The sequence below is a fragment of the Leucopleurus acutus genome, assembly GCF_964270905.1.
Source record: "Leucopleurus acutus genome assembly, chromosome: 15".
In the NCBI taxonomy this organism is placed as follows: Eukaryota; Metazoa; Chordata; class Mammalia; order Artiodactyla; family Delphinidae; genus Leucopleurus; species Leucopleurus acutus.
Genome location: NC_139157.1, coordinates 34,851,701 through 34,995,879, shown reverse-complemented (window position 1 = coordinate 34,995,879; position 144,179 = coordinate 34,851,701). Strand labels below are relative to the sequence as shown.

The following is a 144,179-nucleotide window of genomic DNA, read 5'->3' as shown; positions in this document are numbered from 1 at the left end:
TCTACCTGCTTCTTATTTTGAAGTGAAATATCAAAGGTTGTTACCCTGATTCCTATATTACCATAAAGTATTTTTAATAAAAGCCTAAAGGTTAAAGATCATCTTTATTAAACAACCTCGCAATCCTTTTCTGAATGACATAATCTTCTTAATAATCCAAATATTTTCTAGATAATTATTAATTTTAAATATTTAAAGTTTTCTCCTAATTTCTAGATATGTGAAAGTATGCTCTAAAGCATGATTTGCTTTAGCTGTCTTTTCCCATATACTCTATTTACTAAAACCTTACTGCCAAAATAGTTTTAAAGGCTTAAAGAAATTCCCTATGCATGACAGTGTAGTATTAGCATATCAAATAACTTCTGCTTTTATTGAAAAGAAAGCTAAGACATTGAAATACAAAGTAATATAAAACTGATCATATGCACAAAACTTCCACTAGAAAGGATATAAAACAAAATGTTAAATCTGTATGTATAATATGGTATGTTATGCTTCAGTTTCCATGGCAACTTTCTTGACAGATGTTAACAGGGATATTGCTGTGAAACATAAAATAGCATAAAACAAAGTTATGCACATTTGCAATCAGTGATTAACTTAATACACACAGAACAGCAGAAGCTAAACCACATGATATTACTGAACTAAATACAGAAAAGATTGTGACAAGTCTGAGACGTTTATAGTACAGCATTAACAAGTTGTATATTGGAGACAAATTTTTCAAATATCCAGTTGCATAGCTCTTAATAATGGCACTAGTAATCAGGCCAAGGAATTTTGATGAAAAAGCAATTCTTTCTGTGAGCAGAGTTTTGTCTATGTTGTAGACCTGTAAAGATGTTTTTCTATGAGCACAGCATCATTGTAACTGTAACGCTGGAAATCAGCTCAATGTCTTGCTTTTAAAATTAATCGAGCCACTTTTGCTATAGCAAGATAGAAACCCAATTCAAAATAGCTTCATTAAAAAGGAATCTTTTCTTAACCAGAAAATTCAGAGATGGGACTGTCTTCAAGTTTCTCTTTCAGTCTCTCTTGGATGTCCATTACTCTACATATATCACTCTATCAAGGTCACAGATGACCTTCACATTGCAAACCAATGACAAATTTTAGGCTTTATGTCACTTATCAGCACCATTTGTCACCATCATTCACTATAGCTTGAGTCCCTTTCTTTGCTTGTCTGCCTGGATACTGGTACAGAAAATTGTTTTTGGTCTTGTTTCTCAAAATATTCAGATTATTTAACACATTGGACCAAATACTCTAAATGTTTTCCATGTCACTCAGAATAAAATAATGAGCCCACAAGCCCTCCGTAGCCAACGCTCCCCTCTTTCCTACCCACCACTGCCTCCCCACACTCATTCAGCTTTAGCCATAAAGAACACCTTGCTCCTCCTCAGGACCTTTGAAGCTGCTGTTCCCTCTGCCAAGATTTCTTCCCTCAGATATCTAAATGACCTCCAGCCTCATTTCACTGAAACTTCTGCTCTAAGTTTTCCTTTGCAATATTGCTTTCCTTGATCATTCTTCCTTTTAAAAAAATCTGTTGTGTTCATTGTTGTAATCTTAGAACCCAGAACAGTGTCTAGAATAACATAGGTGCTCAATAAATAGTTTTTGTATGAATGAACAATTCAATCCAGGAGATTAGACAGTGTGGCCCTCTCCTTCTCTACCTCTCAGCAATTCTCATTTCTGCTTAGCCTCATTCTGTATTCATGCCTAATTTCTACACAGCCACACATATTATCTTTAAGATATTGGTATAAACTTACAGCATAAAATTATTGCCAAATAGGTTTAGACATATGTGTATCTCTGAATAGTACCATGCATCATGTTATGATGGCAACATTGAAGTTTCTATTAGAACAAGGCACTTATTGTGTCCTATAAATACTAATCCTAGAAAATTACTTTCACTAAAGAGATATTTGGGTGCTCATCTTTTTAAAAGAAAATTTAGTGAGCCAATAACAAGTCAAGACTAGAGAAGAAAACTTGCAGAGCTTTTAAGTTATATTTTTTAAAAATAACAGAATCATGGGAATTGAGCTTAAACAAAGATGGAAGAACATATCTTTATATCATGCTGAATACATTGATGTAGTGTACTAAGCGGAAACTCTGGAGCAAATTTGACACCTGGAGCCACTTGGATTCAGTTGACTGAAACATGGATTCTGTGATGGCTTGTGCAAAACAGGTGAGTTGATTAAAAGTCCTTAGCATAAAACAGGAGGTAATCCAAGGCCTTTGGAGGTAAGAATACCAGGATAGAACTATGAAGGAAACATATAGGAAGATCAGGAAAATAAATAGCCTACAAAGGAAACTAAGAAGAATGAAACTGAATGGGGCTGAAATCCATGACAGCATGGTATCAAGGAAAACAAACGGGGAGTTCTTTGAAAAGGAAGAAGTTTCAACAGTGTCAAGTGAGATCAGAAATCATGTAAAATAACTGAAAAATGATGCTGGATTTTCAAATTACTAGGTCATTATGACCTTGGCAGAAACAGTTTATATGTGGATGAAGGCAAAGCAAAGTCGGTTGAAAACTTGCTGGGGTGAAATGGAGTAAAATAGATAATGCTTTCAAACAGTTCTCATAAATACAAAAACAACTTAATTTAGGATTTTAAAAATATTTTATATAATGTTTTTATATACATCTAAGTTAATGTATAAACACAGCCTGAATAAGTACTTTACATTAAATTTAACATTTTCCTTAAATAGACAAAATTTTGTATAATACAAAGACATAAACTTTTTTTAAAAGCATTCAGGTATACAGAATTGTATTATGCATAATCCTTGGTTTATGACACACTCTTGCCACTGATCCATTCAGAATCTCTTTTCAGTCTGTTAGCTGGTTATTTTTAATAAGGTAATAAACATCTATAAAGCCACAACCCAGTACAAAAACTCAGATCTTGACAACTGACATCTAGTCATATGTACTCCGTCCATCCTCCTTTTCCCTCAGCTAGAAGTAACCATCATCCAAAATCTGGGTTCATTATTCCTTTGATTTGCATATACATGTGTATACGTGTATACAATTTATAGGGAATATATATACACATATATATTCCTTAAAACTATACATCTTTATATAACATATTTTTTAACTTTTTCACTTTGTAAATAGAACATTGTACCCTGTAATGTTCTAAACTTAATTACTTAAATATTTTATTTGATATTAATATTATTATTATTATTTGGACCACACGGCGCAGCATGCGGGATCTTAGTTCCCCAACCAGGGATTGAACCCATGCCCCCTGCAGTGGAAGTGTGGAGACTTAACCACTGGACTGCCAGGGAAGTCCCTATTTGATATTATTAAGCTATGGTTCATTCTTATTGTTGAGTGTAGCTTAATTCCTTAATTTTGCTGCTGTCTTAAAATATTTCATTGTCTGGCTATACCCCATCTTTTAATCCATTCTCCTGTTGATAAACATGTGAACTGTTTCCAAGTTTTTGCTATTGTGAATAGTGCCACTAAGACATGTGTCCAGTTGTGCACATGCAACAGTTTCTTTTTGGTGTAGACTTAGAAGTAGTATATACCTAGATCACAGTGTAAGTGAAAACATTTTCAGGATATAACAGCAAATAGTTTTCCAGAGTAGTCCAAACTATTCTCATTGGCACCAACAATGTGTAAGAGAGGCTGCGTTTTCTACATCCTCTTCAACGTTTGACATTCTGAGACTTCTAGATTTTTGCCAACTAAATGCATATAAATCATGCGGAGGTCTTGATTTTACTAATTGTTAATGATGTTGGACAACTCTTAGATTTATGGTCTCATGTGTTTCCACTCCTGAGAAATATTTCTCATACCTTTTACTTGTTTTTTCTTATTGGTTTGTAAGAGTTCTTTATATATTCTTGATACTAATCATTTCCCAATTATGTGTATTGCAACCTACAAATATGCCAGTTTGTACCTTGTATTCTCCCTTTTTAAGGTCTTTTTGATGAACAAAAGTTTTTAATTGTTTATATATAGTCAAAATTACCAATTTTAAAATACATTCAATACTTTTTATCTCTTATTTAAATATTTTTCTACCACCAATTTACAAGACATTCATCTGTATGTTTTGATATGAGGCTGACAGTTTTGTTTTTAACATGTATGTGATTAATTCATCTGGAGTTAATTTTTGTATATGATGTGTAATAGGGATCTAATTTTATTTTTTTCTTATTAATACCAATTTTTTCTGTCATAAGTTAATGAGCAATGTCTTTTGACTACTGATTTGTCATGCCACCTCTGTCTTTCAATTTATTTAGGCTTTCTTTGATTTCCTTCATTAGTATATTATTTTTAGCATACATATCCTATGCACGTTTAGATAAGTTTATACCTATGCATTTCATTTTCTTTGGAGCCATTGTAATGGTATTGTGTTGAATTTTTGTAACTACATTTCATTGTTAATATATAGAAATGAGCTTATTTTATCTGTGATTATTTTGTATCCTGCAATTTTGCTGCATACACATATTAGCTCTTCATGTTTTTTGTAGATTTCTGGGGATTCTTTTTGTACTTAAGCAACTATATCATCTGCAAATTTGCAAGAATAAATCTACAGAATGAAGTTCTAATTATTCTTTTTCTATCTGTGCTTTTTTTTTATTCTTTGTATTGCCTGTTCCACTGGATAGAACATCTACTACTATGTTGAATAAAAGTGGCTTAAACAGACATCCCTGTCTTGTTCTAGATCTTAAATGTTTGCTAGAATTCTCCAGTGGGACTGGCTTGACCTGGAAATTTCTTTTTTGGGAGCTGTAAATTATGACTTCAATATATTTAATGGTTACACGATTATTTACATACATTGTCTACTTTACCTTGGTTAGGTTTTGGTAGCTTATAGTTTTCAAGGAATCGGTCCTTTTCCTCTAAGTTCTTGAATTTATGAGTGTATTCCCTTACTATCACTTTAATGGCTGCAGGCTCTATAGTAAATAACTCCCATGTCATTCCTGATATTGTTTATTTCCATCTTCTCTCTTCCTATCTTTGTCAGTCTTCCTAGAGGTTTATCGATTATGTTGCTATTTTTCAGAGTGAGCTTTCTGTTTTATTGACTTTTTTGTTTTCCTATTTTCAATGTCAATGATTTCTGTTCTTTTCTTTATTATGTCCTTCCTTCTGCTTTCTTTGGTTTTGTTTGGCTCTTCTTCTTCTACTCTTTTTGGGTAAGAATTCAGATTATTGATGAGGACTTTCCTCTTTTCTAATGTAACTATTTAATGCTATAAATCTCCCTTTCTGTACAGCTTTAGCTCTATACTACATTTTTTATTATATTTCATTTTCATCCAGTTCTACATACATTTTAAAATCTCCTGTGAGACTTCCTCTTGACCCAGTAAGTATTTGGAAGCATTGCTTAATTTCCAACTCTTTAGATATTTACCTGTGGTCTTTTTGCTGTTGATGTCTGTTTTAATTTTATTGTGGTCAGAGAACATATCTGTACATTTTAAATTCTTACAATTTTTTGAGGCTTAAGTTGTCACAAATTGCAAGATCTTCTTAACAGCTAAATAATACTCATCATATATACCACGTTTTCTTTATCCATTCATCATTGATGGACACAGGTTGCTTCCATTAAGTGGTATGTTTGATTTCAATTTCTAATTGTTTATCACTAGTGTATAGAAATACAATCGATCTTGTATATTGATCGTATATCCCACAGCCTTGACATACTTACTAATTAGTTCTATGAGCATTTTTGTAGATGCTGTCAGATTTACTACATAGACAATTATATCAACTGAGAATAGTGACAAGTTTACTTTTTCCTTTCCAGTTTGAATTCCTTCTTTTTTTTTCTTGCCTGAATGCACTGGCTATAACCTCCAATACAGTGTTGAATAGAGCTAGTGAGAACAGACAACTGTTGCTTATTCTTATCTTTATCTTTGTCAGAAAGGATTCAGTATTTCACCATTAAGCATAATGTTAGCTGTAAGTTTTTCACAGATAATCTTTATCAAATTGAAGTTCTGTTCAATTCCAAATTTTTAAGTACATTATCAGGAATGGATGTTGAACTTTATCAAATACTTTTTCTGTACCCCTGACATGATAATATTTCTTTTCCTCTTTTGTTTGTTAATGTAGTGAATTACTTTAGCACAAACTAATCAAAACCTCAGGCCTGTCCTCAAACTAGAATATTCTTTTTAGAGTCTTCAAAACTAAGAGTGGTGTAAATTTAAATTAGGATCTCCTTTCCCTGTACCACTTCCTCAGAGAGTTCAGAGACATCCTTATAAGATTTTTTCTTTTTTTACTCCATTAAGCATTTCTAAGTGTTTGACACTGGCAAGGTGTTACTGGTAGGTAGGAAGGCTATGGACAGGACCAGTAAAGATAAAGAAGGATGGTTCTGTTTTGAGTGTCATCTTTCTTAAGCTTTAAAGCACTATTATTTAATAAGAGCAAAGGCAGTAATGATGAGATTCAAATTAAGTTTTTGAAATAGGTAAAATAACTGAAGCAGTATTACATATGATATGATTAATACCATCAATATGGTATAGAATCATGTGTGTTGAGATTGATTTCTCTGAAATGGGTAAATGTTTTTGATGCTGAGTATAAGAGTTTTTCAAAAGGAATGATCAGAGGGCATAATAAGCTGCTTCATGAGTAAATTAGTTTTTCAGATGTGGTCTTTAACAGTCAAATAATTATATATTGAAAATGTTAAACAAATTGTCTTTCAGCATGGAAAATCTCACACAGCAGTTGTCTTTAGTAGAGAAACAAATAAAAGATAAAATTAATTCAATGATATACTTTAATTCCACACACACACACACACACACCCATTCAAAACGTCAAATATAATCTGGTAAAAAACTGAAGTTGATATTGTGTAATTTAGGTAGTTTTTAATCTAGTAGCCTAATATGTAATCATTTTTTATTAATCTCTATGTCTAAGTCTACCTTGGAATATGTTTAAGTTTGCCTTTGTTGTTATATATTTGGGGGAGTTCCAATGAAGTCTTAGTAGAATACTGATACCTTATCTGTTCTCTTCAGTAGCAACAGACTGAGGTTTTTTTACACACAGATGCCAGTCTATTCTGTCTGGAATTGTTTCTCTTAGGTTATTATTGTTGCTCTCAGATTTTTTTCAATAAGTCCATATTACCTGCAGAATAAAGCCCAAAATGATGAATTGTACATCCAAGGTTCCTCAGAATTTGCTACTAAACTATATTTCCTATCTTACTTTCCCAGTTTTTTCAATTAATAGCTCATCGTTCTAGCCAAATTGGAAGACTTACTGCATCTTCTGAGAACTTTAAATTTTCACAACTTGGTGACTTTGATCCTGTGTTTTCTCTTCCTGGAAAGTATTTATTCTCATCATTTTATGCCAAAAATCTATCTATCTAGATTGCAGATAATAGCTCAAATGACACATCCTCCGAAAGCCTTCAAATTGTAGAATCAAATAAAATCTAATATTTAAAGAAATTCTGAGTAACTCTCAGAGTGACAGGTTAATTTTCATACTTAAGTAGGCACTTAATCATTCTATGTGGTTATGATTATCCTTTACAGTATAAATTGATGAAGCCCTGTTTTTGCTATAGCGTGCTTTCTAGTAAGAGACACACACTCAAGTTTTGTCAAGAAGATTACAGACACACACACACTGATAGAGGTAGAGTGAAAATTTAAATTTGCTTATTTTCAGTAGTAGTTTAAATTAATAATTAAGAATATTGCTATTTTCCATATTCTACATATTTTATGTGACATTAGATGGTCTACCTTACAAAATAGGTTTTAGTGTCATTCTTTTAGAGGGTCTAGCAAGAAGGCCTATGTCTTCATCTACAGTGTAAATACCTTTACTGCCATGTTCACAGCTGACTCTTCCAGATGTTACAGAAATCACAATTTAGGCATCCAAGCTTTAGAAAAGGTTAAGTTTTACCGTAACCACTCCCATGGGCCTGTGGCAGTTTGGCTAAACAGGCATGGGTTCATTCTGGTGATACGGAACCTACAGCTAGCTCAGACGCTTCTATTCTCTCACTTTGGCCAACATAGATGATAATATCAACCCTCGTGTTTTCTTGAGACACAAACGTGACATCAATATTAACACTAACTGGCATTCTAAGAACAAAAATTCTATCTGATCTCAGCTTCCCAAAGCACAGGCTTTCCGAAGCACAAAAATGACAGATGGGAAAATCAAGCTTATTCAAACTTGAAATTCTAAATTGTTTTCCATGTTGATGTCTTTGCTATATATCACAAAAAAACAATATTTCATATTCACATAATTTGCTGCATTCTGTTTATTATTAAATGGGTCTAATAATGCTGGTTATGTCATCTGACCAGAACTTCTAGAAGTTTGATGTCTTTAACTTATACAAAGTGAGGAACTACTCATTATTTAAATAAGGTTTGGTCGACAAGATCTTCAAACACATATAGTTCAATAGTCAGGGGATGATCAGATACAACTGATTAAAATTTGAGTCATTGTCATTCAAAATAAAGAAACTATAATTCATACTCTGATAATACGGGTATCTTCGATAGACCCCTAATCTGTTCTATAAATGCTACCGCATCCTTTGCCTAGTTATAGAACTACCGCATCCTTTGCCTAGTTGGCAAAGTCTTTACATCTTGGTATTTTCATACCTAAACTTTGTATAAACTTTCCTTGACTATGCACACACACACACACACACACACACACACACACACACACACACACACACAATGCACGTACTTCATTTTGGGATATTTTGCTTCAATTTCATATCTGGTATATAACTCTACCTAGCCAATCACTACACTGATACATAACCCTAATTAGGTGTTTACATCCCACATGCTACTTTATGCTGCTTATCTTTGTGTTCCCAGTGTCTTCTACCTCAGTGTCTGACACACAATAGATGGTAAATACTTAGAGAATGAGAGAATCTGTCCCTTTTACATTATTTTTTTTTAAATAATTGACCATCTCATCACTAGTAACTTACCACCTCAGTGCAAAATGAGTGCCTAATCTAACCACTGAAAACTGCAAATCTTTTGTCCTTTTTCACCCTATTCATATTAGCAAATACTCATTTTAAGTTGACAGCACTAACCACCACCTAGTGGCTAGGATGGGGAACTATATGATTTGATATATGTTACCTGGCACCTTTAAGGAATTTGGGAGGTCCAAATAGTTGGAAATAGAGGTTACCAATGACATCAGAAGCAGCAAGTAAACCCCAGCAGAATCCAATCAAGGCTCTGGATAGTCTTGCTCCTGGACTCCCCTGTCCTAGGTTTAGATCATTTAATCCTCTTTTAAGATGTCTGCATACAACAGTGAGGGACCCAATACCAGACTTCCCAGGTTCAAGTCTCATATCTCACATTTACCCTCTGAATGATCTTAGACAAGTTATTTAATCTCCTTATGTCATAGTTTTTTAATCTATAAAATTGGGATAATAATATTACTATATGGGCCTTCATGATGGTACTATCCACATTGAGGTTCTTGTGAGGAATAACTACAATAACTCATGTGAAGAAATTAACACAGTGCCGGGCACTTAATTAGAACTCAATAATTGGGTATGGTTTCTATATTGAGCTAGTTCATCTTCCTGGCTGGGTTTGAAACCACCCTTGATTATACTCATTATACTCAGGCAATCTTTCTCCAGTTCAGGTCCTGGTTTCTATTTTCTTCTTTGTCGGCACTGGTATCTGCTTCTGGCCTACCCTGGCCTTGTCCCTTTGTAAGTCCGATGCTTGACTCATCATCTCCTCCCCACAATCTACTTCTTTTCTGAGAAGATTTCTGCCTGCAGTGAAATTCCCATATTTTCATTTCTGTGGCAATAGACATAATTCCATCTTAGATAATTTTCCTCATTTATAAATATACCACTTTGACCACTTTACCCCTTCTTATATATCTCTCATTGCACTCTCTGTTTCTTCAGAAAAAAGAAATCATCTCTTTCTCCTACTCTTTTCTTCTGTTGTATTGTCATAACTAATAACACAGGTGTGGGTCTGTGGAATATTACAGGAACCAAGGAAAGAGGAAAGTTAAAATTTAAAAATAAAATTAGGCCTAAATTATATGAATGCTGTTAATCTTTAAATATCTTGAAAATGCCCATAAATCCACCTAAAAACCTGCGCAAACTTGTCATTTTCTAGCTTCTCATATGATTGAAATAACTTTTCTTCAAGCACCAATCTATGAAGAAATATTTTTAAACATTTCTTATATTTTATTGTGAAAAACTGAAAACATCTTCTGTAAATGTTTATACTTCAAGCATATGTTTTATTTTATCAAGTGGGCATTTGTACCAATCCTGGAAACCTAACCACCACCATAAATATTGTTATCATAGGATAATGTAGGCCAAATGAACTTATGGTACACAATTCATTTCTAAGTTAAGAACTGAATAGAAGAAGAATGAATATGATATCCAAGCTGAATTATTCTGCTTAGCATGTCCTCCTGTTATCTAAGTTATTGAGTAATTTGATACTAGTTGTTTTTTTTTCCTCTCCTTGGTGAAACAACTATGCTTTGAAATTTAGAATAATCAGAACAGCACAATCAGATACTTTTGACTCAGATTCCATCGAATATATCCTAAATATATTACTTAGTGATGACAGTCTTTTGTTTGGGCTGTTCACAGTATGTTGGGCACTGGAAACATCACTCGTGGTGATATTATATGTCTCAGTAACAGGTCAGAATCTGGGTATTTCCTGGTTTGTTACCCTCACTCAGGTAAGATAATTTGTTCTCAAACATTTGGATGAAGGGGCAATCTGTCTCTTTTGATAACTGCAGCTGGACAGGTATAAGGCCTTATTCAGTTGGTTCCATTCTCAAACTGAACATTCTCCTACAAATCAGGTAAAAAGGTGAGAGAATAGACGCCAGCCCCCCTTCCTTCTGATTTTGGTCTGTTGTGGTTTCCGCAGCTTCACTTGGTCCTCTCAGAATGCACTGGCAAGTGGTCCCAGAGTAGACACAGAGCAATCAGCCAGAGGTCTGCTCAGATCACAATAGGTAAAACATAGCTACCTACAGTGCAGTGTTCTTGGCTTGTGGCTCTTCCTTTGAATATAATATGGAGTTTGAAAATTTTTATTTTGTGATTTAGTCTTATTTATTCTGTGATCCTAGATAAATCATTAAAATCATGAAAGGAAAGAAATCCTCAATGCTGGAACTAGAATCCTTATGTTATACATCATGGCTATTAGAAATGAGTTTAGTCCCAAGGTTTCTCTGATGTTAGATAATTTTTAAGTGTCAGAATTTTGCACCCAAGGTCCCATACTGTAGAAATGAAAGAAGGAAACTGACACTTTAATAACACTTCTATTAATATCTAAAGCAAGGGGTCTCTTCTGAGGTGCTAGTACTAGGTTCTCCAGGTTTTACCAGGTCCTATTCATTTACTGCCTAGAATTTGAAGATTTTTAAAAAATTGTTCTTCTTTCCTAAAATTACAAAAGGAAATGAGTTCATTTACCTGGACACCTCTCATTACTCTTGGAAAAAAATTCCCACTAAATTTACACCTGCTTTAGAAATATTCAAATTCATGCACTCATGACACATATGCATTTATTTAAAGCACTTTTTTCTAAATGTCTGTCAAACTGTGCAAGTTTTAAAAGTAGGCTGTCTCACTCACAGGAAGGGAAATAATGCAAAAACATGTAATGTAACCAGACAATTATAAATCAACACAGATGTAAGAATAAGATAATATAAAGCAGTAATCTGAACACAGTATTCATTTTCAGAAAACAAACTATAGAAGGACAGTTAAGTGGTATCCAGGTCAACACTGGACCATGTGAGACTTTAAGGACTCTGGGAAAGGGAATCTAAGAAAAGGAGGTCATGAATTGTATGACAGTGCAACTAGGGAGTGAAATACAAAACCACCATGTTATATGCAAGACAAGGATGAAAGAGTAGTTAAGGTAAAATTCCATTAATTAATACGGAGTCCCTCAGAATCAAGTTCTTCAGGAAAATTATCACTGGTCTCAGAGTAACTAGAAATGTTTTCTTTATAACTCAAGAGGGAAAATATTTCATTACTTGGAATGGTAGGTTACTCTAAACAATAGAATGTAGAGAAGTTTTCATCTGTTGAATGTTCTGAAAGGTTTAGGTAGGGTTCTTCACTATGAGGGTTCTTTAATATGTTAAAATCTAATACTAAAAAAACTTAGACACAAATATTTAATCCTGGAGATTAAACATTAAGACATTAAGACTAAATGTGAGAGAAATATGTTAAGACATTGTGAAAGTTAAGGGAGAAAATGAGGCTTTTGGCCAATAAAGAGCAGTAATCAATCAAACAAACAGAACTCTACCAAGATGAAGCACACTGCCATCACTTTTGTGAGCGGGGTAATATTAATTGACTAACTTAACAATAAATTTCTTCTAAAGAGCTGATGGAAAAATTATTTGGGAATCAAAGAGTTTTCCAGAACAGAAGCTAGTAAAAACTCTGTTTCAATAGGAAGTGATATAAACATCCAGAGGAGACGTTCTCATTAGAGACAAGGGAAAGGCAACATGTCATAGGAAAGTTCCCTAATTCTGGCTTTGATCCATTTGATTTAAAGTGCCACTATTTAAAATCTTGATTTCTCAACAGAAGTTGTTATTCCCATCTTCCTTTTTTGTAGAAGGCTTCTTTGAGGACATTTGATCCCCATCACCCTCATCATTCGACATCTAAAAGAATAATTACTTCATCTTTGCTCCACCTTGAATCTATCTCTGTCATAACATTATTACCCATTATTACATATTAACAACCAACAAACAACACTTGTAACAGACGGGGAGCTCCTTGGGACCAATGTTCATTATATCACTATTGCCTCACACAGTGCCTGGCATCTACTAGGGATGTAAAAAACTGTTAATAAAGAAAAGTAGAAGTTAAAATTTTCCTTAAAACTAATATTAGCTGTTTGGATAGAGTTTATTATCTTCCTTTGTAGCATTTTGAACTTTTTCTTCTTATTCCTTAAAACATTTGCCATAAAATAATTACCAATGCAAACAATTTTTAATGACTGCCGTCCCCATATATTAAGATGCATGGGAGCAGCGATGTGATCTGTCACATCCATTGTTGTGAATCTCTAGTTTCTAGGACAACTTAATAGGAGCACAATAAATGTGGGAAATTATGAATAAAGGTATGAATGAAGAGATGAATTCATATAATTTTTTAAACTACCTGCTGGTTTCTCTTAATTAACTCTGATACATTTACATATACAAAAATTACATTATGTAGCCTGAGCCAATGACATAACTTGTAGGGCTCAGCACAAAATGTCAATGTGGAGTCCTTTGTTCATAAAGCAGGAAAAAAATTCCATAAAATTAGTCAAATATAAAACTTTTTCCTTTCTTTTGAAGTTTCTCTCTTAAATTGTCATGGCATTTTTATTTCCTATTTAATGCCATTCTAAGTAAAGAAAAATTTGAAATTAAATTATTATCATAAGTGTTACTGTTAATTTTATATTGTTCAATGCCAGTATTAAAGGCAAATATAAAAAATCTAACTCTTGCAGAATCATTGAAATTACACAATTCCTATTTTGTAGCTTGTACATGCATATGTATTTTGATATTGTTAGCACAAAAGATGCTCTGCACAAAACTAATTCAACTGTTTTATTTCACTTCTTATACATCCTCTACCCACACTATTTGTGGCTTACCCATGAGTAAGGGAGGACTGAAAGGAAAAGGAACTATGGGTTGCCCTACCTTTCCTTTTCCTTCTATAATACAAGAGCTTCCATAACATGCTTGTCTTGTATTTGCTTTGAATCTTTCTGAACTCCAACACATTGCGAATCCAGTGGAATTCTGCATGGATGGGGACATCACGAAGGCTATAGGCAAATGGGATGGGGAGGAATGTGGACATACATACTGCTCGTATCTTCTCTGCTCATGTGCATGTTTTATTTTCCCATCAAACTCCACTTACAAACACAAGTCCTAAGATAAAAGTAGTAAGAATTGAATGCACACAAGAAGGCATTAAACCAAACACAGGGCATTTCTGAGGGCAAAGCCTCGTGTGACCTGCACAGGTCATAAGCCCATGAGGCCAGCCCTATCTGGGGCCCTTCTTGCCCTTTAGACAACAACTCAACCATCAGAATTGGCCTATAAATGTCACTAGCATCAGAAGGCAAGTGACTGAAGTTTTGCTGTAAGTTGGAACTTGAAGATTTGGGTAGTTGATTAGTTTGCATCAAAAAATAATGTTATCTTTTAGACTGAGGAGAGGAGAACGAATAACGTGATTGCCAAAAATCTCATGAAATTTAAACTTATATAGATGTTATTTGTGGGAGTACAATCAGACAAAGGCTCTGTTACAGAGATGCTTCATATCTGAAGTAAAAAATGGGATAGCACTCCATCAGTGGATCTTAAGATCAAATTACTAGGTTATAACCACTATTTCTTAAAATAATGAAATAGACTAGACAGGAGTAGAAAAGAGTAGACGGCTGCACATATGGCAAATATATGTATAATTTTATGAAACTGTTTCATATATACATGTAAGTATAATACATATTATATATATATGAATGAAAGTATAGGTTGCAAAATAAGATTATTTCTTACTGTGGGTCATCATTAAAAAAGCCACTGTCCTAAAAATCTGTGTCCTCAAATGAAGTCTATGGTTTTTAAACTCGCAAACCATCTTTCTATATTATAATTAACTTAATATCAGAAAAGGAAGAGCAAGTTCATATAAGACAACCTGAAAATTACTTCCTACAAAATGTTGCCTTTCCAAGCTTAGATTTTTGTAGATGATTATGTTCTCGAAGATTCATAGACAATGTACCCAGCAATTCTAACATTTGCAGCATCCATCGAAGACTGGGCATTTGGAAGTAAAGAAAGAAAAAACACATTTATTCATTTTAATTATGTGATTTAATCGTCACAGTAATCTCTCAAGGGAATATTACGTCTCTCTTTTTTAAGTGGGGAAGGTGAAACTCTGAGCATTTAAGTAATTTTCCCAGTCACATACCTTATTAGTGGCAAAATGAGACTTGGGACTAGGCTGTCTGTGTCAAAGTCCAGCATTTAAGTCTCCTGAGGTGCTATAATCTTATAAAAATGCTGAAAAATTCAAATTAAAAAGGGAAATAATATAACTGATGCACAGTTATAACACAATCAAGGTTTGATTGTGTTACACAAATAATATAACTGATGCACAGTTATAACACAGTTATAATATAACTGATGCACAGTTATAACACAATCAAGGTTTGATTGTGTTACAGTCTAGTGAAATATAATTTAATTTTGGACTCCATTTTCCCACTGAACCATACCATAACTAATAGGTAATATTCTTTTGTGAATCAGAGCCTCAGCATTTGCGTTTTCTTGTGGTTACATTATAAGAAATAATGTGCAGTGTTTTGATTTCTTTGTACCCACAATCTAAGCCATTCAAAAACAACAAAATTCCGCAAAGGAGGAGGAAAAAATAAATCTTAGAGAATTTCAGAAAGAACAGTATCAACTTTTTATAGCAATCATAAGAAAATCATCTACATTCATATCAATATAAGGTTTCCAGCACAGGAAAAGAAAACTGCAGTACCTGCCATTTTAAATTACTCCCTGTCATGTTTTTATTCCTCCTCCTCCCCTGGGATGTTAACGTCTTGAAGAAGTATGTGTGCACTCTGAAAATATTTCCTGAAGTCAGTGGATTCCATATGTTCCTAGGGAAACAAATTATTCACTCCATGGGTCATTCCTGGTGACATTTAGATCATCTAATCAGTAGATTTAGGCCCTACGTACTTTGTATTTTCAGAGCTCTCTTATGTAGACCTACATAGAACTCAAGAAATATTCTTGAATCAAACCCTCACTTAACCTAAAAGAACACACATGAGCATATACACACGCTCTCTTTCATACATACTTACACATACAAGCCCATATACAAAGCTACACAAATATATATTCTTTATAGTGTAACTATATTGGATATTGGTTTTTGAAAATTAAAACAGCTATTGTGAACTAAGTAAATGATAGTCCCAAATGCAAAGAAAAAATTAGAAATGTACAAGAAAATATACTCAATACCTTTAGTTCATAAATAAAATTGATCATAGAGAAGAAGGCAAAAATAATAAATTATAAGAGACTACTTCTGTTTGATTTGTGGGTTTTTTCATTTTTTGTTTTGTTTTGTTTCTTTACAAAACAAAGAGCAAGAATTGGAGTGTGACTTTTGCTTTCCTTTGAACAGCAAAAACAAAAGGTGTTGTTCTTGAAATACATTCCACATTTGGTTTCAGGACCCTGCTCTCTTCCTGTTCTCGAAAATCTATAACGATTCTTCTCTTTTCTAACTCTGATGTTAGAGCTTCCCCAGATTATTTTATTGGTCCTCTTCTTTGCTGTCCTTAGCAATTTCAATATTATCTCAGGATTCAATTGTCATTAATATGCTCTAAACTCCCAAATATATATCTTATTCATTTATGGTACATATATTTGTTGATTGCTTATATATCCCAGAAAGTCGTGTTATTTAGTTGGGACAAAATAGTCATCACCATCTTGCAACTTAAAGTAAAGTACAGGAGCAATTTATTAAATATGTAAATAACCACCAAAATGTGATCAAATAACAATAATACCAGGAAGGAAGAAAACAGGACAAAAAGTAAGAGATTAAGGTAGGAGGAGGGAAAGTCATAAGGAAGTCACAATTAAGTTGAGATCTATAGAATAAGAATATCCAGTCTAGCAAAGATCAAGGAGGAAACTATTCCTGAGTTTCTGGCATGGAACCCCTCATATCCTGATTCTTTCTGAGCTCTGAACATGCTCCAAAAATTACCCAATAGACAAACATTGGAATATATAACTTCTTTGATTTTAAGATGTATGTAAATGAACTCTCTAATTTCCACATAAATCCAGTTGCTTCTCCTCCAGGCTGTTTCTGTCTTGGTTAATGGCACCTCCATTCACCCAAGCTAAATACTTCAGAAGAGACTTGCAAGAATCTTCCTTGTACCTCACTTTTTATATAATCACTCGTCAAATTCTATGAATTCCACTCCACATAGAAGGTGCTTAACAAATGTTTTTCGTAAATGAATGAATCAATAAACCAACGAGCGAAAATCTTTGGGCTTCTGCCTACTGATGAGAAGTTTTTAAGTGTTATCACTAAATCTGTCTTAATAACAAAGTACCTGATTCTTCTTCATTTAGAATGTATACTCTGCCTTTCAAAGGAACTTTGAAACTACTTTTTGTTGAACATATCACATTATTGCAAAACGGGGGAGAGAAATTAATTCTTATCTTGCCACTGATCTCACTCAGTCTAAAATCAGTTCTTGATAAAGCGGATTTGGTAGAGGCCACATCTTTATATTTGAAAGTATTGTTCTTGGGGAAGAGCATCAAAAAAGGGGAAAATAAGGCTCATCTTTCCTCGTCTTTTACTATTTATACAGACAGCTCACCGATTTGTATTTCTGCCCATGATTCTTCTCTGAATTACTCATCTATAGATTTATATATCCAACTGCCTACTTGGAATTTCCACTTAGATGTCCAATTAACTTCCTGAACATATATATCCAAAATGAACCCCTGATATTCTCCCTCAAACCCTGCTCCTCCAACAGTCTTCATTATCTGTGGTAATAACAACTCCATCCATCCAGTTGCTCAAGAGAAAATGTTCTTGACCCTCCATTCTTAACACTTCTCTTTTCTTATATCCCACATCCAATCTTTCAGAAAATCTTGTTGGCTCTGCCTTCTAAGTAGATCCAGAATCTGAAGAGTTATCACCACCCTTACCCCTATACCTTGTCCTAAATCAACACTGTCTTTCTTGGATTATTGTAAAATCTTCCCAAAGCGTTTCTGTTTTTACACTTGCTCCCCTACAGTCCTTTCTCAAAACAGCAATCAGAATAATACTTTTTGCTCAGCACTCTTCAATGGCACCATCTCACTTGGAATAAAATACCCTGATGAGCCCCATGTGACCTGCCCAGTTGCTGTTCACCTCTGATATCTACTCATCTCTGAGGACTGTCCCCGCACTCCCTCTCTTCTTACCACACCAACCTATATATCCTTTCTCCGTTGTGTGTTCTTGGCACGCTTGTCCAAGATTAGTTGACTGTGTATATGCGTGGATTTATTTCTGATTCTCTATTCTATTCTGTTGTGCCTATTGTTATGCCAGTACCATACTCATGGCTACTATAGCTTTGTAATATAGTTTGAAGTGAGGAACTGGTGCCTCTAGCTTTGTTGTTCTTTCTCAAGATGGTTGTGGATATTTGGAGTCTTTTGGGGTTCCATATGAATTTCAAATACTTTTTGTTTCTGTTTCTGTGAAAAATGCCATTAGAATTTTGATTGGAATTTCATTGAATCTGTAGGCTGATTAGGGTAGTATCAGACCTTTAATTTTCTCATACAGCACATTCTCATAATTCATAGTGTATTTGTAAATTTGCCTACTCACTAACATTTATTTGTAACCCCAAAATCAATATCTACATTGCTTTCCCTGTCATTCACATACATATACAGAACAGCGAAAAATTTGAGTCCCTGTCTGGCGTGTTTCCCAGCTACAGTGGAATAAGGAGATTCTCTGCCTTCTTGTTTCAGCTCTCAGAGTGTAAACAAGTGTCTTTTTCACAGTCTATTTGATACCAAATTTGTTGCATTTTTGTTTGGTTGGTGATTCTGCTATTGAAAAGGCCACCAAATATAGTGTTGACATGCTGTATAGTCTCCCTAAGTGCAAGAGACTGTGATGTGCATTATAAAGAAAATATGTGCACTGGATAGCCTCATCCCAGGCATGAGTTATCATAAGTTAGAGTGCTGTTGGGTGTGAATTCAATGTTATCCATCAATAATATATATTAAATAAGGTGCCTTTAAACAGAAACATGCATAAATCAAGATTACGTATCAATCAATTGTCAGAAATATTGTGACCAGAGGAACTTAACTAGTGTTAGGAGCAATATTTTTAGGAGCATTTCTTTTAGGAGCAATGTTCAGTATTCACTAAATCAGTGTTTGCAGTAACTTTCTAGAACATAACTACCACAAATAATAAGAATCAACTATGTATAGTCAAAGTGTGCAATACAAGCTTTGGAAGAGACTTTCGAATGTAAAGCTTACGCTATTCCACAGAGCTGACTTGCTAGATATAGTCGATCTAAAAGATCACATAAAATAGCTACATGTCTCCATGCTGCTAATCATTGATTCATTTTGGATATATATGTTCAGGAAGTTTCTAAGGAATCAAAGAGAACATGTATATAACTCCTCCTTTGCTTCTGGACACTCCCCTTTATTGGACAGTATGACAGAGGGGACCTTTCTAAGCAAAAGTTGGAGCCCATTTTCACCAAGAACTTTATTGAACAACGTATTCACCGTTTCGTTCCACTACCTTCTGCCATTTTTCAGGCAACTTCATAATTCCATCTTTCCAAAACTTCTTACTTTTTTGAGTAAAGAACTGTTCCAGGTGCCTTTTACAGTCTTGCAGGCAATTGAATTTTTCCATTAAGAGAATTTGGGGTTTTTTTGTTTTTTGTTTCTTTTCACACCTTTATTGGAGTATAAATGCTTTACAATGTTGTGTTAGTTTCTGCTGTACAACAAAGTGAATCAGCTATATGTATACATATATCCCCATATGCCCTCCCTCTTGAGTCTCCCTCCCACCCTCCCTGTCCCATCCCTCTAGGTCATCACAAAGTACCGAGCTGATCTCACTGTGCTATGCAGCAGCTTCCCACTAGCCATCCATTTTACCTTTGGTAGTATACATACATCAATGCTACTCTCTCACTTCATCCCAGCTTCCCCTTCCCCACTCCATGCCCTCAAGTCTGTTCTCTATGTCTGCATCTTTATTCCAGCCCTGCCACTAGGTTCATCAGTACCGCTTTTTAAAATTCTATATATATGCGTTAGCATATGGTATTTGTTTTTCTCTTTCTGACTTACTTCCTTCTGTATGACAGATTCTAGGTCCTCACTACAAATAACTCACTACAAATAACTCAATTTCGTTCCTTTTTATGGCTGAGTAATATTCCATTGTATACATGTGCCACAACTTCTTTATGCAGTCATCTGTTGATGGACATTTATGTTGCTTCCATGTCCTGGCTATTGTAAATGGTGCTGCAATGAATATTGTGGTACATATCTCTTTTTGAATTATGGTTTTCTCAGAATATATGCCCAGTAGTGGGATTGCTGCATCATATGGTAGTTCTATGTTTAGTTTTTAAAGGAACCTCCATAGTAGCTGTATCAATTTACATTCCCACCAACAGGACAGGAGGGTTACCTTTTCTCCACACCCTCTCCAGTGTTTATTGTTTGTAGATGTTTTGATGATGGCCATTCTGACTGGTGTGAGGCGATACCTCATTGTGGTTTTGATTGGCATTTCTCTAACGATTAGTGATGTTGAGCATATTTTCATGCATTTGTTGGCCATCTATATGTCTTCTTTGGAGAAATGTCTATTTAGGTCTTCTGCCCATTTTGGGACTGGGTTGTTTGTTTTTTGTTGTTTGTTTGTTTTTGTTTTCTGATTTAATTTCCACAGCTGCTTCTTTATTTTACTTTTTTAACATCTTTATTGGAGTATAATTGCTTTACAATTTTTTACAATGCTGTGTTAGTTTCTGGATTGTTTGTTTTTGTGATATTGAGCTGCATGAGCTGTTTGTATATTTTGGAGATTAATCCTTTGTCAGTTGCTTCGTTTGCAAATATTTTCTCCTATTCTGAGGGTTGTCTTTTCGTCTTGTTTATGGTTTCCTTTGCTGTGCAAAAGCTTTGAAGTTTCATTAGGCTCCATTTGTTTTTATTTCCCTTACTCTAGGACGTAGGTCAAAAAGGGTCTTGCTGTGATTTACGTCATAGAGTGTTCTGCCTATGTTTTCCTCTAAGAGTTTTATAGTGTCTGGCTTTACATTGAGGTCTTTAATCAATTTTGAGTTTATTTTTGTGTACGGTGTTGGGGTCTGTTCTAGTTTCATTCTTTTGCATGTAGCTGTCCATTTTTCCCAGCACCACTTATTGAAGAGGCTGTCTTTTCTCCATTGTATATTCTTGCCTCCTTTATCAAAGATAAGGTGACCATTATGTACGTGAGTTTACCTCTGGGCTTTCTGTCCTGTTCCATTGATCTACATTTCTGTTTTTGTGCCAGTACCATACTGTCTTGATTACTGTAGCTTTGTAGTATAGTCTGAAGTAAGGGAGTCTGATTTCTCCAGCTCTGTTTTTCTTTCTCAAATTGCTTTGGCTCTTTGGGGTCTTTTGTGTTTCCATACAAATTGTTAAATTTCTTGTTCTAGTTCTGTGAAAAATGCCACTGGTAGTTTGACAGGGATTGCATTGAATCTGTAGATTGCTTTGGGTAGTATAGTCATTTTCACAATATTGATTCTTCCAATCCAGGAGCATGGTATATCTCTCCATCTGTTTATGTTATCTTTGATGTCTTTCATCAGTGTTTTATAGTTTTCTGAGTACAGGTCTTTTGTCTCCTTAGGTAGGCTGATTCCCAGGTATTTTATTCTTTTTGTTGCAATGGCAAATGGGAGTGTTTCTTTAATTTCTCTTTCAGGTTTTTCATCATTAGTGTATAGGAATGCAAGAGATTTCTGTGCATCAATTTTGTATCTTGCAACCTTACCAAATTCACTGATTAGTCCTTGCAGTTTTCTGGCGGCGTCTTTAGGATTTTCTATATATATTACCATGTCATTGGCAAACAGTGACAGTTTTACTTCTTCTTTTCCAATTTGTATTCCTTTTATTTCTTTTTTTCTCTGATTGCTGTGGCTAAAACTTCCAATACTATGTTGAATAATAGTGGTGAGAGTGGACATTCTTGTCTTGTTCCTGATCTTAGAGGAAATGCTTTTAGTTTTTCACCATTGATAATGATGTTTGCTGTGGGTTTGTTGTATATGCCTTTTATTATGTTGAGGTAGGTTCCCTCTCTGCCCACTTTCTGGAGGGTTTTTTTCATAAATGGGTGTTGAATTTTGTCAAAAGCTTTTTCTGCATCTATTGAGATGATCATATGGTTTTTATTCTTCCATTTGTTAATATGGTATATCACATTGATTGTTTTGCATATATTGAAGAATCTTTGCATCCCTGGGAAAAATCCCACTTGATCATGGTGTATGATCCTTTTAATGTGTTGTTGGATTCTGTTTACTAGTATTTTGTTGAGGATTTTTGCGTCCATGTTCATCAGTGATAGTGGTATATTATTTTCTTTTTTTGTGATATCTTTGTCTGGTTTTGGTATCAGGGTGATGGTGGCCTCATAGAACGAGTTTGGGAGTGCTCCTCCCTCTGCAATTGTTTGGAAGAGTTTGAGAAGGATGGGTGTTAACTCTTCTCTAAATGTTTGATAGAATTCGCCTGTGAAGCCAATGTGGTCCTGGGCTTTTGTTTGTTGGAAGATTTTTAATTACAGTTTCAATTTCATTACCTGTGATTGATCTGTTTATATCTTCTAATTCTTCCTGGTTCAGTCTTGGAAGTTTGTACTTTTCCAAGAATTTGTCCATTTCTTCCAGGTTGTCCTTTTTATTGGCATATAGTTGCTTGTAGTAGTCTCTTATGATCTTTTGTATTTCTGCAGTGTCAGTTGTAATCTCTCCTTTTTCATTTCTAATTTTATGATTTGCGTCCTCTCCCTTTTTTTCTTGATAAGTCTGACTAAAGGTTTATCAATTTTATCTTCTCAAAGAACCAGCGTTTAGTTTTATTGATCTTTGCTGTTTTCTTTGTTTCTATTTCATTTATTTCTGCTCTGATCTTTATGATTTCTTTCCTTCTACTAATTTTGGGTTTACTTTGTTCTTCTTTTTCTAGTTGCTTTAGGTGTAAGGTTAGATTGTTTATTTGAGATTTTTCTTGTTTCTTGAGGTGAGTTTGAATTAAGAGAATTTGTAAAGAGAAAAATATATGGAAACCCGAAGGTGCAATGTCTGGTGAATCAGAACTTCCCAGCCAAGCTGTAACACTTTTTGCCTTGTCATCAAAGAAACATGCGGTCTTGTGTTATTCTGATGGAAGATCATGTTTTCTGTTGACTAATTCAGGATGCTTTTCATCTAGTGCTGTTTCAGTTGGTCTAATAGGGATCAGTACTTTTTGGAATTAATCGTTTGGTTTTCCAGAAGGAGATCACAATAGAGGACTCCTTTCCAGTCCCACCATATACACAACATCACCTTCTTTGGATGAAGACCAGCCTTTGGTGTGGTCAGTGGTGGTTCATTTCACTTGCCCCATGATCTCTTCCATTCCACATTATTGTACAGTATCCACTTTTCATCGCCCATCACAATTTGTTTTAAAACAGAACGTTTTTGTTACTTTTAAGTAGAGAATCACATGCAGAAGTACAGTCAAGAAAGTTTTTTTCACTTAACTTATGAGGAGCCCAAACATCAAAGCAATGAATATAACCAAGCTGGTGCAAATAATTTTCATTGCTTGATTTGGATATTTTGAGTATGTCACCTACCTTCCACGTGGTATAACATTGATTGTTCTCAATTAATGTCTCAATTTGATCACTATCAACTTCAGCTGGTCTACCTGACCTTGGAGCATCGGCCAGTGAGAAAGTTCCAGCATGAAACTTAACGAACCACTTTTGATACGTTTGATCAGTCACAGCACCTTCTCCATACACTGCACAAATCTTTTTTTGCATTTCAGTTGCATTTTTACTTTTCTTGAAGTAATAAAGTAATATAATATTACTTAAAATAATAAGTAAAATAAAAAGTATAATAAAAATGTTGCTTTTTTCTTGCATCTTCAATATTAAAATGGCTACACAAAAATTCACCAATTTTGATGTTTTTTTTTAAATGCGTGCTGATATGACAGCTGTCACAATACAATCTAACAAAATCGTTTCCAATGAAGTTAAAGACAACTAAGCATTACTAGAGCCATCTTATGGAAAAAACCCCGACTAAGTTTTTGGCCAACCCAATATTACATGGGATTCTGCAGGCATTAGATCTGCTAGTATAACTGAAATCTTGAAAGATTTTTCTTTATTTGTTTTTATTTTCAGGGATTTTGGAAAGGGAACAGGACTTGAATTCAGAAGACATGTTTGGAAGCCTTGCTCTACCACTTTCTAGCTGTAGTTATTCTATGAATCTGAGTTTCCTCATGCAAGATAGAGAAATATCTTCTTCACAAGCCTGTTATTAACATAAGAGGATATCATATAGAGAGCACTCTGCAGTCTGTAAGGGTTATACAATCCTGCTATATCTGATCTAATCTAGTCTAATGAAACACATCATAGTTAAATGGAAAGGTTTTTCCTTTGTCTTCATTATTCTTGATTTGGCTGAAACATTTTACTCTGTTGATCAACTTCTTCCTGAAACAACCTCCTGTGTTTTTTAAAAGAATGCATCATCTCATTTCTACTTCTTTCCTTCATCATGGTACTTTCTTGATCTCCTCTGAAAGGATCATGATTTGAAGGAGGAGAGAGGGGGAGAAGGGGAAGGAAGAGGGAAGAAAAAGTATCTGAATCAGAAAACCCACTTTCAAATAAGACTCCACTGCTTGGTACAAGGCCTTATACCAGTTATTACTTTGTTTTTAATTTTCTTCATCTGTATATTTATACTAAAAATATGTATCTGATAGAATTCTTGTGAGTGTTAAGTAGGTAATACAACTGATTATCTACATCCCCTATGACATGACTAGGTTGAACATCACCATGCCCTACATTCTGGTTTAACTCAATATCACCACTCCGTGTGCATCAACTAGACTTATCTCCCAATTTAGATCTTTATATCCTTTTGTCTAACTCAAGTTTCCACATCTTGTCAACATCTTGCACTGTGCCCCCTGGAACTCACGGTTTGTCATCATCAATAAACCCAATATTCTCAATCTCTTCTCCACCAGCTCTCTTCATCATCAGATTCACTGTACCTTGCATATCCCTCAGTTGATGGTTTTTTCTTCCACCCCCAGGGATGAGGTAGATATTCTCTCTGCCTTTTATTGCCACTTCCAAGTTCCAAAAAAAGTTCTGGTTACTTCCAAGTACATGCTATCAGACTCTGATATGTGATAACCCTTCCTTATTGCTGATGCCTATCATCATCCAGGTTGCTCCCTCTCCTTCACTGAATATTTTATCACATTTCTCTTTACCACCAGCTCTGTATTATGGGGATTTCAATATCTATCCAACAGCTGGTGACTTGGTTCATTGACCTCCCACTCATTCTATGCTGTTCTTATATCATAACCTTGAAACAAGCTAAACTATGTAATGTTTCCCAAATATACACTGTGTTTTCCAGCCTCAGAATATTTGCTTAAGCTCTTTTTTCTGTTATAGAGCACCATCCTTTTTCATTTCTACCTAACAAATTTCTACTCATCATTCATTGCCTACCCTTAATAACATTTTCTTCATGCAGCTTCTCTTGATCATTTAATTTGGCTCTGAATTCTCCTTTCTTAAAATCTTGTGTCACTTTTATTGAAGTTAGTTTTTAATTATACCCTTTTGCATTCTTGTCTTATCTGTCTAGTCTTACACAGGTGTTTATTTTATGGTAAGCCCTTAGATAGCAGGAACTACTTTTTACCAATGGCGGCATTACTTGATGGATCTAATACAGACATTTTCCTAAATATATACTAAAGAATCCTTGTTTAATTGGAGAATTATTGCTTCTTAATTATAGTTAATAATCAAAAAATTTTTTTCATCTCAATAGACTGCTGGTTCCCATAAAGAATATGGAGTCAGGCAAAGGGCTAAAGTAGCATCTTTTTCAGATTCTGATTGCCTAAAACAGTGCTTTTATATTCAAATAATTTTTGTTGAATGAATGAATTGTTCTGCTTTTTAGGTCAGGGTTTCCTATGCCCAATACATCTGAAGCAAGACAGACCCTTGCAAGAGGCAAACAACCTGCAAAAGTCTTGCAAGAAAAAAATAATCCTGAGTAAAAGTGGTGACAATTCTCTAAAACTGTGATTCAAAAACTTGACCAGTCATAAGAATCATCTGCAGAATATTATAAAAAATGTAAATGCCTAAGCCCCATCCCAGACATACTAATTAAAATCTCAGCAAGTGAAACCAACCATCCAAATAACTTAACGATCTGGGGATGAGACAATTTTGGAAACACCTCTTGTAGGAAACATGGCTGAGAGCTGGTTCCATTTCCTACCAGTAAATATAACTTCTGTACTCCATCCAAAGTAATTATATATAACATATTTTTTAAAATATGAGTGTTTGTAATCTGTGCATTGAATAGGCATTTAGGAAATATAATTGAGGCAGAATAATTGAATAAATCTGCAGGTCAGTGATAATTACAAGTAAATACTTTAAATGTGGAAAATTTAATGTGGCTCTACTTCATTTAAAATAGATTTATATAATATTTGTAACCCAATTTTGGCATATGAAAAAGGAATTTCCAATTTAGTGTTTTTCTGGAGATTTGCTGAATACAAAAAGACTAGGCAATGTTAGTATGTATTTGATATTGTCTGTTCTTGGCTTGTCATGTATAATTGTGTCATATGGACAGGTCCAAGCCAAGTAGACATAATTTAGCAATGTAACAGTAACATGACAGCTAGGAAAGATTATTTATGATTACGTAAGATAGCCAATTGTAATTTCTGTTTGTGATTCGTGGGGTTAATCACAGTGGGATAACACTAACTTTTACTTAGCTAATCAACATCTCCTCTATTTTCAGAGAAGACTGAGCACCACACCTTGTTCTCAGAAAAGATTTAATAACTGAGAACTGAAGTGAGATTGAAATGTCAAGTTGTATTTCTCATATTAAAATTAAAAGCATTAGACTAGGAGCAGAAACACTGGACGTTGTTGAGTCAACAAATCTAAGTTCTTCTGCTAATTCTATATACTGAATTGCTGTGGGGAAAAGGAGAGCTGTTTTAAATACTGAAACTATATTTTTATTTAAATAGCAATGAATAGGGACTTCCCTGGAGGTCCAATGGTTCAGAATCCGCCTTCCAATGCAGGGGACGTGGGTTCGATCCCTGGTCAGGGAACTAAGATCTCACATGCCGCGGGGCAACTAAGCCTGTGCACCACAACTACTGAGCCTGCACACTCTAGAGCCCATGCACCACAACTAGACAGCCTGCCTGCCACAACTACTGAGCCCGTGCGCCACAACTAGAGAAGAGCCCACGTGCTGCAATGAAGATCTCGTGTGCTGCAACTAAGACCCAATGCGGCCAAATAAATAGCAATTAATAATAATAATAAAGACAAGAGAAAAACCTTGCTTCATTTGTGCTAGACACAGGAAACTTTGACCTATAAAGATAGAAGTCATTCATTCAACAAAAATAATTTGAGCATCAAACGACTGTAGTAGACACTCAGAAGCCAAAAAAAAGAAAGAAAGAAAGAAAAAGCAGCCACTCCAGCCCTTTGGATTCATGGTCTAACAGAGAAGCCAAAAATATTAAGAGATAAACAATGAACATATTTATTAAGCATCGATTGCATAGTCATCTAATATGGGATGAGTTCTCCATGGGCTTTTCTAACCATAGGAAACTTTAAGGAAGAGAGAAAATTTACTTGGGCTTGAATAATAAATGAAAAGATAATCAGGCATCGGAAAGCATTATAAGCAGTGTTCTGAAGTAATAAACACCATATTTGCAATCACAAGACTTTGGTTCCATTGAGAGTCATGTAATTTTTGAAAGCCAGTTAACCTTTCCGAAACTCAGGTTTCTCACCTGAGAAATGGGGAAAATAATAATATCTACCTACCTCTTATCATATAGGAAGGATCAAATAAAATAGTACCTGCAGAAGTGCTTTGGAAGATGCAAAGAGCCATGAATACGCTTCGGATGCTTTGAGCTGGGGAAATGATGTGACTGGAAGATCCAGAGGCCCAGCGAGCCTGGTGTGTAGAAGAAGGAATGTCGACAGTAAGAAAGCCAACTTAGCTGAAGTGGAAGACTTACTGGGAGTAATGTAAAGTCAAGTTAAATAGACATAATTAGGGTCAAACGATTTTGTTTGCAATCTTGAGAAGCTGTTTGGAGTCATTTTACTAAGCAATATAAAAGCACTCCTTAGAGAGCTTGCAGTTGAGGGGAAAGAGGGCAAATCAAAGCTGACTTATTTTCTGCCAAAGCTATGCAGATGGCTCAAAAGAGGGAGAACATATCAAATAGTGAATAACTGTAGCATTTTAGAAATGACTTCCTAGCAATCTGTGCTAGAATATTGTCTGTGATAATGGAAAGGAAGGGCTGTGTAATGACAGAAACAACTTGTCAGAGTAGCTGACGTGTTGCTAATGTGAGATATTCCAAAAGGATACCCAAGATTTATATTGTTGTTGGGCCATGAATAGAAATGGAATACAGGAAAATAAAATCAGTTTAAATGTTTATGGGAGTAGAGAACCAGAGAGGCAGGGAACTGCCAAAATAACAAAGTTTGTTTTAATCACGTTGAGATACTTTGAAAAAAATGAATGGAAAATTTGGGTAAAATACTGAAGTCATGAGTATAGAGTTGACAATGGAAATGCTAAGAAATTTGATTTATATGTATAAGGGAGAGGGGTGTAGGATATGCCCATAAATAAGGGAGTTGGTAAAAATGAGAATGTTTAAGAATAAATAAAGGATGAGAAACAAGGGACAACAAGTAAAGATTACTACTCTTTTAGTTGTTTTAGCAATTAAAATTTTTTAATATTAAAATTATTAAAATATTAATAATTAATTAAAAAGAAGCCCTTGAGTGAATCTTTAAAGGTATTGGGACAACAAATTGTAACGGTGTTGGGTGTGTTTGTAGACAAAGGGAAAACAGGAAATTTAAGAAAGAAGTTCCCGAGGGACTGAAAGATGAGATCAATTTTTTTTTCATTTTGTTTATGATATAAATATTTCCTTTTCCTTTCTCTCTTTCTTACTAAGTAATGCTTATTTTTTCACAATGGCACCTCGAGCTACAGTGTGCTATTCGCATTCTTCGAATAGCCTCACAGGAGTTAATTTGCCAAAAGTCAAATATCTAGCAAGTAACAATCATAGTGATTTAAATGTAGATATGTCTGACTACAAAACTTGTGATCTTTCTTTATCCCACTCTTTCCTTATCTGTAAAATGAAATTATCAGACTAGATACTCTCTAATTCTTCCAATTCTAACATTCTCTGCATCTCCATGGTATAACAACTTCACTGGACAACTCACCTTATTCTTTCATTGCTGGCAAAGCAGGGTTTTAAAATGAGCCCTTGGACTGGTACTATGACTGCCTGATCTTCCCCAAGATGCATTTCTTTCATTTAAAAATGCATACTTAATTTAGTAAATATGTCATATTTAATTTTGAGAAAAAGAAAATCCCTGTCTGAATCTTTGCCTATTCTTTGAAAAGTACTAGTAGAAGTTAGACATTAAATGGGAAATGATCCAGATGGTAATGAATATATGTTCAGGTGATATTACTTCCTCTTTGATTTACTCCAGAGGTGTAGAATACTCCAAGTATGCTTTAAGAATTCTGTATTCTGCAGCCAAATTTTAAAAATATCTACAAAATGATGGAGTTTGAATAAAATTGATAAGACTCTACCCTAATCCTTTCACTTCGTAGATGAAATAACCCAGGCACAGAAACATGAAGGCAACAGAGTATTCAGTAAACACACGGGCTTTGGAATGAGACTGCCAAGACTAAATCTTGGCTCAAGAGCAATGGTTTCTAGGAATCATTCTTGGTCTGATTCTCAGATAATTATCTGTAAAATGAGGATAATTATAGTATCTACATGATAGAGTAGTTGAGATAATTAAATAATTTAATGTATATAAAGCATTTACCATAGTGCCTGACCCAGAATAACTGCTCAATAAAAAGTTATTGTTAAAAACATACTGTATAACTCATTTATTTTCATTCAAAAACAAGCAAAAATAACCCATGGTTATAGGTCAGGAAAGCTATTTCCTTTGGAGAGGAAAAAGTGAGTAGAGATTAAAAATGGGATGTGACGGAAAAAGGTAGAGATGGAGAGATACTGGAAACATTCTGGTTTTAGACTTGTGTGGTGATTACACGTGTATCACTCTGATAATTCATTCAGCTGTATACTTAAAGTTATGTAGTTTTCTGCATGTATATATATATATATTTTTTTTTGCAGTACACGGGCCTCTCACTGTTGTGGCCTCTCCCGTTGCAGAGCACAGGCTCTGGACGCGCAGGCCCAGCGGCCGTGGCTCACGGACCCAGCCGCTCCGCGGCATGTGGGATCTTCCCGGACCGGGGCACGAACCCGTGTCCCCCGCATCGGCAGGCGGACTCTCAGCCACTGCGCCACCAGGGAAGCCCTGCATGTATTATTTTGATTAAAATGTTTACAGTAAAAAACAGTTATTGTTATTACTACTATCATCTTCATCATCAACAGCATAGTCAATATCAGCAGCATCAGCCTTGTTATTCAGGATTAGTCAGAGGCAAAACTCGAACCCAGGTCTCATGAGTCCTACTCAGTATTCTTTCACTTTAGTTTCAAAGTTCTCCACAGAATTTTAAGTTAATAATACTGCACAAAATTCTTTAAAAAGTGCCTTCTTCTTGGGTACCTCTCTCAACACTGGTAACTCTGTTTCAGTAAACGTCACTATATATGTAGTTTCCACAACCCGACCCAGACCACAGTCAATTAGGATGAATGTCCCGATAAAAAGCAATACTAACTCTTCATCACAAGTGCAAATAGCAATATTACAGAGCGGAGATAATTCAATACACAATCATTTGAAGACAAATTGAACTTGACATTTTTCATCAGTCTGGCTGTTTGTGGCACAACTGTTCTCTAATCCTCCCACATTCTTCAGATGGTAGTAATGATAACTCCCATTTGCATAGAGCTATACAGTTTTCGGAAAAGTTTTCAACTCACATCTTCCTGTTTGATTCTCATTATCTCATTTTACAGGTGAGGACAGTGAAGCTAAGGAGTGACTTGCTTAAGGCGACCCAGTTGGCAAGCAGCTGAGTCTGCACTGAAACCCAGAAATTCTGTCCCCAAGTATAAATGTGCCCTCCCAGCTAGAAAGCACTCTCCCCTTAGCTTGACTTCTTACGTATACAGGCAATTATTTACAAGACTGTCAAAAGATTTTTGTTTCCAGACCAGGTTCAAGTACAAAAGAGATTTTTATTTCCAGACCAGGTTCAAGTACAAAAGAGTTGCCAAGTGAGTTCTTAGAGTAACTGCAAGGCACTAGCATCTTACAAAATAAGTTAGTCTTATTCAGACAGAAATATTAATCTGGTTTTCTGGAGCATTACTAGTTGTACTCCTGCCAGAGAGAATTAGATACCTGTGAAGATAAAACTCAGAATCTTTCTTTAAAGCCTGGAAACATACACAGTAAACTTTCCAGTGGAAAAAAGAAACCTAACAGAACAAGCAAGCAAGCAACGGTCATCTTTCTAAGTTGTTATCAAGACTTCTGTGCAACATTTGATTCTGTAATCTGTCATTGCCCAAAGCCAAGAAATAAAGAGACAGTGGGAGTCAAGTCCTTTGTAGAAAGCAGTGGAGCTGTTGGGGGCTTTGTTCCCTTCCTTCTGCCAAATGGGACGGGACTCTGGCAGCAAAATTTTGAATAAATCGTGAAAACAGTTTTAAGGGCCAAGAAATTACTTCATAAGGGAGAGGGAAGGAGATAGAGAAGGAGGTGCTGGATCCCTGGAGCAATCAATTTATGTGCTGTGATATGAGCACATAAATTATCTTTATCTTTATAAAGATATAAAATATCTTTATCTGATTTTTATAACTTCAAATGCTATTGGTCACCAAATACCTTGCATTTTTAAGATCTCTGACTCATTTTTTAACCTGGTGACCTGTCTCTACATACTGGTTATTAGTTCCATTTTTCCCAAGTAATTCAGTATGCATCTCCACATTCCCTGAGGGTATTATCTTGTCTTTTGTTAACTAGCATTGGTTTTCATTTTTCATTCTTCAATTCCAATTCATTTTTCAATATCAAGCTAAAATAATCACAGCAAGTTATAGTGAAAAAAATGTTGGATTTAATATAGGGAGACTTGAATTGAGGTCCTGGCTTCATCATTAATTGTATGACTGTATCAAGCTTAATTGTATCAAGCCATTTTTACTCCTGAGGAGCTCAGTTTTCTCCTTCATTCAGAAAAAGAAAATGTTTATTTCTAATTTCTAAGGCTTTAATATCTTCTATAGTTCTACAAATTTCTGACTTCCAAACAGTCCACAGGAATTCCTATGTTGCCAAACACTGAGGTAGTATTTCTAAGTAAAATACACTCTCCTCGCACTCTGGTAGGAGAGTAAAAGAATCTATAGGCTACAGCACATATAGCTAAGGTCACATTTTATTCCAAAGTATTTCTGTCCAGGTGAATTAAATGAGCAGATACAAAAGCAGTTAAGATGTTATGTATTTGTTCATATCTTGCTTTAATGTGCAATTTAAAAATATATAAAAAATAATATGGAAAAATTAATATATCAAAAATTAAAATAAGGAAATTGCAAGTCAAATAGAAGACCAAGACCATAAGGGTAGACAGAACAAAGACTTGTTTAGATTGACAAGGTCCTTTACTGTTATTAACGTTGATCTTCATGTCAGTCCTCACATTATGTTTTCCCCATGCTTAAAGATCACAAACTTTTGTATGGGGCAGTGAAGTTATGTTTATTATTTTCAAAGTCAAATATTTTTAAATATTTGTGGTCTTTTCTTACAAAATATCTACCTTATTCAGGAAAAGCCCTGTCTCACACCATATTTCCTAAGTCCCAGATCATATCTGAAGCACTCAGGATTGGGCAATTCTACATGTCTTATGAAAATAATGCATTCGCTATGCTTTTTAATGCATATATATCTGATCCATACTTAAACAGGTTTTAAATCCAAGGTCTGGATCTTTATTGAAATGGTTTTCAAGATATATCTCCCAGTTATATACTACGATTTGATTCTTTTGACCCCACTGTCAACCCAGAAAACACAAATCGAGTAAAAGCTTGATGGCCATCTTGTGGGGATCTTACAGAGGTTGTTCATGTTTTGGGCAGAGTCTGGCTTTTTTTTCATAAAAGCTGGTGAAAACTGGGTGTGGACTTCAACCCTATGGACCAGTTCTCAGGAATGAGACAGAATCCCAGAGGCCTGGTTAGATCAAATTTGTTTTGCAGAGCACTAGACAGCAGATATAAACCAAGGAGTAAGCACTAGTTTTATCACAGGGATTACCAGTCACTATCTGAAGAGTATTATTAAACAGAAGATCCAAGAGAAAAATGTAAAGACGTAGACAGGAAATAAGGCAAAAACTCAGGAGCTACAGAGATCATGAGCAGGTCAGAAATCAGTGTGGATGGTGGCATGTAGTGAAATGTTTATGATATTGCTATCTGGTCCATGAATGAGTGAGGCAACGCCGCCAGGACCTTTTTTTTCGGGGGTGGGGAGGGGATGTTGAATGGTACATAGATTAGTGAGCTTAAAGGAGCATTAGCTTGGATATATACCACCACAGCTATCCAGTAGAAAAGACAAAAGTGTCAAACCCTCTTTGGATGTTCTGTATCCTCTGAGGCCACCTTAGCCCCATTGCTTTGGCAAAGTAATCATAATAGGCCTCTCAGATCACTCAATAATTTAAGTGTAGAATATTGAGAGGAGAAGCATGTTTTTGTCAAATTTTGTTTTAGGAGACAATTCTCCATGAGCCTCTTCCATTTTTCCACATCTTATGAGCTGAGGCACTTTCTATTATTGGTCCAGACTGTCTTTTCAAGGATATTTGTAAAACAAAGAGGCTTTGGAAGATAAAGACAGGTTACACACCAGAGCAAAGGTCAGGTTTGCCTATTGTCTCCTGTAACAAAAATTGTGTCCATTTTCAGAGTAAAAGGCAGGAATGGTTACTGTCCATTATAAAAGATTCAGGTCTCCTCATTTCAGGACCTCTCTCCTTTAATACAACCCACTGAATGGACAGGTATTACCTAATATTTGCACTGTCTTATGAGAATGGGGTGTGGGGAACCACTGCAAGTAAATGCTCGATACTCTGGCTGTTGCTGTTACTGCCAATAAGGTCCTTTGTCTCTGAAGCAGGAGTCCTGTATCTTCTGCCAGCATCTATGAAACTGTGGCAGGTTAACTTAGCTTGCAAGGAGTATAAAATCTCAAACAGAATAAAGATTAATTTAAAATAACTTGCTTGTAAAAGAAGTATCTTAAGAGAGACTCATCTCTGTTAACTGCTTCCATGTGAAAAGTGATACTTTACCATAGGCTCTGAAGAATTTAAAAGCTTGAATTTCATGTGATGTTTATCTATTATCTTTTATACACCAAAAATATTGGCTTTATATAACCTTACTTCAGAAGCATAGGCATACCTACTGAAAAGAAACCCATTCATACCTATAGATACATTGAATACATTATCTCTACCCTAAATGAGATTTCCTCTTAACTGATAAAACTTGGATTCAGAAATCTCATAAACTTTCCCCTTTGACTTTGAGTTTCACCTCAGTTATCCTTGATCTCTACTCCAATTTGCAATGAATTTTTATTTATGTCCTTAAGATATTCAGTACATTTGCAAGTCTCAAATGGTAACCATTTATAATTGAAGCATCCCAACCTATTGTTTTTCAGTTATCACATCTACAGCATTTATTTGTCCGAGTCAGTACTGTAAGCCTTTCATTAAAAACTGGAGGAAACATGAGCCACATCTACATGGTACTCTTTACAGAGGTCCCTTGTAATTTGTTAAATTCATTTTTTTAATGTTATTGGCATTATAGCTGGATTGGGGATGTCATCCTGGAATACAGTTTGAGAAAGATGCAGAAGGGGAGGAAGAAGGATCATAAAATACAGACATGAAAGAAGAAACAAAATGTAGGGTCTTACATTTAATTTTAAGCAAAGAGGTCAGTAAATTCAAGAGGAGTCCATGATGGGAGGAATTAGAAGGAGCAGAGGTGACAGGGCAGGTGGTAGCCTGAGGCAGACATGCTAGTACACCCCAAACTTAGGTTATTCTATTTTATCATTTTACTGTCCCAAACAACTCCATCAATACAAATGCACTACCCTATTCACTTCAGCAAATCTTGCCAACACTCAGTAAGTTTTAGTTTAAACACATCACACAGATGTTTCCATTCAGCAGAGAAATTTGAGAATTTTCATCAGGATATACAAAAATTGAGTCTGGAAGTTTGTGGTCTAACAAGCCCTCCCACTCAAAAGCAAAGGCATTATTGCTGAAAAGGCTGTTGATGAGGGGACAGAAGGACTGAGAGGTTTCCTAGATGATGGGAAATATCACACCCACCCAACTAATCTGTGTTATGAATCAAGTCATCTTTCTGGCCACACCAAATTGTCCAAAACCAGATTTTTGTGCTTCCTCGACTTGGTGTCACAAAAAAGAGGAACTGTTTATTTCAATAACTGCACATTGGAATTCATGGTTTTGGTTTTTTCTAGGAATGCATGACAGGGCCCTGAGTAAGCAGGGCTCTTATTTCTATCAATGGAAGTTTTCCCCTAGAATATACATTTTAAACTATAATTTTTCTTTTAGTTTCTAATTTTTCACTTTCTGCTATTTATGCAATAAAAGTCATTGATCACCTACTATATTTAAAGCATTTTACACGGCACAGAGTACCAAATGATGAATAAAACAAAATCTTTGCCTTAAAGGAACTTAAAGGGGGCAGTTATCTTTGGAAACATACCATCATAGAAACAAACACATATTGCCACGCCAACAAAAATATTTAGGTTGTTAGTTGGTTTAACTTGCTGCATTTATTAAGTGATTTCACCTACCAGAATGAAAGACATTTTATAAATATTACATATATATACATATATAAAAAATTGTTACTATACTTTTGCAAAGTTGAAAGTGATATAGAATCACAAGTGGCTAGGTTCATTCTTGTCATTCATTTTTATTAAACTAGAAATATAAAGGTACTATAAATACAAAAACTAGCTTGGATTAAACAAATAATAACAATAATAGCTTGTGGTTTTTCTATAACCACAATAAACCCCATTCTCCAGTCATGCATCCAGCACTTGGTCACTCTTTTCTGCCTGTATAAAGGAGCAGCTAAGTCATTCTTATCTTATTGTGAATTTACTGCCATCATGAGGTTTGCATTTTTTAAAACGTGAATCCAAGGAAAGTAATCCAAGGAAGGTTTCAGACAGCTTGGCCAGGATAGAGATAATATAGGTGCTGAAGACCCATCCTACAGCCATCAAACAGCATTACACAGTCATCTGATAAATTTATTGTTGGGGTTTATCCTTTCAACAGCCACCCTCTCTTGTTGCCCACAGGATAATTATTACAGTGACATTGCAGGCTGTAGACAAACTGCAATTGAGAAATCTGTATCAGATCTGTTAGGAGACACGGACAAAAATTCAAAGATCATATGCTTGGATGTACCGCTATCCTATCGCCCTCTGCTTCAGACAGTAAAGCCACCTTACGTTCATTCATATATGGTCTGCACTTAATATCTGGAGCAGCCCTAGAGGAGAAGAGAATCAGTACATGAAATCTAAATACAAGCCTATAATTCTCACCAGTCATTGTGACTCTTACCTCCTCTACACTTATTTTACAAAAGCGAAGATACCTCATTTTCAACCGGTCTTCAACCGGTCTCATCTTCAAATCCGGTCTCTGTTCCCTTTACCCATCTTTTCTCTCCTAGAATATTAACTCCCTCTCCCTACCTCCAGCGTGTGCATTATTTCAGTTGCTTCTGAACACAGCCTATGCGTCCATGGCCTCACCCTTTTGTTTTCGCCCATTCATGGTCCCTAGTCCTCCTGTGGTTCCTAGCTGGAAAACCTCCAAACTTGTATCAAGGCAAAAAATCCCCCTTCTTATTTCTTGGCAACAAATCCACCTTCTTATTTCTTAACACCCAGGAAATAAGGAGAAAGTCACTTACTGTGGAAACTGCGGCCTCTACCTGTTTCTGGTTTCTGGCCTTATCTGGGCCTGCGATGTTTCACTTGACCCTGGCCTTTGCCTCTCCCTCCTGGTTGCTCGTGTTAGGCATCCTAATTTTCACATCTTTCCTTGCCTTTATGCTTCATCCCACTCGCCCCAGCCCCAGCCCATGGTTTCTTCCTAACTACCGCCCCACCTTATTCTTAACTGCACATTCACAGTGAGCTTCCTGAAATGTGATCTTTCCTTCCTTTTACTTTGTTGCTGTTCTGAAGAAATCAGTGATCATTTCTTTCCTGGACTAATGTAACTTTCTAACTGCTCTCCCTGTCCGCAGTCTTGCCTTTCCCTAGCATCTGCCCCCTTATATACAACATATTTTCACTCGAATCCTATTTCCATATGCTGGTAACTCCCAAACCCATATATCCTGTCCTGACTGATCTTCTAAACTGCAGGTCCATAGTTACAACTCCCTTCTGAATATCTCCAAGGGGACATTCAGCAGATTTCACATGCTTAACATGTCAAAAACAAACTTTTAAATTCCCACCCTGTAACCTACTCTCCCCTGCACTAAGGTATTGAATCACTAGTACAAGTTAGAATCTGTTACTCATTGTAGGCCCCTTCCTCTCATTTACTAGTCTCCCCCAGACATCACATAAAATCTACTGCTAAGCATTGTTACTAAACCTCTCAAATACTTTTTGAATCTATTCTCTTCTCTGTAATCCTCTTACTAATGTTCAAGTTTTGTCATTTTGGGTCAGAATCATGAAAGTATCCAACTAACGACTCTCGCTTCCTCAACCCCACTCCCCATCAATGCACCTGCCATGGTGATGCCAGAGCAATATTTCTAAAACATACATGGGTAATTCAGTGTGAAAAGGCTGGAAGTCTCGGACAAACTTCCCACCCTTCACCATCTAAAAGAAATGAAAAGATGACACACACTGGAACTTAAGACCAACAGTGAACTAACACCAGAATTTAGGAAGCATTTGAGAAGAATCCTCACTAAAAGGAAAGTCAGTGGCACTGCCCACCATAAGGAGGAGGAAAGACTACATTTGTTGAGTACCTACCATGTGTCCAGTCATCTAGTGGGGGCTTTAGACAGGAATCTAATTCATCGCAACTCACTGGATCCAATGTGTACTCTCCAGAGGGAACACCTATATATCCCTGCTGGTAGGTGCACGTTTTCGAAGCAGGCAGGGGACTTCTTTCCACTTCTACTGCCCAGTCAACCATTGGGACCTCCTTTTCTACATCTGGTCTAATCCTGAAAATCTAGGAAACTGGGTAGGAAATAGAGTGTGAGCACGGTGGTGACGGCACATTTATTTCTAGAATGGATACTTCTTACAAGTGAGTCATTATAGACATAGGTAGAGACAAGATTTGTGGAAGCAGAGTATATTGAAGATTGTAGTTTTTAATGTACTTATGTGCTCAAAATGACATATAGCAGACAGTGGAATGTAAAGGTAGATTAGATCTTAGATAACGACACTAGATAAACAGTTGCATAGTGAAAACTAGGCAAGAACTCTCTGTACCAACCAGACATTATGGCCAGAAGTCTAAGAAGTAGACTTAACCATCACTAAAGTAAACAGACTCTGAAGCCCAAGGGGAACGCACATACCCAGTGTGTTAGCAAACACCAAGAGTAAATAAACAGAAAACTAAAACAAAAATAAAGAAAGCTGGACTTCAGGAAAAAGCAATAACAAGTAATGGTAACCTGAGAGAAGTTACATCAAATTTAACGCCCAATGAAAGAAAGAGAACTTTGAAAGAATAAATTTAAAATGTGTATATTTGGTATTTTAAATTAAGATACAAGAAATTAGAACATTTATGAAATAGAGGAGAAAGCCATAAGGGTGAGATGAAAACCAGCAGAGTAAGAATCACAAAAACAAAGATATAGGTAAGATAAGAGAGGATTGCTTTCTTAAGCTAAAATGCAAAAACAGAATTAAAATTCACATTGGAAGACACAAATTATGATATTAACACTGTGAGAAATAAAACCAGTAATATAGTGGACATCCTTGAAGCAGTCTTCCAAAATACTATGAAAAAAGAAAAAACCTAAATGGTGGGTATGTAAGCAAGGTAACAAATATCTAAACCACCAACAAAAGTTAACACTTACAGAGCAGCTTCCAAAGCACTTTACATGCATTCCATCTGCTCAGTTCTCTCAACAATCCATCCCCATATTTACAGCTTTCGAAATTGAGAGGAAATGACTAGCCCATGGTCACAAAGCTAGTAAGGAGAGACTTACAACTAAGGACATTTGGCATCAAAGTCTGCTGTTTATTCATTGCTATGCTATAATATCCAGGGAAAAAAACAGTCACATAAAAAAGAGAATTTAACTGATAAGGGATTTAAAAAGTTACATTATGGATTTATTATCCATAAAGATAAACATAACCCAGACAAGAAATTTACGTGATGACTACAAAGAAAAAGAATAGCTGACATAGATCTTTTCTGTAATAATAACTGGCAAAAAGAGTTGAGGGAAAACTTTTTGTCCCAATAATTTAATATTCAGTCAAGTTAGTATTCATCTGTGAAGGTAACTGAAGATAGGCAAAGGTTCAGAAACATACCTTCCTTATAACACTTATTAAAAAAATATATAAAGATGCTTAAGAAATGTTTGCATCATACAGTTAAGTGAGAAAAGTAGATTATAAAACAACAGGTATCATGTGTCTTTTTTGAAAAAATGTATATCATTACAAACATATTCACGGAAAATATTTTAAAAGTTATATAGTGGGGCTTCCCTGGTGGCGCAGTGGTTGCGAGTCCGACTGCCGATGCAGGAGACACGGGTTCGTGCCCCGGTCCGGGAGGATCCCACATGCCGCGGAGCGGCTGGGCCCGTGAGCCATGGCCGCTGAGCCTGCGCGTCCGAAGCCTGTGCTCCGCAAGGGGGGAGGCCACAGCAGTGAGAGGCCTGCGTATCGCAAAAAAAAAAAAAAAAAAAAAAAAAAAAAAAAAAGTTATATAGCAAAATATAACATGTATGAAAGGGTTTTTTTATGTGAATTTCCTGTTTGTATTATGTAATTGCTTGTGTTATAAAAGAATAATAAAAGGTAAAATTAAAAAAGGTTTCTGGAAACCAAGAGCTGAATCAAAACTTCATAGGTAATCATATTATTTTTAAAAGATGGTTAAGTGCTAAATTCTATTAAGCATAGAATCAAATTGAAATACTCACTTGATAATAAAACATAATGAGAAACCACATGAAAAAATAATTATTCTCTAATAAAAATCTTATATAAAAGTCAATATTTTTTAAAACATCAGTACCTCAGTAGCAGGAAGAGTTAAAGAGTAAAATATTCCCATAGTTCATAACACATGCGGGTCCAAAAGCTATCATGAGGAAAGAATAAAAGCAAGCACTTTTAGAAGAAGAAATTTTAGTGGCTGGGAAACATGGAAAGCTAATTGTCTTCTTCAATTAAGGAAAAAAAAATTAAAACAGCAATGAAATTTTTTTTCACACATGGGCTTGGCATAAAATAAAGATTTATACTATCCAGTGCTGTTGAGCTTAAAATTGTTGAAACTGATCACAGTAAAAATGTGTGTAGAAGGGGCTTCCCTGGTGGCACAGTGGTTGAGAGTCTGCCTGCCAGTGCAGGGGACATGGGTTCGAGCCCTGGTCTGGGAGGATCCCACATGCCGCGGAGCAACTGGGCCTGTGAGCCACAACTGCTGAGCCTGCGCGTCTGGAGCTTGTGCTCTGCAACAAGAGAGCCCGCGACAGTGAGAGGCCCGCGCACCGCGATGAACAGTGGCCCCCGCTCGCTGCAACTGGAGAAAGTCCTCGCACAGAAACGAAGACCCAACATAACCATAAATAAATAAATTAATTAATTAATTAATTTTTTAAAAATGTGTGCGGATGATGGGAGATGTAGGATTTGGGAGTAACCAGTAAAATTTACAGTGTGCATAACATTCATCTCCAGCAATCTCACTCAGTACTTCTGTATTGCAGAGAAATATTTGAACATGAGCACATAGCACATAGAAGCACCTGCAAAATATTTATTGCAGCATTATTTGTAATAGCAAAAAATTGGAAGCATGTAAATGTAAGTTAAAAGGGAATGGGTTACAGCAATCCCACCCCTGGGCATATACCCATAATTCAAAAAGAGTCATGTACCACAGTGTTCATTGCAGCACTATTTACAATAGCCAGGACATGGAAGCAACCTAAGTGTCCATCGACAGATGAATGGATAAAGAAGATGTGGCACATATATACAATGGAATATTACTCAGCCATAAAAAGAAATGAAATTGAGTTATTTGTAGTGAGGTGGATGGACTTAGAGACTGTCATACAGAGTGAGGTAAGTCAGAAAGAGAAAATCAAATACCGTATGCTAACACATATATATGGAATCTTAAAAAAAAAATGGTTCTGAAGAACATAGGGGCAAGACGGGAATACAGACGCAGATGTAGAGAATGGACTTGAGGACACAGGGAGGGGGACGGGTAAGCTGGGACGAAGTGAGAGAGTGGCATGGACATATATACACTACCAAATGTAAAATAGATAGCTAGTGGGAAGCAGCCACATAGCACAGGGAGACCAGCTCAGTGCTTTGTGTCCACCTAGAGGGGTGGGATAGGGAGGGTGGGAGGGAGACACAAGAGGGAGGAGAAATGGGGATATATGTATATGTATAGCTGATTCACTTTGTTATAAAGCAGAAACTAACACACCATTGTAAAGCAATTATACTCCAATAAAAAATTTTTTTAGAAAAAGGGAATGGGTTAGATCTTTATGGTACATCCATACTCTGGAGTACTGTGTTTGAAAGAATGAGATAGAACACTGTACTGGCATACAACAATGTCCAAAAATCTTAGTTTATGAAGAGATCAAAACTCAGAAAAATGTTTACAAGCTTATTTCATTTATTACAAAACTCCACAGAGGAAAAAATGTGTGTGTGTATATATATATATATATATATATATATATGTTTATCTGTCCTAAATGTATGAAAATATCTATTAAAAATCTGGAAAAAGGAAAAAAAATGTGAATTTTTAAAAATTCCTACATTTTTATAGTTCTATATGGGATTTATTTTAAAATAAATAAATAAATATATATATATATGTCAAAACAAAGGTTTGCTATAAAACAGAGGCTATGTTAAAGATTAAATCTTTGGGACTTCCCTGGTGGCACAGTGGTTAAGAATCCGCCTGCCAATGCAGGGGACATCTCACACACAGCAGAGCAACTAAGCTGGTGTGCCACAACTACTGAAGCCTGCGCGCCTAGAGCCCATGCTCTGCAGCAGGGGAAGCCACCACAATGAGAAGTCCATGCACTGCAACAAAGAGTAGCCCCTGCTCACCACAACTAGAGAAAGCCCAGGCGCAGCAATGAAGACCCAATGCAGCCAAAAATAAAATTAATTAATTAATTAATAAAAAAATCTTAATGCTTCACTTGGGAAAGAGTGCAATCAACGACTGCAAGAGTGAATGAGAGAAACCAGAAAATGAAGCAAGGAAGCAGGGAAAGCAAAGACAACATGGGACCGTATGGAGCTGGCACAGTTTCACAGGAAAGGATAGCCAGGGACATGTCCTGGCAGGCCACATGGAACATCCATCCCACATCGGAACAGCTGGGGGTGGGACGAGGAATGAACTAGAGAATCAGCTCTCTCTCATCTCCTATTCCTCATTGGTCAACTTTTCCCTCACAAGTTAACTCTGTACTTCTGGGTTGTATTAGTCATGACATCTGATGAGTCTTTGGGAAAGGCAAATCTCATGCCCAATGCTCAGTGCTCAACTGAACGCAAAACCAGTGGGGGGGAAAAAAAAACCCGTGGGAAGAGATAAAATTGTCATGCATTTAGTTGAGTTGAGCCTGGTTTAGATGCTGCTGTAGTTCTGCCTTCATCAGGTGCAGTAAAGTCTGACATCTTGCCAGGGGAACCTGAGACAGTAAGGGATATTTGGGGATGAGGTAACTCCACAGTATAATGGCCAAAGATCTCCACTGAACAAGTAGTCAAGACCCCAGGAAGTACATGACATCAAGTGAATGTGGGAAGATGCAGGTATGTTTAATTCTACCACAGATATATTAAATTATGTAAGTATACTAATTACAGAAATAAAAATAAATAACTAAACAAACAAAAAAGTTACTAATACATTTTTACCTTCAATATAAGGGAAACTAAGAAACTAAAGCATATTTGAAAGTGTTTTAATTCTACTAGTTAACCAGGAGTAAAATTTAAAATGGGATGACTTTCCAAATTCATGGACAAGTAAAAACCAAAATATAGTTCATCACTAATAAAAGGAGACTCCCAGGAAGCACAAAAATCAGAAAATATAAAACGAAATACTAAAAAGGAAAAATCATACATTTAAATTATGCTAAATGGTCAACTTCCCTATTAGAAGACAAGGATACATAATATTAAAGCAAACGAACAACCAACCAATATCCAAATATTTATTGGAAAAACCTTCCTCATCAGTTCTGAGACCTCTCAGAGCACAAACTAAGATATTAACTTCATTTCATGCAAAACATCTCCAACTGTCAATAGGAGAAGAGCCCCCAAATGAGTAGATGAATATAGATGAATAGTCTTAGAGTCCGTGCATGAAATCTAATGGCCAGAACTGAGTAATTTGGAAGTTTGAATATAAAAGCTTCATTTAATTATTTTAATGGAATTTATCTTATCTATAGTTATAGAAATATGATTCTATTTCCTTGTTTTCTAGTATGAAAAAAATTATTTTATAAATCATGGAAACGACAGTGCATTGAGATTTTTTTGGTGGGGTGAGGAGAGAAAAAGTGAAGGAAGAGTGTGAATCCTTATGCTTATGGAGAAGATTCTTTGAGAGCTTTACTTCTCTATGTGTTTTGCATTTTTTAAAATCTTGGCACAAAATTGAACAGAAGTATAAAGGCAACAAGAGAAATCTACCAGTAATATTTCAGATAAGACTTTTGAGAGAGTTCATTATGATTAAGATAAGTTCCTTATTTCTGTGCCTCTGCCCCAACATAGCTTTTTTCCCTACAAACGTTTTATATATTTTTCTGCATTATTGTAAATAAAACTTAATCTTTTTTTTCCTCTCTAGTTCAAAGATCTTTAGTGGGTTTTCCAAAGCCATATCTAAATGTTTGAGATAATTATTGCACTACAGAAATTTACATATGCCATCAAAGTCTTTACATTTATCCTCAGGAAATACTACAGTTAAAAGAAAAGATATTTTTTTCTGTTCCATTATTTCTATCCTTGATATAAACTGCACCCCAAAACATACAAAATATGAAGAATTAAAACCATATATCCAGCATAAAGGCAACAGAGACTCATGACTATAAGTAGTGTATAGGTTACTATGAAGACTACTCTTCTGGCCCTAATTTTTTCCCAAGGAATGGTCTTGGCACTGGCTTTATAAGTCTTTATAGATAAACACATTCGCTATGATGTGTTCAGTTCTAGATTCTGAACATTTTTATGGTATTAGTGTCTTTATTCCAAGATATTCAAGCACTAGCTTTATCAGCCATTCATTTTAAGAGCTTCCAAAAAGATTTGAGTTCAGTGCACATAAACACATCCATTTGTCAGTTAATCCATACTTTTCAGACATTAAAAGAAAAAGAAATGAAGAAAGAAGAGAAGAAAGAAGGAAAGAAGATGATGACACAATCTAAAATCCTGAAATACTGAAAGTAGGTCAATTCTATGACAATATCATAAAATTTATGTTCACTTTATCAATATTGGCCATAAATATGTTATACGTTACCACCTATATTATTATCAATAGCATAAAGTGCAAGCCTGAAATCCAAGTCAGCTCTGAAGCCAAGAGAAAAGAATGACACCAACCACATCATGAGGGCAGAGAGCCAGCTGCTCCTTAGTAGAGTCACAATGGCTTTTTAATATTTAAACTATTCCTCTATCATTTAAAGGTACACCTCAAACTGTGAAAGGAATCATCAAAGAAGATACAGAAACTGAGACTCTAAAATCATAGATGATACTAATTATCTCTATTATGAAATTCTGTTCAGAGTTTTGAGGTAAGGGATAAAAATGTTTTTTTTTTTGTTTTCTACCATATCAATAGTTTGATTTCATAAATGAAAACATCTTCATTCTACAATGAAGACCTAGCAATCGCACAGGGAGATCAGCTCGGTGCTTAGAGGGCTGGGATAGGGAGGGTGGGAGCGAGATGCAAAGAAGGAGGAGATATGGAGATATATGTATACGTAGAGCAGATTCACTTTGTTATACAGCAGCAACTAACACAACATTGTAAAGCAACTATACTCCAGTAAAGATGTTAAAAAAAAAAAAGACTTAGAAATTAACCTGGAAGATAAGTTATCACAAAGCCTCTGCAGTCTACGTGAGACATTGCACACTCCACACTGCTCAGCCTTATAGAACTCCAAAAAAGAGCAGCTGAACAAAACATAAATCCAAAGGACAAAACCAAAATACAGAGTGCCATGAACTCCTACCAGAGCTCATCCTTGCAAATGGCATTTATCCCTCTTTAATACTGTGTTTCAATCTGGCCTTTAACATCAATCTTTTTGACACTACTGACTCTAGTCTACTATATTACCATTAATATAACAATTTTCAGATATATTTTTAAATGGAGATAAAGTTTTCTTACCCTAGTCATCACATCAGTCCAGAGGAGGCAAAAGGAATTGGGGGGGAGGGGGGAATGGAGGGATTGGAATTAAGCAACATGGATAAGAACTCTGCCTTCCGCCCTGAGCTGAGCTGAGAGGTGAGGAGGCCACCCCTACGTGAAAGAGATTCAATATCAGAGTAGAAGGAAGAACACTCTGCCCACGCCCATTGGTAAAGCCATATATGTTCATGGCATGATAATACGAAGGACATGATGATGCACAAGGCCCTCATGTCCAGAAATCTCAACCCCACCACTTAACATTTTATCATCAGGGATTTATGCCTTTGCAATTACCAAGGGAAGGGATCCCACAGCGTAAGCTGACACCCAAGAGGAAAGAAATGGCAGCCACTTGAAGAAAGAAATCCAGAAAAGCTAAAATACAGGATGAAAGGTTTGTGATGAAAAAGGCCACTGAGAGAGCAGGTAATTGTAAGTTACAAAAAAAAAAAAAAAAGACAAATTCCACATGTGTCACTCTTTTCCCTGGATAAAATTCCATTTCCTAGTAGAGGAGAAGGACCAGTAAGAATCAAAGCAAATAAAATACATATTGAACACCTAGCATATAAATGTCTTGTTGTAGCTGTGGGCTGTAAGGAAGAAACAACATGTAGGAATCAAAGTAGGAAGATAAGAAGGAGACATAATAATAGAAATCAAGGTTACAATAATTAAGAAACTGTGAAGCAAAATTCTAATACACATTTTGGACTAAATGTGAGAATTTCTAATTCCACGTTCAGCTCTATTTAGAGATGTGATCCTGTTGTGATATGGAAATAAATTGGTACCTGATGAGAAAAATGCTGGCAACTCTTCATCTCCAAGAGCTACATCTACAGGAAATTAACTATGTGGAAACGTTATGCAGATCTTAAAAAGCATTCACTCAAAATCTGCTTTGAGTAGATACCAATTTATAGTTGCCAGAGAATAAAATCAAAGCTGTGTGATTTCTTAGAAATAAATATGTAAAGGACAAAATAATTTTTCCTCCCTCAATCCCTAAAGAGAAAATTTCCTAAAACTATTTCCTCACAGATACAAGAGCCGTCTCATCATTCAAGCATGAAGCCTGAAGAATTTCAATTAGTGATACTAAAACATGTCTTCTTAAATAAATAAGTGATACTAAAACGTTTCTTCTTAAATAAGTTTTTTATTCAATAGCATTCTTTTTTTCATGTTTAAATAAATGTTTGTTGAGCATGTCCCATGAGCAAGCCATGTTGCTTAAAATGAAGAATATAACCAGATCACTTGATCCCTACACTTAGGGGGCTTTAATGTGTGTTGAGGTAAGACATGTCAAAAAAACAACTCTAAGGCAAGGTAGAAGATGATAATGCCAAAAGAAAAATGAAAGCAAAATGCCAGGAAAGTTCAGAGGAAGCAGAAATCATTCCCGTAATGTTGGAAGGTACAAGACGTTTTTCATGGAGCACACACCAGCTGAGTAGGACCTTGAAGAACATGTAGGATTTCTATAGTTGTAGAGAGCACTGGAGGAATTCCAAATGAACGAAATAGTGCAATAAAAGGAGCAAATGTGAAAAAACCAAGAAGTGTTTAAGGGAAGAACATGTAGTCCAGTTGTGTATGTTTAATGATGGTACAAGTATTGTAAGAACAAAACTCTAGACTTCACAATTCTTCTAGAAGTTCCTGCCTCATACTCAGATTTTCAAGGCATGCTTTTATACAAACAATAAACTATCTTCTATTGAAATAACATCATAAAATTTAGATCTGGGCCTTTCTAACTCAACCCTCTATTTTAGCAGAATTGAAAAACTGACTTTCAAAGAAGATAAGTGGCATTTCCAAGTTCATACAGCTAATTAATGGCAGCGCTGAGACTCATAGTGGAGCTTATATTCTGGTCTGGAAGGAAAGATTTTTCCTGGTCCATAAATACTCTCTCACTCCACACCTTCCCTCCCCATTCATGCCAAAATATGCACTGGTTCACAGGCTGACCCATGCAGTCTGTAAGGGAGGGACAGGGTATTTTCTCTGTAAGATGCTAATTGGTTCACACAAGGAGTCATTCCCTACCTTGGCCTCATTAGCTCCAGCTTCTCACCAACTCCTGGACGGGACCCTTATTAACAAAGAGGGTCAAACAACGATGTCAGCAAGAAAAGGAATTTCTAAAAAGAACCAATAGCAGTTGAAATGCATGAAATATAACTTTCTTAGATTTGACTCCCTCTAGAGTATGTTGGAGGGAAAGACTTGATCCAGGGAATTCTTTTTCAATACACATTTTAAAACATGGAAAGTTCTTGATACAATACTCCCCCTCCTCCACAAAATCTACAAGTTTTCTTTAAAAAGAAAAGCCAAAGCAATTCAGTCATTCTTAATGGAGAGAGCTAAAATGTTTCCGGCTGAGTAAACTCCTGATTTATATCTCTAACTCATCACCTGCTGATACCAAGACCAGAGACGTCTAAAGTCAAGTCATTAAATACTGGCTCTGTGATTTAAAGTATTAAAATTCCAAATTCACAGTAATAGCTTTAGTGTGAGGCAGCTAGTGGTTTTTTCTAATGGGCTAGCATTTAATAAATGCTATCAAGTAAACCTATCATGAAGCCTTTATTTCTACAACTTAAAGTTCACTAACCAAATTCAAATGATATTCAGCTTTTTCACATGTATAACGAACATACATTCATTTGTAAAATGTGTAAATGCTATGTGTTGTTTTATGGCAAGATATATATGTATGGTTTCCATACTGCAAAAAGGAAAATCCGGGACTTGCTTAATTCTCCTAAAATCATAACATCTGAATACATTTAAGAGATTCTTTCACCCGTTTTGCATTCTCAATCTCAGGTAGGCTTATTCAACATAGAAGTTTTCTCAAGGTCACTGAATCATTAAGTATCATACATCAATAACAATGGAGGTATTTATGAAATCCCTCAAGGGAATGATACTTATGCTAGGATAATCAAGTTACATCTAATCATTTTTGTTCTTTCTAGCAGGAAACCTACATAAAGTACATACATATATGTGTACATATATATGTATACAGATATCGATGTATTGTAGTTATGGATATAGATAGATATTTTAGTGACCTGTTTAATGAGCTTCTGCTATTCTAGGTTGGTAACCCTATTAAAGTGTTATTTTAGTATCTACCACCCCAAAATTTAAATAGCATATTTTTGGGAGAGGCATGCTATGCAGCTTGTGGGATCTTAGTTCCTGGACCAGGGATCGAACCTGGGCCCCAGCAGTGAAAGCGCCGAGTCCCAACCACTGGACTGCCAGGGAATTCCCTAAAAAGAGTATTTAAAGAAACTTGAAAATAACATGAGAGAAGAAACCATAAAATCTTAATTTAAAAATACCTTAACAGTCACCCGAATTTATGTAGGAATTCTACTCTGCAGGAAAACACATTCCACTTTAGGCAGCTCTCATGGTCCAAAACGGCCCTTATGTCCTTCTCTCTCAAAAATGCTCCTCTCAGTGAAGAAATTTCTCATTAGGCCTTGGGTCCCCAGCTATTAGCTGATTAGTAAAGTACTTTGGCTTGTCTACTAATATTAATAATTAACTTGATTGATTAATATACATTAAAGGTACAGAGGAAAGTCATGCTGGTGGGAACCTGCAACGAACTGCTTATTTATTTGGACACTCTGGTACATTGAGAGTTCATTTTGACTTCATTGAATACTGCAAAGCAGATAATTTCTCACTTTCTGCAGGAGTGAGAGAGAACTCCTTTTTTCACAAGTTGCAAAATGTAGTGACTAATCTTTATTATATTGTATTACACAGTTATGTGACGACTCCTGACGTCCACAGACCATTTTCCATTCCACAGACTGGACTCACTTGACTTTCTGTTTATTTAAGTGACACTTTTGTTTGAAATTCTGGGTGCTTCTTACCCCTTTGAGTCACACACTGTGTCTGGGAGCCTCTGCTCTGGCACTTTTAGCACCTCATTAATTACTAACTGTAGCAAAGTCCTGCTGTTTTGCAACTCCTCTGCCTTTCTTGGGAAAATCACAACCCTTTGTTAGAATGAGAAGGCAGGACAATAGTTATCTGCCAAATGTCCAGTTTGGAAGCATATTACAAGGGCTAATTATCTTAAGGTCTTGTAATTTCCCTAGATATTCAAACTTAGTAAGATAACTCATTGTGTCTCTGAAGTACGTTTAAGTTTAGCAACAGGGGAAATCCAGGGAGCTTTTGCATTCAGCTAACTAAGATTAAGAGAAGTTAAATGATTGTTAAAGCTATAAGTGAGAAAAAGTGATGAAATAGAATATAGTCTCCTCGTTCACATAGGCATCTTTTAGCAGGAGAGGCCCAGAGCTCAATACCCACAGGCATAATAGCACTCCCAACTTCTTTAGCACTTATTGTCTGAATCTCCAGTTTGGCTTTCAGTATGTGCTCTGCTTCAATGTTGTTTATTTTCTTATGCATACAAGTTCTGACCATCCACCCCACCTCCCTCAGAGGCAGGGGCTGTATCCTTTAATATTCTTTTTTTTTTAATCTGTAGAACATAGCAGAGCACTCCACACATTTCTCTATGTAGGTATTTAAAATACACGGTATTTTCCTACTACAAAACTATAACAAATAAAAATCTAATTATATAAATCAATGCAAGGTCTTAGAAAGAACAAGTTCTTAAATGACAGCTAACAATTTTATGAAGGATTAATGTGTCAGACCAATTTGGTGTTCTATGTTAAGAGGGCAGATATATTGAACAGATGCAATGAGCATACTCCACACCAGTATTAGAAATGTGTTGTTGCACTTTGCGTCACATATACCAATAAAAAGACTACATATTCTTGAAATCAGTATTCCTCAATTTGGGGGTTAAATAAAAGAAATCCAAAGGATAGCTTTCCACAGTACTGAAGAACATCTACTCATTCCCTTCACGTTGAACCCTAAGACTCTCAGTCATGTTAACCATTCTGATTTGCTCTCTGTCTTCCCCGAAATACTCTGGTTATCTTCTCTGAAATGTTCCCTTTCAGCACCACCCCTTTCCCAAACAAAGAGATTTAGAGTTGTTGAAAATTATTCACTGATCTAGGTGCAGCAGGGCCTCTTGATAAAGTTAAGGGGACACAGACTGATTTGAGCTCTACCCACCTCCACCTCTGCTTAGACCCTATCAGATATTTTGGAACATATATCTCATCCCACATTCTCTCCTTTCCATGTTTACCTCCCTGCTTTGTGGGTCTATTCCCTCTTGTCATCTGGTAAAAGGATATAGGGGCACTGACTAGAACCTCCTGGGAAATGTTGAAATCATACAGATGCCCAACAACCAGAGATTCTGCTTTAATTGTGTTGAAATAGAGCTCGTTCGTTCATCAGTACTTTGAAAAGCTCCCTCAAATGATTATATTGTGAAGCAGCTTCCAAACCTTAATGTACATGCAAATCACCCAGGAACATGGTTGAAATGATTCAGAAGATTGATTCAGCAGGTCTAGAGTGGGTCCTGAGATTCTGCATTTCTAGCAAGGTAATCTCTGGGGTGCTGCTCTGTGGACCACATGTGAGCAGCAAGGCTTATTAAACTGACATCTTTGGGAACGGAGCCAGAGCTAGAGCTAGCGCTTACTCACCCGCCTTCCCTTCCGCTCTCCTTCTCCCCCACATACATTACTTATATATTTTAGATTCCAGTGGTGAGTAAGACTAATAGCATGGAGGGGAAGATTGAGAATAACCTGGCAACCTGCCTCGTTGGAAAAACGATTAGGTGAACAAATGTGACAACACGCCATAGCGCCTTGTGTGGACACTGGAACGTGAGCTCTCAGGAATTGCTGCTGAAAGGGAATCTGAATGTTCTGAAGGGGCAGATGCACAGACTGGGTCATTCAATTGGTCTCAAAGGAGAGAGAGAAAAATTCAAGCGTAAGTCTTTCTTTTGAACAGGAAGAACTTCAACACCTGAACTACCCTTTCCCTATATCTTCATCAGATTTGCTTCAGAATCTGGCTTAACACCCAAGTCTTTAAAGACTGATACCTTGACTGCACTGACCTAGTTCTGCTCATTTCTCTGTAGTCTAAAGAGGAACCTTTGTAACCTTTTTATGTCCTCCTCATAACTAAATTATGAGCCCCTGGAGACCTGTGTCCATCATTTCTTTGGTATAATTTTCACAAAAGTTAATACATTTATGTTTATTGTCCACATAGCAGACATTCATCATTCTCACTAATCGTTAGTCTGGAAGCAGAATCCAAGTGATTTTCATACATTGAAGTAATTTGAAAATAAGTGACAATTTCAGCAGTACAAGTATAGCGTATTACATGGAATAAACACATTGCCTTATTTAATTGAGGAGGGTATAATTTTTTTTTCCTTAAGTACAACTGAAAAAAAAAAAACAGAACAGGGCCACTTGTATAGCAAATCCATATTGGAATTCTCTATTATAAAAAGAAATATGGGCTTCAGTTAGGAAAGTAAATACAAAAATATTAGATCTTCCTTCTATTATATTCAGAATTCATCTGACCCTAGACTTTGCAAATGCAAGTAAATGAAAGTCTATGAGGAATTATTAAAAGAACCAGAATTAAAATGTTTAACTCAAGGAAGTGGGTAAATTCATAATATTTTAAACTGTATTAAGAGTTCTTCCTTTGAAAATGGTAATGAGAAACAAAGGCAATGCCCACAGAAGGTAGTAAAGGAATGTTGAATAAATGTGAGTGAACAAAAGAATGAACTAGTGAATGAATGAGTTGTTCTCAGACTCCACTGATGTGAAACAAAAGGATACAGATTTCTAAAACAGCACAAGTGATGAAACACTGAATGCTAAATGAAACTGTGTTCAGAATCTTGGTGTGGTCAAAAATATCCTAGTAATGAGAGTGACTGGGCTTTAGTCTCAGCTTTACCAGTGTGACCTTGGACAGGTCATCTCATCTTTCAGGTCTCAGTTTCCTCATCTACAAAACAAAATAATATATATAGGGTTTCCCTGGTGGCGCAGTGGTTGGGAGTCTGCCTGCCGATACAGGGGACATGGGTTTGTGCCCCGGTCCGGGAGGATCCCACATGCCGTGGAGCGGCTAGGCCGTGAGCCATGGCCGCTGAGCCTGCGCGTCTGGAGCCTGTGCTCTGCAACAGGAGAGGCCACAACAGTGAGAGGCCCACGTACCACAAAAAAAAAAATATATATATATATATATACTAAGTGATCTCTAAGAGCCCTTCCAGTTCTAGAATTCCATGAATTTGGGGAGTCAAATTAAACTAAAACTTTCATTAAGAACCAGAAGTTTTACCGGTTTTTAAGCAAAGATTCTAGTTTGCTTTTGAAATTTCAATTCAGTACAGAAAACTTATGTTGGCATAACTGCATTAGAGTGAAATAAAATTTGTTCTGTATTTTTTAAAGCTTGCAAAGAAGATTGTAAATTCCTCCCCGCAAGGTCTTTAAAAACAATGCAGACTTTTGCATCTCAAGGATGCCTTTTGTGTTCTCCTGCCTCAAGTTCAAGTGTCAAACAGGTTCCCCTATTGTATTCCAGCTCCCATCTAATGGCGGTCACAGCAGAGAGCCCTGTATGTAAAGCAGCCTGAAGTCCCTTAGGACTTGGTGTTCCAGGGTGCCACAGTCACAGCAATAAGGTACACTTCAGTGGGAGGGAGTTGTAGCACCAGACTGAAATATTGGCCAAGTATGAAAAATTAGATTAACTACCAAACCCTTCAAGTTCTCTAAAACACATATATATTAATTCATCAATAGCAAATATATCTTACTCCAGGGGATTCAGCGGTGCCATCTTTCAGTCAATTTTGCCCATTATCAGTAAGAGCCTATTGAATCTTACCTTGTAAATTATCCATTATTTTTATTATGATGGAAATTGTCTATTTTAATTCTCTTATTTATTCTCCTTCTGCACACTTGTCTTGACTTACATATGCTAAGACCTATATTGACTGAAGGAATCAGAATTTGACTTAAGGGAAGTCTCAGTAGCCCAATAACTACAAAGCTGTATTTCTCACTCATGCTGTATGTCCAACATAGCCAACAGCGCGTAGAGAATGAGAGGGCTGTTCACCATAGTCCCCCAGGGACCTAGTCTGAAGAAGGCTTCATTTTGTCCTGTGCTTCCATGAACATCACAGCACTAGAAAGAAAATGTGGTAAACCTGACTGGTTCTTAAAGCTTTTATCTTGAAGTGACTTAGTGTCACTTCTACTCTCATTTCTTTCCACGTATACATTCTATGCCTAACTTTAAAGGGAGGGAGGGGGAGGGATATGAAATCTCTGTACATGTCTAGAAAGCATAGCGAACGGAGATAAGACGATTTGCTGAACATTCACGTGGCTACCACATGAAGCCATGCCAGGGCTGGCATTACAATTATTATAGGGAAACTCCTGTGCTCACTTTCAACCCACACTTGAGTGCTGTACAAGATGTCTCCGGCTCCCAAGAAGGTCTGTCCTTGAACTATTATGTTAGGTCCCACCAGCATAGGGAGGAATTTTAGTTCATCCTCTGATCTTTGATTATAAGTTCCTTATGGACTTTTTACACAAGGCCCTAGATATCCGTAACAATTGTATCCCTCCTATATGAAAAGAGACATGAATGATTGCCTGTCAAGAGGAGACTAGACTATGACTTCTTTGTCCTACTCTCCTACTGTATTTCTTCCTGTTCCAGAAGAATTCTCCATGTCCTCTTCCTTCTGACAGGGAAATCTTTAGTGACTACACTGTGACTTTCAGTGGAACTCTGTATTTGTATCTCCAACTTTGCTTGTATACATAAAGGGAAGTTTTAAAGTATAGAGATATCTTGACTCTCAAAAAATCTATGGCAAGGGGAATATTACTGGGAATTCAAGAGAGGCAACATTGAGACTCAAAGCAGAACAATGAAATTGTGGTCTAGGTGATATCTGCCCTAACCCACAAATAATAAATAGCCTTGATTCAATAGATACAGTAGCCGTAGGGCAGCATAATTTTCAAGAGAATGAAAAGTTCATGTGCTTAACATTTTCAAAATTGGTATCTTCAAATTAAGCAACGTGGAATATTAAACTTCAGAGCTATAAACTAAAATGCTTTTCACTAGCTGGTACAGTCTTTATTTAAAATGTAGCATGGGTCCTAGTATACAATCAGAAATATCTATGTTGCCATTGAGGGTTCCCCCAGTTAAGTATTTAGAAGTTGTTCATATCAGAGAAAATCCTTTCATATAATTCTCACTAAGAGGTACCAACAATAGCAGCAATTTTGATAACAATTTTTCAAAGAAAATGGATAAAACGTAAAAATGGCGTAGTATGTTTTGCCTCACCTTTTTGTGTTCAAGAGGATATACTCATCTATTTTCAATCTTCAGAGCACTTTCTGTACAATTTTTCTTCTTTCCTAAGTCATAGGACATGCCTACTCTCAGGTGAAGCTGTATCAGGGAATTTTAAATTACTTTCAGAACAATCCATTGTTTAATCTTTGCCATAATCTCCTCCTATGGTAAGGGGATTGCAGTAAGGTGTCTAATTTACATTTTTGTTAATGCTTCATTGGGGTCACCCCTAGAAAACTAAGTTCATCCTTGAAACAGTCACACCTCCCCTTCTGCTGCTTTTTCTTTCAGCTTTGTTTCTGCCCTTACTTTTCAACCTCCCATAGTCACTGAGCATCCTTATTCAACACAAGTCTCCACATACTCACGTTTCATAATGCCCTGCACATGTTGGACCTTCCTCCCTTGCCACATGTCAGAGATCTGTTAAGAAAAAAACAATCTAATTAAAATAATTCACTCCTTCTTAACTTTCTTGGGAATACTTGCATTTAAATAAATTTTTAATTATGAGGATTTCAAGTAGTATACATGTGAACAATTTCAACAATGGGACTAGACAGATGAAAAATACGTACAGTCATATGCACACATAGAGAAAAAGTAGCCTTACATCTTCCCTGCATCTGGGGCATACCACCCAGGCCAACATGAAATCAAAATCAAAATATGTTTCTAGAAAGAAAGGTTTACGTGAAGGTAGAGAAGAAAGAATGGCAGAGCTAAGCTAAACCTTTACAGCGGTCCCCCACCTTTTTGGCACCAGGGACCAGTTTGGTGGAAGACAAGTTTTCCACGGTCGCAGCGGGGGAGAGGCAGATGAAGCTTTGCTCGCCCCTACTCACCTCCTGCTGGGCGGCCAGTACCTAACAGGCCGCAGCTGGGGACCCCTGCCATCACTAACGTGTGAGCTAGGGTTAGGTTTCAGAGTAGGGCGCTTCTAAAGCGGGGAGGGGGCTTCCCTGGTGGCGCAGTGGTTCAGAGTCCGCCTGCTGATGCAGGGAACACGGGTTCGTGCCCCGGTCCGGGAAGATCCCACGTGCCGCGGAGCGGCTGGGCCCGTGAGCCATGGCTGCTGAGCCTGCGCGTCCAGAGCCTGTGCTCCGCAACGGGAGAGGCCAAAACAGTGAAAGGCCCACGTACCGCAAAAAATAAAAATAAAAATAAAATAAAATAAAGCGGGGAGGGCTAGATTGCCCAATGGATGAGACTCAGCAGGGGACGTTTGGGTAAGGTTGGGTGACCAAAATCCTGTCTGGGAAAACATGTTGCAAAGAAATACCAGAACGTGTAGCGGATGGTGGAGCGTTGGGGCTAGGGTGGGAGAATGAGAGCAGCCAGACACCTAGAAAGGCTGACCTTCATTTTTTTGTTGGTTACTGTAAATATACTCAAACACTTATAAGAAATTGGAGAAATGAAACGTCATTTTTCTCCCATGAGAGGAATCCACCCACAGTGCAGCTACAGTAAACTGGTCAAATCATTAACCCACAAAGACCCCTGCATAGGTATCAGCCATTAACAACACTCCCACATAGTCAATATTGAGCCACATTGAATTGCCGGAGGAGGAGGCCTGATACCATTCCAGGAGCATGGCTGCCTCCCTAGCAAGTGGGCAGCCAACCTTGACCACCGACCTTCACAAAACAAGATAGAAGGAGAGCTTATCCTTCCACCTCGGAATTAGGGCCAGTCTAAGCAAGGGAAGGAATCCCTCCTTAGCCATATTTTAAGACTCACCATTAGTCCTTTAAATGCTGCCCGTCTTAGACACAGAGTTTATCTCCCCCCACCTTTCCCCAAAGCATTGTTCCTTTTTCCTCTTCCCACAACATACCACCAGCCTTATCACATAGCATTTATCTCGTGGAAGCTTTAATGGTTTATGTGGCTGTCTCCCTCACTGAGGGTGTTCCACTGGAAGGCAAGGCCCTAATCCTCATAGTTTTGTATCCCTGGAGCCTAGCGTGGTGCTTGCCACATGTCCAGTGAATGCTGAAATAAGGGTAACCAGCTGACCAAAAGTAGCTACCCAAATGCATTGGTAACAACAAATGTAAACCATAAATGATAGGTAAATATATAGATAGAGAGAGGTTGTTTTCGTTTTGTTTTTTAAGAGTTGCTTTGATGAATGTTTCCTTAAAGCTTGTTGTTGAACATGCCCTTATGTGCCTCTACATGCCATTTTATTTCTGTCATAAACCATAACATTGTTTTTAACCAGAGCACCAATACAACCTATAAAGTCATCCCTTGCATGTTCTTATCTTAAAGACCTCGCATAAGTCTCTGCTTCTTTGTGCAGCCCGGAGTTCACTCATAGCAGGCACCATCAACATACATTTCTGGAATGAAGGGATGACTGACTTACCTTAGCTGCCACCCTTCACTACCCTTTCCAATAAAGTACCCTCACTCACCTATGGAATGTAAAAGACTGGTTTTAGACCTAGCAGGAAAAAATAAATATAAAAAATGACTTATTCAAAACAGCCTTCAAATCAACATCATCTTTTGCTACTGCTGTATCCTGACTACTTTGCTCCTTCCCTTCCTGCGTATCACCTTGTTGCTGACGCCTGGCTACAATTTTGAACAGGAACTTCGCTTTGCTTCTTGCCATTCTGATTCTAGTTTTTCCCTCTGGTTTAGCCCACAGCCATGCTCTGATGTCTGTTGTATGCCTGCTTCTTTACTTGCGAAGCCTTCCTGGCTTGTAACCCTGCAGCCTCCTCTATTTCCCTCCCCTTCACCCAACTCAGTTTTAATCAGAGTGCATTCCTCTGGAAAGGCCAGACAACATGGTAGAAAAAGCACTGGCTTTAAGTCAGACAACCTGGTTTTGAGACCCAGCTCTGACACTTATGTGTCACTTCAGGACCCCGCAAGAATTTTTGGAAGATACTTTTAAAAAGGACTATTTATAATAGCACAAAGTGAAGGGAAACAACAGGAGATGTTAAGGCACCCAGGAACTAGTCATTTCCACTCCTAGGTAAAGAGGCAGGGAGAGTCAGTGGTGTTATTGAAACCTGGTTAAGAACTAGGGCCACAGAAAAGGGGCTGCTTGACGGAGCTGTGGTCACCCCTAGGGATACAGCCATTTCCAGAATTATGTCGAAGAAGCAAGGGAGCAGAATCACTCTTTCCTCCCATACTCTGATCTCCTGCTGGTGCCCTCACTGACTGAACTCAACCAGGAATCAGAGGAAGAAAGTTCTGGGGATTTGTCCATAGAAATCAACATCCTGGGGGTCAGGGAAGGCAGAGAAAATAGATGTTGGGGTAATATAACCAGAGTAGTTTCTATATAAGTTTAGGCAAGCAACTTTATCCTTCTGGCTTACGTTGTCTCATCTAGGAAACAATGTGTTTTGAGGCTGTTCTGAGATAACACATGCAAGAGCAACTGCAAAAGTGTTGCTCATTAAAATTATCCCTCATGTAGCCTTGCCCACGACATCTTATCGGACTTGTATGTTGTCGACAGTAATCCTTCAGCCTAAGTCTGGGACCACAGCCACTCAAGCTTCACTGTTGACTTTCTGAAGCGTTTCCTGGGACAAAGGAGACATGGATACCAGTCCTCATCCAAAAATATAAGTAGGAAAAAGAAAGGACTAACACAGAATAAAAAGGAAAGGCTGTGCTCAGTAAAATCCATGTTCCTTCCTCACTTACAATTCCTAAAAACAAAAGGAGATTGAGTGGTATCTCCATGAGGTGCAAAAGTCCTTTACTCTAATCTCTATGGGCGTCTGCCCAGAATCTGAGGTTTAAAATGTGTTCCTCCTTGTCCCAAAGTCTAGAGACATCTAGACAGATTAAACTAGTCCTGGACCTAATTTGCCAGGCCAGCGTCATCTAGGATTCTTGTAAGGGTTTAGGCATTTCCAGAAAATCAACACGTTTACAGGCAGATTTCTAAATCTGGACCTATTCAGTTAAACATAATTCCGTAAGTGAAAGATGTGATGTCACGTAACTAGAAATAGCGTTGACATTTGCAATTACAAGTCTGTCTTTCTTTTTTGGATATATTGCCATTATTTTCAGAGCTGAAAGGGACTTTGGAGATGATTTACTTGAATTCCCTCATTTTTCAGATAAAGAAAGCTGAAACACAACAATAAATTCAGAACAAGGACTCACCTTGATCCCTAGATTTCTTGCCCTTCTTACCACAACACACAGCCTCTTTCTGTTAAAACTCTGTAGTCAAACAAAATTTTCTGAGGTAGTAAATAATTTATATTAAGTACTACCAGATATTCACTTTTTAAATGAGCCCAGCAAAGAACTGATTTGTGAAAGTTTTTAAAAATAGGCACACCAGACAGTGCTCACCACAATTTTATAAGTGTCCCATAACTTCATCTGGGAGGAAGAACATTCTTTCTTGTTGACAGAAAGTAATTCATCATGGGTCTTGATTTTCTCATGTTCTTAATGCTATATAACCATTTAATCATTTTTTAAATTGCTATAATAATTCTGTCTCCTTTATTTCTCTTTCTAAAAATAGTAGTTTCCTTCATCTACTCATTTCAATGGCTTTTAAATACTGCTGTCTGCTCTCTATTTCAGGGATGACTTCTAGCTGCATCAGTTAGTTACACAGACACCACCCGGAGGACCTTGCTTGACTTACTCACTCAGATGCCTCCAGATCTGAGTAACTGGAGGGTTGAGCATTTTCAGGATCTGCATGTTAGCTCTGTGGTATAATGACTGATGTCAGCCCGAACTTTGCCAAACAACTCTCATCACTACCAGTTATGTACCATTCCAAACTATTGGGCTTGCTCTCTCTTTCTGGAGCACACCCCCCTTTCACATATTTGCAGTATGGATTCAACAATATGACAATCATTTTCTTTCCTTAAAGTGGCACTGCTGCAAGTGACAAAAATAACTTGTTACTGTTGTCACTGCCTGGTGGGGGAGGTAGAAAAGGAGAGATGAGAAGTTGCGGTAACTAGTCTGGATGTGTTTAACCCTCTATCTTTATCCAAAACTATTCTATTCTCCTGGCCCGACTCAAACTCCTGGTTATCTAAACTCCCTGGGACTTTGATGTTTTCTGGAGAAAAATAGCAAGGAAATGTTGACTTCTATGCTGAGCCTATGGTTTTTAACTTGCTTTAGGCTTGGGCCCTGGAATTCATTGGCAGACACAGGCTTCTGTGAGCGCTGTTTTCTTGATTAAAAAAAAAAAAGTGCTATGTTGCACAAAATAGGACATGGCAAGCTTTCCATAAGCTGTAAGGACAGTCGAGGGATGCAAGGCTCAGCCAGGGAAGTAAATACACACTTAATAGAACGGTAACATGGATCAGGAAAAAGTTATTCTAAAGCATAGTGTCAAGAGAGAAAGGATACACTCGCCGTTTATTTAATGTTTTCCTTATGTTTCCTCAGAGCAGCACTTATTCCTTGACAAGCTTTTCCTGCCCACTGCATCTAGTTCTTTTCTGGGATGGCTCAAGAACTGCAGCTTCTCACTGTGTTTGTTTATTTATTTACACGCCCATTCCTGTCCTCATCCAAACTAACATATGTCTGCACAACACACAGTGAAAAAAGTAAATTCTTTCTTCGTGTTTATTTCCCTGAACTTGTTCACCAAATTGCTTTTTTACATCCCCTTTTGCAATCTCATCCCATCCGGCTCAAGTATCCCGGATTAGAAAGGCCGTCTCTGGAGTCCTTTTCAAAGGGAGCCTCCCACAGCCTTTAAATCCCCCACGTTTTATGGTGCAGATATTCAGGATCTGAGGTATTAAGAAGGAAAGCAAAGCTGAATGAGACGGGCATAGAAAAGTAGAGTAGCTTCTTTTTTGGATAATCATTGTTGGAATTGTCCTGTTGTCTGCAACTTTTCTGGTTCAAAGTAATAAACTCGGTCATTCTCAACTGGACATTATGCAACAGATAAAGGAAGGGAGTGTGTGTGTGATGTATGGAAAATACAGTTCCACCACAGAAACAAATCTTGCAAATGGGAATTTTTAAATAAGCCCCAAATCATAATCTTGATGGGTTGTTGTCTTCCCCATAATAAAGAACCTAAAGAAAACTATTCCTGCCTCCAAAATTCCAATACAGGAATGCAAAGTAATAAATGATATTTAATTAAGGAATTCATATGGGAAGACCCAGTCTCTCAGATTCTAATTTTTAGCACCTTGACAGGAGTGCCTATTTCATGTTCCCTTCCTTTGGCTTCCAGGCCATTTCCCCTCCTCAATCCTCACTTTTGGGATGTATAACAGCTGCAGCATAGAAGTCGTCATAGACACAACAATTTGAAGCACTGCAAGCTTGAAAATGGAAAGGCTAGATGCAATCACTTTTTCTCCTCTCATTTATCAACACAGAAATTAAGGCAATCTGGTAATAGGGGTTACAAATAGATAAAAGAGAGAGAAACACAAATCTTAATTGTTCCTGCAAGGCTTTAGCGATTTTCGAAACCGAAATCATTTGAGCATAAGAATTAGCAAGGTGTCTTTGAATCAGGGACTTTTAAAAAGCCACCTCTCAGAAGTCTGGGGCTGTGTAAAACTGTAATGCTGTAGAGTGCAGTCCTTGAGGCAGTCTGTGTAATACAACACATAGGACAGATGTATGTTAAAAATCACTTCGGGGGCTTGTGACTTTCAACTAAATACTTCTTCAGAAACTACTGGAAGCTCTTCGACTTGTGCTTCTGGAGAAAAGAGGTGGGAAGCTACCACCGACTAATAAGAGCCAGGGTGTACCCCGCTCTGAAGGGCCGGCCCTCGGCCTTCCCACCCCGGGGTGGACCAACGAACCTTATTTTTCGCTGCCAAGGGCCCCTGGACCCTCTCCTCTCCTCCCCAAGCCGGGAAAAATCTTTCCAAATCTCATTCCCAGTCCCCCAGGTGAGAAACCAAATTGCACAAGAGATCTCGAGAAGATTTGAGAGACGGAGAGTGAGAGAGAGAGAGAGAGAGAGCGGCGCTGGGCGAGGGCAAGCAAACTGCGGAGGGAACGCCTGAGGGGAGGAGGAATCTTCCAGAGCCTCAGCAAAGACTCCGTTTGGGAGAAAGTCTCAGCGCAGTTGGATTTCCAAAGGTGTGTGAGCGCACACACCTCTGAGTCCTACCCGCTCCGGGCAGGTAACGGGCGGCCGACCTGACCACCAGTGCCCACTGAGCTTTCCCAGGACCACCCGCCCGGCGCCCAGCTGCAGCTATTTCTACTGAAAGAAAGAAAGGAAAGGAGAAAAGCAACAGAGGAGGGGCTCAAGAAAGCTGGGAAGGAGTCCGCAGCCAGAAACCCTGCAGCGATCTGCCAAGGGGGCGAGAAGCGAGTTGCCCTGGGGCAGTGGTTGCGCGCCGGCGCCGGGAGTGGAGGCGCGAGGGAGCCGGGACGCGGGCCCCCGGGAGCGGGGTGCGCCCAGCCTGAGGCGGTTGAGACCGGCCGGAGTCGGGGGCGGGGAGGGGGTCGTCCCGCGGCCGCTGGACCGTCCACCTCCACGGTCCCAGCCCGAGCGCGCCTGCCTCTCCCCGCGACCGCGACCGTTCTGAAGAGGGGCTCTTCTGGGCACGCTGTGCCTCCCCCCACTCCCTCCGGCTCCCGTTCTCCCGCCTTCTTTGCAGTGTCCAGAGATGCTCCGCCGCAGACCCGGGACCCCTTAGGCGCCTCTTCCCGTCCCTCTGCCAAATCGCGACGCCTGTACTTTTCCAGCTCCCTCTTTCCCTCTTGAAATTGAAAGTTATTGAGGTCGCTCAGGGTTGTTGCTCCGGCAGTTTCCTTCCCCGCCCCCGAGCTCCCCCCGCCCCCAGCAGCCATCCCCCTCCCCTCCCCCCTCCCTCGCCCCGTCCCTCCCTCCCTCCCTCCCACCCACCCTCTCGCCCTCCCTCCACCACTGGAGCGGCTCCTGCTCGCGAACAGCAGAAGCAGCTCGGGGTCTCTCCGCCGCCCCTTGGCCATGGCCGCGGTACTGACGGCGCCCGCTCCCCTCCGCTCCCGGGGCCCCAGCCGCTGCCGCAGCAACCTCTAAGCCCAAGGGGCCGCCACCGTCGCCACCGCCCACCCGGATCCCGCCCGCGGCCGCCGCCGCCGCGCACCATGCTACCTGCGGCCGCACTGGCGAGGCCGCTCGCTGCTTCTGGAACCCTCACTTGCGGCACTGACAGCCACCGTACAGGAGCCCCCGCAGCTCAGGGCTCGGACAGTTTGAAAGTACAGTAGTTGGTTTCCCTGATCACCCGACCCGCTTCGTTTGCCATCCCAGCTCGCCTATCGGATCTGAGTGGAGGAGTCCGCTGCTTGGATTCTCTCTTGCTCTCCATATACGCCTAACACCTACGTGTATTTCTAAAACATTCAATATTAATTAACAATCAAAAGAAAAAGGAGAAAAGGAAGGGAAATATTACTGGGTTACTATGCACTTGCGACTGATTTCTTGTTTTTTTATCATTTTGAACTTTTTGGAATACATCGGCAGCCAAAACGCCTCCCGGGGAAGGCGCCAGCGAAGAAGTAAGTGCAGGCTTTTTTACGCATTTGCTCCCTCCCGCCGCGTTCACCTGTCGGGTCGCTTTGCCTGTCCTGAGTCGGCTCCCAGAGGCAGCGGTCCTCCCACCCAGCACCCCACGCCTCGAGAGGAGGTAACCGTTTAGGCTCCTGTGTTGGCGTCTTTCACGCCTTCCTCTCCGCGCCCCTCTCTTCCCCCGCATCCTTCTGGGTGCCAGAGTCCGGCGGACCCGGCGCTAAGGTGGCTCCCGCACCCTCATAATTTCAGGTTCGCGGAAAAGTTCGGTCCTTCGTTAGACTAGCTCGAGGGATTTGTGCTTTCCCCCCGAGACGTGGACGGGTGTCTCGAGCCCCCAGGCATCACGGACTCCCGGCCGGCTGGATGCCCCTGACCACTGAGTTCCCGCCGGGGAAGGCGCGGCCGCGGCGCCCGCTCACCTTGCGTCGCCGCCTTGCTTGGGGAGACCTCTCAGGGTCCTCCCGCGGCGCTGGGGTCGCGAGGAACTCTCCCGCTCCTCGAGAAATGGCGAGCGAGCGCCTGCGCGGCCGCTATACCCCCAGCCACGCACGAGTGGAACCGAAGGGCGCGCGGGGCGCTCGGGGTTCGCGTGCCTGCGCGCTTAAGGAGACGCTCTGCGTCCCAGTACGAGGGATGTGAGGGCTGCCGGACCGGCCGCTGGGAGCTGGAGGTGCCAGGTTTCCAGTTACAATCTTGCCTGTCGCGCGTGAGCGCTTTTACCGTCTCAGGCCCTTTAAAGTGGGTCCCCTGGGGCAAACACACACTGAGGGTGGGGTTCCCCTAAAGACTCAGGCTCGCCTCCTCGCTGCCCCTTTTCCCGATTCCAGTTACTTGGAAGGTTGGCTTGTGAAGACTTCCTAGGACAGTGCCCTAGCTGGGATGAAACGGGCACCGCCCCCCCACCAGGTCACCCTCAACCCGGGTTGGTCTGTTTCAAGGTGGCGTCTTCCACAGATGAGGAGACAGACCCGAGAAAGGCACCTCTCACTGCCCCTGCGTAGCCCAGCGCGCTGGCCGCTCCGCTCCGGCGTATGTGCAGGCGTGGGGAGTTCCTTCGCAGATAGAGCCGAGGGCGACCCTGGCTCCAGCGTGGGGGGCGCTGGCGGGGACTGGGAGGGAGAAAACTTCCCGGGGCGCAGAGAGCGATGCTATTGCTTTGACCAACTCGGACCTCCGCCGCCCAGGAGCCAATGACGCTTGGCGGCGCCTGGTCCCGTGCGCAGAGCCACCTCGGATCGCTGGCCTGCGAAGCCCCTGGGGGCAAGCTCGGGTGCAGCGCAAAGGACACAGCACAGTCTTGTGTGAGATGGAGATTTTAGTAATCGCTTCTCCGCCACTGTTTGTGCCCTGCCTCTGGACGTGAGGGACCGCTGAAAGCTCCCTTTGTGCCGCTTGCCTAGGGCAGACAAGGTTTGATTCACCTGAAAATTGCCTCTAAGAAACGCTGTACCAAAGCGCCAGGGGTTCCCGCCCGGCCTCAGCGCCTCTAGGATCGCGTAGCCGGGGGGCAGGAGGGCCTAATTTAAGCACGTCGGGGCATCCGATTTATTATGTTTGGCCTCTGGATGGTTGTATTCTTCGAAACTCCTCCACTCACCCTTTCACTCGAGACTTGCGGCCGCCTCCCAAAAAAAGTGGCTAGGAGCTCGAGTCTTGCCCTCGTTTCTGGCGGTCCCCAGGTCCCCTTCTCGCAGAGTCCGGCCAGGGGAACTGAATCGCAGGTCGGTGAGGAGAGAGGGATGCTGGGCACAAGCGCAGCCTCCTGTTTTCCATCCCTCTTCCAGCCAGTGCCCACCCGGCGCCCATGGCCCACACCCTCCTTCACCCCACTGAGGACCCCAGGGCCAGGAGCCACACAATCGCAGGGCAGGGACGGGGTCCTGAGTGTCAGAGTGGTCTCCGATTGCAGTTTGGGGGCCCCTGTTTCTGATGGAAGACACCGGAAAGAAAGCTGGCCATCCATTCGTTCTCACTTCCCCCCAGCAAGGACAGCGGTGCTGGAAGCTGCCCAGTGGTGCGGCCCCAAGTCTTCTGGGAGCAGAGGGGGGATGGAGCACCCTTAGGCTCCGATTAGAGAGGATTTACAGAGTCCAAAGGCGAGCTGCTTTTTGATCTGCCTTAATCTTCTCAAGGCCAAGTCAAAGGCGCCCTCTTGTTGTGTAGTGGGGATGAGAAAGGGAGTGGGTGGAATTGTGTTGAAATTCCGATTGTTCTGTGGGTGTGGGGCCGGGAGAGAGCTCCCCTAGCAGGGGATGCTCCTTGCTCCTTCACACTTGAGTCTGCCTTTGCTCCTGGGGTTTGCTGATGCAATCCTGGGAGAGGGGCGACCCCTTGCGTTCTCCGAGGAGACAGAGGAGACTCTTGGCAGGTGCAGCATGGGGTTTGTTGTTGTTGTTTGTTTGTTAGTTTTTTCTAGAATGGGGAAGGAGTAGAGGGTAAGGTCCAGAAAATCAAGGTCAAATTGCAGGTGTACAAACTCGTTTCTTTGGAAATCTCTGAAAAAAACTTTTTCTCAAATAGGGACTGGGAAAAAGTTGTTTAAATGAAAAATAAGATAGTAGTCAAAGGTATTCTAGAAAGAAACGGTCTTTCCTATTTTTGCTTCAAGAGACAATTAAGGTATTTAACCTTTTGGCCTATAGTTAAATAGCTTCACTCTCCTAAACTTCTAAATCTTAACTAATGATAGAAATTTGGGCTGTAAGAACTATTTTTCAGAGTTTTTAAAGTGGGCTCTTGAATGTTTTGGTAGAAAAGTTTCTTGCAAAAACACATTCATTTGCAGTGTTAGATATTATCAATTCTAAGGAACCATGGCTTATCCGCAGATAAAGCAGATAAAGCTATCTATATCAGTAATCTCCTGTTTCCCTCAAGGAACTGCTATACCATTTATCTCTACTTTGTTGCAAACTAGTGATCCTGTTTCCTCTTATAGAAAAAATAACATTTTAAACAGGAATTTTGTACTTTAAAAAAATATCTGTTATGTTATGGATGAATAAATACTCAATAACTTTTTTACCTGCTTGGATTCATATACAGCTCCTAGAGTTGACTAAGTTGAATTTACTCAAGATAAAAATGAAATGCAATCCTTACTCAAAACTCCTGAATGAGAAATGTTTTCAGAGGATGTTAAATAAAGAATCCTGAACGAGTTTTAAACTCATTTCCAGCTCAGCCTTTGCTGCTTGGTACAGTCAGCTTCTGAATTCTAGCTTATCTGCTAATAAAAGTAAAGGTTATATGTGCCATAATAACCGCAGTACCTTTCAGTTGCACCACACTTTCACTTGAGTTATTCACTTGGGTCCCTAAATAGCCACTTGAAGTTTGGAGGCAGGTATTAATATCCCCATTTTACAGGGAAAGAACCCAAAAAACAGAGGCTAAGTAACCTATACAAAGCCATACAGCTACTAAATGGAACTTATCTCCTGCTGTTTATGCTATATGTTGGCCCATGTCAGAGAGAAGATGTCAGGCGTGTTAAATAATAAATCTGATGGTCTCAAAACCATCATTTATCCTATGTTTGTAGAATAAGCTGTTCTAATTGACTGGAAATTTTTGAACTGATATTTATATGTATTATACATTAATGACCAATGTCAAAGAGTTCAATACCTGATAATGATCATGAAGCTTGCTAAATATAATATTATTTAGTTATTAAGAAGACATTGTAGGATCATATTATGCCAGAAGACTATTGTGAGAAACATTAGATGCCATTGTAGTACCCTTTTAATTTGATGCCATCTATTAATTGGTTTTTAAATGCTTAGATTCCAGATAGATCCAACTTTTGAAAAACCATTGTAGGCATAATAATTACCAAGCACTCACTGCACAATCTATAAAACTTTTAAAAATCTTTCATAAAGATGTTTGAAATAAAGGAGTAAGAACATAAGAGAAATCATTTTAATGGTGATAAAATGAAAACCGATTTATTAGAATACAGTGGCCATTGCTCATGATACCGTTTTGGATGTTAAGCCATTCTTTGAGATTCTGATACACTCTTTTTTTAAAAAAATTTATTTTGTTTATTTATTTTTGGCTGCATTGGGTCTTTGCTGCTGTGCGTGGGCTTTCTCTAGTGTGGCGAGCGTGGGCTACTCTTCGTTGTGGTGCGCGGGCTTCTCATCACAGTGGCTTCTCTTGTTGCGGAGCACGGGCTCTAGGCGCGCGGGCTCAGTAGTTGTGGCTTGAGGGCTCTAGAGCGCAGGTTCAGTAGTTGTGGTGTATGGGCTTAGTTGCTCCGTGTCATGTGGGATCTTCCCGGAGCAGGGATGGAACCTGTGACCCCTGCATTGGCAGGTGGACTCTCAACCACTGCGCCACCAGGGAAGCCCCTGTACACTCTTACACAGCTAACCTGGAAAATAATAGGTTAACTACAAGACAGAAAAATCTTTCATTCTATTATGCATTTTGTCATATTAATTTTTAATGGAAGTGTATAGTTTGGATATTGGCTACAACGCATTTTTTCACCTGTCTACTTTTGTCACCAGTCTACCTTGTTTTTGAGTGAAACACTGTTTAATAGATGAAGATATGAGTAAAATTTGCTAGAGAAAGTATATTCTGCAACATATTATGTGATATCTGTATGAATCCAAGCCCCAAATTCAAACTCTTAGGCATTGATGGCAACATCTAAATATAAACAAAAGACACTTATTTTTGTGAATTCTAATTTAATCATCATTACACTATCAAAATTGTTTCTTAAAATATCTCTTTGTTATACTATTTTAATTCTTTATTACTTCAATAAAAGGATTTTATTAAAAACATTAAGAATGATAATTTTTGAATATTGTCTTTTTAATCCCAAGTTATTCTATGTAAAGTAATTGAGAATATAATAATCATAAAATTGATTTAATGGCATTGCTTCAATTTTTTTTTTTTTTTTTTTTTTTTTTTGTGGTATGCGGGCCTCTCACTGTTGTGGCCTTTCCCGTTGCGGAGCACAGGCTCCAGACGCGCAGGCTCAGCGGCCATGGCTCACGGGCCCAGCCGCTCCGCGGCATGTGAGATCTTCCCGGACCGGGGCACGAACCCGTGTCTCCTGCATCGGCAGGCAGACTCTCAACCACTGTGCCACCAGGGAAGCCCTACTTCAATATTTTTAAGCATGAAATATGAACGGTATTTTAACTTGCAAGTAGATAAGTTTTGTTGAATCATTTCTCCATTAAATATTTCCTGGAACTTAATATTCTACAAATTAGGTCCCCAGAAAGTGATGAATGGGAAATTACAGCATGTAGTTAAATTTGATTTTCAAGTTATTATGGGGAAACTCTTGCCACACTACTACAAAACAACTTTATTAGTCATCTGATCATTTTAGTCTATTTTAATCTGGACAGAGATCTCCAGATTGCTACTGAGTATCTCAAATATTTTCTAGTTAAATGGTTAATCTTTTTTAAAAAATGCAATAGTTCTTTTGAATTTTATAAATTATTGATAGAATACTGTGTGTTGTCAGAAACCTTTGTAGAGTTAAGACCACATGATCTCTTTGCAATTATAAGAATGAACTATCAAAAAATAAAACTATTCCACATACAGCAATTTTCTAAATCGTCTTTCCCCCCTTTATCTCTATCCAAATGTTTCATTTTGGACGTTGTCCTAACCTCTCTTCCCACTTCCTCACTATTCACTCTCCCCAGCCCCCAAAACATCCTTTTCCAAGCAGTGAATTCTTGAAATGCCATCAGAGTGGGTATTATGTTTCATGAAATGTAAGAATCAACTTTGGTTACCATTAGGAAAACATCATTCAGTTTTGAGACCATGGTAAGGATCATGTAAGACAGTGTGTTGAAATTATATGTTTTACTTGGTTAAGACTATTTCTTCTCTGAACCGTGCATCATACACTGGCATTCTTCTGAGAATGATCATTTGAAAAATTGTCGCATCATAAGTTATATAGATATTTTTTGCCTTGCTTTTGATTTTGAGGAAAAACGTGGGTTGCTTTCTTGATTGTGAATTTTTTCTTAAGGTTTAAAATTATTTGATTATCTTAAAATTTACCATTTGTTGGCCAACCTAGTAAGTTTGAAACGCTTTGCAGTTATACCTTAACAAAACATATAAAGTATAAAATACACATCTGTAAAAGACGCTGCCCATTTTTTCTATTTGTTTAATTCTGTCCATCAGATCTTTCCATTCAGGACTATTACTAGCATTACGACTAAAGTACTTAACCCAGCAATGATGAAAAGAATGGAATGTTCCATTCTCAAGGATTGTCGGGGTGCTGAGGATGCCATTGAGTGCTAAGAAATCCAATTTTCTGCTCCAAAGATGTTTCAACAACATGCAGCTTTTAGGCAAAATACCTGAATTATTTTTACCTATAAAAAGTTTGAATAATTTCAAAAACTCATTAAAAAAAAACATGGCTGCAGGTGCCTCTTCTCTGATAATATTTCTGCCTTATTTATATTCTTGGCGAGGTAACTAGGTAACTGGGTAACCTAGGTAACTAGGTCTAGTTACCATCTGCTGTCACTAAAACTGTTCTGGAAGTTTTTAGGGAAAATTCAATGGTACTGAAGGAGATGACTGCCCAATTAAATACATATTTAATGGCCTTTAACTGCTTTTATGCTTTATGCCTTATGCAAGTATCTAACCCAGTCTTCAAAATACTACCTTATTCGGTTTCCATCTGACCTTTAAGAATTTGATGGATAGCAGCAAACATCATAAATTCATGGTACAGACTGAGACCTAAGAAGTCATTGAAGGAGAATTCCCAGTGTATGTTGAGAAAAGTAGGCTAAGAAGTAGAAGACCTGGGTTCTACGTCTAGCACTGCTAGTAATATCTGAATAACCCAGACAAGTCCCTTTACCACACTAAGCTGCAGTTCCTCATCTGTGAAGTGAGGTGGTTGGTTAAAAATTTAGATCTAAGCAATTCTTATAGGTTCTTCAACTTTTAATCTTTTGGTATAAGAACATGAACCAGGAGTAACGTGTTAGTTCTTCTAAACTTAGTTGTTTTATTCAACCAAGTTTAGTGGATGAAGATTAAGAATACAAACAGGGACTTCCCTGGTGGTCCAGTGGTGAAGAATCCACCTTCCAATGCAGGGGATGCCAGTTCAATCCCTGGTCGCGGAACTAAGATCCCACATGCCGCAGGGCAACTAAGCCCTTAGTCCGCAGCTAGAGAAGCCCGCGCGCCACAGTGAAGAGCCCGCGTGCAGCAATGAAAGACCCCATGTGCAGCAAATAAGACACGATGCAGCCATTAAATAAATAAATAAAGAGTCAGAGGAGGAAAGAGGTCATCTTAAAAAAAAAAGAATACAAACAAATATAAGTATTCACTTATTATAAGTAAATCCATCATATAAAGAGTAATAAGTAACTTATCAACATAGAGACTGAATTATATGATATTCCTCACCCATCACAATATCTAGTGCCTGAAAACCATAGCCATAGCGTCAACCCACATACTCCATTTTTGGCAAGGCCGTTTTGTCCTTGGGCTTAGAGTCACAGGCAGCTGGTTTGGAATCCCAGCTAGAGAGATGCATCAGAACTCCCCTACCATGACAGGATTTTAGAAGTGCCCCAGTAATGGGATGGAAGCGGCAATTACAAAGGCCCAGGTTTAAGCTTATAAGACCCTGTGCTATGACAGTGACTGACTGAGCATGAGAGGGCATATGAAGGGAAAAGAGGAAGAGAGCCATATTTGGCAGTAAACTTTGGCTTATAAGGACTCATGTCTGGGTGAAAAACAATTATCTCTATCTTTTTGATTAGAGATGATCAAAAAGAACAGGAAAGTAAGACAAGCGGATTTGTTAGGAAACTTATTTTCCTTTTGCGCTGCCTTTGAGGGCCAGCAGGGCATTTGGTAACACTGAATCAAAGTTGCAGAGAGATTCCGGAGCTGAAAATAGCATTTTTGAGTTACTCCCATAGAAGGGATAGTTGAATACATGAGATAAAAATCTGGCAGTGTCTTGTTTATTGTTATTAAAATGTTTGCTGTGCTGACATTGAGACTCACTCTTACTGGTAGTATCAAAATAAGATTAATTACATTAAGGTACTTTGTCTATAGAATCGAATATATCGTTTTCAACTGTAGTTTCTCATGTTTATAGCCCTTTTTGTGCTACGTACGAAAATGGTCACTGGTATCAGGAGCGGTAATTATACGTTGCCAAGTCTTCCACTTGAAGATCATACTTGGAAGTCTCATCACCTGTGGAACGATATTCCTTTGCCACAGGATCTTAGGAGACCTGAAAAACTTTATAGGAAGGAAAGATTAGTTTCCTTAAGGTGTAAAAATGATTTTTTATATCATTCCACTTGGATCTAGCATCTACTCACAGCATTCTACTTTCAAGCAGATTTCTCAACAAAGCGTGCTCTCTTAAAATAAGAAATTCTCGGGCTTCCCTGGTGGCGCAGTGGCTGAGAGTCCTCCTGCCGATGCAGGGGACGCGGGTTCGTGCCCCGGTCCGGGAAGATCCCACATGCCGCGGAGCGGCTGGGCCCGTGAGCCATGGCCGCTGAGCCTGCGCGTCCGGAGCCTGTGCTCCGCGCCGGGGGAGGCCACAGCTTTGAGAGGCCCGCATACCGCAAAAAAAAAAAAAAAAAAAAAGAAAAAGAAATTCTCAGGATGGAATGAAACTTGAAGGAATTCAGTCCATCTATATGATACGTGAACTACTTCTGCAACATCCCCACCGAGTAATTGTCTAGCCTCAGTAACAACCAGGTTCCACGCCCCCGTTTGCTGCTTCTAGACAAGTTGGGTCTTCCGAATCAGGAAGCAGGTTATATTTTCTAGTGGTCTGTTCTCCTACTTCTCTTCTGAGCACTTGGCTGGGGCATGGGATTACATTTAGTTACCTTAAAACATCTTTCTAAAATGAATACACAATAATTCAATGCACTATATTCACTCCCAAAAATTGTCCTTAGAAAACTAGCTGGTAAGCATATTTATAATTATACCCCAATACAAAGCACATTCCTGAGAGTAAGTGGTAAAGCAGCCCCCATTTTATAACCACATAATACAAACCACCACCACACAATATAAAATAACAGAATTTGTGAAATGCTTATTTTAGAACACTGTTTTCTTAACATATGCTTGATAAGCTGGTAAGAAAAAGTGCCCCTAGTTTCTCATTGTTAGGTACCCTCATACAATGGGACCTCACATATGTGAACACACAGTCATCTCGACAAAAGCTGTCATATAAGAAAAGACAGTATCAGCCACATTTAGATGAAAAGAAAGAGGTACCATAGTTCTCAGAACCACTGTTATATTCACATACATTCTATCTTAGTATGCATTTATATTTATATGTTAAAGTGAGTATTGTGATAATGATTATTGTTTAAATAGCTGCCGTGTTTTGGTCACCTGTGAGTGCCAGACTCTGTCCTTGATGTTTTTGCAAATATTATCTCAATTAGTCCTCCCACTTACCTTGTAAGGCAGGTGCCAGTAGTCCCATATCAGTCGCCTGAGGTCATTCAACAAAGATATGGTGGACCTGGGATCCCAGCCGAGGACTGATGCCAAAGCCCATATCCTTCCTTGATTTTTTCATGTCACTTCAACTATTGGGATTGGTACTTGAAGCAATCATGGGAGTGTTTTCTCAAACGCTACCCCACTTTTTCTTTCCTTTACTCTCTGCTCATTATCTCTTCCTCCTCATTTAACAAACCACAAGTCTTCTTCAAACATTTACTCTAGAGGTTGCTTCTGGTATTCTAATACTCCTTCCCACATCTCTTTCTTTTCTCTGTCCTTTTTCCTCTTTCCGTAAACCTGCCTTATTGATGGTTTTTAAACATAGAAAGTTGCTGATTTTATTTTTCATTAGAAGCAATAGAGTAGCACAGTTTATATGAAATAATCTAAGATTATTCTTCCCATCTATGGTGCATAATTCCAAGAGAAGACTAACTAAGGCATGAGAATGTGGGCAAAGTCTATAATTTTGCAGTTAAATATCAAAATCCTTCTCTGTAATTTATAACCACAATAGATATTTCACTGGCTAGTTTTTGCTGTCCAGAAAAGTTATCTTTATGGTACTTCATAAAATCTCTTATTTATATTCCTTTTACTATGAGCATTAACAGTAACCTCCACTCTGAATTCTTGCTTTATGGGCCTTGGTACAGTGATTTTTCAACCCTGATTTCCAGTTAGAATCACCTCGGGATCTTAAAAAAACAAAGCCAGACTCTATCTTAGACCAAATGAAGCAATCTCTGGGAATGGGGCCTGGACATCTGCATTTTCAAAAGTAGTCCTGGTGATTCTAAGGTACAGCCAAGACTGAGAAGTACCATTGGACCCTTAATTCAAGGATAACTCTTACAGCTAAGCAACTGTTGAAAACAATGCCAGTTTCATGAGAGTTCGACAAAAAAAATAGGCTTGTGTGGAGTATGATAAGAGATGAGATATGTGTCGTTCGAACAGATAGTAGTTTAAAATATAAAGCAGTCTGATAGCCCCAGATTGTTTATCAGTTGAGTACTGTTTAACTTGTGGCACTGACTGGTGCAGACAAGACCATCTGATTGAGAATCGTCTCAGCCAGAGGGTCTAAGAAGACATAGCAGAGTGTACACAGTAGAACATGATGGTGAGTTTAACAGCTACTGCTGCTGTTCTCACAGATAAGACCCCTGCTGCTAGGAGAGGTGCGATCAGGAGGGAGGGTGCTTGCGCTGAACTATACCAGGGGTTAGGGAGGCAGTGAATAGAAGATGAGGTATCAGCCATACCCCCAATTTTTTTTCAAAGCTACATAATCATAAACAACTGTTTTCATGTCTTACCAGATGACTGTGCCCTAGAGTCCTCTTTGTTTTCAGGAAAAATGAAATGGTTAGAAAATGGCCTCTAATAAGAAATAAACATCCTTTTCTTTTATGGTTTCTACAATTACTGACTAACTTTATATTGACTACTGGTGATCAGTAAAACTACTATAAATAGCATAGTTGTAACTCTATCTTAATGGGTTAAGTTTTGCAGTAGGTTGTTTATTCTTGAACTTACTGTTCTTACTTCTCTCCTAATGTGCTCTTCTTTAAGTGGTTATCTTCATTAAATCTTGTTTGTTATTCTTTTCTAGTCCATGAACGATGTTCAAACCTTGCCATAAACCAGGGAAAGCTCCATGTAAAAGTGAGATGGAAGTCTGGGCTTCCTGTCAGACTTAATTCTGTTTGTTAAGGGGGCTTCTTGGGAGAATTTGGGTTCCAGTGAGTCACTAGGCCAAATCCCAATAACCACAATTGCCAAAAGTAATTAGACTGAGGAAAGCCAGGCTTCTGGAGAGGAGGGTCATCACAGCACGCTTGAGCCATTGCTCCGTGGTCAGACCTAGTTAGTTGTCCCTAGGGATTGGGAGCAATCATGAGTTACAGAGAGCAGGAAACCCACCAGAAAACAATGCTTTTCCACCAATTTTTTTTTCCTCAATAGGTTATTCATCCTAAGCATGCAAGAGATGGGAATGTGCCGCCAGTATACGTGCGCAGTGCAAATCACCGTCATCTTATAAACCACCTTGTCTGCCTGCATGAGGGCAAACGCACACATACAGAACTCCTGCTGTCATCACTGCAAGTTCTCCTCCTCCCTTCCTGAGTAGATAAAAAGAACCCAAGGAATGTAGTCTGAGTCTTTGTATGAGAGGTGTCTGATTAGGATGGGAAGGGAAGGGGGAAAGGATCTTTGTAAACATCCTAAGGTCAATTTAGATATAATATTCCTGACGTAACATTTGGAAATAAGAAAATACTATATTGCACAGGACAGGAGCTCTAAAACCTCCAGATCTAGGAAAAGGCCAAGAGCAAGCTTAGGATTTCTTTTACTGAAGACAATACCATTTCGAAATATGGTGCTGTAAGCAGCTAAATGAAAATTATTAAGAACTAAGCGGTGCTTTGATTTTAAGCTTTCACTATGCTAGAAATTAGAAGATTGTTAAGCCTTTCTATAGGAAAATACTCAAGTAGCACAAGTATATCTATGCTTAATAACCTCAGTGAAAGTTCACCTTTGAAACTATTGACACTGCCTCAAATAACCTGCAAGGTTACTCTGTCACCTCCTGTGCTGGATCTTTAATTGAACAAAGTCACAGAGTTCCCACTGTCCTTAATGTGGTAAGTTTCACATTCTCTTATGATTCAGAATGATGTTAGTATATTTTAGTACTCCTATGACCTTAGACCTTAGACTCCTGTGACCTTAGACTCTCTTTGTTTAAACATGTGGATGGGTGATATTGCTTATTTTAAATCCACAGAAAGGCTCGCAGTCAGATTCTTATTCTGGCCAGCCTTCTGTGGCAAATGGCAATCTCCAGGTAACACTGGGCAAATAAACCCTGACCTCGTGCCCTGTGTACATCAAAGAGTTATAATGATCTGCTATCAATATGATATTACCAGTTCAGTGGAATCATATATTTGATTTCATTTGGTCTTAAATTTGACCACGAGCTGATTTAAGAATTGAAGAATCTTAACTTTTGGAAATTTAGCAGCAGAAGGGTGACCTTGCATTAACTTGTATCACTCACTACCTTCTGATGGCATGTAGTTTCTGCCATGCAATACAGAAGATGTAGACAAGTGCTGCTTGGCCACAAACTAAATGAGCACATACTGAGCTGCTGAAGATTTGTTTCGTACAGAATTCAGTCTTGTTTTCCAATTTATGAGCAATTTGTTGTTCTAAGTTTAACAGGACCCTCATTACTGTTTGGTAACAAGAAATAAAGCCTGAAGGCGGTATCCTTAGCGGCCTTAATTCACAGACTCATTTCATGCCACCCTCAAGATGTTAACTCTTAGCCCTCTCCACAAAGACTAGTACAATTTAAAAGGGGAAGTCTCTCCTATAGCATATTTCTAAGACACCCATCCAACATTCCAACTGATGTAAATCTAAGCTTTTAACATACATCAGTGGGGTTCCCTTGGAAGCCAATTAGACTTGCAAGATCATGTTGATGCCTCCTTGGCCCTAGTATAATCAATAGCATGTGCCATTCTACCTAGCACTGAGCCTCCAGGGCCCAGCCCTGATTCATGTGTGTTTTCAGACTTGTGAGCATTATGTGCCCATACCTCAACGTTTAATTTCTAATAGAATAAGGGAGATTTCCAGCAAGCGTAGGTCCAGACCATTTCAGGCTACTTCTACCATTTTCAGTACCCATGTGGACACCTCATTGACGTTCTAGGAATTCATCATGAACTGTTTGCCTCTGAACTTAATATCTTGCCCATACTATAAATGGAGAGCTTACAAACCCAGAAATCTTTGTGTAATAATTTTTTAACCAAACTACTTAATTCACAGACTTTGGGGCAGAAGTACCGTCGTTCATCAGATAAGAACACATTTCAAATGAAAATTGCCAAGATTTTCCAATGCAGGATATTTTCTCTACCCTTCCTAGCCCAAACTTACTTTCTCATCCACTCCTCAAATTCTAAACCACTACTAAGATGAGTCGAACAGCCTTAATTTTAGGCTCTTCCAAAGAAAAAACAAACACACAGACAGCCGAGTTAATTTATGAAACACTGCTGCATTTATCTTGGCATTTATCTTGGCAGATTTCACTTCTCTCCTGTCTAACTCTTGCATGCTGACTCTCGCGCTCAGCAATTCATGGAAGGGACAAGTCATTTCTATATATTAAGCACTTTGGGCTTCCCTGGTAGCGCGGTGGTTGAGAGTCCACCTGCCGATGCATGGGACACGGGTTCGTGCCCCGGTCTGGGAAGATCCCACGTGCCGTGGAGCGGCTGGGCCTGTGAGCCATGGCCGCTGAGCCTGCGCGTCCGGGAGAGGCCACAACAGTGAGAGGCCCGCGTACTGCAAAAAAAATTAAAAAAATAAATAAATAAAATAAAATTAAGCACCTTGAGGGCCACTGCACAGAATGATTTTGGTGTTCCTTCACACTTCCTATACAAGTTTCTTTCCTCATATACAATTTATTTGCTGGGTCTCTGAAACCGAATCCATCCCTTTACTTTAAACCTGAAGCAAATGGAGAGCCATTTTTATAAGAGCAATAAATGAAAGTGGCTGTTCAGATACTTTACTTGAATTTGTCTACACACTGAAGTACCTTTTTGTTAATACAAACCCTTCATATTCTAGCAAGCAGCTTCCTGAAAATCTAGGGCTGCTTAAAATTATATGACCAGGAACCAGGAATCCCCCCTTCCCCCGACACCAGCCCCTGTTCCTGGGAGTATGCCAGCAGTTTTGCAGGATTCATTCTGACAACTGTTCTGGTGTAAATATTTAGAGAAATCCTTTCCATTAGAGATGAAACAAAGTGTAAGTAACTGTTCCCAAAAGATATATCTTATTAATGTTTGCAACAACAGGCCTTATGCTATCTGATGCACAGATTCCAATATTGTACACTGGAGAAAAGACTAAGGGAAAAAAGAATCCAGATAGGAAGTAGATTGAACTCTATGTAACCTGAACTGAAAAATATAAGTTATCACCAGAGAGATGAAATGTTTTAATGTGCACAGAAAGTAGGGGAAATGAGTTAAATTAAATTGAAAATAGTAAAAATTGGCTACTAGTGTTTTAATGGTTTAATAAAAAGTGAGGGGCAGTTACAGATTTTTCTATCACCCTGCCAGTTCAGTGTAGTTCTTAGCTATTTCTCCATATTCCCCACAAAATGAAGTAATACATCTGAGATCCTATCTGATGTAAGTTCTGGTTTCTGTGTTGTTATTCAAGAACTATTAAAAAGGATAATAGCTAAGCTCTAATACTTGTATCAAATATCACTTGTTAAAACAGGGTGGTAACCTAGCCTCAAGGGGTAGAAGTGCACCAGTGTTCCACTTCTGCACTTTCCTGTCTGCATGGCATTTTCAAGTGTTTTATATACTAGGGGATTACACAGCTAAGTCATTTAAAACATCAGAAGCTTCACTGACTGAATTTCAAATTAATTCTAGTGTATTGATGATTACTGTGATACTTGACTAGAAAAGGTATACATCCTTTACACTACTTATTGTTTCCTCCTTTGCTTGATGATTTAAGACCTACACTAAAATATAAAAAGCCAAGAATTTTAATTCAGTTTCTTTATTGATAAGTCACAATATAAGATTTCTCATTAGTATATGTAATTTTTTCTTCTTTACAGGAGTAGGATTTTTCTTTTTACTTTACATAGAATCTTTTTTCTGCTGAAAAGCATTTTAGAGAAAAGATGCTATATAAATAATGTTGTTAAAATATCTACAATGGGATTTTATTCCTCCTTGTTTTGCTTCTAACTTATAGTGACAATCATTCACTGCTGAGTCTCCAGTTGGATCCCACTTGAATCGTATATTTGTTGGTGATTTTGCAAAGAAAATAAAAAGAGGTTTAAGGGAGATGACATGGAGACTTCATAAACTTCATTGTAGGAGAATAACATCTTTCTCATTGCCTTTTTAGAATCTTGATCTTTTTGTGTTTGGACTATAGCTAGAGAAATGCCACATTAGAGGGTAGGTGGGTTGATTTCTAATTAACACTCTGCTGTATAATTTAGACAAATCATTTAGTTTGTGATTCAGTTGCATCCACTATAAAATCTGACTCTTAATCTTTCATTTATTTGAAAGCAAGAGACTGATCTTGAAGTCCCTGCAACAGTAAGATCAAAGAGCTTTCGCTTTCCTTCTTGAAGCATGCTCTATCCTTAGACAACTATCCGTCAAAACTTCAAAAATGTGGAGTTAGAGCTTGAATTCAAAAGCATGAGATTCTCTTTATACTTTCATGGAGTTTTTTAGATCATGTTTTTAAAAAGCTAACAAATGAAAAAGAAGTTATGTTGGGGGGAAAAGTACAGGGAAAATTGAAATTAAACTTAGCCTAAAATAACATAAATTCATTCATTCATTCAACAGCTATTTATTGAACATTTAGTATGTGCCGAGATTGCAAAAGTGAACAAAACACACGTGATTTGTAGCATGTCACAGTGGTTAAGGAAAAAAAAAAAACATGAAACCAAAATTAAACAGTATTTGGCCTAAGATAAGTGAGAACTGTTAGGCACTCTTTCTAAGCTGTATAACTTTTCTTTTTAAGTATTGTTTAAATAGAACTGGAAAACAGATTGTTTACAAATAAGCCTAATGAACACCCAGATTTTTCTCTGCAAAACAAGGGTACTAGACATCATGTGGGGAAGACACAGGAAGGTAGAGGAAAGATCAACTGAAAACACTGGAATTTATTGGGCCTCCCAGTATTTTCTTGCTTGAAAATTTATGACCAATGAATAGGAGTCATGGCTTAGCATGACGTTTGTGACAATCATAGGAAGTTTGCTATGCAAACTATAAACGTGGTTGGCATTGTTAGGTAAAGCTTGTAATGGAGCGGCATGGTTTAGCTGAGCGAATTTCCTTTTTTGGCACTGAATAATTCCTATAGTTGAACTTTTACACTAGTTCATTAACTGGAATTACTTTTACCAAACAGACAAACATTAAAATATTGTATGTTTAAACTTAGTGCATTTTTGTCCATCTCTCAGAGGCATTTTTCAAACCTTTTATGGTAACCCTTGACCACTACATGGAACATACAATCTGATCTACTTAAAGCTCTAGTTTGGCAAATGCATGTCAACAAGTTATTTGGATTTCTTATGTGATCTTTCCTAACATCAGTTGAAAGCTTTAAATGTCAGTTGCCAGAATTCAGAGCCTTGAAAATAATATGATCCAGTTCTTTTCTGTATGTTATTACTAACTTGTGAGGATTTTGCATAAGGAGAGGTGACCATCAAGTGTTTTTATATATGTTATCTCATGTAGCCTTCACACCAATCTCGCGATATATAGTTAACTATTTTAGAAATGAAGAAACTGAGGCTTCAACTAATTAGGAAACGGATCAAAATGACATAGTCAGAAAGGGTAGAATTAAGTGTATACCCAGATCTTATGGCCTAAAGCACAGCTTTCCCCATTACACTCTGCTTTTCATTAAGCCCATTAACGGAGAAGGCCAGAGGAGGTTTAAATGAGGGAAATTCTCTTTCTGCTACTGAGACAGAACTACTGATGCCTCCTTAGACAAGAGAGTAAACTGGGCTAATTGACAGAAGTGGTTAGTTGGGAAGTATAATGAGAAGCCTTTAAACTGTTGTTAAAGCAGGGGCCTGATAAGATCACAACTACTGTTCTTAAAAGTTCACTGTAGTTGCTCAATGGGAGCAGAAGTGGTGGTAGGAAATGGAAAGATGTGAGCTCCGTTCATAGGAAAGGGTGGTTGGAGATGAGGGTGAGGAGGGCACCCGGCTGTCTGGCTTTAGCCAATGAATGGTGTCATTTACTGAAATAGAAAATACTGGAGAAAGAGCCATGTGGATTAGGTGTACATGTTTTATTTTATTTTATTTTTTTCTAAATTTATTTATTTATTTTTGGCTGCGTTGGGTTTTCATTGCTGCTTGTGGGCTTTCTCTAGTTACGGCGAGTGGGGGCTACTCTTCATTGCAGTGCGCAGGCTTCTCATTGCAGTGGCTTCTCTCGTTGCGGAGCATGAGCTCTAGGCGCGTGGGCTTCAGTAGTTGTAGCACGTGGGCTCAGCAGTTGTGGCACACGGGCTTAGTTGCTCCGCAGCATGTAGAATCTTCCTGAACCAAGGATCGAACCCGTGTCCCCTGCACTGGCAGGCAAATTCTTAACCACAGCACCACCAGCGAAGTCCTACAGCATGTTTTAATAACGAGGAAGATTGCAAGGAATACTGCATGCAGCATAATTCCCTCACGTAACTGAAGAGGAAGAAGAGAGGCCAGAGAAGTGAATTACTTGACTGAAGTCACTTTGCAGTGGAGCCAGGAGTAGAAACAACTCCTGTGGCCATTCTGTTACACCAGACACCACACGGCAGATGGTTCCAAGGACTGACGTTCCAGAGAAGTGCTCTGTGGATCTTCTGGCAATCTGATTTCTTATTTGTTTAATTAACGGTCGTTTCAAAGAGAATTATTTGTTCGCTGGATACTTATTTCACAATCTCTTCATTTTCTTACTCCATGAGATCTAAACACTAAAAAGTTTCTATAACCTGTTGTCCTAGTGTAGCAAGACTCACAATAGGACACAATTTTTAAAAAACAAACCAATTATACATACTCTCATCAAATACAGTTGTCAGTTTCCTCATCAAATATATTCTTATTCTATTCCTGTGGATGGTTAAGTTCAGATCTGGCCCTGAGATGGTAAAGTACCATTATGCCCATTATTAACAATAACATATCCATATAATTTTGTACAGCTTATAAACACATGCATATTTGTACGCATATTTGTCTTACAAGTTCATGGCCATTCCTGCATTACCAGAATCCCCATTTATCTCCTGTGAAGTTCCTACTATTCATTTAATTTCTTTGAGTCTGACAATAAAGGCATGTAGATTAGGGGAAATCTTTGTTATGGATGAGATGATTCTTAATTGGCTGACAAGGTGAATTGGTGGCTCTTTAAGGTTCTTTCCCATTTAAATACCCATGTGTGAACTCATCCTGAAAGGTGGGGTGGGGGAAATTCCAAGGGAAAAGGGTACCAAATAAGCTATTTTAAAGACAGAACAGAAATGCTTTTAAATCTAAGAATAAAATTCTAAGCCCATGGCTCCCCTGATAGTCCTTATAAGCTAAAATAAATTAAAAATAAAGATTCATAGTGATACATTATTTGATAAAATATTAAGGAAAAAAACTTTCCCATTTTGTTATTTCACTATAATCATTTATTTTTGTTATATATTGGGTAATGAATTAGGATCTTGAAATTTGCTCCCTGATTAATATTCTGGTGATACAGTATCCAAAGGAACATGCCTATAGAGGGTATGATGGAAGATGAACCAAGTTGGATCTCTTTTTGTTACTAAAGATTTGGCTGTATAGTCTCAATGTAGAGTGATCATTATCATGGACCACAGGAACATTTATTTCATCCAGTGAGGAAGATGGAAAATCAGAGGAATAACAGGCAGGTGTCTCTGCTCCTACTCTATGCAAGATTCATGACTAACTTTCCAGGACCTGTCTCCACAATGACTAATCACGAAGAAATGAACATCAGGGAATGATCTTAAACACTGGAAATGTAATGGGATATCGATGCTGTAAGAAATCACGCTTAGCTTCAGCATTTTAGTTCTCTTTGGTTTTGGAGAACTCTTAGATTCCATACCTAAACTCGTGCACACTCAGGTGTAATGATTGAACTGCCAGGTTGCAAGCATTCCCCCCAACTTTGTTTTCTGAACTCCTATTATGCATGAACAACTTTTCCTAAAGTCCCATCACCTTTCAAAACCATGACTTTTCCTTGTTATCGTCACAGCCAACTCCTTGGCCTGCTATTCATGCTCCTTATGTTTAGTCATAACTTTCTCAAGCCTCTAATTCTCTCCATAAATTTCACATTCCAGTCAACCCCCCCCCAAAAAAAAAAACCTGAAAAGTGCCACTAATGCTAGGTGATCCTTGTCAAGGCACCAAAAATCCATAAGCCTCAGCTTTTGTTTTTGGGGAGTTTGGGGTTTTTTTAATAAAATGAAGGGGTTTAGGGTTTTATTCTTTATGATGCATTATGAACCTGTTAATGTGCCTTGTCCTGGGCTATGTGTTTGGGATACAGAAGGGAAATAAGACAAGTCCAAGCCCCAGGACCTCAAAATAAAACAATCATTTTCACCTGCTTTTCTCCCTCCCTCAATCACCTATCCTTCTAGTTTGATATCTGAATTCCCTTATCTCAGTTAACCACATCATTTTATGCCTAGTTTCCCAAGTTAGAAACCCCCAACTCAACATTTATTACTCTTTCATTTTCCCATTGAAAATTGCTTGTCAAATCCTGTCAATCCTGTCCAATCTTCTTTGAAAATAACTTTAAAATCCATGCTCTCTTTTTGCAATGCCAGATACAGAACATAATATCCTATTGACTCTCTCAACTTTTATTCTCTCCTTCCCAGTGATTCTTTTCTCCACCATCAGAGATGATTTACTTAGAACCAAATTAGATCATGTCACTGATTTGTCCATAAACAGTTCATCTAAATTACGTGTAAGATTAAATTCAAATCCCCACCCAGTTTCTCCTTATTTCTCAATATCCAGCTCAAATGTCAGGTCTCCCAAGTAGGTGTTTCCAGGTGGTTAGTTGTTTCCTTTCTCCCTGGCCTTGTACACAGTGTTTACCATGGTGGCTTGACCTTGTTTATAGTCTCTGGCCATACTTGGAACTCCTAGGTCTTATCCATCTTTTCATCCAAAGCACCAAGCATTGTTTGACAAACTGTCTGAAGGAAAACAGAAAGCATAGTGGGTGTGCTCTATGGTAGTAGAACTTTCTGAAAGACAGATTAATGTTCACTGTGGGGAGATGTTTTAAGATGTTCAATATGAGGGGATGCAGTAAAATAATTATGTTGGCTGCCCCCAAATATCATAAGATTTGTTTTACTAAACATGATTAAATAGACTGTTCTGGGGAAGCTGTTTGAACTAAATCCCTCTAAAGTTCCAAAGGTTTATGATTCTATCAGCTGGAAGCTAATTAACTGTGTGGATGTCAGTGTTCTCATCTGAAATCTAAGATCGCATAAAATTCCACAGTTTTATATTCACCATTATCCCAAATGTTCTTTATATATTCCTACATAAACATTACTGCTCATAACATTCCCTCTCTTTCCATTTGTCTAAGTTCTTCTCTTCCTTCAAGTGCCATAACTATTCCTAATCGTTCTCTACAGTCTTCAGATACCTCAGCCATCAATAATTGCTCCTACCTTTTGATTTCTGTTGTAAATTTCTAAACTATGTATTTACAGCCCTCGGAATATAAACAGACTATTCTACTGACTGTATTGTAGAATTCTTGAGCCAGGGACCGTGTTTTGTCTCTCAGTCCCTGCTAGAGAATTCCCAGTAATCACTGAATAAATATTTAGTTGTGAGGATGGCCATGATGTGACACTGAGAGTGTGGTATTTGTATCACCTGCATCACATTCACCTGGGGTGCTTCTTATAAATGTAGCTACCTAGGCCCACCTCTTCATTCCCAAATCAAAATCTTTTGGAGTAAAACCTATGCATCTGCATTATTAACAAGTACTTCAGGTCGTTTTCATATACAGTAAAGTTTGAGAACCACAGGCATAGACCTTCACGTTCTCTATACCATTCTAGTACCATTTCCATGGCATGCCTGACCTCCTTCAGTCTGTTGAAGCAGTTTCTTGTCGTCAGTGTGTTGCTGGAGTCCCAGAGGACTTCTTGCTCAGAATGTTGTTTGAGACCACCATTGATACCCATTAAAAGCTGTGTCTGCAAGTCCTTAAAATGTAGCCCCTCTCTATGACTGTTCGTGAATCCTTGGTTCCTCGAGGTTCCCCAAATCTGTGTTAGAAAGAAGCTTCAGCATCTGCCCTCTCTCCTGTCTCCTTGCTTGGAGGCTCTTGAGGAGTTATTATTGACTAAAGCTTCCAGCTGCCTTGAATAAGAGTGGAAATAGTACAAGGATGTGTTTGGTACTTCTTGAGTAAAACAAAATGTCTTATACTTACTGATTTGTAACGAGTGCCTGTAAGAGTGCTAGGTGCTTACACATGGTCTCGCTTAGTCCCCCCAGTGTCTATCGAGTAGATATTTTTGGGTTGCAGATGAGGAAGCTAAGGCTCAAAGAGGTTACGCAACTATTGTCTAAATAAATAATCAGACTCTTATTTGTGAACTCTTCGACAGATTATTGGTTTTTTTCATCTTTGGATGTTCACCAACTAGCCCAGTGTCTGGATGTTAGAAAACTTAATTGTTTAAATGAATAGCTAGTTGAAGAGGTACCTTCTGGTTTTTCAGTTAGTAAACGTCAGCACTCTGTTTGAGTCCAAAGCCAGTTCTCCACCGCCCAGTTCCTGTTCTCCTCTAGGAAACATGCAAGTCCCATTTCTGAATGAGGGGGTACCACAGTGAATCATGCACATAAATACAAAAATGAATCATACTCACAAAGGTGCATTTCAGCTCCTTCTGTTCTGTCAGCAATTTTGTGAATCTAGGAGAAAAATCCACTTATTTTTTTCTGCTCAGGACTTTAGATGTCACACATAAAGCTGGATTTATTTAATGGTATACCCACTATTTGTACATCTTGTGCCTGTTAAAATATCACAAGTCCCTTGCCTGCTGTTTGCTTATGCTAAGACTTCAGCCATCAGATATGCTACTTTAGCATGCTATGTGGTGAGAAGATTTAGGTTTATTCAGAATATAACAAAGTGGAGCTTGTTTTTCGCACAAACTGAAGTTTGTTTCATTCAAGAATATGAACTCAGTAGTTATAGAATCATACCCATGCAGATTCATTACCATTAAACTATCACATTTTCTGTTTATGTTGATTTCTAATTAATCTCTCCTTAAAAAAAAAAAAAACAGAATGGCTCTCTCAGCCAGACCGGAGCACATAATGATTCCCACTGTTGGATGAACACTGTTGGACCTGTCTCATGAAAAACGCTGTTATTGCCACCCACTAACTCATCAACAGGTCCTGGCTCTCTACAGAATATGGGTCTCCATTACCCCTGTCCACGGCCTCTTATCCTCTATTCACCTCCACTTGGGAACATGGCCACTTGGAGAAGGGGAAGCTTTCCCCCCAATTAGCAACAGCTGGAGATGCTGATTCAGTACCTTACATTTTACACCCGTAGCAGAGTACTTCATGATAGATTTTCTACTTGTAGTTAGGAAAAATACCCACTATTTTTGGTTCTACAAATGCTTTTTGTTGCAGTTTCAGCAGTAGTGTCAACTATAGCTATCTGGTAGCTTATAGGAAAACTAATATGGTTTTCACTACTTTTGAAGAATCAACTTTGGAATTAGCCCTTAGGTTATTTAAGTCATTTAATGGAAAAAAACCCATAATAGTGAGATTCTAAAAGGAAGGTTATAAGTGAAAACTATAATGCTGTTGCTCTAAATTATTTAGACTGTCAGTAGGCGTCACTAATGGCAAGAATTCAGAAAAATACAAAAAGGATTATATTCAAGATTGCAAAATGTTTTACTCTTTTTATTTATTCTTATGACGTCTTACATATTTCATAACTTTCCTGTTTCTTCTCACCACCACCAACGCCCCCTCCCCCTCCACACACATACTCCAGTACAAGAGAATGAAAATTTAAAACCCCAAAACAAACTAAAATTACTGCTAGAGGGAGGTGGGAGGAACAAAAGAGAAATAACATGTTCCCAAGAGCAAAGTACAGGTAGATCAATGTACAGTCTCTTCCAAGACTGCAATCTGAATGTAAATTCCCTATTTATGTCTAGTTAGAACATCATCCTCTAATATAAAAATTAATAGGAAAACATGTTTTCGTGGAATACAAGATGCTGGTTCTGTTCCATGACCCATAAAATTAACAAAAAAAAATTAAAGTGAATAACTAAATCAGGCAAAAATGTGTTCTTTCCTTTCCCTCTAATATCTGCTTACCAATGCAGAGTCTGAAGGTACTTGGTAGATAATCCCAGCTATTTACTTTGGTCGAAAAGTGTCTGTAGGATCTGGCTTTAACCTCCTTTTCTAACCTCATCTCATACCAGTCACAGCACTGCAGCCTCATTGGTGTCCCTTGTGCTGTTCCTCACGCCCTGGTCCTTCCCACAGTCTGTGCACTGGCTGATGCTGCACCTGGGGTGCTCTCCCTCAGGTTTTCATGGCCGAGTCCTTCTCGCCCTCCAGGTCTCAGCTAAAGGGTAAATTTCTTAAAGGGACCTTTCCTGACCAGCATATTTAAAATAACTTCCCAGAGTTACTCTCTGCTATACCCACCTGTTTATTTCCCGCACAACACTCATCACAATCTTTAATCATTTAATTTTTTGTTTACTTGCTTATTAGCTGATTAACGTCATGAGATCGGGAACCAGATGTCTTATTCATTCCTACGATTTCTGCACCATGTGTTGTGTTGGGCACATAGTAGTTATCAGAAATTTTTGTTAAAAACCTTAATACTAGTCTCCACTATATATATATATATATATATATATATATATATATATATATATATATACACACATATATATGTACACACACATATATGTGTATATATGTGTGTATAATATATATAATGTATGTATATTAAATATATATTACATATATATACTATATATAATATTATGTATATAATATACATATATATATACACACAATGCAACCCACTTTCATCTTTCACTTCTAGTTCTGATGCTATAGCCTGTGCATAGAAAAAGCACAGCCATTGTCCACCAACTTGGCATCTAGTTCCAAATATTCATCATATCTTAGATTTCGGGAATTCTATATCTGCCATCATTTGCTAGCCATGTTCTTAATATTTTGAGCTGGCTTGATTTTAGTGGAAAGTCTAGCTAATTGCTACTTAATGTTAGGTCTGTTTTATTGCGTGGTTTTATTTTAAAGTATTTATAGAATATAAATATTAGACTCCCTTCAGGAAATTATTATTCAGTAAGAGAAAAAGAAAGATTTTCCAAGTTTTCAAAGAAATAGTTTCCATTAAAAACAGTGTGTTTCCCACATAATAATGGTGGAGCCCTAACTGGGCTGTATTCAGCAGCTGGTGAATACATTCCTCTCTGAGACTATTAGGAATTTTGTGAACCCATTGGTCTGGGCACAAACTTTCAGAGTATCAGAAGTTGATTCACTGGGACAAAAGATGTGGCAGACTCAATGATTTTAACTGCTTCAGGTCAGTCCATGTCTGTGCTATTGATTTGACAAAAGACCAAATAGAATGTGTGGGTGTCATGTGTCTAATACAGGCGCACACTCACACACACACACACACACACGTGTGCATACATTTATATATTTAAATGGCATAGGTGAATTTTAATTCATTTAATGATTAAAACATTGGTATATGAAGACATTAAAATCATCAGATGATACACAGTACTTCAAAAGTAGCAAAATTTATATAGGTATATATATAAACATGTTGCTCTTTTAACAAATTATTAGTCAAAAATAATAATAGAGGACTATGATAGACCTCTGTTCATCCAGGTATCATTGTTTAAGAATGTAAAGGAGTATTGTATACCAGTAAGCGATTATATTTATTTAAGCAGCTTTTGATATTTTGCTGTCTATACCTAATACTCCCAAGTTGCCCAGATGGTTCTAGAGATCTTAGCCATTGTCAATTCTGCCCTAAAAGCTTTAACCTATGAACAAATAAGAAACATTGACTCTCAATATTTTCTGGGGTTGATTCAATAGAATTTGAAAGAGACTGCCAAGTTATTCAAGTTTTTAACATTAGATTTTTCTTAAAGTGAATATTGCCAAACATTCCAAAGGAAACATGAAACATCTCTTTCCATGACCAAAAGATTATATTAAACTTAAAAATGATTTTATAACAATCAAGTCCCAAGATCTGATAGAAATGTGCTGTCCTTACTTAGGCAAGAAAAAAGTCTCCATTTTCACCAGGTGAATGGATAACTGAAGTAAATGACACCTAGAAAAGCTTTCATTATGTTATTTTGAATGATTTATTTCATAATTAAGCATCCTCAAAATGTATGTGATTTAAACTTGGTTTCTTTACTACGTGTTCATAGATGCAGTTCACTAAAGTCAATTATTATAGGTACTTTCCGTTAAATATTTACTGCTTTAACATCGTTATTTTTTTAAAAAACACAAATAAATGGCTTATATTTTATATTTATTGCTTTCATCCATTCAATAATCAAACACTCTTTAATGAAGGGACTTCCCTGGCAGTCCAGTGGTTGAGACTCCGCGCTTCCCCTGCACGGGGTGCGGGTTCGATCCGTAGCCGGGGAACTAAGAGCTTGCATGCTGTATGGCCAAAGGGGGGAAAAAAAAACCCACCTCTAATGAGGACCTATTCAGTAAGCAGCTACCCTGTGTAGAAGCTGAGAATTATCCAGAAAATTACGAAGAAATTATCTAGACCGACTATATTTCTGCCTTCGAGAAGCTTCCAGTCAATGCGAACGTCCTTGTAAAAGGAGAGGACATGGATGAAAGGATAGATGTAAAAGTAACTTTGATTATAGAATTTCTCCTGTCTCTTCTCCCTACCCTGTCTCCTAAGGCCACTACATGGAGAAGAGCAGACAGTGAATGTTGTAAAGACAAGAATGCTTTAGGGAGAATCTGTATGTTTCATTGGTTAAAAATAAATTTATCAAATTGGTTAATTTATTAACTTTTGATTATCTGAATTATAAAATCAATGTTACCTTCATGTGTTTAGCACTTCCTTTGAACTTAGTCGAACCTATTATAAACCTAAAGTCTGTTAAATTTTGTACTTCTGGAAATTCTCTAGCCACAGATAAATGACTCTCAGAGGTAATTGGCAGCATGCAATAATGGATTTCTTCTGCATAGCAATTTACAGTAGATGTTAATATTTGCAGTTGGACTGTAGAAAGGGATTAAAGTAAGGGAAATCCTTGAAGTTTACACTTAAATTGTTACAGAAACAGAACTTAGATTCCAATGCTGCAGTTGGTTTGGTATATCATAAACATTGAAAATAGCAAAGATTGTGTATTTTCCAAATGCTCTAGTACCATTTAAAACTCTATGTTCTGCACCTTTTATCAAAAAAGTTGAATTAACTATCATGACAATAGCCTTTAGGAACAGTTGCATCAGTTACACATCACAAGATTCAAACAGAAATAGTAGGAAGACTTGCCTAACAGCTAGAGAAATTGAAGTCACTTACACAGGGAGTATCGACAATTCAGACACTGAAAATTGGTTTAAGTTATGCATTAAGGTATACTCTTCACATTTAACTTTCGTATACAAATTAAGAAAAGATACTTTCCTCTTTCCCAATTTTAGGAAAAGATATACAAATTTGACCATGTATTTGAAGCATTTGTAATCAGAAGGTCCCAATTTAAAGTTCCCATGAACTCTGCCCATTTATTCACTTTATATATACCCATGTTACACACCTAGAGTTTACTTATATATAAACAGATTGGTACCAGATATCAAAGATCTAGGTTCTAACCTTTGATCTAAGTTCACTATTTGTCCAGCAGTTTACAGCATTTCTTTGAGTCCTAGTTTGGGGTTCCAAAATAAATAATTGTGATAGCTTCTACCCTTACTAACGGCAGTTTCCACGGTTAATTTAGCTTTCTATGAGATGCATGCAAAAAGTGGTAAAAATTGAAAGCAAAAGTGGTATAGAAACACGGAGTATTACTAAAATTAGCTGATAATATATATTTTCCTTATTTGGACTACAATTCCTTCTTCTGGCATCTTCGGCACCTCGCCCTTTCAAGATCTCTTCTCTAATTAAAAGACTCTCACGTACATCTCTAGCAACCATCACGATATTAAGCTCCATCTACTAAGCATCACTTTTTGGACAGTTCACAAAATCTGCAAAATCAGTGATCCCAAACCACGTTTATATTTGTAGACCTTCTTATTCTATGTACCTTGCCACAGCCCTTCAACTGTGGCTTTTATTCAGCCGTCCCTTTCCTTTCTCTTCACTGGCCAGACGTAAAACACAAATCCTCTTACTTATTCAGTCCACATTCTGTTGGTCAGCATATTTGATTGAGTCCACCTCCTAAATATCCGTGGAATATGCATCCCTCTCTCACCACATTGCACTGTCTCTGCTATACTTTAAGCTCTCATCAGTCTTTTTTTTTTTGCGGTACGCGGGCCTCTCACTGTTGTGGCCTCTCCCGTTGCGGAGCACAGGCTCCGGACGCGCAGGCTCAGCGGCCATGGCTCACGGGCCTAGCCACTCCGCGGCACGTGGGATCTTCCCGGACCGGGGCACGAACCCGTGTCCCCTGCATCGGCAGGCGGACTCTCAACCACTGCGCCACCAGGGAAGCCCTCGTCAGTCTTTTTACCTTGATCCTTACATTAGTCTTCTCCTAGCTTCCATGCCTGCCATGCTGCCAGGGAAATTGCCTTTCTGATACAGGTGGGATCGTATCACTCACCAGATTGAAGTCCTCCAAATCTACAGAATAATTTCTTCGGCAGAGCCCACAAGGGGTTTCATAATCTAGATCTATCCTGTGCTTCCAGTTTTCTTGATGTGCCTCATACCTCCATTCACCACTACTTAAGCATAAGTTGCATGGAACGCGTGCCAGTCTCCTTGATGGGGTAATTGTGGTGTTCCTGCTTCCAGCCCCATCATGGCCACTTACATGCTCATAACGTCAACCCATTTTCTAAGATTAAGTTCAAATGTTAGATATTCTGTGAAACCTCCCCACCACCAACCCCTCCAATGCTCATATAAAATAGTAGTACAGAACATTGTTTGCAAAAAAAGTGATTCAGAAATAGAAAATGAAGGTATAACTAGAGTGGGGGAAAAAGAAGCAGCATGACAAAGTAGAATTCTATTTTCTCTCTTAGAATTATAAGATTTTAAGACTGAAAGGGCTGTTACAGTCAATCCAGACCAAAGTTTTCTGTGGTTTCCATATAAAAAGTAAAAACTCTTGCCTTAAGATGATGTTTGGGAAATTTGTATCTAGTTGTGTCATACCAACTGCATAATTTGAGTGATCCTTGTACAGGGTTCAAGAAAGCAAAATGTCATGCTACTCAACTGTAAAAGAATCTAGAATCATAGAATCTGAGCTTCATAGTCTCAATTTTTCTTACTTCCCACAGCATAACACTTAACCCTTCCAGAAGAAGTAAAGTTTGCCATTATTTGTACGTGCCCATATTCAAAATTCCCTGATTAAAAACAAACAGAAATTTTCTTTGCCAGTTAGGACAATTATATCTTCTTTAATTTTTCGACACTCTGTTTCGTCAAAACTTTTGTCTAAAAAGGCAAAATATGGGGAAAAAAGAGTGATTGTAGTACCATGTGTGAGTTGAATGTGCTACAGTTCATCAGCAAAAGTTTTAAAGAGGGAATTAAGCAAGATACTTTGGCACATCTCATAATTTGGGGCAAAATTGTTACTAATCCTGGGACCCATACAGAGGTCTCTCTGGCAGAAGTTTCCAGGCATTCAAAACCCAAATTTTTAAATAAAATTTATTTCAAGATATTTCAGTTTTTGAGGCTCAGAATATGTAAGTCATATTTATTTTCATAACTTATCAATTTAAAGTTATAATTGACAAAAGTTTCAAGGGGCTTAAACTTACAATTGTGTTCCTTTGAGCAATTGCGTTTCAGAGATGAGATAGATTGATGTGGGTCAATCCAGTCCATCTTCATTTAAATTCAGTCACTTACTTTCCTGAGCTTGGAGTGATTTTCTTTCAAACTGAGGTCCCGTTTTCCATCAGTAATTCTTATGAAAAGGTTTTACAGGTTTTGAAAAAAAAAAAAAAAGGTTTTACAGGTTTTGACCTACACCTCTCACTTTTTGAAATGAGTCGATTAGATTCCGAACACATGGAACTCTCTTCACCCCTTTCTTTTTTAGGGTCTTTCCCAGATTAAAATATGTACACATTTTCTGTAAGTCTCCAATGCTGGAGTTCCTGGCATGAAGAATGACCCTGTTCCTTGGAAGGCAGTATTCACTTACAAGTCCCCCAGGTCCTGTAATGTCTAAACCTCCTGTGCCACTTTAGATGTCCGCCCCACCCCGCAGAGGAGCATGTACAGGAAGAGCAGACTTCCCTTCCCCCACACATTTCCTCAGTTTATTTACAAAACGTCTTGGAATGAGAATGAGCTGCTTGTGGTTCCTGTGGCTGATTCAGGGATGGTTTCCTCCAGGCAGAGAATGCTGGTCAACCAAATGACCTTTCTGCAGCTAACCCGTGCGCCCCTGTGGGAAGGCTGATCGGGCTTATGGGTACCCCTTCTAACTAAGCCTGGTGGGATTTGTTTTTGCAGTAAAGAACTTAGCAATAATCAAACATCACTGTGAAGATAGACTTAGTCGCTATTGCAAGGTCCCTCCCCGCACCAACAGTAGTCAGAGAAACACGGGGATACCTTTGCACTCTTGTGCCTCAACCTTACTTCTCATAGGGTCAGGATTATTCCCTTCTGAATTCCTGAAGGGACCATAGAGCTATTAATATTGTATATGAATAGAGAATACCTTAGGAGAAGAAATCATCCCAAACACCAGCTACATGAGAGATGCACGTCAGTCAGCAATTTTCCATGAGCTCACACATAGGTGTCTGTGACCAGTTAATAGTCATAAAAAAAGGTTTAAAGTTGTGAAGATCTCAAGTAAACATGAATCTTCCAAATGTTTGTATTTGTTCAGACTTGCTAATGAATATTCTCACCACACATATGGGTGACTCTTAGAAACCTTGGGATTCTCAGGGATATGTGTAGGAGTAGCCCTTAGAACAGATTGGTCATGTCCTCACCAAATATATATTTCACTTAAGTAAATGAAAGATGAGGGCACAAAAACTGTAAGACTTCTCTCCCAAAAGATCAAATATTGAACATAACTTATAGTAAATATTATTATAAATACTTACATATGATCCACGTGGAACTACTGATAAGATAAATCACATTTTCACCATTATATCAATTTGAACTGATAAATATTAAACTCATGTGAGAAGAAATGTTTCAGGAAAGCATTGGCAGGGAGTGAGGTGCTGAATAGCTACATAGTTGCAGAATCAGTTTGCTTTGAATCAGAGAGTGAAATGGTGTTCTGTAATAGACCAGAGTTGAAAAAGATATCTTAAAAATTAGTGTCATTACTCAGATTAAGCCCCAGTCTATGTTGTCATCCTTATTTGAAGACATTAGAGACATCCACCACATAAATGAAAAGCAAAACTAATACGTATTGATTTCAATGAGTGAGCACAAAATACCCGTCTCTAATCTGCCAGGGTGCTAGTTCAGTGAGAATACTTCCACTAGGTATATACTATCTATAAATATTTTGGGGCAATATATTCTTATTTTTCAAATGCTCAAATTTTTAGAACTTTGAAATTAAAACAATATATGTATGTATTAAAGGGAAATACCAGATCACAGAAAAGAGGGAAAAATTCCCAACTTATTCACCCATTACCACCAAGTTGAAAGCTAATAAAAGAAAACGTGTATCCTGCCCAGAGAATGTCATTGAACTTCTATATCTATGATTTAACTTTCATTTTTGTCTTTCTACATTTGTCCCCCTAGTGCATCCTAACGTCAGTCAAGGCTGCCAAGGAGGCTGTGCAACATGTTCAGATTACAATGGATGTTTGTCATGTAAGCCCAAACTATTTTTTGTTCTGGAAAGAATTGGCATGAAGCAGATTGGAGTGTGTCTCTCTTCATGTCCAAGTGGATATTATGGAACTCGTTATCCAGATATAAATAAGTGTACAAGTAAGTGTCTACACAAAATTATGTTTTTATCTCATCCTTGGGGAACTTTCCAAATTTGAAATGGCCTCTAGCCATATTTGTAATATTCAATGTTAAGTAAATAATAATATTTACCTGACACTTAGGCTAAACCATACTTGAACTCAGCCCTTAGGGCAGGAAGATTTTCACCACTATAAAAAATACTCCAGTTTTGAGGGGTGTTTTTTTCATCATAAAAACAAAAACTGAGAACGTGGTTATCATTCATTGAACCTGTAGAAAGTTACCACAAGCACCAGTGCCACCTGAGTTCCCACCACCATCACAAAATCCAAGTATTTAATGACTGAAAGAAGTAATTCAGCTATTTTCGCTTCAAGAAGGATTCCAGTACAGCAACTGAAACATTTATTTATCAGTTGGAATTAAATGTTGGAAACACTCTCAGATCACATCTCATCTGGACTGAAAGTTTACTCTCCACACCGTAGACCCAGTAACCTTTCGAAATGTAAATTAGGAAATATCGCTACTCTAGCATACATCACATGTGGCCCTGCCTTCCTCTGCATACTCAGCTCCTACGACTGCCCCTCAACCACTTTGCACTAACCTCACCGGCCTTCTTGCAAGATCTTCCCACTTCAAGGCTTTTGAAATGACTGTTGTACGCTCACCGTCCTGGCAGTTTGGAAAACTCTTTGCCCACACCTTTGCTTGGCGGGCTCTCTCCTTTCATTCAAGATTCTGCTCAGATGTCACCTTCTCACAGAGGCACTCCATGACCATCTTGTCCAAAATAATCAACCTCTTCCCCTCATCAGTCACTTTTTATATCTTTTTCCTACCTTTTGTTTTTGTCGTTATTTTTTCCAGAGCACTTATCACTCTGGAAGTAGACTGCTTAGTTTCAAAGACCACTCTGCTCTGTGGTCCTGAGCTAATTACCTAACCTTTCTGAATCAGTTTCCTTCTCTGTAAAATGAGAATCATAATAGGGGCTACCTCACTGGGTTATTGTAAGGTTTAAATGACAATATTGTAAAATACTTGTAGCAGTGTGTGACATACAGTAATCACCATATAAGGATCAACTATCATTATTGTTTATTGTATCTCCCCTCCTAGAATGTAAACTTTGTGAGGTATGGGCCTTATCTCTCTTTTGTATGCTGCTGTCAATGTACCTAGAATAGGGCTTGGCAGACAGTAGGCAACCAAATATTTGTTAAATTAAAAAATAGACCTCAAGAGCAGCACAAAGGCAACATCCTAGTATGTTTCATCAAAGCTCTAATGAAACATTTTCACTATCATTTAATATAAATAGACACTTGGTCTTATAAGCATCCTTGTCAAAATTTTTTTCATAAGGCAATAAATACAATAATTTTGAAATCAATGACTGGTGTACCTCAACTAAATGACTATGGAGGAATCTTTAATTTGGTTTGGCAAAATAATTTTGAGCCTAAGTGTTTGACATACAAGTTGCATGTGCCTGTGTTGTAAGCATACAGAACTGGACCAACAATAAATAGTTAACTGAGGCTAATGGAAGCATATTTCTCTTTTCTTTTTTTGTTTTCAGAATGCAAAGCTGACTGTGATACCTGTTTCAACAAAAATTTCTGCACAAAGTGTAAAAGTGGATTTTACTTACACCTTGGAAAGTGCCTTGACAATTGCCCAGAAGGGTTGGAAGCCAATAACCATACCATGGAGTGCGTCAGTATTGGTGAGGAGGAGCTCTAAGACTTAGGAGGGATGAGAAACACCAGAGATGATAATGTCAGTCTCCATGGAAACGCTGCTCAAAGTGCTGTCTCACAAGAGCCTGAGGGACCACCTCTAAGAGGCTTGCTCCCTCCTTCTTTACAAAGATACCATCCTAATGGGCCTTACTCAGCGTGTATCACAGTAAATTTAACACCCTGTGCGTGCACTGTTATTTCTTAGGAACCATCGATAACTATTTCAACTATTGTGATCATTACAGATTTATTTTGTATCATTATCTAATGAAGTTTTACTTATAGTAATTTATATGTATACATGCACACTTCCATATATATACACACACACACACATACACACACACACAGAAATTTGATCTTGAACTAAATTTCCACCTTAGGGTAAGAGTTTCCACCTAGATCTAATGTCAACCAATGACCAAACTTATTTTCCAAAAGGAGGAAACATATTCTCTGGATACAGCCCTTTAATACTCAGTAGATGGATCAAAGACTTCGAGAACTGGATCTGATATGGTTAAAAAAATTCTCACTTTTTTCTCTCACACTGCTTTGCTGAAACACCCTGCTTGCACAGGTATTCAGACACAAGGAGAGGATTTTGGACTTAGACTGACAGAAGGACACAGTCCCAGGGCCTGATTAATTGCAGGCTGAGTTTCCTGGAGGAGAGGTTCCTCAGACAAGTTGTTTGCCTAATAACGGATCACTGTCAGGCTATATTTTCCCTGTTTTAAATGGTGTGCAGCTACTACAGCTACGAGCTTGGTGAACAGTTGGGGAGCAGATGCTAAACCAAATGGGGAAACAGCATACTAAATCTCAGAATCCCCTGGGCAAGAGCTGCAAGAACCTTTTGATACTGCAGTGCTGTTGGCAAATGCACACAATTGTCCCCTTGATTCAGTGCAAGATAGTCTCCAGGACACCCCTGGGCTCCCCACAGACATATCCATTAGAATCTTAAGTACTGGAGAAATAACTCTAAAGTGGTGGTTTAACCATTTCAGGTCCACATGAGACATTTATTTCTAAACAAAGTGTTTGTGAGAAGGAAACAAATGGATGATATTTTAAAGATAATCTCAGAAGCATCTGGAAAACAACTTTCCTGAAACAGCTCATGGCTCAATTTGGTTCAGTCTTATTTTTTCCTCTAGTCAATAAAAACACAGAAAAATAAATTAGAAATAGGGTAAAAGGTACATGAGAAAGCACTTCAAGTTCATCTCTCTGTAGGTCCTGAGGGCTGATGATTAGAGGTGATAACTTCCAAACTGTGGAGAAAATAGGAAACAGTTCTGAAAATATTCAAGGACAGAAATTCAGGATAAGTTGCAGAAAGTCTGTGATATTGCTCTACCCAGGAAAGGGGCGAATGTTTAGATTTTCTTAGTTGTTGAAGGTGTAGCATCAGTCCTTCAAAGTCCATTTATTTAAATGTGTTAATGCTTTCCTATCAGAGAGCATTTAACACCTGGCACTGTTGGATTAGCTATTAAGGCTTCCTGGTAATTTATAATACTATTTAGACAAAGACTGTTTGGTTAACACAATTACGTTTAAGAAATTTATATATTTTAGAATAGGGGTTAGCAATCTAAAAGCCATTTAGTGAATCAGGCTCATTGAACAGATAGGTGTAAATGACCTAGGACATAGGAATAGGCAAATCAACTTTAGTTCCCAGCTGGCTCTTGTTGCTTGCTGCGTAAGGGCTGTCTCCCGTCACGTGGTATCTGGCCTACAAGCACTTGTGTGGACCATGCCTGTGGGATTGCCTCAGAATTTCACAAAAAATGATGACTTGCTTGATGATCACAAAGGACCATTAAAGGCTGTTCCTTTAACAAATATGAAAACTAGGACCCAGAGAGCTGAAATGGTGATCCCAAGGACACAATGTGAGTTATTGTCAGTGCTATAATTAGTACCTCTACTCTAGCTCTCTACGGCAGAAGTTGAAGAATGTGTCTCTCCCTTTGCTAAAATCTATACTGCATGACTTGTTTCTTACCCAGATTTTAAATTGAGAGAACATGTCATAAACAGAGAATACACCACCTTCATACAGAGCTAGGGTAAAAGATTTATGTCACAACATACCCACTCCTCATGGTTTGCAAGTCAAATTAAGCAAAAATGTCGACTGAATCCAATTTTATAGGAGAATGTATTTCTTCCACTTTGTGCTCCAGAAATTTGCTTGCTTTCTGCACTGTCATTCTGCCATCCTCATTGCTCTTCTTGGAGAGTTGGTGCTGTTCAACTAGTCACAGAGGGAAGATATCTAGCTCCAAAGAGTGAGTAGCAAAGAACATGGCCTTGCTATGTTCTCTCTGGAACCATGCAGTCAGGCAGCAAGAATGAGAACAAATGAATAATGTTGTAAGACCATTACTGGTGAAATATCCAATTCAACTTTCCTTCCAGTTCAAGAATCCCTTTTACAGCATTCCAGGCTGACGATCAACCACACCATGACCACTTCCAGGGACAAGGAGCTAACAACATTTTTTGAGACACTTGTTTCATTAGTGAACAGTTAAATGTTCCAATGTTAAGATTGTTCTTAATACAGAGGATAGAAGAAATGAAGTTTCTGTTGAGCAGTTCTGTTTTTTTCTTAATTACCTTTTAACCAAATAGTGCCCCAGATCTATATTGTTCATTTAATGACCTGAATACTACTTAAATCAACCTATTTGCTGTCTTTACATGATCAACAAAGTTTCCATTCTTTCCAAAAATATTTTTTGGATACTAACATTAAAGGTTCATTTGAAAGTATTTAGCTAAGAAAATTTCTTCTCCTCTCAAGGCCTTTTAACTATCCCATCTTATTAGAGCTCTTTATATCTGAACTCGCTAGTTGTGAATATTTTTCCTCCTTCTTCAATGGAATAATCTAAGATTGGCACTAAAATTTCATTTTTAGAACCATTCATCATCTGACTAAAGACTCATAGCTACCTATGTTGTAATTTTTTAAATCTGTTTTTCTTAAGTCTAGGTGTACATTTGCCTAGACCACCTTTGCTTTTATGAAAATCACAAAAGTTTGGGTGATTTCCACATCACGTAATTTTTTTCTAATTTAGTCCATGTAGTTCTGGCATTAAATGAATACTGAACAAAGTTACAGCTCACAAACTTGGATTTTTATTTTTCCATTTGCTTTCTTGGAGGTGTTTTTATTTGTATGTGCAAAGCTCCCCTACTTTTTAATGACTAATATTGGGATCAGAGATATGACCTTAACTGGCAAGAGATTATGATATCATTAAGTGATTTGGTTGCTCTGTTCTTTAACCAACTGAACATGAAGACTCCTTTGAAAGTGGTTCAGTAGAGTTCATTTAAGTTCATAGAAACTTAAATTCACTTATCTAATCATTTCCATTCAACTCTGTGTTGCATTCAGATACCTGAAAGTGACTGAAAAAGCATGTGAAAAAAATGTATTGTGCATGGTTTTAAATTTCTGAAACATTTAGGTTATATTTCTTGAGGTTGTATGAAAAATAGTATTCTGCTCTAAAATAAGAATTCGTTAAATCAGAAGGCAGCAAGGTTACTGGGAATTTGTTTTTGTGGAAAGAGAGTCATATCATCTGAAAGAGTTACTGTTGCAAGCCGTTTCCTTTGTAAGTCAGGAAATTTTATGAACATAAATATAAGAATATCACCTTGCAGGTGTTTATTTTTATTAGAAGTGCAAAAATCTGTTATAATACCTTGTAAAGCCAAAACTGAAAAGATTGATACACACAGAAAAAGGGAAACATCTACAAAAGAAGTTTTAGAAAAAGTATATCAGTTCATCCTAAAAGTCAGCCTGTCAGGTGACTTCTAGAAGCAGTTTATCAGCTGAAATTGACCCAGAATTCACTTAAAACAGATACTGCTATGCCTGATCTACACCCATGAATAAATGACAATATTTAAGTACTCAAGAAAAGGCACATGAAGTAGAAAAAGCACTGAGTTGTAGGCCAAGCACCTGAATTCATTTTTTGCTTAATCATTCTCTAGCACAGAAGTTCTCAAAGTGTGTTCTCACTACCTGCAAATGTGCATCACGTGTATCATTAGAAATGCAAATTCCCAGGCCCCACCGCAGGCAACTGAATTGGAAACTCTGGACAGGGAGAGGTCCAGCATTCTTTGTTTTAGCAAGTCCTCCCTGCAGGTGATTCTGTTGCACACTAAACTTTGAGAATCAATTCTCGAGTATGTAATAATGACTAACCTATCAAGTTATGGTCAGGATCTATCAATAATTGTAGCAGTGCTCTAGAAATTGTAAAGCATTGGTCAGTTGTGAATAATTATATTCATGCCTGGGTTAATCAAATCTACAGTGAAAAGTAAACCCAATGCAAGAGTGGGTTTACCTGATAATATGAGGACCAAAAAGTGGAAAACATTCTATTCCTGCTTTCACTTTCTCTTTGTTTTATCTTTAAGTCATCTTGCCCAACTTTGTTCTGCAGGATTTCTGCTCAGAATTTGGGCAAGTATTGATGGAAGCATGCCTTCTTGTTTATTTAACAATTGTGAAACTATGTGTGAGCGAACTGAGGCTGTTTCTGGTGTTCTGTTTCAGTGCACTGTGAGGCCAGTGAATGGAGTCCTTGGAGTCCATGCACGAAAAAAGGAAAAACATGTGGCTTCAAAAGAGGGACTGAAACACGGGTCCGAGAAATAATACAGCATCCATCAGCAAAGGGTAACCTGTGTCCCCCCACCAGTGAGACAAGAAAGTGTACAGTGCAGAGAAAGAAGTGTCAGAAGGGAGAACGAGGTACAATCATACTAACATGTGCTTGTTTGAATCCTCATGATTTGATGCAAATTTCACTTTATTTCTTAGGAAACATTTATTATTATCACTCACGTCTGAAAACCCTAAAATGTGTACCAAACAAAGAATATGTTGGCTGTAAATTACAGAATATCGATGTGGTAATTTTTTAAAATGGAGCTTGATATCAGAACTTTAAACTACACAAAAGTGTGCTAATTGAATCTTAGGGAAGGGGGCTGCATTATAAGCATATAATATATGCCTATATCTTCCTTTTGGGCCATTATCTTTCCTATCGTCTACCTTCCTAGTACCTGGAAAACTTAGGGGAAGCCTCAGAAACACAAGGTCTAATAATAACATTTGATACACGAGCATGGTGAATACCAGCCATCAGCTTACTCCTTTCTTCATTGCCTACAAACCAAAGTAGTGCAATTAGGTGTTAAGCTTTTGTAGCTAAACATATTTTAAAGGTTACATATTTTATAAGTATAATACAAGCGTTCGTGACATTTTATCCCCAGATTTTTTTTCATATTACAGTAATTTCATACATCAGATTATAGAACCTACCAAATCAATATTAAATAACTCTGTGTAAGGGCTGTTCTGAAGTCGTATGAGTGCCAAGGAAAAATATATCATTTAATCTGATGCTTTAAGGTGATTAAACTTCCATATAGAAGATCTGCAGTTGTTGACTTTTAAAATATAATTTTTCCATCTTTCTCACTAATCCTCAGCACCACTGCCTACAAATATGTTATGTAGCTATTGGTGAGCCTATAAATGATCCTCTCAATTAATTGCAGCTTGGCTGACTCTGTAGTTGAACTTCCTTTGTTTATTTCATTCATTCATTCATTCAACATCATTTTATTGAATTTTTATTTTATGGCCACACATAGTGCTAAGCTCTGGGGATTCACAACTGAATAGAGTACCATCCCTATCCTGAAGTTATACTCAGAGTCCAGTGAAAGGTTGAGATGTTTAAGCAGATAATCACAGTATCACATAGTAAGGGAGGTTTGGTGTGTGGAAAATTTCGATGGAAACACAGAAGAGGGTGCTGTGAAAACTTGAACTTTGCTCATACAAGAAAGGACTTGGGTCCCCCGTACTTTGCAGTGTCTTTCACTGTACTGAAAGACCAAACTGACCATCATCAGGATGGACACAGCATGTCGTTGCCATTAGTAATCAAGTAGTTAATGTGATAAACTTTTTGAATACATGGATTATTTTAAGGGAACTTCAAGTTTTTGTAAATTTATAAGAGGTTTTGATTAAAATTAGGTTTAAGGAATGAAAGTTGGCTAGTGAAAAAGGTCTTTCTGGCATTTGTTACCAATTAATTTAAAACATCTTAGATTTTAAAAGTTGGATTTGGAAATAAAATATTTCATCACTCTACTTGTTGGTAAGCTCCCATAGCCGTACATTTACTTATGTTTACTAAATTTTCTTAAAATTTAATGACTTACAGGTGGTCTTTGTTCATATTATTCTTTCCACAAAGATTCTACATTACTAATCAGTATTTAGTATACTTTGCTTTTAAAATATAAGTGAAGAAAATCTCATCCAATAGAAAAATTAAATTATGATACTAATTACATTTTTTTCTTTTATTTGAGGATGTGGTCTTCTAATATATTTTGCTAGCACTGACTTAAACATTAACATTGAAAATGTTAGTTTTTAAACTAGCAACAACTAAGATAAGTAATGCCATAAGAAGTTTAAAATAGTAACCTGTAACATAAGCTTGACTTAAAAATTTCTTTCTGGTCCTTGTTTCTTCTCCTCTGAGTAGGATACATTGGCATTTTATGTTTACAAAGAAAATGTTATACAACTAGAAAATTTTAGGTGCTTTATTCTTTTTCAAATTTGATAATCCATAGACTACTAAGTAGGAAATGTGGATTACATGTATAATAAATTCAAGATTTAGTTCCATTTTTATTTAATTTTCATTCATCTTTTTATATGTCTGTCAAAAATAATTTCTCAAGTAGCCTAGAAATTTAAGATAGGAAGGTAAGCACTTCTCCCTTCATTCCTTACTTCTCTAACCTATTAGTTTTCTTAACTTCTCTTAATGGTAACTCAAATATCAAAAATATATCTATTTGAATATGAAGAAACCAAATAGAAAAGTAATTATGACCCCTGGATATGCCACTGTATCAAATATCACGTCAAAATAATAACACTACCCAGAATCTTCTTGTTTATATTGTATATCTCAGAGCTATACAATAGTGATAAATATAAACACAATAAAGTGATGAAGACATGATTTCTCCTACCACTAGAATAGCTATTACTTGAGCTGCACCTAAATGATTGTAGATTCATAAAATAACATCATTTAGATTCATGGCTGAGCATTTTCAGATGAGAAAGCTAAAAGATAAGGTTTTTTTAAAAAAAAATTTAGCCTGAAAATCTTGAATTTAAACTTACATCTATCTTCCCTGCCCAAGAGGTTAACAATAGACAGAAGTAGATAACTCATATTTGGAAAAGGTATGGAGCATGTGTTCAGGAATTTTTCTGCTGTGTTGTAATTGCCAAAGGCAAGGTCTCCAGGGAAGAATGATAAGATCCAGAAATGACTTTCTAAAATGTACACAAAGAAGAAGCTGAATAGGAGGAACTAGTTTTTAGTAACAGAATGGATTATTCTAGTTGTGAGATGCATATTTGTATATATGAAATTTTCATATATATATGAAAAATTGGTTGCAAAATCTTACACATACACACATTTTTCTTTACTAATATTCTTCTCATTCTTAGAATAGTTATAGTTAGTTAATCTGAGGAGATAAATGTCATTTCTGTAGCCCCAAATCTAAACTTTTGTCTGATGTACTACTTGTTTGCACATTTAGGATTATTTCCCTTTACCTGGCATGCTGCCTTTTAATATCTTAACTTCTCCATCAATTACTAGCTTTAATAAGAAGTTATTACCAATGCAGTAGTTTCTAGCTTGAGCCTATCTCAATTGAATTATATATCTTAAATGTCAAAGATATATAACGTTTATTTTAAGAGATTATGAAGGCTAACATGTATACTAGTATCACATATGCCTTAAAACAATATATTGTAAATAGAAGTAAACAAGGAGAAAATGCACTTTTAATGGCTGCCAACTCATACTTATTAACTCTTTTGATATATTGCTTGTAACCATTTTAGATAAGGGGAAGTGAAACAGAACAGGGGAGCATATATTTGTTGGCGTTTGATGCAAAAGAGTGATTTTTTTTGTTTGGGTTGGAAGGCAGGGTGCAAAGAAAGGAAGATCACCAAAATGTTTTTCATTCATTTGTACATTCCTTTAATTAACTGAAGAGAATTTCCTGTAGGTAATGGGTTTTGAGGCAATTCACAAAGAATGAAAGAAATTTTGTTCTTTGGTGAATTGCATGAATAAGATCCTAGTTAATTACATGTAGTACATGATCTTGGGATAGAAAGGAGAGAGAAGAACAGAGTCATGGAAGAAATGGGGCAGGGTCTACTTTCTTGGTGTGAAGAAGAAATAGCATCCTTCCTAGCAGAGAAGGAGAAAAAGAATCCATTAAAATATAAATAAATAAAATGTCCAGAGACATTTCCAGGGAAGAAACAAGTGTGGGAATTACTGCATTATTTGAACATACTGAAGGTCACCTTATGTGCCTTCCCAAAATTAAAAGTACAGTTGTAAAATTCTACTAGGTTTTACATAGAAGAAAAGTGTTATATGTTAACTTACAAATTGCTATTAATCATGTTTTCAAATACCAGTATTATAAATATGCATTATATTTATCATGAGCACTATATTTAAAGTTACAGTAAACTTTGTTTTTAAAAAAGGAAACATAAAAAATGAGTCCACTTTGTTCCCAGGTTTGCACCTCTGTCTTTTAGTTAGCTTCTTAAGATCTTTATAACAGCTACTCCAGTGATGAAGAGTTGAGTTTTATACAGGAAGGATTCATATTAAAGCTTCAGTCAAATTCAAAACGAGACATTTAGCCAAGATTTTCAGAACAGTTCTCAAAATCCAAATAGAAGGAGTCATTAGCTCAAAATTGTAGGATGCCAACTGGCTTGGAGAATTTTGATGATGGCCTCTCACCACCATCACCTCATGCAGGAGGACCAGCTGGCCTACAGACACTGATCCTGTTTAAGCACTGGAGGATGGGAGCTTTCTGCTCTCTCCCTACACCCAATCAGTACACTAGCCCTTTAACATAGGTCAGAGAAAACTCGACAAAGTACAGAGCTGAGATAAGAGTGGCATTAAAGACTGTGGTTTTCAACCAGGCATGATTTTGCTCCCCAGGGCACACTTCTCATTGTCACACTTGGAGGAGGGGGATGCTACAGGCATCTAGTGGGGAGAGGCTGCTAAATATTTCACAACGCACAGGACAGCCTCGCACATCAAAAATTATCTGCCAGTAGTGCCAAAGATGAGAAACCCTGGTATAAACTCAACAATCTCTCTTTGAGGCCATGTTAGTCCTTACCCAAATGGGTTTTTTGTTTAGATTTTGGGAAGGACCAGTGAAAACCTTTCATTGCCACCAATGGAAGCCTGCACATGGTGCAGACCTTTGGTAACAAGAACAATTTGGTGAAACAGAGGGGAAATTTTTGCCCCCCAATCATTACAAAGGTAATAATCAATTTTATTAAAAATTAATATTATTTGAATTTCAAATATTCCAGTACCACATGAAAATATTTAGCTATGTTTAAAACCTCCAAGAAAGGTAGTCTATTGCAAATTAATGCCTTTCACTGTGAGCAATGTTCCTTAATACAAATGTACGGACTTTCTCTTAAAGGCTAAGCCCAGTTTTTCATTTAATGTCCCCAGTGGAGAGGGCTGTCATTTGTTTAATCACTATTTAGCTCTCTCTCCACTGAGACAAATTATGTGGCTACAGTCGTCTCTTGTTTTTTAATACACTCCTATCTACTAGGTTAAACCATATGAAACTGCCATTTTTGTTGATTATAAATGGTCAAATATAAGCAGTTTCATAGGATTCAACCTAATACTCCAAAATTTTATCTCTCTGAATTTTGTAAATACTAGAACTAGACCTAGAGTACCATTGTTACTGATGAAAACATTACAGTTTGTATATGCCACAACTTAATTTAAATATTAGGCTTTTAATATTAATACAGGTATGCTATTGTTTTTGAAGGATGTAGGCACTCCTAACCTCTGAAGATCCTCATAAAAACATGGTTCATCTTTGGGTGCTTTTCAGTTATGCTCACTCATGGCCTATGCACTGATTTATTTGATTACATATTTTCTCCTTTGCCATATTACTCAACTCTTACTCTTCTTTGTTTCTTTCCCACCAATTACAGCTTAATCTTTGAAGCATCAAATCAGCTTGCAAATTTCACAGCTATGTGTCGAATTTATTATCCACATAGTTAAAAGAGTGTTATCACCTCTGTGACAGGCGCCAATTTCTTTCATTGATTCCTCTGACATTGACATTACAATGGCAGGATCTTTGCAAGCATTCTCTGTTGCCCAGGTTTGTGGGTTGAAGACCATGCTGAGATTGTTTATATATGCACAGTTTACTTCCCTCTGTAATAATGGAGCTGAAGGATCACATCCAGCACCTAGATAGATTTTGAAAAAAGTAAAATGACAGTTATGAGGTTTCTCGCCTTGAGCACATTTGACAATTACATTGTGTGTTCTTAAATTTCTCAGTGTTAATGAAAAAGTTCTGCAGAAAATAAGAAGCCTTTTATTTCATGTTTTGCCATCCCAGGTACTATACAATTTTTTATAATTCAACCAGCAGTTTTTATCTTTTTATAATCAATACCAAGTTCATACCATTCCATTTTCGTAGGCTCTCTAAGATTTTGGGAATATTCATAGTCGTCAAAATTCATGGTGGGCTTTATTCACAGTGGGAAAATACTTAAGTGTTGTTATTATCTTTGTAGTCCCTACCTTGCTTTGGTGGTAGAAAAATCATTTTTAGGCTTCTGTGCTGTGTTGGTGTGTATACTGCAGCATCTCTATTCTAAAACAATCTTTATAATAAATTATTCTTGCAAATGCTTATACTTTCTGAGATTTCCTTTTTGTGATTTTTTTTTTTTTTTTTTTTTTTGCGGTACGCGGGCCTCTCACTGCTGTGGCCTCTCCCGTTGCGGAGCACAGGCTCCAGACGCACAGGCTCAGCGGCCATGGCTCATGGGCCCAGCCGCTCCGCGGCATGTGGGATCTTCCCGGACCGGGGCGCGAACCCGTGTCCCCTGCATCGGCAGGCAGACTCTCAACCACTGCACCACCAGGGAAGCCCCCTTTTTGTGATTTTTATAAATACCTAATGCTTTTCAACCCATTGGTATATGTAACATAACACACACTGGTCAGTCTGTTGAATAGAGTAGTAGCTGTAGTAAACAAAGCATTCTTCAGCCCCCAACCAAACAAGGCTCTTGCCATTGTTTAGCTCCTGTGCATCGGGGTGAAGTTGTTTCAAGTTAGCTTTTGCTGCATAAGTAAGAAATAACCCCAAAACATACAGACTTAAAACAACCACCATTTATTTAACGGTAAATGTGGGTGGGTAATATGGGCTGGGATTCACTGTGCAGTTCTGGCTGGCAACCTAATGTGGTAGACTGGTTGAGGATGGAGGAAACTGCTGTTTCTATCATCCTCAAGGTGGCTAGGGGTTCTACAAGGTTCTAAGAGGGAGAGAAGAAGCAGTTCCTCTTGAGTTTGGGCTCAGAACTGGCACAATTTTACTCCCACCATGTTCTGTTATTCTATGCAAGTTGCAAGGCCAGTCCTGATTCAAAAGTTGAAATAGATTTCACCTCTTGGGGGAGAAGTCCCATAGTTACTTTGCAACTTGGCATGCACACACAGGGATGAGTGGAGAATTGTAACCATTTTCTCCATCTACCACAGAGGTCTTTCTCTTGTTTGCAATTAGATGAGTGTGATCGCTCGTTTATTCAACATTCTCTTCCTATCTAATGTAGTGTCTCTTCCTTTGTAAAAACACTCAGTGGTTGATGCAGGAGATGGTATATAGGAGATTATTTCTATTGTATTTTCCAGTTTGTAAAGGGCAGAATAGGAAGAATAAATAAAAGGCCAGGCCAGGATACCTTCATACACTCAACACATGTTTATTAAAGCACCAGCTATGTGCTAGGCACTTTTAGGTGCTGAAGATATAGCAATGGACAAGAAAGACAAAAGTCCCTGCCATCATGAATCTAGATATTGGTGTCATGGTTTATGTTGGTCCACAAAGTAAAGACAATCGATGATCAGCTCACTTGTAGCATATGCTTGTGTGGACAGTTTTCATCTTTGTGATTTTCTTCTGTCGGTAGCTGCAGTTTCATTAGTTTGCTAACACATTTACAAAGACATTTGTTTATGCTGGCAAAAACGAAATATCTCTGCCTACTTTTTGTTTTGGTCTCAAGGCAAATCTGTTTTTCTGTGACCACCATGTTGATATGCTAATGTGTTTTTGTGAGATGGCTAAGTAGGGTTAAAGGTACAGCTTGTGGCTGTGGAACAGAGCTGAGTTAACAGGCCCTTTGGAGAAATGACCCTGAGACCCTGGCTTCATGTGCAGCCTGTTCTAGCCAACTGAGATCCCTGCCAATTAGGAGGGTTCCCTAGAGAGAGCCTCAGAGAGCATCAGCATAAATTTAAATTCTGGACCCCCAAGTATAGTTTCCAAAAGGGCCTTCTTGTCCTTTGCTAATTACAAAGTAAACATTTCTCCACCAAAAAAGACACTTCCTCCTTTCATGCTCCTGTCCTCCTTCCCACCTCCCTAACACAGTCACTCCTTGAAACTGCTGGTGTTGCTGAAACCTCTTTGGCAAAGAAGACACCCCACATTTGAAGGCACAAAAGAATTATTCTTTCCATAGATCATTATCTTATTCTCTTTTTATCTACTCCAGTAACTTCTTCATAGAAGTGTTACAGACTAACTTTGTAGATTGTTACAGCCTGACAGAAAAGACTGGTTACCTCGGCCACAGGCCTCCCAAGAGGTGTGACCAAGCAAATACAGCCAGGTTACAATTAAATTCCCTGACCTCATTGAAACAGAAACATCCTCAAACTTGCTTACATTAAAACCGTATCATTTTTAGCATCACCGAAAGGGAAAGACCACTCTAATGGTTTAATTCTTGTACATTGCTGTCAAAGCAGACCCCAAATAGAATGTGGTATATTTTTGTACTAATGGACAAATCCAAGCATAAAGTTTTCGGCACAGTGGCTGGCATCAGTGTACATTAACATGTACAAAATGGGTGTAAATGAGAAATTCTTCAAAACTTGTTATTCCACTAAGTTTCTGCTCTCTTCCCCCAGGTACTTCACTTTCCATTTAATTTTCTATTCAGTTCCCTTTTCCTTTTGGTTAAAGCACCCCATTCCTCATGTCCTAAATTGGAAATGCTTTTCTATCATTTTTCTTACTGTTTTTCAGTTTCTCTAAAAAATTATTTGCAAATGTATGTAATTATTATTTTAACAGAAAAACAATATCTGAGTGTTTATCTTTCATTGACAGTCCTTTTTCACCAAGGTCACTGTTACCTTCTGTATATTCATCAGGATATTTGAAAAGACAGATTTCGAATTACCCTAAGCAAAAAGTAAACTATTTGCTGAAGACACAGTTTGCTCTAAGTGCTCGAACAATATCATTGGCTCCATCTTCTTCTCTCCTCTTTCTTTCTCGCCATTTCAAGTCATCCTGCCTCTGTGTCTGTTTATTGGCCTTGTTCTCCCCTGCTACTGTGAGTCTGTCTCTACTCACAGGGAAAGCTGGCTCTGGGAAACCCTAAATCTATATCCACGCTGCTCTTGGTCCAAAAGGATAGTGCGCTCTCTCCTTCAGAGTCCATTCATCCAATCTCGTGGAAGGTGAAAATTGACCCAGCTTGGCTCACATGTCTACCCTTGAACCCATCACTGTGGCAGAGGAAATGGAGTACTGTGATTGGTCTGCCTCAGTCACATGCTCACTATTGAAGCCAAGGGACACGTGAGCCACTTTGAGTAGCAGTTCTGTGTAGAAATGAGTGCTAGGCTGACAAAACAACAGATGCAAATGATCTTCTTCCAAAAAAAAAAAAAAAAGCTCAAAATCTAGAAGCTTGTACTCTTCTATAGGGTAATCCCTATCCAATACTATTTATGGCAAAAAACATTTAAGTGAGAAAGTGTAACCAAAGTTTTACTCCATCTGTTTTAGACTAGAGAGGCATGTCTAGCATAATGCTAATAATATTTTAACTAATTTTTTTTCTGATTTCTCTGGTTTGCTAGAAAACTTGTTTTGTGAGTAAACTGGCTCTGAAATGAATAGAAAAAGAATCCAGTACTCATATGAAGGCTTTCTGGGATTGATTTGTGCAAGCTTAAGTAAAGACATGTCCATTTCCATTTCTAGCTGCTGAAGTTCTGTGTGAAATGTACCAGTGTGGGTAATGACCTTTTGCTTGATTATACATCAGGCCAGTGAAACTTTAAAATTAACTCAAACCTAATTACTGAACTCTTGTGTTTATACTGTGTATACACCACCCGGTCATAACTCTAGCCTCTGTGAGCCTGAGCTGCCATAATTGAAAAATATATCTTGTAAAGGCTTGTTTTGTTTATTTGTTGTTTCTGCTGGAAAAGCCTGCTTTTCTTATTTTTGCAAGAGATCAGATTTAGGAAATAGTTTATGAACAGAGTCCAATTACATTTTATATCTCAATGCAAAACATACATTTTAAAATGAGATATCCCTTTTACTTTTGTATGATGTGAAATCTAATGTCTGGAAGCACAATGCAACTTATTTTTCACTGAGTTTTGAATAATATCACATTTTAGGCAAGGAAATATCAACACACTGAACTCATACTTGGAAAATATGAATAATTGCTAATTCCAAAAATGAGTCATAGAAAAATGTATGCATACTCAGGATCAGTAGTTAAAATATCTAATTAATTACAACCTGTGAACAAAAATTATTATCCTCATTTATAGAACGCTAATTAGATAGCTAATTACTTTTTTATGGACCATGGACGTATGAAATAGTGAAATATTCCTCAAAATAATAAGTACAAACTGTTAACATCTGATGTCATGCTCCTCTGGTTTCCAACCAACACCAAAATCATAAAGGAATTTTGGTTTGTTTCAAATTGGTTTGTTTCAATAGCTAAGATGCAGTTTACTAAAGTATTTCTTGGGCAAACTTTTGGTGGATTCACGCTTGTCCAGTTTTTCTAATTTTGCTTTGAAATGTGTAGGAGAGGCGGTTTTCCTAGTTAATGTCTCTCCCTCGCCCTTCGGCTTCCTACCATGTTGTGTGCCCTTAGTGCCCCTCCTCCTGCTTTGTTTACTGCCTTAACACCCTTTCCTTCCATTCCTGCAGGTTTCCTCCATTTTCAAAGGATTATATGTTCACAGAATCATTGTTTCTTCTTGTGTTCACAGTCTTCAAAGTAGTTTAATAGTTGCAGTGCCAGCCTAGTTAAGTAAAAGAGTACTAAACTAGTTTGGAAACCAAAACCATCTCAGTTCAACTCTAGATTTGGTGTTTATTTTTTTCTTTGTTTAATTTTCAAAAAAGCATAATTTTTTTTTTTTTTTTGCGGTACGCAGGCCTCTCACTGTTGTGGCCTCTCCCGTTGAGGAGCACAGGCTCCGGACGCGCAGGGTCAACGGCCATGGCTCACGGGCCTAGCCGCTCCGCGGCATGTGGGATCTTCCCGGACCGGGGCACGAACCCGTGTCCCCTGCATCGGCAGGCGGACTCTCAACCACTGCGCCACCAGGGAAGCCCCCAAAAAGCATTATTTTTAACGTCAGTGATGGTATATATGATATGGTACGAATGGATACCATAATGGCATACTACCAATATAACATAATGGTACACATGGATAGCAAAATGTTTTCCCCTTTTTGCTCTTAGTACTACAGTAAAAATCTCTATAATGTTAATGAACTGATGCACTCCCTTTCTATCAGAGGTTAAAGACGTAGTATCGATACATCGTAGTATTTAGAACACAGGCTCTGGAACCAGAGTACCTGTTTTCAAATCTTAATTGTACTTTTAACTAGCTGTATGACTTTAAGCAAATTACTTAGGCTTTGTATATCCCATTTTCCTCATCTGTAAAGTGGGGATGATAACAGTAACTACCTCACAGAGTTGTAGTGGAGGAGTGATGTAGCAAGGAGTTAATGTGTGTATAAAACTCTTGAGACTTGTGTCTGGCATCTGGTAAGTGCTCAGTAGTTGTGAGATCTAATATAAAATAGAGTCCCAAACACTGGATGGAAAAACCAAAGGATGTGCACATTTTAAAAATTAATGTATTCTACCAGATTACTTTTCAAAAAGGTTTGAACAGTTCACATTTGCAGTGTATCAGAAATGCCTATTTCCTTATAAATAGGAAATGCCTATTTCCTGATGCCCAAACTGGATGTTATCAGTCCTTTGAAGACTTGCCATTCTGATGGATTAACAATGGTATCCTTTTGCTTTTCTGACTACTAGTAAGGCTGATCATGTAAAATGACAGAGCTGCTATGGAAAACATCATGGTGGTTTGGCAAAAAAATTAAAAACAGAATTACCATATGATCCACCGATTCTAAGTATGTAGGTATATACCCAACATAAATGAAAGCAGGGTCTCAAAGAGATATTTGTACATCCATGTTCATAGTAGTAGTATTCACAATAGCCAAAAGGTGGAAGCAATCCAGATGTCCATCAATAGATGAATAGATAACAAAAAGTGGTATATAGACGTACAATGGAATATTATTCACCTTAGAAAGGAAGGAAATTCTATCACAGGCTACAACATGAATGGACCTTAAGAATATAAAGCTAAGTAAAATAATCCTATCACAAAGACAAATACTGTATGATTCCACCTATATGAAGTACCCAGAATCATCAAATTCATAGAGATAGAAAGTATTGGGTTGGCAAAACAGTTCCTTCGGCTTTTTCCGTAACATCTTATAAAAAACCTGAACGAACTTTTTGGCCAACCCAATAGAATGGTGGTTTCATGGAGGCGGGAATGGAAATTGCTATTTAAGGGATACAGAGTTTCAGTTTTACAAAAGGAAAAGATTTCTGGAGAGTGACGGTGGTGATGGTTGCACAAAAATGTGAATATACTAAATGCCATTGATCTGTGCACTTAAACATGGTTAAGAAGGTAAGTTTTATGTTATGCACTTTTACCACAAGTTAAAATAATAAAAGAAAATAGCAGTGCTCGTATTGAAGTAAGGGCTAACCAACCAGTAGCCCTCTGCTAGGGTATTTTATTTGAAACCGTTAAACAAGATGGTTTATAAAATCTTTTACGCTTTTCAATTAGACTCAGGTAAAACCTGAACTTGACATTTCTATGACCCCTCTGCTACAGTATAGCACAATATTTTTTCTTTGGAAAATTGCTTGAATCTCAGAAAGGAAAAATATGTCAGTGTGCCCCCCAAGGCATTGTGCGGAGGTCATGTCAGATGTCTTAGGGTATATGTTGCTGTAGCTGTAGGATATTTAGGGTGACAAGAAATAAGTAGCTGTGAACGCTAGCTCTCTTGGGAGATACTAATATGCCTGGCTTTGTATTTGTTTGTTTCTTGACTTTCTCCCCAAATTTGTATTCTCTTATACTAATTTATGGAAATGTGGCTTCCATATTTGTCATCTGAAGCAACAAAACTATGGAAAAGGGACATGACATTTTTAATGTTCCTAACACATACACTGTACACATAACCTTTAGCTTGTAGTAATAGTTAATGAACGGCACCATATCATTTTGAGCATCTTTTCTTGTCATTTGTCCCACCTAATCCCCTAGCACAATGCTTTTTTCAGGATTTTTGTCATTTATCTTTTTTGTCAGTTTGTCATTTTTCATTGCTAGATGCAGAATCTAAAACACTAGGTTGCAAACCAGCCTTAAATTGGCTAGGAGCTTAGGAGAAGTACTCTGAACACTTTTTGTATAAACTCTAAGGAGGTCAGATTTAGAAAAATCTCAGCTGCTGTACTTGGATCCCATGAGCCACTGACTATTTATAATTAATATTAATAAATGGCAGATGACAGATGTTTATTGCTTAACTAAAAATGTGTGTGCAATACTAAATTTAAAAAAACAAGTTAGAGACCCAAAGGACTTGAATATATGTATTTAGAATACTGAAAAGAATAAAACTACCAACATGTGATCCAGAATCTTCTAACTGCAAAAACCCAAAGTTCCATAGGAAACATAAAACTATTTTTAATTAATGATATTAAATATTCGATTTGCCATGAAATGCTATTCCTTTAAACTAAAAGGCCTGTTTCACAAGCCTACATTTCTCTGGAAAGGAAGCTTATGAATAATTAAAAAGCCCTTAACTATTGATCTTACTCTCTAAAATCAAGTTGTTTAACATATACAGCTTTTATAGTCAAATTTAAAAAAAAAATCCAAATTCTGAGTGGATTTAAATCCTAATATTCCATGGAGCCCCACTAAATAGTACAACAACTAGAAGGGAATTTTCTCACCACTGGACCCTAAGGGGTAAAGCTAGAGTAGTTGTTACCTAGTTATATTATTCCTGGGAACTTGATAAGACGATTAAAATGGAGATGAGACTTCTAGTTATTAAAGAAGAAGTAAAAATGGTTTTCCAGGGTAATTATAGTGGACCCCAAATCACCTTACAAAAAGCCAAAGAAAATACTTTGCTTGGGTTGTATGTCCTTACTCAAATCCAATAACCATAACCATTGACATAGATTCTTTATGATTGGGCTGTGATTTAAGAATATGATTTGTCAGAATCTTGGCAGTTTTGCATAATTATCTTATGTAGTTCTTCAAATATTTTGGGCATGTCTGCATTGTTGTTATCTACTCCATTTTAAAAATGAGGAAATTGAGGCTTTGAGTGTGAGTAGTTGACTTTAAATCACACATAGGAAGCAACAGACACAGGACTCAAACCCAGACCTGACTCCAAGTCCAGTGAAATTTCAAGTAACTGAGGCTGAAGAAAGTTTATAACAACCTTAAGAGTGTTAGCTAGTAAACAGATGAATCAGAACTAGAATGTGGACCTTTTGTCTATTAATCCAGTCTTCTTTCTACACTGTCTCTTTCAACACTTTTGACACATATTCAAGATGACCATTTATTTCTATTTTTCCGACCTTTTAAAATTATACACACCACACATGTGGTTGCCATTAGCCATTATTATTATTGTCATTTTGTTGCTGATAAAATTGAGAACCTTCTATTTCTATCACGAAATCTGCTAAATCTTTCTTTCTGTTTTACAATCATTTTGTTGTTCAAAGAACAAACTTGAACTTAATGAGCAAATTGGCCTTTTGCCTCAAATCACACTGCTGTTTTAAAGCCAAATGGTTTTCACAAATTGCTAACATCGTATTCAAATGGAGTAAATGGTTATGTTAGCAGCATCACACTGTCTAAACAAAGACACTGCCAGTCAGTAGAGTCAGTGACCTTCAGGCTCTAAGTGCCATGTGCAATTTTCACAGGGTTATGTTTAAATATGGGACCTAATGAAGATCCTCATTTGGTTTTTTAAAAGGTTATGAAAATTAATACTCCATCCAACTACTATAAATTAACAATGAAGACGTAAAATGAAATTTACTAAAAAATGTGTTTCGGAGGTTCAGATTTTCAACTCAATTTACGAAGTATACATGGTCTCCTAAGTGTCGTATGAATCAGTGGATATGCCAGACATGGAGCAAAGTTCCCAGCCCAGGAGGTTTCCAAGCCTGAAGCAAGCTGTAAGAGGACAGAGTTCCAAGAGAGAACACAATGTGCATGTACGAATAAAGCAGATGCAGCATGACTTTTGGTTTGTTCTTTGGGAACTCACGACTATATGGAAAAATCACATGCTGCTCTCAGTTGCTGTAGACATCTGCTGAAGGCACGTGAGATTGAGGCTAGGGCGCTGGTGCAAAATTCCTCCTAGAATATAGTAGCTTAACTTTGAAAACAAGGGAAACTGACTGTTAGCAGAATAAGAGTTTCACTATAACGTTATAAATATATATATAGCATGCTCCTCCAAATAGGCAAAGAGAGGGCAGGAAGCTATTTGTTTGCAAAAAGATGGGAGCATGTATTTCCTCTAGTAGTATTATTAGATAGCTATTTACAGACTTTAGTTTGGGCTGTCAAAGACCAACCCATAAACAGTGTGTGTGTTTATGATACCTTGTTCTTGGCAAAAGCTTAACAATTTAAAGAGGCTTTTAACTATTTTTTAGACATGAAATTGAGCTTACAAAATAAGCTGAATGGCAAGTTAGTCAGAAACACATGGATATGTTTTCTTTAAATTATATACAGATTTTCAGAATTAAGATGTGGTAAAACCTACTAGTGATCTATTAAGACTTCTAAAGCACTTGAAACATAATTAGAGATTTTTGAATTCAAGGATGGCCTGATGGAAATAAGAACAAATTGGTGGCTGCCATTTTGGCCTTGCCTGTGTGTTTTTACAAACACTTCACTAAATCTCATTTTTGAATAGTGGATATGCTCCCATCAGGAAAAGACCAAGAGGTGTGAAGAGAGCAAAAGAAACATGGGATGTTAAGAAATCGGGGTTACAGATACATAATGAAACTGCTTATATGCTGGATTTTATTTTGTTGCTGCTGTCCTGTGGGAACATGAGGACCATGGCTTTACAAGCTGACCTCACTGACACCATATCTCTAGAGCCATTAGAATGTAACTAGTCTAACTTCATTCTCCTCAAAATTTAAGTATGTGTGTGCTACACGGTAATTAAAACTAATAACATACGGAGTCAGAGAACTGGGAACATAGTCGCCAACACATTTTTCTTTAACAAAGCCCGTTTTGTGATCTATTTGTGTTCATTCTCAGCCATACAATAGATTTACGTTTGAAGTACTCAGTAAAATTTTCCTAGGCCAGTTTGCAGGGATGTCTGATAGAAATAGTGTTTAGATTTATGGAGACGCTTCTACCTTTGGGCAGCTTTATCTTACCTCTTTAAACTAGCCATGGAATCACATGAGTGAGTAACTCTTTCATTTGTATTCCTGAATTTAGGTACAAATGCATGAAGATTTATTCAGTTTTAAAACTTCATAGTCAATAGATTTTGTAGCACATTTCAATACAAAAAGAAGTGACTATCCCAGCTTGTTGAAAACACTCACTCTCACTCTCTTTATGTTCTATAATTCATTTGTCCTCTAACATATATATTTTCCTAGTATGAGTTATTTATTGATTTGTGGTTTTATCCCTATAATTGACACTTAGCGTCTCTTATCTTGGGTATGCACATTTGTTTTGTTTTGTTCATCTGTCTAACTTAGAAAATTGAGTTCCTTTACTGAAGACAAAGTTCCAAAGCATAGTATTTAGTTTTTGTTAGGTTTGGAGGGATGCATCTTGCTTAATATTGAAAATTCAGAAAATCCAAAGGAATAGCTTTGCTAGTGTTTACAGAATATGTTTGAAAAACATGCAATTGTGATACTTTCCTCAACTGCATATGATTAATCTATTGCAGTCAAGTGGAAAATTGGTTAGGTGACTGCTTCAGTTATCAAATAATACTTCCTCGTAACATTGATTTTTTTCATAAATGATATAAAGGGCTGGAAAATTTTATACTTTTTGATAATTTAAACACCTCTAAAAACAACTGTTTGTTCCAATATTAATTTGCATAACAAATCCTTTTTCTCCCTGAAGGTATTACAAAGGTCAATTTTAGCACATTTATCATAGTCCATTCTAAATCATGGATCCAAATTCATGGACTTGAGCTGATTTTTTTTATTACTTTGCCTGATTTCTGTTACCTCCATACTGGTCTCAATCGAAAACTAGTAGGAACAGATCTAGTATTAAACCCTGAATATTCTTAAATACTGTATTAAAACTGGCTCACCAAATTTTCTAATACTGGTGAGTGAAGACACTTCATATTGAATGAGGGTATGGTTAGCTGCATTCTCTCCAAGATTCATCTTAAATTTTTTTGTTATAAGCAGTGTGTATTTATAATCAAGAAACATCACTATTATTTTAAAACACTTATAAAGTGTCCATTTGAAAATGATATGCTGTTGGATGCTTCGTAATGTTAAACAGATGCAGACATAAAGACAAAAGCAAATTCCAGAGTATTTTTGCAGCCATGAAACCACCATAAAAAGAGGTTTGTGACCCCAATGTTACCTTAACATTGTCTTCAGCATTTCATATTTAATTATAGTAGATTACTCACCAATATAATAAATATAGATTTATGAGATACTTTAATGTTCTTAAAACAAATGAAAACCACCCAAGAGGAGCCTCACCAACCCTGAGGTTGTCCAGATTGCATTGGCTAAGATTAAGTGGAAGATCATTCATCTCCAAGGGTCATGCAATTAATCTCAGAGTGGGAGTTAAAGCAATGACTAAGCAGAAAAAGAAGCTGAAGTACAAGCCTGTAACAAAAGGAATTGAAGCTCCAGTGTCAGGGAACTTGTTATTTCCTTTTTCTTGGTGAATAGACCTAAATGCTCACTCCTTACTATTAGCTTCTTTGGGTCCTAAAATCCCACTTGTTTTAGGTCAGCCAGTTTTCATGACAATTCTTAATATGGTCAAGCAGATGGAAAGAATAAGCCTTTAAAAGAGCACAATGTGGGGCTTCCCTGGTGGCGCAGTGGTTGAGAGTCCGCCTGCCGATGCAGCGGATACGGGTTCGTGCTCCGTTTTGGGAAGATCCCACATGCCGCGGAGCGGCTGGGCCCGTGAGCCATGGCCGCTGAGCCTGCGCGTCCGGAGGCTGTGCTCCGCAACGGGAGAGGCTGCAACAGTGAGAGGCCCGCGTACCGCAAAAAAAAAAAAAGAGTAAAATGTGTTTTAATGTCTAGGGAAGGGGGAAAAAAAGCACTTTATCTTAGGAGTCACCGGAAAGAAATTTAGGATGAATTTACGATAATCCAGGGTTTGGATAATGAAAAACCTCAAGACACATTTTAAAAAAGAAATATTTTACTCTAGGGTTTATATATTTATTTAATTTTAAGTAAAAGTCAAAGTTCATCTTCATTTAACTCAGGTGACACCCGTTACAAGGTATGAATTCCTTGTAGCTGAATTACTATACTCCTGATAATCCCTGTGATTCTCTGTGGCAGCAAATTTTTATTTCTAATAAACACTACCTGTTTCCACCCCTTCCACTCGACTAAGATTCTCAAACCTTACATTTTAAGCCAAGACTCTTTCTGAACTTGCTCTTTTCCTTCATGGTAGAGTCTTCCTCTAACTGGGGAGAATTCTGACCCAAGGTTGGCCTGTGTTTGGGGTTTTTAATGTGATGTGCCACGGCTGATGGCTCACAAAAGTGACTGCTAAGTCTGTTGCTCATGTCAGTGTTCCCACTGGATATTTTGCTCATTCTTTGGGAATTTAGAAGAATAACAAATAACCAACAAGTCATCAAAAACTATAACATGTTACCCAATTCTTGGGAATAAGCCAATGAGACTAAAATCTGCTTAAATATCACAAATGTGAATTCCCAGCCTTTCAAGCTACCAAATTGTACCAAACACTCACTGATGACAATTCCTTACCTCAGCTGTACAGAAGAGGCACATTCATCTGGTTAGCTGTCAACCATGAGAGTCCGTCTCCTTCTTAAACCCAGCTGGTCATCCAGCAGACAGGACCTGTGTATTTGCCCAGAGACAGCAGAAGATAGTACCCTGTCAAAAAGAGGACGTGGATACAAATGTAATCTGGGATTCGTTGGAGGTTGGCACCAAATGTTCCATGCCAGTAATAAGTTCTGGTCACAAGAACTTAACTCTATATTCTATTAGAATTTTTGATAAGGTGTGAACATAGTAAGTCAGAAACTATAAAGATGGATAATCAAAGCTAGGTGAAAAACTAAATTGGTGAAACAGGAACTGAAAAGAAGTTTTTAAAAATGTAAATTAAAAAGATTTGCATCTACTTTCTCTTTTTTTTATAACTTGAGTAAAAGAGATGAAAGACAAAGGGAGAAAGGACTCACAAGAAGCCAGACTTTTTACAAATGTGCTTGTTTTTCCTCAAAAGTCAATTATTTAATGGCTGTCCAGGGAAGGGAGTCAGAGAGAGCCAAGTAGTGGTCTTAAAGTTTTGTTTTTGTTATTGGCGTTTTGCTGGTTTTTTTAATGATAGAATAGAATAATACATTTTATTTCACTAGTATTAGTCTCAATCTGTTGGATACAGTCCTTTGACTCATTTCTGAAATAGAAATGAAGTGTGAAATGAAACTGGTATTAATAGAATATTAATAGGTATTTACTTAGCTGCTCTTCTAGGGCTTTACATCCTATGAGAGAGTCTATAGTCATCTTTAATCCAAATATTGAAATGTTAACTAATTCTATTGCACTGTATAGATTTTTAAGCAGTAGATGGTATATTATAGTTAAGTAGTAACATTTTATAGAATTTGGGTTGGACAACAACTTTAAATATTACAAACAACTCCTTGAGATTCTCTAACATATACACACATGCTTTTTAGTTACTAAACTCATAACAAAATATATGTCTTAAGGCAACTTTAATTTGAGTCCTACTTTTTTCACATAATAATAAAAATGGAAGATAAGTAATATGATTAAATCTGGGGCAACTTAATTTTTAGGTACCTCTTAGAGATTTTCCTAAAATGATTGGAAGTCTGATAAATTAAAAATATTCTCCATGCTATAAATATGCTCAATTATAAGTCAGAATAAATAGTAGAATATCTGTTTACTATACATTTTCAAAGAAAGACATTCTGGACTAAGGGTCAACATCACCATGATACAACATTTATTGCCTTGTATTACATATATGTATAATATAATAATATTATATATATAATCTTAGGCATTTCCAAAAGATATTTATCTTTTGTGAGCTTCTATAAATCAATGAAATACATGGATATACAAAATACATGTTGTTCTAGATTTCAACTAGATTTTTTCATATTATACTTCAAAAGTATGAAAATATCACTGAGAAAGGAGCATCTGTGTCTTTTCACATATAACTTTTCTTGATTATTCCTAAGAAAGCAGACTAAACATGCAGTTCTGACAAAATGCAGCATCCCATTTTGATTTCTGGTTAGCTCAGAAGCCTTCACTGGCTGAAAAAAGTCTCTGAAAAGGGCAAAACTTTCTGACCTCAGGAGGTTCTGATAGGAAGAACTGAAGCAATGAACACCATGAGTACAGAAAACATTGGAATAAATTCCCCAAAGTTCTGTAACCACATTGGTGTGGGCGCATGGAGGAAGGCATAATTTCATTCTTAAAGAATCTCCCTGTCTTCACATTTTTTTCATTTCTCTTAAAGCTGATCTTGCAGATGATACACTCCAGATGAATTTCTGCTTAATAGGAATCCTTGTTCACAAATTGACACTGAAAATGTATGCACCATATACAAAAAAATAAGATGGGAAGGACCCATCTTGTTGCACAATTTGTCTTATAATTAATCAGATCATTTTTAGGAAAAGCAAATTTTGGGTTCTCACAAGAATTGGATAAGTATTAGAGGTATGACTTTTTAAAAAATTAGTATTTCTGACACAGCTGCTTTTTGCAGGCTTGGTCACCAGTAAATTCTATTTCTCCAAATTTCGAGGAATAAAGTTGCCAGAAAGAAATCTGTGGTGCTTATGTTCTAACAGTCTGTCTAGACAAGTTAGATGCTATTCAGAGCCAAGATGATCCATTCAGGTTACCTAGAGCATCTGAATAGTGGGATAGTGGTCTTCAAAACCATTTTTGGCATATATTTATTAACTGAAATATAAGAAAACCATTACAAAGTTTGGGCTCATATTAGTTTTCTACTGCTGCCATAAATTACCAAAAATATAGTATCTTAAACAACACAAATTTATCATCTTACAGTTCTATATGTCAGAAGACAAACACATGCCTAGTTAGGTTAAAATCAGTGTGTCCACAGGGCAGTGTTTGTTTCTAGTAGCACTGGGGAAAATTCACTTCCTTGCCTTTTCCAGCCTGTATAGATGGCCCACATTCCTTGGCCCAGGGCCTCTTCCTTCTCCTTCAAAGCTACAAATGGCAGGGTGAGCCCTTTGCACATAGCATCTCTCTGGCCCTCTCTTCTGCCTCTTCTTCCTTGTAAGTTCTTTTAAGGACTCATGAAATTAGACTGGGCCTACCTAGATAATCCCAGATATTCTATCCATCTCAAAGTCAGCTGATTAGCAACTTTAATTCCATCTGCAACCTTAATTCCCATCTGCCATGTAAAGTAGCATATTCATAGGTTCCAGCATTAGGACATGGACATCTTTGGGAGGCTATTATTCTGCCTGCCACACGGCTGTTCCAGTAAAGTAGATCATGCTTCTTAGAAATTTGAAGGGCTCCCAATTTACATAATGCTCTCTGAATGGACCCTGGGTAAATAAATGATTACCAAGCCAAGGACCAAACATCAACTAGCATTGCTCCTTTTTATGAAGTGAACATTTACGGTGATGATTTCCTCCATAAGAAATTGTTGACAGATTCGGCTAAGTCTGCCCAGTTCTTTCATTACTCTGCCTGTGTGTCCCCTCTGACTATCTCTCACTGATTTAAAAAGGAAAGTTAATCCTTCTCATAAACAGACTGTAGAAAATATGACTAAATCCATCATCCCTAACTCATCATGCATGTGTTGTGCATATTAATCAGTGGACAGACCGAAGCTTAGAAAATTGGAAGCTGGATGTGATGGAACCATGAGTAAACCTTGTATCCTTACTGCTTCCAGCTGGGGTGACGTAATGATGCCATGCCTCATATAGAACAGTTTTATTTACTGGATCACATCATCACCAAAAGCAAAGATTCCTTTACTAAAAAGAATATAAAGAAACTGACAAAGCAATATAATTGTGGCAAAGGCAAACTAAGTCTGATAAATAACTTGATGTCCTACTAGAAAATCTGTTTTTATGAATAGAATTGTCGTTAAACTCTTTTGCTGTTTAAGCCTTGTGGTATCACCGCTTGTCTAGCTCTGTATGATTCTGGCATTGAACACTCTGCCTATTCTTTCTTGTGACTTTATGTGTTGAGTAACTACTGTATGCCAGGAACCATGCTAGATGCAAGAAGTGAAAATGACAAGGAAGATACACAAATCTGTATGAGACTCACTTAAGAGTTCACAATTTCATGTGAGAGTTAGTTGTAAACAAATAATGGCAAAATAGACAGATGGGTACAGTGTTCTGGAAACAGAGGAGGTAAAGTGTTATTGGCTCTTGAAAAGCACGTAGAATTCTTCCAGCTAAAGAAGCTTTCCATTAAGGACGAGCATCTAAGGCACAAAAGCAAGAAAGAATGTGATGTGATCAGATATTCATGAGACACGTGGTATAGCTGAAGCAAAGGCAAACTAGGGTAAAAAATAACACTATAAAATAGACTGGAGTCAGATTCTGAAGGGCCTTCTAAGCTATGTATTCCCAACTTTGGAAATACAGGCACAGGGGAGATTAAAAAAACAAGAGACCAACAGGAACAGCAGAGCAGCCCTCTGTGCTATAAGGGGGTAACCTGACAGCAAAGTGGAAAACAGCTGGAAGCAAAAAAATGCAGTGTCCCTAGTTTTGCAGAATTACACTCTGGAGATGGTAAGAGGCTTGAACCAAATGAGAATGAAGAGACAATAACATGTTTGAGCAATACATAAGGAGTAAGATTTTTAAAATTTTAAAGCAGATGGACTTGAGTGGGTTAAGGACTTCCACCAAAAGTCTTAAAAAATTAAGGTTTTATTTTAGTCAAATTAGGGCTCTTCTGTTTTCAAAGGTGATTTGATTTACTCAACTGTTTTATATCTTCATAGAGACCACCACCACCATCATATCATCATTATTTTAGGGGTTATAATTTTATTATTTTTTCAATTTTCTAAGTAGTTACATATCATTTGTTCCTCACACCTATCCCAAGTAGTGAGAAGAATAGGAATTATCTGTTCGTGTTTATAAATGAGTCAACTGAATCACAGAAAGCGATTCACTTAAGGTCACGTTGCTGCTAAGTAATATAGCCAAGTCTAAAATATATATTCTCTGATACCCATTTCAGATGTTTGACATTTAATTGAATGCCACACATATTTTTAAGCACATATTTTTTTAAATGAGGTCTTGAGAGTTTAAGCAACATCCCCCAAGGATAGAAAATGACTAAATGGTTTGGCAGAGAATCAGACTCAGATCTTTCTAACTTCAAAGTCCAAGGTCATAGAAGCTATACTTGACTGCATCCCTACTCACCTGCTGGAGAATAACTGGAGAAGGCTTCATGGGGAAAGCAGCCTTTGAAATGTATCTTAAAGGATGTATATAGGCAAGGAGTGATTTTCAAAACATTTAACAACTAGTACAGCAAAATATGTTAATATATTAATCCATGTATGAATCAAAAATGTAAAATATATTAACATACATAAAGAATACAATGCTTATTATGTGTTGTGAGCAGTAGCAAAAATCATCTATTAGAGCATTCAGTGATCTCTGAAATATTTGCTGATTTTTAGAAATCATGGGTATTGTTTTCTGTTAGGAGAGATTCATCACCCACACCTAGACCTGTTCATACTCAGGGAAGGCTGCCCAGGAGACAGCCTTCTGTGCTTCACTCCTCAAGGCCTGTGCATCTAAAAAGTACCAATAGAGTTTACAGGGCCCCAAAATGTACTTGATTAAGGGTGGCCAAGGTGTAATAGAGAAGAAAGGATTCTTCTTCCCATCCCCTCAACCCCCAGCACAGCAGAGAGATACATCTGCCAATCTTACTCCTGCCACCCTTAAATATTCTTACTCCTCAGCATTTTTAATCACCTCCTGACTACTACCCTTTTTCCTAAAAGTTCCCTGGAGATAAGGGAAGGGTTTATATCAATCATTGGTCATATATTCCCCTTTCTACCTTCATATGGTCTCCAGGGACACAGGAAGATTGTGCACTTTGCTCAGAAGGTAAAAAACCAAAACATGGAATATTAAAAACTATTTATTCCTTTAGAACATTTTTTTTCTATTTCATTTGGCCTTTTTATTTCCAAGAGCATCTTATTTGATTCTTAAATTCTCAATTAAACAATAAGGATTCATTTTTGTGGAGATGGTGTAAGACAGATTTCATTCCTTCAGAAACTGTTACAGTTTATTTCATTTTCAGCTCATTTGCTTAAGTCCTTCCTACGACTTTCTCTCGTTAATTGCATTACACGTGCCATTTGCTGCCCTTGCTACACCCTCTTAAATTGACAGTTTCATCATATTACCCAAGGGCCCTTCCTTTTGGTGGAATTCCACCGAACACAAAATTCAATGGATTACAACAAAAGCCACAGTCAGTCAAAACTCAAGGGGAAATCAAGCTTCTGAGACTGTGCAGTACCACTTCAAAAGCCCTAAGATTGGGCCAAGATGAGCCAGGGTCATATTTCATTATTTTAAAAGAAGACAACATTCCCTACTCCACCAAATAAAGCATCATTTGTGCCTGCTATAGAAGATAATTTAAGGAAGAAAAAAGCTATTTTGCCATCTTTCAACTTTTCATAATCATCCAAGTCCCTTCCTCTCCTCCTCCATTTCCCCACTCTCTCCCTGACCACCTCTTATTCTCCAGTCTCAGAAAAATTTTCTTAGGCCACTCTTTCCCAGTTTTGGGCTGAGAGGTTGTCCACATTCCCAGTCTCAGGGAAACCTTAGAGCCTTCAAATCCCTAAAACTGTTCTAGAATTTAAGTTCCTTCTCACAATAGAAGAGAGGATCCTCTGTAACCTCTGTCGCAACCTGGACTTCTAAGTTCTCTACTTGAAACAGCCTTAGGGATACTCTAGTTATTCATCATTGGTTTGGTCCCAAAGATGATCTTCTAGAGCATGACAAGTTAAAATTATTTCCCTGCAACCATGATGCAGCTCTCTGGAGTGGATGGTAGTCACTTGAAACCAATATTGTATGGAAGTGGCTAACTGGGAGAGGACTCCATAATAATAAATGTCATTCATTAAGACAAGTTGTTCAAAATACTGGGTAATCACAGCATGCTTGCATATGTGATAATAACACCAAAAGCATCTCTCTCTATGTCTGTCCTTCCCTGTCTCCCCCTCAAATAGAATGACAAGCATTAAATCAAGAAAAGAGAGCATTATTCATCTTTTCATTTAATTTTTTTAACCAATATTTATTGAGTCACAACTGTGTACAGGCTTGTGCCAAAGAGAAAGGCAAAACTGCCACATTCTTTGGAGCAATGGTAGCAGTGCTTACCTGTGTACCAGGTATGGGGGGCCTCCTATGTCTCCAGGTTCTCTGTGCACAAAATTATGCAAATGAATCAGGAACCCACTGCTGGAAGCCCCAACGTTATCCACCCGACCTGAAATAACCCATCCTGTGAATTGTATTTTCTTTCTAAATATTTTTATAGGGAAACAAAATTAAGGTTGAGTTTCTACAAAGGTAAGTCCATCGTATTTACAGTTATTACTACAATGTTCTTCCTATTTTATAACAAGTAGAAGCATAATTCAATATCATCATGACATATTAAAAAGGGCCTGGAAATATACATCAAAATTCAGTAGATAATATATGTACATAATACATAAAATATACACTTAAGAACCCAATCAAAACAATGGAAGGAAATGGACTAATTAGTAGCAAAGAAAGAAGAGGGAAATTGGACTTCTCATGATAATGTCAATGTTAGGAGGGGAAGTCCACATGTAAAAGTTTGAGTATCCAAAGAATGAACATAATTCTTTAAATTCTTCTGCATTAATCAGATGCTTATTAGAGCAACACATTCTGTTTTTCCCACAACATTTTGAAAGTTTGCAAAGAAAAAAAGAAAGGGTGCAACTTAATTTAAGTTAAATTAAATTTAACATATGGAAAATATGTTTGATAAGAAAAAGGTAAAAGTCACATAACTTAGCAGAGTCTCTTAATTTTAAAGGTTCGGGTTTCTGAAGAACTCTTGTAATTGGCTAAATCTCCTTTCAGACTTACTGAAAATTAAATTGGAAAACACGCTTTCTGTCTTTGAATTAATATTTTTAAATCTACCAGAAAAATAGAACTTTTCCATCTGTGGTGGGAAGGGGCCTATAAATAAATATGTGCGTATGTATTTGTATGTATACACAAACATACACACACATTTGTTGCACATGTGTCTACTCTCCCAACTCCTCCCCCACACTAACATGCATCAACACCATGAGAAAGGAAGTACAATGAAAAACTGTAAAATGAGATGTGGTAAAATATTACTAAGCTCAATTATAGGGTGGATATTTCTAGATTAGTGAACGCTCAACTGCCCAAAACTTTTAAAGAAATGAAATCATTTGTATTCCATTCAAGTATATGTAACCACTGTTGATGAAATAATTACAAGGAGCTACCTTGTTGCTTATGGAAATGCATGTGAAAAGTATTTCTAATTAAGAACAGATATTCACACGAACAGAGTGAGAGAAAAAGTACTTAAAACAGCTTGTGTTATCTGCTACAGGTGAAATACACCCCTTATTATCTTATTTACATTAATGAAGAAACTTTATTTCTTGCAAATTTTAATATAGTAGAGGCTACATGGGGTACTCTATGTTTTCTAAGCTAGTTAAGAAGTCAATAGTTTGAGATAGAATCTGTAACAGAAAAAGCAAGAAAATACTAAAACTAGTATTACTGAAACTAGTATTAATAGTGAAAACATTTGAGAATGTACTGAAGTTGCATTAAAAAAAATTAGCTTTACATAAGTAATCAATAAATTGCTGAAAATACTAAATTATAACTATAAAAGAGTGTGACATCTTTACTAAAAATATGGAGTAACACACACTAGATAAAACGCTTGGTAGTGTTTTCCCCCCTGTGATGTAATTCCAGATTAGAGTTACATTTTTCCTCCATCAAGCAGTAAAAAGCTTCAAAGTAAAGAAAGAGTGGGATGTGGTAGAATGAGAATTAGACAGCACAGTCAACTAGTGCATAAAATGATAAAAGTGACTAGAATAATATCAACATTTCTTGTATAATCCATCACTGCCAATGTGTCAGCAAGTATGAGGCCATCTCCTCCTGTCAATATAACCGAGTACACAATTTGGGTAAGGGAGGAAGTACAGCACAGTCAAACATGCCTATCAACACTTCTTTTTTTGTCTCAGAAGAACAAAATTCTGAGACAAGTTCTTGGACCAAATGGAAATTTATCCAAATGAAAGTCAAATGATAAATGCCAAGAGAATATTCTTTCTTTGGAATTCTTTCAGTTCTTCAATTTAACCAGCTGGAATGAATTTTCAAGTAGCATTCTGTTCAGACTTTTGAAATGAAGGACTTTCCTGTTAATTGGAAAACTATATTTCATGAAAGATGAAGACAGTGCTCTTGGCTTAGTGATTCTCTTTAAAAAAAAAAAAAAAAAGGCGTTTGGTGGATATTTACCATAAACAGATTCCAGAACCTGTATTTCAAGTATGAAAGACTGAACTGTGAACCTACACACCTAACTGAAGAAAAATGGGAAAATTCAAATACCAGTGTTATTCTGACTAAGCTCTACATGAAAACACACTGTCATTGTGTTCTCTCGTGAGAGGAATATGTGAGGATGAAAAACAGTTTTAAAATATCAATTGTTAATTTTCAGAATCAAATATTGATATAACTGAGGTTTTTGGTCCTCTAAGGTAAATGAATTGGGTAAGTCAACAAATTTAAGCGTTCTTTATTGTGTTACTTTAGCATGTGTTAGTGGGACTGGGGTAGGATGATTGTCAACTCAGAAAGATTTAGAGCAAGAGAATGAAAATTCACCAAGAAAAGTTCACCAAGAAAAACATTTTTAAGACTCAGATTTTCAAAGCAGTCTACACTTCAGGCAGTACTTTCAACTTATTGTTGACTAGTGGTATATTAAATAAAGTTGTTACATTTAAATTTTAAATTGAGGACTTCCCTGGTGGTCCAGTTGTTAAGACTCTGCATTTCCACTGCAGGGAGCCCAGGTTCGATCCCTGGTTGGGGAACTAAGATCCCACATGCCGCGCAGCTCAGCCAAAAGAAAAAAAAAAATTTAATGACACAAAAGTAGGAAAAATAATTTATCACAAAAATATGAAATGTTTTTTAAACATTCATTATAGTGAAGTATTAAAGAAATCATTGCCCATACTTCTTAAAGGAATCACTCAAAAGATGGTCTGACAATTGTGTATTCTGCTTTTAAAATAATTTTGTAGGAAATCCTGTCCATAATAAACTATCTTACATACTTTAAGTCTGGCAATATGCATATGATAGGAATTTTCAAAGAGGCTATTCCTAGAAAAAAACTGGGTGGTATTTTTTTTTTTTTTTTTTTTTTTTTGCGGTACGCGGGCCTCTCACTGTTGTGGCCTCTCCCGTTGCGGAGCACAGGCTCCGGACACGCAGGCTCAGCGGCCATGGCTCACGGGCCCAGCCGCTCCGCGGCATGTGGGATCTTCCCGGACCGGGGCACGAACCCGCGTTCCCTGCATCGGCAGGCGGACTCTCAACCACTGCGCCACCAGGGAAGCCCTGGGTGGTATTTTTTATATTTAAATTGCTGCAATAAATTTTTTAAAGGATAATATGAAAAAAAAATTTGACGTAAACATTCCATAGACTCATACATATTCTCTACCTTGATGTATAAGATGGTAGCCTATAGCAGCAGTCGACATGAGTTGAGGGTGGGCTGTGAGGAGGGAGACAAGGTAGAGAATGAGTGTTACAACAAAGGTAAACACATAAATTAATTTCCAAGATACTCATTAATACTTCGAGAAGACTGGTCTCTACTGAAAATTTTGGGAGGACACTCGACAATGCTACTAGGCAGGTTTCAACGGTTTTTGAAATAGCGGTGTCAGCCATATCACTGTCTAATTTCTGAAGATAAGCAATATACACATATCCTCGTAAATTCATAAACAGTATGTGAAACAATCAAAATATCATATGCAGAGTCATTTTTTGTAAAGAGAGCAGTAATAGTCATTTCACAAGCTAGTCATGAATTTCATGGCAAAAGTAATGAACAAAATTTGACTGATTTAATAGGTGAAATTTACCAACACGTTCTTTGACAGCAAATGAAAATCAGAATAAGTTTACTTGTTTATCCAATAGATGAAATTGTATAAGACCCAAGATCTAGTTCAAAACACACTATGCAAACATGCTTAGATCAGGAAATTTTCAACTTGTAAATTGTATGTGATTTAGTTTCCAAGAATTTTGTAATCTAACCTAATATGCTGGGTAGAATTTCAAAGTGAAGTTAAGAAATTTTGCACTGAAAAAAAAGCAACACTGAACTTACTAATTTCAAGTGAACTTTCAAACAAAAGGTAGTTGATTCAAAAGAAATTAGCCCACATAAAAGAATACTAAGCTTAAAATAGTTATGTAATGTAAATCGTAATGCACTGTTATATTTTTTAAATATTATAAAATAAAATACAGGATACCCTTTACTTTTATAATGAGTAAATTGTAAATATTGCAAATAGTAAAACATTTTGGGTTTCTTTTTTCTCCTTGCACTTTTAACTGTTCTTTTAATACTGACGACTTACAACAAGAGGGCATCATAGTATGCAGTATCCAGTATCTCTGACAGTTCCCTTGGCACTCTAGGTAATGTCCCTTTTGAGTGCAAGAAGTCCAGGGTAGCCTTCTAGGCATTAGAACCATGAAGATGGACTGGAGTTGCGTTTGGGGGAAAGGCACATGGAAAGTTCTGTTAGGACGTGGAGCGAGAATTCAAAATTTCAGATCTTGAATCTTCAGTGAGTAATGAAACTATTTAAGCAACACAGGGGAAAAAATCTGTAAAGGCCTACTGACAACAATCAATTCATAAGGAAAGTATTTGATTTGGCAAAAGCAAGTTGATTATGCTGAAGCATATTATGGAAATATAGATTCTGAAAAGTTGTTATTATTAGCGTTTATGATATCTGCCATAAAATGAAATTATTTGTAATGGGACTGCCTTCAAGCCTCAGTGGGATTGTGAAATTTAAATTCATACAGTTTTTCTTTCTCTTTTTCTGATATTAAATGTAACAAAATATAAAAATCTCTGATAATTTTATTAGAATTTCAAAAATGTAATAGTGGTAGTTTTAAAAGTCAAATAAAGTTTCTAAGTTAGACATGAATGATAAGATATATATATGTATGCAATATCCTACCTCTATGTGATTGGGAGACGAGTGGAAATAATGAAAACTAAACAGACTTGTAGCAATAAAACAGAAGAGGGTAGAGCATGAGGTAACTGGATGGTGAAGACACAAAACATCTACTGCAAAGTGCTCTTAGGTTCTGAGGAGCAACTGGCAGCTCAGGAAACTGAAGTTTCAAGAGGTCAAGTAAGTATGTTCTAATATTTACAAAACCTCTATGTTTTCCTATGTTAGTCCACACCCGCACACTGTCTTTTCTTTTTTGTTTTTTTGTATTCAGTAGTTTAAGTGTGAAATAAAACAAGAATACAAGGATGTCGTGTCACATTGTGCTCTGTTGAGACACGGTTGTGGAGGCAGAGGAACACGGTGGTTAAGAAGAGCCCTCGTTTTCCTCATCTTCCCATGGAGGTTATAATAGAGCTTATAGACACAGTGCTCGCTCGTAGAAGTATGCCTGGCACATGGAAGTGTTCATTAATTTTTAGTTATCTGTCATTGCTCTTACTATTTTTAAAAACAGACAGCTCAAGTCATCTTCTCCTTGATTATTGCAACAGGATTACTAATTGGGAGTTTAAGGAGCAAAGAGAGGAGAAACATAAATAATCCAGCTTAAGAGAAAGTTAGAAGAGTGAGGAAGATTTCCCTGAAGGGGTGACATGTGAGTACTTAAGTCTGAGTTAGAGCAAGGGATACTAGAGAATGCATTCTAGGGAAATGAATCAAACATACGGGATCTGTAAACACTGTGAGTGTGGCAGGTGAAGTGCAGAGGTGACTAGGAAGAGAAGGATGAGGTCTTCAAGGTTGCTGACTACATAAGCAGGGGCCAGGTCACAGGACAAGCATCCTGGGCGCCATGGCAAGAAGTTTGGGTTTATCTTCTTTCACGTCAGAAAATTTACACTCAGTGCCTTTCAGTCAGGACAGACTTGTTTCAGAATCCGCAAAAGAATGACACAAATAGATTAACATCTCTTACATTAACCATTTTCAATTGGTGGCAAAATGTTATTTCAGTCTTAATATCTTTGCAAAAATGGGCTCAAGGTAACTCCCCAAATTACAGCACTTAGCAGAGCATGTAATGATACATCAAATTATTTTTCTGCGAATAGTTACTCAGAAGCATCTTGGAAGTTAAATGGAAGTACAATTGAACTAATTCATGTATTAAACGATGGTTGACCCTTAAACAACTTCAGAGGGTTAATCCAAGTATAATTTATTGTCGCCCTCCATATCCATGGTTCCTCTGCATCTGGGGATTTAACCAACCAGAAGCTATAGTACTGTAATATTACTGTTGAAAAATATCCATGTATAAGTGGATCTTCACAGTTCAAACCTGTGTTGTTTAAGGATCACCTGTACAGAGCAGATAAATCAAGTAGCTTAAATTTCCATTTGGAGAAATTGTCACCTATTTTTTTTTTAAACCTATCATTCTTTCATATTTTCCCTTTATTTGGAATAAATTCCTGAGTTAAAATAATAGCAAAGAAATAAGTGTTTCTATTTTATTAAAACAAAAACAAAACAAAACAAAGGTTTTAATGCATTTCTCAAGTCAGTTCTATTTGGTAATAATATAACTGAGAAGGAATTTGGCCTTGCTGACTTTCAGCTCTGTTCTTCACCACTGGGTCAAGCTGTCCTGTCCTGTGCCCACAGTTCAAAGACCCTTAAATATGTATTTACACGATAAATCATATTTGCTGAAGAAGTTATACCGTAGCAATTTCCCCTCCTTTGTGAAATTTCTTCGGTGATGTCTTAACAAAAAGGAAAAAAGTTGGAATTTTCATCCTCTATACATAAATTTCAGGTCCAACTCTAGATCCAAAATTCATCAGATTAACCCCATTTTCACACCACTTGTGTTCTTTTGAAGGTATAAAGCCTTGCCTTTCCAGTTGAATTTCCTTCTACACCCAATAAAGAGAAACTGCCTAGCAATAAATTTTGTACTTTTGATGGGATATTTATTTAATTGGTTTGAATCATAGATTCTGTCATATTTAGTCCTCAGTTTAGAATGTAGGATACATTCTCAGCTTTTTGAAAAAGTCTTGGAAGTGGAGCTGCTTAAGCTCAATAGCTCCCCTTAGTGGTATCTTGCAAGAAATTCACCAAGAAGCAGCTTTTATAAAGACTTAGACACAGATATTTCTAAACATCTGGAAAACTGTGAACTGATATTCATAATTTGAATAATTCTCAATAAATAAATTATATTTGTGATTCTAAGGAGAACAACTTTTATTTATAACCGCATTATATTTAAAAGGGTGATTGAGCATTTTCTGTGGTTTTTATTTTTACTTGGAACTTAAAATATGTTATATGTAATTTAGGAAATATAATTCAGGATCATTTCCTTCTCTCTTTGTTCTTTTTAATATGTTTATTCTTTTCAGTTCATATTTCCTTGATATATTTTAAAAAGACTATCTGCAGCTAATTTTTGTTTTGTATCTAGGTGTCTATTCCAAATGTACCTAATCAGAAAACTTGACTTAAAAATTAGTAGCTACAGTAAGTCAAAAAACATATTTGATATCCATGGGAAAAAATATAAGAAAAGAAATGATAAGCCATGTGATATGAAATAAACTTTTTGAGAGTATATGTTTAAGGAAATTGGATCTTCTGTTGATCTACAGCTATGGTTCTTAAATGAAGCTGCACATAAGAATAAACTGGGGGTGAACATGTTTTTAACTGTAGGTTCCTGGGCCCATCATGAAAACTACTGAATCATGATCTCCAGGAGTGGCACTAGGAATCTGTATTTTTCAGAGTCATCTGCGCTTGGAAACCTGGTCTGCAGAAGGCCCTAGGAGGTGTTTGCATAAATGGCTATATACTACTGTATTAATAGAAAGTAACTTCAGGATCTCAAAAAGGTCAATCACCTACTCAATTATGTGACACTGTCTTGCAACAGAATCTTAAATAATACGCGGCTATATGGTCTTCACATAGACTTTAGCTACTCTTTTAAAAGTTAAGGCTCAAAAATAAATACCAGTCATTACCAATACTCACTTTATGGGTTCTTATTACTTATAGAAGTGTTTCTGAAATAGAAAATAAGGTCACATGTTAAACTAGTCACAGAAACACCCAAACTCTGCTTTGCTCTCAGATTCTGATACTTGCCCTTCTCCAGTTTTCAGTACCACTGGTCCTCAGGACAAACTCCCCAAATGGCAATCAAGTCCTGTCTGTTGTTCCAGCTTCTCTGGGTAATACACTGTATATAAGCTCTGATCAAACCAAGGAAGTCTACTTCAGTTCCCCAGATTCACCATGCCTTCATGCCATTGACATATTGTTCTCTGCCTACCATGCCCTTTTCCCCTCTTCAGCCTGGCAAACTCTCACTAATTCTTTAAAGCTCAGCTCAAACATCACCCCATCTGGGGAATCTTTTTCGATCTCCATTGGCAGAGTTCAATGCTTCTCTTGGTCTGCAACCAGTAGATCTTGTGCATGCTTCAAATTTTGCATTAGTGTGTGACTATATTTATTGTGTCTGTCTCTATATCTCACTTGTATCCCCAGGTTTTAGCCCACTCTTTGGCATGGGATAGAGGTTTAATTTGTGTTTGTGTAATGAGTTATTAACATTCGCTTTCATTTCTCCCATGGTTAATGTGTGCCATGCACTATGCTAAGTGTTTTACAAGCATCTCACGCAATCCTTAAAAAGTTTAGCAAGTAGTAATGATTATCCACATTTTAAATATCAGACAACTAATCCCGAGAGATATCAACAACTTGCCAAAAGTCACACAAATAGCTGGTGGCAGACCTAGAATTTGAACACCATGTTTTTTTGACCCTAAAGACAGTGTTCTTTTTTTTTTAATTTAATTTTATTTTTTCTTATACAGCTGGTTCTTATTAGTTATCTGTTTTATACATATTAGTGTGTATATATGTCAATCCCAATCTCCCAATTCATCCCACCACCACCACCGCTGCGCCCCGCTTTCCCCGCTTGGTGCCCATACATTTGTTCTCTACATATGTAAGACAGTGTTCTTAAACATTACATTTCTATGCAAAGGCTCAGATTGTACTTGATTGCTAATAGCAATTTCTTTTTGATGGTTTCTATGCAAAGTCCGCCCATGAGGATGGAACATCGAGGGAAGATGAACATTCTTTTAATCATAGGAACACTCTACAACACAATTCTGGTGCGCGTGTGTATGTGCACACACATAATCAATGAATGACAAAACACAAACATATATATGTAAGATTGTGATAACTGGAATGCTTAGTTTGCATAATTACCCAAAAAAGTATAAAAATAACTATTGACCACATCAATGAAAAGTCACCAGAATAGAAAAAGAAATCCTCTTTAATGAAAACCTTACCAAATTTCCCAAATTGCATGTGATTTTTTAATGGACTAGAGCCACTCTTCTGCATTTTTATTTCTTGGACAAGAGGAAAATATATTACTTACGCAAAAGGGTAGTTAGCATTTCCAACCACTAACACATGGCCTGTAAAAAGTAATAATCACATTTTTCTATTGTGCAATAGCCCTCTGTTGGGCAACAACAATGTACAATGTGCTAGTTTCCTGTTACTTTAGTAGAACCTCCCCTTTCACTCACCGCCCAGACTAAATAGTTATTCCTTGGATAATAAAACTATGATACTGGGTTTCAAGCTATTTCCAAGAATGTTTCTGCCCATATTAAGAAATAATCATATCAGTTTGCTAATAAGCAGAAATGCACTGTAAGTTGAGTACATTGTCACATGTAGCTAGAAAACATATAAATCAATCTCTGACCAAGAAAGAAACAATATATTTTTTACATGTCCAAAACTTTATGGTTGGGATCACAGCTGTAAGATGTTGGACCATCATCAAGAGAACAATGTTAAACACTGAACTTTTGGATAATTTCCATAAAAATAACATTTTGTTTGGGGTCAGTTTTTTTGGAACTTTGGAATGATTTTCACTGACAATATTTTTAGAGTTGAGCTTGAACACCTCCAAAATGCTCTTCAGAATGGAAATATTATGTAATCTAACCTTTGCAGCCATGTCCTTCAGAAAATCAAGCATACATCATAAAAACCAGCATTGCTCTCTTTCAGTTCATGCAGATTTGTGAAAACTAAATTATGGTACATATTCAAGAAAGTAAATTAACTCTTCAGTTTTCTCTATTTAGTTACTAAGTTTATGTCAGCTCTTCAAATGTGTAAAGCCAGCATAAAAAAAAAAAAAACACCCTGAATTTCTTCTGTAGAAATCTTATCAATCCAGGATTATTCTTTTAAGTGAAAAGAATAATGGAATTGGTGAATCAATATACAACTAGTCAACCCTAGACATACAGTCAACTCTAATATTGTTTGCTCATCTCTACATATCCAAAATAATTTGACTGATATTTATTTTACGTGGTCTGAGTTCTCATTTTTGTTAACTGTCCTTTTAGAGTCCAAAATTTGGAGGTGTGTTATGTTGAGCCCAACAAGGCAAGTTTTCATAAAGTAACTGGAAGGTTTTGTAAATATAGTCTCAGGCAAAGCTAGCTGCGGCATAAAATCCGAGGAGACTGTGTTGGCCGAGTTTACGAATGCAGTATTAATATTGGTTCCTAGAATTCCATAACCAGAGCTCAAGAAAAGGAAAGCCAAACCACTGAATTCAATATTTGCAGCCTATTTCAGGACGTGAAAATATTTTGGTTCTGTCATGCAAATAATTTATCCAAAATACTTTTGTCCAAAGTGACTTTTTGTAGACCAAAACTAATTTCAGATTTTACATGGCTCAGTGTGTAGGGATACAGCCAATCAGAATTTCTCCCACACCAAGGAGTAGTTTGTTCCTAGTGTTCATTTACTATATTGATTTGAATCAGTAATTTTTCACTGGGATGTGGGTATGAATGGAGGTTACTAAAACCATGCCCTTGAAATTATTTTACACTGTAGGTTGTATATGTAAAATGTTAACGTGATAATAAAATATCTAGTTAATTCACTAATTTGAAATTTAAAACAATGATTCATCTAATTTGGTGCCAGACTCATGCATTTTGATCAAATTACTCTCTTCTAAAACTGTTAACAGTTCCGCGAGTCCAATAGAATAAAATCCATTTCTTCACCCTGGCTCCAGTCTTTCTTGCAATATGCTTTTCTGCATCAAAACCTTTAAAGTCGTGTTGATTCCACTTTTCAAAATGCCTCAGAGTGTGAATCTGAATAAATCTGTGCTTCAAACCCAGTTCAAGGTCAAGGTCCTCCATGGAATCCAGTATATTCCAATAAATATCTACTCATTTGGTTGATAGAGACACAAAGTCCCTGCCCTGGTAACTAATACCATAGGGTTATCGATAAGTTATAGACACAGCTACCCCTGCATGTAGAGAATTTGTGATGGAAATTAATTTCAACATATAAATACTTGCATTAAAATATAGTTATCCTGGTATTCCTCATGAACCTTTATTTACATATTTTTTATGCAAATTAATTCTCTTTTAGTAGATGGCATGTAGATATATCAGCATATTGCAAGTATGTAACTGCTACTTGGACAATTTTGAAAACAAAATAGTGCCTTATGTAGGAGCCAGATAATGTATAGACATTAATAAATTTCTTAGATGGCAAGAAATCTATTCAATAATTTCTATTAAATATCCATAAATAGCTATCATGTAAAATAATATTCATATCAAACTTATAGCAATAGAACCATCTGGAATTCAGAACTATCATATATTAATTGCTTCATTATATGTTGTATGTGTTTCATGCTTACATTGCTTAAAATATAGCACAGCCTTCATAAAGACTAGTTGAATGAATGATTTAAATAGTAGATATTTGGTATCTGTGGGCATGGTATGCAACCTAAGAGAAATTCAACTAGTTTTTAAAAACTTAGAATAACCAAATAGAACATGATTCAATGTTTTTTTAAAGGTGTATCCTTTCATTTCAGGAAAAAAAGGAAGGGAGAGAAAAAGAAAAAAACTTAATAAAGAAGAAAGTAAGGATGCAATACCTGATAACAAAGGTCTGGAGCCCAGCAGAGAAACTCCAGAGCAACGAGAAAACAAAGACAAACAGCAGCAGAAGAAGCGAAAGGTCCAAGATAAACAACAGAAATCGGTATCAGTCAGCACTGTACACTAGAGAGTCCCATGAGATTGTTGTAAACTTGTGATGCTGCTATCTCCACCAGATGCCCAGGACAGGTGCTCTAGCCATTAGGACCACAAATGGACAAAGTGTCAGTTACTGCTCAGTCTAAACAACATTCCAGATAGTTGCTATATTCTTCATACAAGCATAGTTAACAACAAAGAGCCGGAAGTTCAAAGAAGGGATGTTTTTGAATGGTTATCTTACGCACTTTTGTGCATTTTTAAGAGACAAGAAATTTTGTACATAATCATCAATAGGCTATAAGATGTAACAACATAATGACGACATCTGGAGAAGCAACATCTTTTTCCTATAAAAGTATTTTTTTGAGCTATTTGTTTAAAGAAGCAAATGATAGTTCTGCAAATTCAAAGATGTGGTATCCCTTCAAAAGAAACAGGAGATCAGAGGAGAGAAACATCTTTCAAAGGACAGTGTTGTTTTGTGCAGGAAATCTAGCGAGTGCTCAGATTTTAGGGCCTGGCATTTGGAATCATAGGAATTATCACCACAGAAACAACTGTTATAAGCTTGGTTCTCTTGCCCTCATTTGTCCTTCTGCAAGAAGCATGAGAGTGCACATATTTACAGAATTAAATATACTATATGGGATTGGCAAAATGTGGAAGAAACCATAGAGTTGGAGATGACTTTTGTGCTTTCCAAAACTGTGAAGGGTTGTGATTACCTGGAACAGGTCTCCAGTCTATGTCAGCACTGTGTGGTTCAGCCTCTGCTACCCCTTGGGTTATGTAAGTCTGTAAACATGTACCTGTAAGTTACTTCCAAAAACAAATCATACTTATTAGAAGAAAATTCTGATTTCATAGAAAATGAAAACTAGAGCAAGGAAAATATAACATGTTTGCAAAGTCATGTGTTTTCTTTCTCTCTCAACGGAGTGGGGGTGGGGGTGGGGAGCAATCTTATTACCTGCTTAATGGTCCACCTGGAACTGAAAGGGATACTACTTCCTAACAAAGTGTATCTAATGGGGGGAAAGCCACCACAATAAATATATTTGTTGATAGTTTTTAAAGCTTTGTTCATTTTGTTTTTTTAGAAAATTGTTACTCTTAGAGACTCCTGAATTAGGGAAAAGGATTCTGTATCCTATGTAATTCAGAACATATTACATTTCTCAGTGTTTGCTTTTGGAACCCACTGTTATCTGAGCCATTGCAGATTTACTTACAAGGTATTAGGAGATATTTATTCAATTTTTTTTCTTATTTTGATCAAAAAATTCTAGTTATAGGTGCAGGGGCCTCCCTAAATGATTTCACTACTCCCCCTTCATTGCTTCACAATTAGCATCTTTTCTTGTGTGTCAGCTCCTCCTGCATCTTGAACATTTGGCCTTTTCTTCTCCATATTTTCTAAGTCTGTGGATCTCTTTTAGGGGTTGAAGTCACCCTAGCTGGAGGCCTCACCAGTATTTCAAAGAGGACACAGCCAGCCCAGGGCAGAAGGAGGCATGTGCCACAGAATCTCATGACCCACCATAACCTTCCTGTTGTCATGGAAGGACACACAGCTCGCCTGTCCACCAGGCTTCCTAGCCCTCTAAAGATCAGTGCTTTCTGAAGACCTGGCAATGAATCTGGTTTCTGGCTGCTTATTTCTAGTCATTCTTTCTCCACCAGCTGTACTGTTCATATGGACTATTTGGCTTAATTCTCTTTTCCTCTTCCAAGATATAAAATTTCTGAATGATGTGTTCCTGTTTCTTACTCTGGTGTTTTCTTTTCTTGTCCACATGAGATGTGTTTCAACTAACTAGATATATTCCCAATGTATAAAAATAATTCTATCTTCACCTACAATTTATGTCACTAAGGAGAAACAAATCTTTTCCTACTGAGCTATATTAGGTGGAAGTATATTCCCATCTTCTAGAACTTTGGGGTGGTCTCTATCACCATCTTTGTCCTCGATCTTATGTAGTCAAGCATACGTGGCCAAATTATTTTTGTGTATTTTCTATGTTTACCACTGTCTTCATTCTTTCAACAAGCAATTACTGGGAAGATCTACGCCTGCATATGCAGTACTGGGATAAAGTTTAAATAAACTAGGACACAACAATCGTGGCAAATGACTATCATGTCTTCCCAGGTGTTTTAACTCAAGACTTTTACCCTGTGGTCCCCCAGACAATGGCAGATAATCTAAATCCTTGAAGCAGCATGTAATTACAGGTAGAAATATTACAAAGGAAAAAGAAATGAAAACTAGCATTAATGGTCACACGTTGGGGAAATATAAGTGAAGACAAAGATAACATCAATTTTAACTGCAATTCTCAGTCCACACGTAATAGATCTTTAGGCACATGGAATCATTATCATCTTCAAACTAGCAGCCTACTCAACTTTGAGCAAAATCTCCTGTTTAACTTCTGGTAAAATTCCTGCACTAGTCACAGAAGGCATTAACTTTCTGCTCTGATTATGTCTCTAAGATCTGGTAAACTGTTAATGGTAACAGATGGCTGGTAAATTCTTGATACAAAGAAAATCGAGGGAGTGCAGCAATGGAAATCCATGTCTGATCCACACTCCTGTTCTAGTCTCCAGATTCTACTTTATAATAGAGACTATGTCTCTCTTCTATCCAGTCATAGGTGTTAACCACTTACAAGTTACTTAACTGCTCTGGGTTCCCATTTCTTATGTGCAGCATGAAAGAGGTAGACTAGAGATGATCATTGGCAGGGAAGCATGTGACCTTTCTGTTAGTTCAGGGTGCTATCCCTAATGACTCTGCATTAGTGACAGTGTTCTTTGGGTTCCCCAGCCCTGCTTTTCCAAAAAGTGGGAATGTGTAGGCTCTTAGATGAGAATTAAAAGGTTCCCTACTCAATATAATAATTATTCTATATATAAATAAATATCAATAAAAATAATTCCACAAGCCACACGCATAAATCAATTTTATCTTGATTAATATATGATAGTATCCATATAGATGCACACATGTAATAATTTCAAGGAATAAGTATATATGTGAGAATCATGGAAATGAAATGAATAATAGGAACCAAAATGTAAATACCAGTTTTGTCTTGGATCTTCTTAAAATTAAAAAATCACCTATTCTTTAAAGTATGCATTTTTTATAAATGGACATAAAGATACTATGTCTTTCTCATAAATATATTTTAATAGAAGAACTGACTAGACTCTATCTCGGTCAGACTGAAACTATTTCCGGGCAAAGTAGTTGGGGACAAGGCCTCTTTCTAAGGCTGATTTGTTACTTCTTGTAACACAGAGTTGGTCTGGAAGCCAATATAAATTTACCCTCCGCTGGAAGAGTAAGATTACATAAAGCTGGTGGTTGGATCAACTGAGACTGTTCCCGTTGCAAACAATGACATTTCATCTCGCTAGCTTAGTGGTATTAACATTTTTGTATTATATTCCTACTTCTAGATTAATTAGAAAAAGAAACAAAACCTAAAAACTGTACCTCCTTTGTGCTAGCCACTTACCCTTTGACTAAGTTACATCATGTAATTATCCCTAAAGCCCTCTGAGCAGGTTATTGATATCTTTGTTTTTAAATTGAGGAAACTGAGGCCCAGCGAAGCACCCAAAGTCACAGAACCAGCAACCAGTAAGCCTGGAAGTCACTCCAGCTCTGCCCCTGCTCCTTCCCCTACCTCACAGCTCTTAAAATCCTATTTATTCTTAGCTCCAAAAATGTCCATGAACACATTATGGGAGTATTTTCTTGTGATCTGAACTAGTATCTCATAAAGAAGAAGCTGAGAAGTCAAATCACAGAGGCCTTAACCCAGGGTAAGACTCAACTCTGAATCTGAACTCAAATGTGACTACATGTGTGAGTGTGAGTGTGAGAGTGTGTGTGTCTGTCAGAGGGCCTGTAGGCTAGCTAGTAGGAGAGTTGATGGGAAAAGGAGAAGTGATAATTATGTTCCATCAGTAAAAGACCAACATTCAGACAAAAAGGGAACAGCAAGTGTGGCTCCTTGGGAAAGTTCTGGATTGCTATAGCTCTTCATGACTGTGGAATGACTCACAATTCAATTCTCTTTCAGTGTAAGCAGAATATTGGTCAGCTCTATCATCTTTTCCCTGAGTCCT

General features: G+C 37.4%; 1 protein-coding gene across 1 annotated transcript; it reads left to right on the top strand.

The window, feature by feature from the left end:
* The first annotated feature begins 63,971 nt into the window (after positions 1–63,971).
* On the top strand, positions 63,972–140,863 carry RSPO3 (R-spondin 3). The gene is made up of 5 exons (XM_082856114.1): positions 63,972–64,173; positions 95,587–95,778; positions 97,352–97,498; positions 102,127–102,324; positions 139,862–140,863. Exons 1-5 carry the CDS (start codon positions 64,077–64,079, stop codon positions 140,053–140,055), a joined length of 828 nt encoding a protein of 275 aa, XP_082712240.1. The 5' UTR covers positions 63,972–64,076; the 3' UTR covers positions 140,056–140,863.
* Positions 140,864–144,179: the final 3,316 nt, after the last annotated feature.

Coding starts and splice junctions, on each gene's coding strand:
- RSPO3 (XM_082856114.1), top strand. CDS start 64,077: ATGCACTTGCGACTGATTTCTTGTTTTTTTATCATTTTGAACTTTTTG. Junction 95,779..97,351: donor AGATATAAATAAGTGTACAA/GTAAGTGTCTAC, acceptor TTTTGTTTTCAG/AATGCAAAGCTGACTGTGAT. Junction 102,325..139,861: donor GTGTCAGAAGGGAGAACGAG/GTACAATCATAC, acceptor CTTTCATTTCAG/GAAAAAAAGGAAGGGAGAGA.